At 38.1% G+C, this 144,179-nt stretch overlaps 2 protein-coding genes across 3 annotated transcripts; one reads left to right on the forward strand and one right to left on the reverse strand.

The window, feature by feature from the left end:
- Positions 1–59,831: 59,831 nt before the first annotated feature.
- GALNT5 (polypeptide N-acetylgalactosaminyltransferase 5) lies at positions 59,832–100,713 on the forward strand. The gene is made up of 10 exons (XM_007078489.3): positions 59,832–61,282; positions 74,418–74,584; positions 76,096–76,215; positions 84,182–84,317; positions 84,903–85,022; positions 87,106–87,223; positions 88,233–88,556; positions 93,465–93,545; positions 96,620–96,781; positions 99,974–100,713. Exons 1-10 carry the CDS (start codon positions 59,832–59,834, stop codon positions 100,112–100,114), a joined length of 2,820 nt encoding a protein of 939 aa, XP_007078551.1. The 3' UTR covers positions 100,115–100,713.
- Positions 100,714–106,548: 5,835 nt separating this feature from the next.
- ERMN (ermin) lies at positions 106,549–114,605 on the reverse strand. 2 transcript variants are annotated; one of them, XM_042997210.1, is made up of 4 exons: positions 114,181–114,605; positions 113,350–113,671; positions 112,585–112,677; positions 106,549–109,607 (listed from the first exon to the last, which is right to left on the reverse strand). In XM_042997210.1, the coding sequence occupies exons 1-4, from the start codon at positions 114,232–114,234 to the stop codon at positions 109,090–109,092; spliced, it is 987 nt and encodes a 328-aa protein (XP_042853144.1). In that variant the 5' UTR covers positions 114,235–114,605; the 3' UTR covers positions 106,549–109,089. The 2 variants fall into 2 exon arrangements, with proteins under 2 accessions (XP_042853144.1, XP_007078550.1); XM_007078488.3 differs by having other exon boundaries at positions 113,350–113,676.
- Positions 114,606–144,179: the final 29,574 nt, after the last annotated feature.

Below are 144,179 nucleotides of genomic sequence, written 5' to 3' on the forward strand. Positions count from 1 at the left end.
TAGAGGATTCTTTCTACCTTCTCACTCTTGGACTTGACTACCTTGACAGAAACACATACTGTGACTAGTATTTCACAAGCTCTAGTTTTGACATCTTAATAAACGGGTCTATGGTATGTTAGGGATTATACAGTAATATACTTGGAGGGACTTTCCTCGGTTATGAACAGAAATAACAAACACACTCTGAGAGTCACAACCCTGCTTAAAAAGAGAGCAAATGAATTGTCCCAAAGGATTAAAAAAATGTTTTTCCTTTTCACCTTCATATTAACATTTCTTACCCAAGGGTGTAGTGAGGACTACACCCTTGTTATTTGGAAATAACAAGCGCTTTGAACTCTAATGATTCTTATAAAATTAAAGTCTTTTGTCAACCATTTTAAAGATCTTTTTACTTTCTCAAAGGCAATACAGAGTGCAAAAGCACCATCTTGTGGCTAAAAAGAAAAAAAGATATTTCAACATAAGCCAATCTGAGTCACAAATAACTTTTTCACACATATTTTTTATGAAATATTTGTCAAGTTTAATTTTAAGCACTTGGTAACTTTCTCTGTAACAGATGGCTAACTGACTTAATACAATTTAGAAATGAGTATACCTTTAATACATTTGTATACAGATAGGGTTCACGATTACAAATCTCACTACATAATGACCATATGAGACTTAAATACCATGGGCAAATTTGAAACAAAAATAGAGTTTAATAATAATAAACAAAATTTTAGTCTTTGTACTTCATTAATAAACAGTTTACAATTGATCATTTTAAATTAGAAATATAATCAGTAATTTGTCCAGTAGGAAGCAGCAATTTTTCTCACAGAATTAATACAAATAAAATAAATTTTTAAAAATATTAGCATCACTATGTGGCAAATTTCATTCACAGGGAAAAGAGAAGGATTGAGAGAACAATGATTCAACAGCAAAAGATCTGCTGACAGAATTTGGTAGACTATGGGCACATAACCATAGGATATTTTTCTCTTTTACCAATACTGAATATCATCTGTCTTCTTATACATTGCAACTTTATTACTATTTTATATCCTTGCTTCCACTTTAGAGTTGGAAAAAACAAAGTATGGAGAGATCAAGTAACTTGCCCAAGTTCACAACACTGGGAGAAAGCAGAAGTAAAATTTGAATCCAGAACTCAGGGTCTCCTTCCTTATTATCTAGTGGTTTCCAGACCCTGTCCTCCGGTGTAGCTGGACTGGCTCTCTCAGGATTACCAGGGATGTGTTCCCAATCCCTGGAGATTCCGATTAGTAGGTTGGCTCTGAAGTCCAAGAATCTATGTTTAAAAAAACTCCCCTGTGGTTCTAGTAAAATGAACCAGCCTATTTAAGCTGAAAATTATAGGCAAGTTATTTAAACAAAGAATGATGAAATTGAACATCAGTGAATTCACTTCATTTTAGCTATCAGTCTTAGGCTATCTCAATTCATAATTCTTGTTCTTCAAACTCTACCACAAAGCATACTTACTCTAAGAACTTTCCGTGATGAAACCATTTTCTCTTCTCAATTTCTCCTTCACTACATTAAAAGTAATGACTTAAAGGTAACATCAATGACCATTATCTACGTAGCAGATACCATGAGACAGGTTGTAGGTATTTCATCATGCTTAAGTAATAACAACATATAAAATAATTTTTATCGTAAGTTCTTTATAACCGTCTGATTCTCACAGATGCTTTCATTGATTTTTATCCATCTCTTTATCTGTATCTATATGGTTGCGACCGAGAAACCAATGTAGTTTTGACACGCATGTAATTGATATTTTCTTTAGGTTAATGAGTAAGATAAAAATGAAAAAAGGCACATGTCGGATTTCATTCATTCACCAATCACAAACAACTATTTTGCTGAAGTGGATAATTGTTTTCAAAGACTAGAAGAATATTCCTCAGTTTTTTGGGGCTATTCACCATGTAGCAGGTACAAGTACAATACTCTTCTAGATATAATCCACAATATTAACATTCACCATCGCTTTCTTAATTCTAAAAATCAAAAGAAGTGATAAATTAAAACCTGATTTATATGATTGTCAATTTTTGTACAGTATATACTATTATGTATTATCTATCCTATAGGTATCATTGACATAAATAATTTCAAAAGCATATGTAATACTAAAATGTAGCAAAATTAGGAAGTCTTGAGCTTTGAACATCTGTTAGAGTTTAATATAATGTACTTAATTAAAATTTATCTAATTGAATTTTAATAATGACAATTTTAAAAACTATATTTCCAAATTCCTAAAAATTTAACAATTGGCTTTTGCAAGCCAATGTGAGTAGACTTCAGCACATCTGATTATTAATGTATACTGAGTGATCCTGGTTGATTTATCCTGTCTCAAAGAAAATAAAATGCTGTCATAATTCAAACCCAGATCTCCTGAATTTCAGTTGTTTTTCTTGCCCAACCTCTGTACTTCCTACCTACCCCTCTCATCTGTAGTAACGATATCTTAACTTTATATATTGCTTTAACTACTTTTCAACCATATTCATATATGAAGTTTTATTCTTGTAATTTGAATTTCATGTCCTTTTTCTTCTAAAATCTCCTTTAACATCTGGGTTCTTTGTTTTTAGGGTGTTTTTGACATAAGTAAATTGTCAAAAAAAATTACCTGACAAAAAGAAATTAAATTAACTTAAAACCAGGTTGTATCTAACTTTAAGCTAGCCTTCTGTAGTTAACTTAAAGTTAGCTTTTGGTCTACCACAGAAATAATGTTTTCTTTTGAGATGCATTCTAATTCTCTTTTGGAGTTACATATTAGCTATTTTACGAAAGGAGCAGAAAGCTTATGTAATCTAGAACAAAAGTCATTTAACAAAACAATGTGTCCTGTCATCACAAAATTCATCCAAGCAATAGAAGAGGAAATAAATACTGAGAAAGAGAAATGAAAACAAAAACAAAAACAAAGAAAAAAACAAGTGATGTGAAAGGGAATTCAATTTTTTTCTCAATTGAAGATAATTTAATTCATATTTTTCTAAAGTTCTTGTAAATCTAAAAAGTAACCAAAAAGCATTTAAGTCTTATTTATATAACTTTGCTTCTTCCTTTCTCATTTAAGTGAAATGAAAAATAAAAATTTTATGAATGGTAACGGTAAATGGAAAAATTTATTTTCACTTTCACTGGTTGTGGAAAGTTATTTTGGTAAATGTATTATACACTTGAATTAAAAAATTAATGGGAGATATTTTGGCAGCTACTTTGAAGGAAACTAACCAAGAGTTATTCTTACCAGTGTTTGATGGATAGCAAAAGGAACTAAATTACAGCATACCAATATAATCATGATGCATTTGAACCATAATTTGATTATTAATGCCCCTTAAAGTTAGAAAAATGATAGACAATATGGATGGACCTAGAAGGTATCATAAGCCAGACTGAAAAAGACAAATACCACATAATTCTATTCATAAATGGAATCTTAAAAAAAGTGAAAAAGCAAACAAATAGCAGACTCAGAATTATAAATACTAAGAACAAACTAATGGTCGCCAGAGGGAAGAGGGATGGGAGGGTTAGACAAAAATGGGTAAAAGAGAGAAGGAGATACAGGCTTCCAGTGATGGAATGAGTAAGACAAGAATAAAAAGCAGAGCATAAGAAACATTGTCAATGGTATCTTGATGATCTAATGAGACAAATGATAGCTATAATTGTGGTGAACATAGTATAATGCGTAAAGTTGTCAAATCATTAAGTTGTACACTTGAAACTAACATAACATTGTATGTCAGCTATAGTCAAATAAAATTAATAAATATATTTTAAAAAATACTGAACAATAGCTAAATATTGAAATGAATGGGATTAAGAATGACCCTAAATATTAGAAGGTTACATGCTATATGTAATATTATGTAAGAAACACTAAAAGTTTCCCATCCATCATTTAAAAATCTTCCTAGTTAGGGCACCTGAGTGGCTCAGTTGGTTAAGCGTCCAACTGTTGATTTTGGCTCAGGTCATGATCTCACGGTTTGTAATATCGAGCCCCACATCAGGCTTTGTGCTTCTAGCGCAGAGCCTGCTTGGGATTCTCTGTCTCCTTCTCTCCCTGGCCCACCCCCAACCCCCAATAAATAAACCTTTAGAAAAATAAAAACATTAAAATATCCCTGGTTATCACCAGTCTACCACAGTTGCCTAAATTCCTGTCTTACTCTTTCAGATATTTCAAAATGATGGCACACCCACATCCAATAAATTATCCATTAACATCTCAACAGAAATTACTTTATCATATTAGCTAGTCACTTTCAAGAAACTGTTTAGAAAACTCAAAATTATGAAGTAATTGGAATAAAGTTAGATGTGTGAAAAATTGCCAGCATTAATGAGAAACCACAGTGAGGGGATATGGGAACCTAGCAACATGATAAATGGCCCAAATATAATCAGAGCAACACTCGAATGGTACTAACATGTTAAGATACATACTTTTTGTAGAAATTTTGTTTCCCTGGAAAGAAAAAGCTAATAAAAGGAAAGAAAGTTTACCTCTTTTATAGTTTGCATTTCATTCAATTTAAGTAAAATGCCATTAGTTCATAACCCAATTGATTCAAAGTTTGTCATTATTCAGTTAGAGATTTTTATTTTTCCAAATTTTTGTTTTGTTAAGCAAATCAATGCAATTAAGATTATGAATATTTAAACTGTTTTATTTTTTAAGTACTGGAATAAAAATCAGCAATTAATTTTAGTTTCAGTTTGGCTATTACTTGTACTTGATATCAATGAATAAGAGCCTCTCTGAATTTGTCCCTTTACCAACAAAATGAAGATTTTCTTTACTAAATAAACTCTATGACACTTTCCTACCTTTATGGATTATGACCAGCAAATGAGGCATAATTTCACTGCAATAATAAACACTTCAACATATGCCTCTAAAAAACAAAGTTTTTTTTTTCACAGCTAATTGCAGTACAATATCACAATAAAGTCTCTCAACACTGTCTAATATTCAGTTAACATCCAAATTTCCCCTATTGTCTCATGATTTAGTGTTTACAGTTGATTTTTTTTTCAAATTGACATCCAATCAAAACCACAGATTGCAAAAGCTATTAGGTCTTTTCTGAATCTATATATCCCCTCCCCGCCACACACACATGCTTTATTTTCTTTCTTTTTTTCCCCCGATGCACTTGCTTAAGAAGCAGAGTTTATTCCATAGAATTTTTCATACTCTGGCTTTAGCTGAGGGTGTCCCCTTTGGTGTCACCTAGCAAGTCTTTCTATCTCCTCTCCTATAAGCTAATAATAAGACCTTGAAGCTTGATAACAAAATAATCAATATTTTGGCAAGATTACCTCACAAGTAATAATGTGTACTTTCTATTGTGCATACTGTTTTGGTTGTTATGATTGATCAGGGTGTTATCCTGAACTATCCATTTAAAAACTCCTATCAGCTTTTCACCTGTTTTTACAATTATTGATGATCATTCCCTAGATACATTATTTTATTAGGGATAGTAAAATGATCATATCCTGATTTTATCATTTGCCCACACTTAATAGTTGAAATCCTTCCTTAAAGAAAAACCTCCCAACTTCCAATTTCTGGTCCAACATGTCGGGAGCTTAGAAGTCAGCACTCTGACCTATCAACAAGTAAAAAACTAAACAGACCAAAAATCAACAACTTCTCTTGAATCTAGTGGAGAAGTGAGGTGGCAGGACAAACTTCTGTCATTAAAATTGGAGAGGTAGACAGATGGATTCAGAGAACCACTACTTATGAAAGCAGAAACCCACAAGCAGAAAACTGTGAGATCCTGTGTCAGGGTAGGCAAATACTGGATGCTAAGCAAGGACAACACTGAGAGTTGAAAACTCCAAAAGATTCCACTTTTGGGGAGGGAGGGGACTATAGTTTTGCGAGTTTTACTCCAGGAGCTGTAGCAGAGAAAAATCCCTTCATGTTCTGGCAAGAAGAGAACAACCATTTTGAAATACATCAGAGTATTCCCTTTTTGTTAAAACGTCTGCCCACAGGAGACACTATTTTATGAGAGCTGAACTGCTAGGATTTTACCACAACCTAACCAACCTGGGAGAATAGAAATCCCCAGCTCCAGCCCATTCTAGGCCATTCGTTCTCACTAAGGGGAGGTGGTGATGAGACGCACTGGTGATGTTCACAGTCCAAGGGCACAGGCTCACTAAAAGACTGAGACTTAATCATAGGACTATAAAACACTTCTCTGTCCTCATACCTTACCGTTACATTAGGCCTATTTACCAGTTTCTTTTACCCAGTACATTATGTCCACTTTTCTATCAGAACAACAAATCACAAGGCAAACTTAAAGGCAAAAACCCAACAAATAAGCCAAAACAAAAAGCAATTTAAAGAGATTGCATCAGAAGCATCAGAACAGAGTCAGATATAGCAGAAATGCTGGAATTATTAAACCAGGAATTTTTTTAATTTAATTTTTTATTTTTTAAAATTTATATACAAATTAGTTGGCATATAGTGCAACAATGATTTCAGGAGTAGATTCCTTAGTGCCCCTTACCCATTTAGCCCATCTCCCCCTCCCACAACCCCTTCAGTAACCCTCAGTTTGTTCTCCATATTTATGAGTCTCTTCTGTTTTGTCCCCCTCCCTGTTTTTATATTATTTTTGTTTCCCTTCCCTATGTTCATCTGTTTTGTCTCTTAAAGTCCTCATATGAGTGAAATCATATGATTTTTGTCTTTCCCTGACTGACTAATTTCACTTAGCATAATACCCTCCAGTTCCATCCATGTAGTTGCAAATGGCAAGATTTCATTCTTTTTGATCGCTGAGTAATATCGCATGGTATATATATATATATATATATATATATATATATATACCACATCTTCTTTATCCATTAATCCATCAATGGACATTTGGGCTCTTTCCATACATTGGCTATTGTTGATAGTGCTGCTAAAAAACATGGGGGTGCATGTGTCCCTTTGAAACAGCACACCTGTATCCCATGGATAAATGCCTGGTGGTGCAATTGCTGGGTCATACAGCAGTTCTATTTTTAGTTTTTTGAGGAACCTCCATACTGTTTTCCAGAGTGGCTGTACCAGCTTGCATTCCCAAGCCAGGAATTTTTTAAAACTGTAATTAGTATGCTATGGGCTTTAATAATAATAAAAAAAATAGACTACCTGCAAAAGCAAATGGATAATGTAAACAGAGAGATGGAGTTTCTAAGAAAGAATCAAAAAGAATTTCTGGGCAAAAAACCCACTGTTAGAGAAATGGAGAATGCCTTTGATGGGCTCATTAGTAGACTGGACACATAAGGAAAGAATCTGAGTTTCGGGATATGACAACAGAAAATTCAGAAAGTGAAAAAAAAGAACTAAAGGCTAAAAATAAATAGGACATAATATTGAGAACAGTTGGACAATTAATCAATCTAATAGATAAAAGTTTGTTCAAAATAATAACAACAACCTATTTGAATATGCATGCACACACACACACACATATATATACGCACATATAAGCATGTACTTTTACACATATACTCATAAATGCTTACATATTCCTGTGTATAAGTGAAATAAATGACAGCAATGATGCTGTCATGAGACAGTACAGGTATTATTTGAAAGTGGACTTGGATTAGTGGTAAATATATATTGTAAACTATAGTCCAGCCGCCAACAATGTGGAAGGAAAAAGACGTATAACTGATATGCTTAAGAAGGGAGAGAAAATGGAATTGTGTAAAATGTTCAATTAAAACCACAAAAGGCAGGAGAAAAAAAGTAGAAGGCAAAAATAGGACCAAAGACTCAGCAACAAATAGAATAGCAAATAGAAAACAGTAACAAATATGGTAGATATGGTAGTTAATCCAACTACATCAATAATCACTTTAACATTAATGGTTTAAATACACCAATTAAAAGAAATATTGTCAGAAGGGGCAAAAAATAAGAATCAACTGTATGTTGCCTACAAGAAACCCACTTTAAATATAAAAAGAAATATAATTAAAAATTAAGGGATAAAGAAATACCATAATAACCTAATAAAAAGAAAGTGGGAGTAGCTATATATATTCCAAACAGAGCAGATGTCAGAAAAAGGAAAGTTATAAGAAATAAAGAGGGACAATACATAATGATAGAGGGTTCAGTTCTGTAAGAAGACAATTGTTGACATTCATGCACCTAACATCACAGGATTAAAATATGTGAGACAAAACAGATAGAGAGGAGAGGAGAAATAGATGACTCTATTATCATATTTGGAAACTTTTACACCCCTGAATCAGAAATGAGCAGAGCTCACAGGCAGAAAATCAGTAAGACATGGTTTAATCCAACAATATCATCAACTGAATATAATTGATGTATATAGACTACTTCATCCAGCATCAACAAATTGTTCTTCTCAAGGTCACATAGAATATCCACCAAGATAGAACACATTCTGGGTCATAAAACACATCTTAACAAATTTTAAAAATAGAAATCATACCACGTCTGTTCTCAGAACTAAACTGGAAGTCAATAACAGAAATACAGCTGACAATTCCCCAAATATTTGCAGATTAAACAAAATACATCTAAATAATACATAAGTAAAAGAAGAAATTTCAAGATAAGTTTTAAAATACTTGGAACTAAATGAAAATGAAAATATAATATCAAAATTTGTAGGATGCAGAAAAAAGAGTACTTACAGGGGAATTTTTTTAGGTTGAATGCATTTATGAGAAAAGAATAAAGATCTAAAATCTGTAATCTATGATTCCACCTGAGGAAACTAGAAAAATAAGGACAGATTAAGTTCAAAATAAGCAGGGGAAAGAAAAGAAATAATATTAGAGCAGAATTCAATAAAATTGAAAGCAGAAATCAATAGAGAAAAATTAACAAAGCCAAAATCTGGTGCTTTCAAAAGATTGATAAAATTGATAAACCTTTAGCCAGGCTAAGAAAAAAGAGATGACACAAATTACTAATATCAGAAATAAAGAGGGAACATCAGTAAAAATAATATGGTCACTAAAAGGATAGTAAGAGAATACTATAAACAAATTTCCCAGAAATTTGTAACCTAATTTAAACGAACTAACTCCTTGAAAGACAAAATCTGCCAAAAGTCACACAGGAAGGAATAGACAGTCTGGCAATCTACATCTATTAAAGAAATTGAATCAATCATTAATAACCTTCTAAAACAGAAATCAACCAGGGAGGCCAGCATTACCCTAATTCCAAAATCAGACAAAGACATTACAAAAAAACTGTAGGCCAAATATCTCTTATAAACATTGATGCAAAGTCCTCAACAAAATATTAGCAAATAAATCCAACAATGTCTAAAAAGAATATACCACAACCAAATGGAATTTATTCCAGGTATGAAAGTCCGGCTCAACATTTTAAAAACAATTAATATAATCACATCTATAGGCTGAAGAAGAAAAACTACATGATCATATCAGTAAAGGTAGAAAATGCATTTGACAAAATCCAACATTCATGATTAAAAAACAAAACAAAACAAACAAAAAACAAAAAAAAACTCTCACCAAACCAGGAATAGAAGGGAAATTCCTCAACTTGATAAAGAACATCTATAAAAAAAAAATCTACAGTTAATAACATCATATCAGTGGTGAGAAACTTGAAACTTTTTAACTGTTTTTCAACATTGTACTGGAAGTCCTAGCTAATGCAATAAGACAAGAAAATCAAGTAAAAAGTTTAGAGATTGGGAAGGAAGAAATCAAACTCTTTGTTTACAGATTACAAAACTGTCTTTTTAGGAACTCTGAAAGAATTGATGAAAACGGAACTAATAAGCAATAATAGCAAGATTGCAAGATACAAGTTAACATACCAAAATCTATCACTTTCCTATATACCAGCAATAAACAATTGGAATTTGAAATTCAAAACACTTTACTACTTACATTAGCAGTCTTCCCCACCTCAAAAAAAAGAATATATATATGTATATATATACACATACACACACTTAAGTATATGTACATAAGTATATAAGTATATATGTAAATATATATATATATATATTTACATATATATGATCAATGTGAGGAAAATTTTAAAACTGTGATGCAAGTTTTCAAATAATCACTAAAAAAATGAAGCAATATTCCATGTTCATGAGTAGGCAGGCTGAATAACGTCATGTCAGTTTTTCCAAACTAAACTACAGATTCAACGCAATCCTAATCAAAATACCTGCAAGTTGTTTTGTGGATATTAACAACATATCTAAAGTTTATATGGAGAGGCAAAAGACCCAGAAGAGCCATCTCGATATTGAAGGAGAGGAATAAAATCAGAGGACTGACAGTACCTAATTTTAAGACTTACTATGAAGCTATAATACCTAAGAATGCATGATTCTGATTAAAGAACAGATCAATAGATCAACAGAATAGAAACAAGAACCCAGAAATAGACCCACATAAATATAGTCAACATCACTTTGACAAACCAACAAAGGCAATACAATGAAGCAAAGATAGTCCTTTCAACAAATGGTGCTGGAACAACTAGACAGCTATATGCTAAAAGAAAAAAAAAAATGAATCTAAACACAAACCTTACACCCTTAACAAAAATTCACTCAAAGTAGATCACAGATCTAAATATAAAATGCAAACCTATGAAAATCTTAGAAGATAGCATAGAAGAAAGCCTAACTGGCTGGGTATGGCAGTGAGGTTTCAGATATAACACCAAAGGCACAATCCATGAAAGAAATAGTTGATAAGCTGGACTCTATTAAAATTAAGAACTTCTGCTCCATAAGAGACAATGTCAAGACAATGAGGAAACAACCCGCAGATTGGGAGAAAATATTTGCAAAATACACAGCTGATAAAGAACTATTGTCCAAAATGTACAAAGAACTTTTAAAACTCAAGAATAAAAAAATGAAATGAATGACCCAGTTTAAAAATGGGCAAGAGACCTGAACAGATACCTCACCGAAGATGCCAAGAAAGTATGTGGAAAGATACTCAACATCAGGGGCGCCTGGGTGGCTCAGTCAGTTCAGTGTCCGACTTCGGCTCAAGTCACAATCTCGCAGTTCACGAGTTCAAGCCCCACATCAGGCTCTGTGCTGACCGCTCAGAGCCTGAAGCCTGCTTCAGATTCTGTGTCACCCTCTCTCTCTGCCCTTCCCACACGCTCACTCTGTCTCTCTCTCTCTCTCTCTCTCAAAAATAAAATAAAATAAAAAACATTTAAGATACTCAACATCATATATCATTACCGAAATGCAAATTAAAATGACAGTGAGATAACACAACACACCTACTAGACTGGCCAAAACCAGAACAGTGACAACACCAGAGGCTGAGGAGGGTGTGGAGCAACACGACCTCCCGTTTACCGCTGCTTGGAATGCAAAATGGTACAGTCACTTTGGAAGACCGGTTGGTAGTTTCTTACAAAACTCAACATACTCCTCCCATATGATCCCGCAATTGTGCTTCTTGATATTTATCCAAAATAACTAAAAACTTGTGTCCACACGAAAACCTGCACCTGCACACAGATGTTTATAGCAGCTTTAACATAATTGCCAAAACTTGGAAGCAGCCAGGATATCCTTCAGTAGGTAAATGGATAAATGCAGTACATCCAGACAATGGAATCTTATTCGGCACTAAAAGGAAATGACCTCTTAAGCCATGAAAAGATATGGAAGAACCTTAAATTCATATTATTAAATGAAAGAAGCCAGTCTGAAAAGACTATATACTGTATGACTCCAACTATATGGTATTCTGGAAAAGGCAAAACTATAGAAACAATAAAAAAAAAAAAGTAGTTGCCAGGGGTTACAGGAGAGAGAGGGATACTGAGGAAGAGAACAGAATTTTTAGGGCAGTGAAACTATTCTGTATGATACAGCAATGTTGGCTATATATCATTATCATACTTGTCAAAACCCATAGATAATAAGTACCATACGAAGAGGGAACCTTGATGTAAACTGAGAACTTCCCATGACAATGCATCAATGTAGGTTCATCGATCGAAGTAAATGTACCACTGTGGTGTGGAATGCTGAGAGTGGGGCAAGTTTAACAGGGTGGCAAGGGTGAGGGTGGTGAGGGAAACTACTTTCTGCTGAATTTTGCTGTGAACCTAAAACCTCCCTAAAAAATGAAGTTTAGTAATTAAAAAAAGTTACATACCAAAAAAAAAAAAAAAAAAGAAAAAAAGAAAACTTCTCCTCATGAACCATTCAGTTCCCCTGAAATAGGATTCACACAAATAGTCAAGGTAAACAAAAAATGTGTTCTTTTCCATTATTTTGCTAGTTAGAATAGTGAAATATTCTCCTGCGTTTTCCAGAGATTCACTAATCTTGAAATAGTAACTTGAGGGGCGCCTGGGTGGCTGAGTCAGTTAAGTATCTGACTTCTGCTCAGGTTCGTGGGTTCAAGCCCAACATCACGCGCTGTGATGACAGCTCAGATCCTGGAGCCTGCTTGGAATTCTGTGTGTGTGTCTCTCTCTTCCCAATCCCCTGCTCACTCTCTGTCTCTCTCTGTCTCTCAAAAATAAATAAACATTAAAAAAAATTAAAAGATACAATAAATAGTAACTTGAAAAATGGGAGCAAGAATATATAATAGATACAGCCCATGTCCTTACTTTGCAACCAGGCACATAAAACTTTTTACAACTCATAATTGTCTTTTACAATTATGGTTTTAGAAAAATTTGTCATATGTATGCAAAGCAGTTGATAGAAGTGTGCAGTGAGATAGAATATGTTAGGAGTCAAAACACTTGCATTCAAAATGCTAGTGGCACTACCTGGTCAGGTAACCTTGAAATTTTGTCTTAACCTCTCTTGCTTCACTTCCCTTCAGTTTCTCCACATGTAAATGCACACAATAATACCTATTTTATTATGATAAAGACCAGACACAATGTATCTAAAATGCTGGTGCTTGACAAAAAACTATGTATTATCAAATAAGACTTCCATCTATAATACAAAATCATGGGACATTCTACTTCATTTTCTCTGCCTCTGGAGAAACAACTTTGGAACAACCTAAAGGGAGGTTATCTAGCTTATGTTTATAGATGGTCCAGATGCCAGCAGCAAACCTCCCTACACAGTTGTGACAACCAAAAACATCCTCTGGACACTGCCAAATACCCTGAGGTGAGGGGAGGAGGGCAAAATCACTCCTGCCATAAAAGAGTAGTGAAGGTGACCTTCAAAAGGTAAAAAACTGAAATCGTCTTGACCTTTTTTCCAAAAAACTGCCCTCATATTTTTCACTTTTCCTAAGAGGCTTTTTTGAACAGAACTGTCTTTGGGGTCCAATGAAACTTCCCCCTAGTTTTCATTTACCTGAAAATGCAAGTGATAGAAGCCTAAGTATTAAGTTCTTTGAACCTTTATAATCACATTTACATATCCCATTGTTCTATTACCAATTTGTTACAGTTGTAAGGATACTTACCAACTATGCAGGCTAATTATATTCAAATTTTATTCTTTCTCTAAACATTGAATACAATCAGTAAAATAAGATAATGATGTAAAATCTTTCAAACAATCCCTTTAAATAGCAAATCATAAAATTTTCATGTTCTATTTTGACAGATTTTCAAGGGATAGACTGAAGATCACAAAAATCAGTCAGTTCCCCCTAAGACCTCTTCAATCAAGGACCTTCTAGGAGCAATAGAAATAATACTATTTTTACTTTTATAAAATTTATATTTGTAAACATGACACTATTCATTCCCATTAGCTTCCCTTGGCACGTTTATCAAAATCCAATTGATCATGTATGTATTGATCTATGTATAGACTCAGTTCTGTTCCATTACTTAATTTATCTATCTTTCCGTCAATACTACACTGTTTCATTTAGTATAACTTTATGGTAAGTTTTGAAATCAAGTAATCTGAAGCCTCCAAAGTTTTGGGTATTTTAGTCTAGACTCACCTCTAAGACCCCATGAAGTCCTCTACCTATTGTCCACTTTAGGTACCGGGAACGACAAGGTAGGTCTGAATAAAAACTTATTTTGACTAAACTTGCAGCAAGCTGTTCACCAGAATTTCTAACAAATAAGCCCTTCTGTTCGCTTATTGGAGTCGTAATCAACAAGGAACCAAAACAAAAATACTGTTAATCTATTAGGTTCTTTAATCATTGAAGAAAAAAACAAAAGATTGGGTCACTGATCTGGCAAAGTGTTCACTGATGGCTTAAAATGGGGAGTATAGGGGTGCCTGGGTGGCTCAGTTGGTTAAGCCTCCGACTTCAGCTCAGGTCATGATCTCATGGTTTGTGAGTTCCAGCCCCACATTGGGCTCTGCGCTGACAGCTCGGAACCTGGAACCTGCCTCAGATTCTGTGTCTCTTCCTCTGCCCCTCCCCGACGCGCGTGCTGTTTCTCTCTTTCAAAAATAAATAAAACATTGAAAAATAACAATAAAAAATAAGATGGGGTGTATAAAAAAAGCAAAAATTTGTTTTTGTCTGAAAGTCAATTTCTAATATCATTCTATGTAGTTATACATCTTACTTTTCATGTCAAAGATAAGCCTATATCCTGTTTTCCAACGGTTTGCCATAACAAGAAAATGACTTCTAATAGGAAAAATTTAAATTAGTATTTCACATAAATTTGTTTGTTAGATTTATTAACTATTAGTATTTATTCAATATAAATCTGTCCTCATAGATCAACTACAAGGAGGCATCAAAGTAATGTAAAACCATCCATTTGATAGATTTGAGAAAGTCAAGGAGAGGGAAGAAAAGAGATTGGAAGAAATGGATTTAAAATTCACTGTAATTCATTTTCTAGTGACTCTGCCCCACAAAATGATTATACATAAGAAGGAAGAAAAAATTTAATTTCTAGGATAAATTTTCTTTCTCATCTTTGCAAGAACTGTTTAGATACCTGTAAACATTTCCTATTGAAAAGATAAGCCTTTGCAAGCAGGAAAGTTCTTGAATTTTTTTTTTAACGTTTATCCAGTTTTGAGAGACAGAGAGAAAGCGTGACTGAGGGAGGGGCAGAGAGTGAGGGGAGACACAGAATCTGAATCAGGCTCTGCGGGGCTCCAACTCACAAACTGTGAGATCATGACCTGAGCCAAAGTCGGCCACTCAACCAACTGAGCCACCCAGACACCCTGAGAATCATCTGTTTTAGATGTCACTGTTAATATTACTGCTAACAAAAATAGTAATTACAAATAGATGCCACTAATTTGAGCAGCTACTATATGCTTTACATACTTAATCTTCACTATATATGAATGAAAGTAGGATTGTTATCTCTGTCTATGGATAAGAAAAATGAGAGCCATATTAAGCAAATAACATTTTCAAAGTCATATAGCCAGTATGCTAAATTTGTTTTGCATTCATGATTCATGTTTTGTCTGAGAAATCCCTTCCAAACATGAGGTAGATTTTTCTCTATGTTTTCTTATGGTAATTATTTTAGTTTTAGATCTTACATTTTAGATCTATAATCCATTTTCAGCCAATTTTTTATATATTCTGAGACAGGTGTTGAATTCCATTATTTTCATCTATATCCAAATTTTTTTTCAATCCCACATGTTAAAAAGACTATTCATTCCCGTTAGCTTACCTTGGTGCTTTTATCAAAATCCGATTGATCATGTATGTATTGATCTATTTATAGACTCAGTTCTATCCCATTAATTTATCTATCTTGGAGTCAATACTACACTGTTTCATTTAGTATAGGTTTATGGTAAATTCTGAAATCAAGTAGTGTGAATCCTCCAAATTTTTCGATGCTTTAAATTGTTTTGGGGAATCTAAGTCTCCTTTGATTTCCACATAAATTTTGGAATCAGTTTGTCAATTTCTACAGCAATAACAACAAAAAAGCCTTCTTGGATGTCAAGGAGAATTGACGTTTTATCAATATTGAGTCTTCTAATCTATAAATATAGTATTGCTCTCCAGTTATTTATGTCTTCATTAATTTCTCTCAATAATGTTTTGTAGTTTTTTACTGTAATGGCCTTGCATATATTTTTTAAGATTTTATTCCTAAGGATTTGATGTATTTTATGCTATATAAATGGTATTTTTTTACTTCAATTTCCAGTTGTTTGTTGCTTATATGTAGAAATACAATTAATTCTTATATGTTGACTTTGTATCTTTTTCCATATTCATTAACATAATGTCATGACTATTTTTAATCCTTTAACACAGTAAAGTACATTAACTGCTGTTTAAATTGTTCAAGCAACCTTGCAGTCCCAGGATAAATCCAGGTTTGTAATTATATTGTATTATTTTTCTATATTGCTAGATTTGATTTGCTAATATTTGTTGATCACTTTTCTGTCTATAATTATGAGAAATATTGGTCTGTATTTTCTTATCTTGTAGTCTCTTTCTATAATTTTGTATCAAGATATCAGGGTAATATTGGCTTGATAAAATGAGTTTAGAAGTCTATCTTCTTATTTTTCTGGAAGAATTTATAAAATTTTGCTGTGATTCCTTCATTAAATATTTAATAGAATTTACCAGTGAAGTAATCTTAGAACTTTCTTTGTTGAAATATTTTTAACTACAAATACTATAAATTCAATGTCTTTAATAAAGACAACGCTTTTCAGATTACATATTTCTTCTTGCATGCCATTTGGCAGTTTCTATTTTCTAAGAATTTTTTCCCTTTACCTAAGTTGTCAAATTTAAAACCATAAAATTATTCATAATATTTCCTTATTATATTTTTAAATGTCTTTTTAGGGTCTGTAGTAATGTAAATTTTCATTCCTGATATTTTTAATTTCTACATCCTCTTCTTTTCCTTTGTCTGACTAACTATTATTCATTTTATTAATCTTTTCAAAGAGCCAGCTTTTGGTTTCCCTTTCATTATTAGCTTTATTTTTTCTATTTTATCGATTTTTCTCTTAAATGTACTATTTCCTTTCTTTTTTACTTTATGTTTAATTTTATTTTGTTTTTAGGTAGTCTTAAGTGGATGCTTAGATTATTTGGTTCAGCCCATTGCTTCTCTTCCCTTTTTTTAAAATCCAGCTTTATTGAGATATAATTGAATATTTCATGATATAATTCTAAGGTATACAATGTGATGACTTGATACACATATATATTATGAAATATTTACCACAATAAAGCTCATTAACACATCTTTTACATTTCACATCTCATGTGAGAACATGAAATGAAAGCTCTACTTTTAACAACTTTCAAATATACGACACAGTATTGTTAACTATAGTCACCATACTGTATATCATATCTCCAGAAATTATTCATCTTTTAACTGAAAGTTTATATCTTTTGATCACCAGTTTTCTATTTCTCCCACCCCTCAGTCCCTGGCAACCACCATTCTATAAATTTGAAATTTCTAGGTTTCATATAAGTGAGATCATATAGTATTTGTCTTTGTCTGTCTTATTTCACTTAGCACAATGCTCATTCAAGGTCCACCCATGTTGTTGCAAATGGCAAGATTCCTTTCTTTTATATGGCTGAAAAATATTCCATTGTGTGTGTATATATACATATACATATACATACGTATATACGTATACTATACATATATATACATATACATATGCATATACATATACAGTTTCTTTATTAATTCATTCATCAATAGATACTTAGGTTATTTCCATGTCTTGGCTGTTATAAATAATGCCACAATTAACATAGTTATTGAGATATCTCTTGACAATAGTGATTTCATCTTCTTTAGATATCTACTCAGAAATGTGAGTGCTAGATCATATGACAGTTCCATTTTTAAGTTTTTGAGGAAACTCTATACTGTTTTCCACACTGGCTATCCCAATTTACATTTCTAAGTGTTCTTTTTTTTTTTCTGTTTTTTTTTTTTTTTTTTTTGAGAGAGAGAGAGAGAGACAGAGCACAAGCAGAGTAGGGGCACAGAGAGAGGGAGAGACAGAATCCAAAGCAGTCTCCAGCCTCTGAGCCAGTCAGCTCAGACCCTGATGTGGGGCTCAAACCCACAAACTGTGAGATCATGACCTGAACCAAAGTCGGACACTTAACCGGCTGAGCCACCCAGGCATCCCTACCAGTTTACGTTTCTACCTACAGTGCACAAGGGTTCTCTTTTTTCCACATCGTTGCCAGCATGTGTTAGTTCTTGTCTTTTTGATAATATCCATTGTAGCAGATGTGCAACGATATCTTATTGTGGTTTTGATTGGTGTTTTTTTGGATGGTTAGTGATATTGAGCACCCTTTCATGTACCAACTGGCCATTTTGATGTCTTCTTTGGAAAAAAATAATGTCCATTTAGTTCTGTCCATTTTTTGAAGGCCTATTTTTTTATTTATTTGAGAAAGAGAGAGAGAAAGAAAGAGAGAGAGAGAGAAAGAGAGAGAGTAGGGGTGAGGGGTAGAGGGAGAGAGAGAGAGACTCCTAAGCAGGCTCCACGTTCAGCACAGAGTCTGATGCAAAGCTCGATCCCGTAACACTGGGATCATGACCTGAGCTGAAATCAAGAGTGGGTCACCTAAGTGACTGAGCCATCCAGTTGTGTCCATTTTTTAGTTTGTTTGGGTTTTCTGCTATTGAGCTGTATGGATTCTTTATACATTTTGTTTTTTTTTTTTTAAATGTATTTTGGACATTAGCCTCTTGTCAAATACATGGTTTGTAAATATTTCCTGTAGTTTGACTTTTCATTTTGTTGATTTTTCCTTTTGCTGTGCAGAAGATTTTTAGTTTGACGTAGTCCCACTTGTTAATTTTTGCTTTTGTTGCTTGTGATTTTGTTGTTTCATTGCCTTTTTTTCTTTACTAATATAACCATTTGATGCTATACATTTGCAATTTAGCAGCTCTTTGGCTGCATCCCTTCAAATTTAATTTGTCATATTTTTATTATCATTCAGTTCAAGGTATTTTCTAATATACTTGTGATTTATTTTTTGGCCTATGGGATATTTGGAAGTTTAATTTCCAAATACTTAGAGATTTTTCCAAGTGTCTTTCTGATATTAAATTCTGATTTGATTTTATTTTGGTCTAAACATAAATTGTATGGTTTCATTTCTTTAGCATTTGTGGCATTTTGAATGGCCGATAGAATGTTATTCATTAATGTTCCATATCTATTTAAAAAGGATATGCATTTTGCTAGTATTTGTTGAAATAATCTATAAACGTCGGTGTCATAAAGATGGTTAATAGTATTGTGCGAATCTTCTTACTGACTTTGTTTTGTCTACATACATGAACCATTTAAAAAGAGAAAAATATTGAAGTCTCCGATTACAATTGTGGATGTCTCTTTATTCTTTCAATTCTATCAGTTTTTTTTCTCATACATTCTGATGCTCTAATTTTGAAGAATGCATATTTAAGAGTGTTAAAGTTCCTGGATTAAAGGACCTCTTCATCATTATGTAATGTCCCTTCATATCTCTTGTAATGTCTCTTGTTTTAATGTCTATTTTGTCTAATGCTAATATATATGCCTCAATTTCATTTGATTAGTGTTTATATACTTTTCCATCATTTGACTTTGAATCTATCTATATCTTTATATTTAAAGTGAGTTTTTTTGTAGACAGACTATAGATGGATCTTGCTGTTGTTAATCCAATTTAATAATATTTAGCTTCTAAATGACATGTTTACACCGTTTATATTTGATATAGTCATCAATAGGGTTGTATTTAAATCTATCTTTTTACTATTTGCCTTCTAAGTATGCCATATATTCTTTGTTCTTTTTCTTTTTTCCTGCCGTCTTTTGTTAAATGAGTGTTTTTCTGACTCAGTTTTATCTCCAACATTGGCCTATTAGTTACAGCTTTTTGTTTTGCTTTTTAGTGTTTTCTATAGGGTTTACAATATGCATGTTTAACTTCTCACCACATATTTTCCAAAAATATATTACTTCAATATAAGAGCCACACAGTATTATTTCCTTCCACTAATTCCTCACTATTATTTTTGTATGTTTTACTCCTATGTCATAAATCCCACAATACAGTGTTACTATTTTTGCTTAGACACTCAATTATCCTCTTAAAGTGATTTAAAAATAGAAAAAAAATGTTTTGTATTCTCACATTTTTATCATTCACAGCATTCAATCTCATAGATCCAAAGATTCATCTTGTATCATATTTCTTCTACCTAAAATACTTCCTTTAACATTTCTTACAGTGCAAATTTACCATTGATGAATTTTCTCATTATTGTGCTTACTTAACAAGTCCTCTCTTTTACTTTCATCTTTCGAAACTATTTTGCGTGGTATAAAATTACAGATTAACGCTTCCTTTTTTTTTTTCTTTTCAGCACCTTAAAGATACATGTCCATTACCATCTGCCTTGTTTAGTCTCTAATAAGAAGCCTATTGCCATTCTTATCTTTTGTCTTCTGTGTACGAGGTTTCTTTTTCCTCCTCTGGATGCTTTCCAGACTTTTCTTTCATATTTTGTTTGAAGAAATTTGGCTATGATGTGTCTAAGTGTGTTTTTTTCTTTTAATTGATTGTGCTTGAGAGTCTCTAGCTTCTTTGTTCTTTGTTGTTGTTGTTTATTTTATTTATTTTGAGAGAGAGAGGTGGGGGTGCATGTGCAAGTTGGGAAGGAACAGAGAGAGAGGGAGAGAATCCCAAGCAGGCTCCATGCTGTCAGCACAAAGCCCGACCCCTAGAACTGTGAGATCATGACCTGAGCCAAAGTCAAGAGTCCAATGCTTAACCGGCTGCGCCACCCAGGCACCCCATCTTTAGCTCCTTTGGTCTGCCGTTTGCGGTCTTTTATTTATGTGGGGAAAGAATTGGCCATAATCTCTTTGAATATTAATTCTGTGGTATAGTCTCTATCTTCTCATGAAACTATAATCACATACATGTTAAATATTTTATATTACCCTGTAGCTACTGGATACCCTATTCTGTTGTTTCTTATTTTTAGTTCGTTATTTTTTGTTTTAGTTTAGATAATTTCTACTGGTTTAATTTTAAGTTCACCAGTTTTTTCCACTGCTATATCCAGACTGCTAAGCCCAACAGTTGAAATTTTCTTCTCTGTTAGCATGTTTTTCAATGCCACCATTTTCATTATATTTTTTTAAATCCCCATATGCCTGTTGAAATTTCCCACCTGTTCATTCATGTATTGTTCCTTTCTTCTACATGATTTCAGATGTTTAATATAGTCATCTCAAAGGACTTCATCTAATATTTCATAATCAGGGTCATATCTTGCTTTGAGTCTGTTGACAGTTTATCTCCTGCTAATTGGTTATTGTTGTTGTTGCCGCTGCTTTTTTTGTGTATTGTATGAGAAACGGTCAAATGCAGATCAAATGCTGCTTTTTTTGTGTGTTTTGTATAATAAATGAGCAAATGCAGCTTATAAAAGAATGACAGCAAAGTAATTTTAAAACAGGAAATGGGTACATTTCTTCTTCCGTCAGTCCATTAATGTGAAGGTTCGGTAAATCTAAGCAGTAGTTGAACTCAGGTGCATTTGGTTATTGCTTTAATTACCTTTCCTTCACAGCAGACTTCAAGCTCCTCCAGTGGTTGACTGCTACCATCTTGTATGCAGTGTGAGACGCAGAGTGCTGGAGGAGTTTTATCAGTATTTTTGCTCGATCGTCACCTTTTAGCACACTCTGCGTGCCTGTGCCACAGAGAGGATCTCTCTCCAGAATCTCTCTCCTCCCTCTGAGACAGACTATCTGCTTTAGCTTCTTACTAAGTGCAAGGCTTATGTGGGTGCCTGCATGATGGTAGTGAAAGTTGCTTTGTAGTGGCTGAGCCTCTTGTGAAAAATTGAGTCATGTGGTCCTATCCTGTAACAGAACCCTGATATTATCAGTACAAGATCTTGTAAATTTCCTCTTGTAAATTACAAGATCTTGTAAATTTCCAAGCTCAAGTAAATTTCCTATTCCATTCCTTAGTGGCAAAGTTTTTTTCTGCTACTCCTACCCCAATAATAACCAAGTTTTGTCTGATATCAGGGGTGAGAGGCTATAGATTTACCTACCCCTTGCCCAGTGGCAGATACCTTTTTTTTTTTAATTCATGTAACAAAATTATTCAGAACAGGACCAGACATTTACACCTTTTGCTCAGTAGCAGCCTGTCACCAGCCACATGCCTGCACCATTAAAGAGTTTCTCAGGTCTCCTACCATGCCTCTCATTCAGAAGCATCCGGCTAGGGCCCATGAGCAAACATTGGTGAGTGCCTGCAGATTCTTCTTTGTCTGGGGCTTTCAAGTTTTCTAAACTGTCATACAGGTGCATATTTAATTTTTAAGAAATTATTAAATATTTACTTTCTATTGGTCAGAGTTCTCCAAAGAAATAGGGCCAATAGGATGTGTGTGTGTTTGTACGTGTGTATAAAGAAATTTATTATAAGGAATTAGCTCATGTAATTTTAAAGGCTGAGAAGTCCAGACCCAGGAGAGTTGATGGCATACTTTTAGTTTGAGTCTGAAGGTCTGAGAAGCAGGAGAGCCAATAGTATACATTTCAGTCCAAGTTCAAGTCTAAAGGCAGAAAGAAGACCGATGTCCCAGCTCAAAGACAAGCAGAGAGAAAGAATACTTTCTTACTCAACCTTTTATTCTATTCAGGCCATTAGGGATTAGATGAGACCCACCCACAATGGGAAGGTCAATTTGCTTTACTCAGTCTATTTATTCAAATATTAATCTCATTTAGAAACCATCCTCACAGACACATGGAATTATAATTTTAATAATAAGAAAACTCATTTAACCAACTATCTGGGCATCTCATGGCCCAGTTAAGTTGACACACAAAATAAAGACTGCACAATTGTTCTCTTATCTGCTTTTATGGCTGCCTCCTTATTTTGCTGTGCTCTACCAAAGGTAACTGTTTGGTGGCCCTCATCTCTTTAGAGGGACTTGTCATCCTTTGGAATTCAGTGATCCTAGTTGCTTTGCAACCTCGGTTCTTTGATGACAACAAATAAATCATGATTTTATAGATTATCCCATATTTTTGTTGTTAGATTAAGAATGATCTATATCCAAAGAATAGGCAGTTTTCCCAAGTACTCCCAACGTTCAGAGTAAAAAACTTGAATCAAGACATGTTTATTAAACGCCTGTCAGCTTTGTTTTTATTTTTTTCACAGTAACTAGAAAGACAAGTGATGATGCGATGTCTCTACTCTTAAGGCATTATAAATGTAGTGCATGAGAATGTTGGGTGTGCAACAATAATTCTAATAGTCCAGTGGAAATAATGAAAATAATGATATTGTTTAAGCTAGGACCCAGGATCAGACACTTTCTAAACTACAGAAATAGCTTTGTCACTCAAATTTTGCATAAGGCCAGTCCTGTGTTGCTCAATATTAAAATAATACTATCATTGGCCCGAAAAGATAATTTATGGTATGCTTCTATCTCTAGATATTTCACATGCAGAATATTTGTAATAGCTTTCTTTGTCTTATATTTGTCATCCTTTGTAAGGATAAAATTAAGGTTCTTTATTTTTTGATAATCATTCTAGGCTCCCTACATTAAAAAAATTTTTTTTAATCTTTATTTATTTTTGAGAGAGAGACAGAGTGCGAGTGGAGGAGGAACAGAGAGAGAGGGAGACACAGAATCCAAAACAGGCACCAGGCTCTGAGCTATCAGCACAGAGCCTGACACAGGGCTCGAACTCACGAACTGTGAGATCTTGACGTGAGCTGAAGTTGGCCGCTTAACCAACTGAGCCACCCAGGCGCCCCTAGTCTCCCTAAATTTTATTCCTAAATTCCAACAAGCATCATGCTTAGCATCTTCTTGTCTTTTATGAGGAGTATTAGATTTAGCAGCTAAAATGTGATGGCCTTCATCACGAGGCAAAGATGCACCTTGTTTTCTTTGCTGAATAAAAGCATGGAAAGAGGAAGGTAGCTTGATAGAGATTGGCTACATTTTATATTAAAGTTTTTCTCATAACCAACATAAAAAAATGCACCCCGCAATAAAGATTATTTACATGCTACTGCTGAAGAATTTAGTAAAATAGCAATTAATTAAGTTTTTGAATTACATGTTGTAAATAAGTAAAAAAAAAAAAAAAACTTGTCAGTTTCAACTTCGGTATCAAATTATAAGAATCAGTTTTTAAAAGTTTAGGAGGCAAACATTCTCTGGAACCTTAACAAATTCAAAGGTTCTTGGCACAATGCCTCTAAGTGTATCATAAATAAAATAATCTCACCCCTACCTTCTTTCCCGAGTCCAAGGGTGGTAATAAAGGCAGGGAAGATGTCAAAAGCCAAACCACCAGTAACAGCAGGTCTATAGCCCCCAAATCAAACGATTTATAAACTAACACTAGCAGAAAGAAACATACTTTACATCTTAAAAGGGGAAAGGGGAGATGTGTCCTTAATGAGTGATACACGCTTATGGTTATTCAGATTCATATGCGTGAACACATGAAAAAAGAGAATGTTTCTATTTTCTTTTCTTTTCTTTTTTTTTTTCTTTTAAGGTTAATTCATTTTTGAGACAGAGGCAGAGCACGAGTGAGGGAGGGGCAGAGAGAGAGGGCTAGACACAGAAACTGAAGCCTGCTCCAAGCTCCAAGCCGAGCTGTCAGCAGAGAGTCCGATGCGGGATTCAAACTCACAAAACCATGAGATCATGACCTGAGCCTAAGTCAGATGCTTAACTAAGACACCCCGGTGCCCCGCAAGTGTTTCTTTAGAAGAAAATACAGACCAACATTCCCTTGGGAAGAGATAATAAATTGTTTCAACATTACATAAATCTCAGCAGGTATAAACCATGTAATATTCCCCCTAAATTTGGAGAATTCCATTAAACTCGCATCATATTTTCTCCAATATATGAATCATGTTTCCAGCAAAATCTCCACCGTCTTCAACTAATTGCTGCTCACGCTACGCGTGCCGGTGCCAAATTCAAACCTACAAGAATTAACCAAAGATTTAAGTACCTGAAAAAATTATGCTTCCCTCTCATCCCCAGTAATATAGCCAAGAATGGGCTGAGCATGAAAATTCTTACAATTTTGACGCCTTAGGATTTTCTGGAGTCTGACAATGAAAACGTTCTCTAAAATTTTTATTTCAAAAATCTATTTCAGCCTCTCTAGGAATTGTTCAAGAATTGTTCATTAAGAAGTAACAGCATCAAGGACATTTTGTGGGCAGTGGCCAACTTCCACTTGCTCTTCTCCCTCTGTTTTCCCTGTTAACAGGCAGTGAAGAGATGGCAGTGCAATTGGTCTTCCCCGATGGGAAAATTTCTCACTCTTTCTAACCTGTTCAGTGGACTCACTACAGAGCAAAGTCATGGGTCAGCGCCCACCGCTCTTTGCTGTCTGTCTGGTTATCTTTACAGCTATGCTATATGATGATTGTCCTCTGAATTTCAATGTTCTGACGACAAGATCACAAATCTATTTCAACTATTCTGATGTAGAAAGCTAATTAAGTAAACTAGCTCAGCAACTGATCGCGTTTCACTAATTTCAACCATCTGCCTCGACATTTGTTCCTATGTGCACCAGCTTTCGTAGCTTCGTTCCTCTAATAGCAATTAATGAAACTGTTAATAAGCTACATATATCATACAGTGTTGTAACAATTTACCAAAGGATAACATTATGAGATAAATTATATTTAACAATTGTAGAAAAATGACTCTGATTATCAAATGTACAGCGTCTACTGGCTTTTGCTTTAACTCATGCTTCCCAATTAATTCTCTAATTAATTTAACACATATTTTATGTATAATTTGTAATTTTAAACTCTTGGTCAGCTATGCCATCTATTTTTACATGCTGGCTGCTTATATGAGACACATATTAATGAAACACAACCACTGCACAAATTACTAAGGCTTAATTTTATTTTCATTTACAATCTGAAGTTCACTGTGTGTTTTCATAAGAATTACTTTCAAAATTGTGGAATGCATAAAGAGGCAAACTATACTATTACCCACTTTTTGTGCTACATTCAAAAAAATAGTACGTGCACAAACACATTTATATCATGATTCTCATTTTTTAAACAAGATTAATTTGTAAATACCTTGAAGAAAACAGCACACTGAAAAACAAAACATAAATGGCCCTGAAAAAATAAGTCCTATCAAACTAAATTAATATTTTACAATAGTTTGATGGCTCTGGTAACACTTATACAAACAAAACACTTAAAATCTCATTTGACTTTGCCAAAGATTTGGAGTTTATTTTCATGGTGATTCAGGAAAAAAAAATCAAGCAAAACATATTAACATGTCTTTAATATGTTTTCACGAAATACACAGTAAATACTAAAGTTTACTTCATCAATACTAAGCAGCTCTCTGGTTTTTTTTTTTTGTTTTTTTTTTTAACATTTATTTATTTTTGAGACAGAGAGAGAGCATGAACAGGGGAGGGTCAGAAAAAGAGGGAGACACAGAATCTGAAACAGGCCCCAGGCTCCGAGCTGTCAGCACAGAGCCTGACTCTGGGCTCGAACCCACGGACCGTGAGATCATGACCTGAGCCGAAGTCGGACGCGCAACCGACTGAGCCACCCAGGCGCCCCAGCAGCTCTCTGTTTAACCACTACTCTTCATTCAAATATACACCCATACGCATGTATTCACCCACACTCACGACTGTACTCTTCTCTATGGTGATCACCACCTTCTGTTTCCATATGCACAATTAAAATGTTGTTATAGAGGAAAAAACCCTAGATGTATGTCATAACCCATCCAAGACATTTTCACAAAGCTGCAAAATATAGAAGGCCTTACACATTTCTCCTCCAATAAGTTGTTTGGATAACATAGACCAAAGCCAAGAATTTTCAAGCTTACTAATTTATAGTGAATGGTATGAAGAAGCAAATATATCTGAAATCATAATGGTAAAAATATATAGCAAGTTTCCAAATGAATTGAGTAAATAGACAATTTGGAATCTTAATGAATCATAAAATAATTACAGTTACAGAATTATTCCCATCCTACACTAAGCTGTGCTCACCCTGTGACTCAGGTACATCAAGACTGGACACGACCGAAGGACTAATTAAGTGCACTTACCAAAAGTCTGTTTACAAGATGGACATAAAAGCCTTTGATAAGTAACTCATTCTACCACCACTCAGATTATCTCTAGCTATATACCATTTAGGCAATCTTTAGCTCAGTTCCATGAATGTGTGTTTTATCTTATTTAACCCATGAGGAGATTGAAATTTAAAGAATGTTTGGTTCACGTGATAAAAGGCAAAGTATGACCATTAGCAACTTGACTAAACACGTAACTAGTATTGTCTGAACACAGCTCATCAGCCGTTCATTAGTCCTTCCCTGCTCTTCACTTAACTTGCAGATTATGTTTGTCCTTCCCTGGCCCACACTTAAAACAAATCTACTGAGAACACCTTTACGTACATCTCGTGAAAAGTTATTCTTAGATTTTGTTTGATATTATCATTTATAGAGATAAATGAGTACGTATTGATATAGTTGAGTTTGGAGTAAAGGACTATAGGTTGAAGGACTGTAATGTGATGCTAAGCAGTCTTGGTTCTCCTACAATTTGCATATTTTTATATAATTTAGCAATTCTTATGGTAACTATTGCTATTTTACTGTTGGTATAGAGAGAATTTAAATAACCCAGAGAAGAGTAATAAAGAGAACTCAAAAATGGGAACTAGATTCTTGAAAAGAATGATGAAACAGAATTGGGAACCATACTAGAAAGATTAAGCTCAAAATGATAGTATAAACTAGTCTGGCCTCCCTTAAACCTGAGCATTTTTATTATATAAATATCTTTCATTGTACAATGGATATTCAATGGCTTGCATAATTAAACGATTGGGCTAAAAATCTCCTAAAAGAGGCAGTGGAACTGAAAAGCACTACCCTTTCAATTCAAAGGAGAATAATTCCACCCTAGTCTAGCATTCACTTAAATCACTTCATCAATAAATTATTTCATTAGTTGTGTTCAAATTAATTTCAGTCTTTAAAATAAAAAGGCACATCATTCATATCTTGTATTTCATCCTAAGCAACACTCACTCTTAAATTTTACATCTACAACTCCAAAAGCAAGGCATACAAATCACAACCCTGCCATTTCTCAATAACTCAATAACAGAGTTATTGTATGGTCCATTCACAGAAAGAACCTGTGAATGGGCCATACATAGGGAAAGACAAATTCTCTCACTTATGTCAGAAGAAAGAAAAGAAGGAATGAGGGAGGAAAAGAGGGAGGAAAAAAATCATGATTATATATTATGTAAATCTCACACCTAAACTCATAAAATCCAATCAATCTGCACTTCACTAGGGACCGTGTCAATGATGGATGGATGAATGAATGAATGAGAGAAAAAAAGTGTGCCCAGTTCAAGGCAATATCACCACATACAAACCACAATGCCTCTAATAGATTGAATATTATGACCCAGGGCAACTTGTGCTTCAAAAGGCATAGCTCAAGTGCCTTTGATATTTATTAAACATGTATAAGAGCTTCTAAGCTTTATTTGCCATTTTCTAATGTTGTTCATAATCACAATCCCTCCATTGTTTGAAATATTCCAGCCTTTTTTCTTTCCTTTCTCTTTTGGAATTTTTCTCCCTTATTTCTTTCTATTCAAAGAAGCCTATGGAGTGCTTCAAGTTAATTTCCCATCAAAATTTACTATAAAAGACATACATTAGAAGACAAAGAACCAACCCATTAACACCACAATAAAGGGAAAAAACAAGCACTTTAGCATAACCTGAAATAGTTGTAATTTTTTTTTTTTTTTTTTTTTTTTTTTTTTTTTTTTTTTTATGTAGCAAAAGGTGGCTGCCATATTTAAACACTGATTTTAGCTGTGAGCTCTCTTTCAGCCAGGGCAAAAAGAAGATACTGGTTTCTATGGTTCTCACTATTTAGGGTCTTATGAGGGCGCCTCCCATGATGAGGAGAAGAATACAAGGAGCCCTGACAATCATAATAGAGGGTCCCTAAATTAGCTGGTTCTCTAGGTATAACTGAGTCCTAAGATGATTCTGGCTCCATTCCTCTTTCCTAAACTATCCCTTACTCTTGAACTCCATAACCTGGGAAGTGGATAAAAATGGAGACACATACCACAAAATCCAGCGAATACCACTCATTGACTGGCAATGAGAAATCTGGTTCTAAAGATTTCATAGATTGAGATCTAACTCTGGAGGTACTGCAGCAGTAAGTTAAAACCTTGGACACTGCCCCTTCCCTTTACTGCCATTTCAAACACAGCTACTCAGCAGTATTATTCCTTTATGTTGGTGAGACAGTAGAATTCCTAATTAATGGCTTTCCTTATTAGTAATATGCCAGTCAGTTTCAAACCAAGCCTTCAAAGACTCAAATGCATCATCTGGAATACAAGCAGCAAAATCTAATATGCCTAGCATTATCAGGAAGACAAATTATTAAAAAAAAATAATGTTTATTTTTTGAGAGAGAGAAAGAGAATGAGCAGGAGAGGGGCAGAGAGAGAGAGAGAGAGAGGGAGACACAGAATCCGAAGCAGGCTCCAGGCTCTGAGCTGTCAGCACAGAGCTGATGCAGGGCTCGAACTCTTGAACCACAAGATCTGACCTGAGCCGAAGTCGGATGCTTAACTAACAGGGCCACCCAGGAGCCCCCAAACCCACTTTTTAAAGAAAATTATTTAAACGTCTGTAATGATAACCTCAGGGTTATCCTTCTGATTATTAATTATTGAACGTAGGAACTCATGAGACAGGTTGGGTGCCTTATCTGTGTAAACTGTCCCTAATATGTTTCTCTTTTGCACAAGGAGCTCTCTATCCTTCTTTGAAATCAGCTCTTATTTCTCATGGCTATCATTGTGTTACTGCTTTTCATCTGCTCCCCGTCTATAACAATTGTGTAGGTAAGATTTTCAAAGTGTGCCATCCTCTTTTCTGGAATAAGCTCTGGACTGTCATCTATCACTTAGAGGGGATATTCATTTATTCCCTGCTTCATAATTTGATTTCACATTGTGGACTAAAATCTACCTTCTGGACCCACCAAGGTTCACTGTATTGTATATGTTATTGTTGCTTTCCCAGAGCGCATATGTTTAAAATAGATTGGCTTATGTTACCATAAATAAGAAATAAGAACTTGCCAGGAACTTAGCGTGGCAAGGCTATAGCCTATTAGCCTTAGAGATATTTAAGGAACTTTTAAGTGTCATTATCATAGGCATCTTGGGTGTTCACCCAAAAAATCCACTTAAATAAGAAAAACGTATTTATTTCCATCATGGTCAGCTCTAGCTTTTTAAACCAGGCCAACTCAAATACGTGCGTATTATGCAAACCCTTAAGGCAAACATTAAATATCTACAAAGGTTTACAGCTTTTCTCATTAGTGTCCTCTTAATTATTCCTAATCACTTCTCTCATTTTATCTTTATTAACCCCCAGTCTTCTGGATCTGTGACTCGACTTTATTACTACTTCTGATATTTGAGCTTCAGCTTTTCCAGTGAACTTGGATGTTCTGCCTTTTGACTCTATGGGTTACCTCTGATAGAAAGCCCTTGCTATCATTCCAGCAAAGAAAAGGAAGAAGAAACCAGTGCAAACCTAGTCATAGGAGCCCAGCCAGTCACCTTTACACTCTACATAGAGAGGTTTAGACTCCCAGTTTCAAGGCCATTGTGCATTAGACCCAATTCAACTCCAATTGATATTTTGTATCAATAGGAGGCAAGCCATGTTATATATCCTGGCAAAGTGAAAGACTTATGGAATGGATAAATGGAAAAAAAAATATTTCATGATTTCTTTTAATATGTATTCAATCACATCACAGGATTAAGTTTGCAGAAATTTAGTCAGAAACGTGTGAATAGAAAGTTAGTAATGGCTAAATAGGAATACTTAACTCTTCTCAAAACCAAGAAAATTGCCAACCTGCTGACTACTCCATAAGGTAATGCAGCAGGATGTTGAGGGAACTTTTCTTATTGTGGAAATTCTGCCTATGCCCCAATAATGAAAGTCCTAAGCAAGAAGCATATTCACCTTCTGAAGAAACAATGTTTAAATACACCTATGCTAGACTTAAGATGGCAGAAATGATGTAACAATTTTATCAATCACAACAACCCACCTCCTGCCTATAGAGAGCAGACAATAAATTGGAAAAGTGATTTGTGATGGATCATCAAATGGAGAATGCTGTGTCATTCATTTCCTTTCTCTAACAAGAAAGGAACTGCTCCCCACCCTTGAGCAAAGAAAGGTTGAGGTGCCTGAAATTCAGACAGGCATTTAACTTCCTAGCTAAATATTTGCTAAATTAAGGAGATTTTAGGGGACCAGAAGTTAGTGACATGATGTAATTGGAGAGTTTGTAAAGTGTCCCATGGAGACCGGGAACATGGATGAACAAAGAGATGGGCATCCGCTTCCTGCTTGGAAAATTTTGAAGGCAAGGATCTGGGGGATTGTAAGAGGAGACAGTTCGGCTGTGAGATCAATCTGTCCTTTCAGCATCTGGTACGCTTAGAAAGCCTAACTCTCCATAGGCCAAATGATCACTACTTAAAGTAGATGGGTTCAAATCAAGTCCATGAGATTTTGTCCAAGATGGTTACCTTCTGGACTGAGGAGCCCCAGTAGAAGTGGCTAAGTGAAGTGTTCCCCTGGGGTCAGGAAGTAAAGCAGGTCAGGCGGAGTCATTGCTGAGTCAGGGAAAGGGAGCAGGCTCTGAACAAAGTGAGAGCCTGCCGTGCTATGACCCTAATCTGGGGAAATCATCATGAGTTGTGGACAAGGGGGCAGATGACCATTTGCCAAAGGAGATTAAGAATTTAGTATATTTAAGTGTGGATTTCAGGTGGTAGATCATAATCAATTCTAAAATACAAGTCTTTTTTAAAAATTTTTTTTAATGTTTTTATTTATTTTTGAGACAGAGAGAGACAGAGCATGAACAGGGGAGGGGCAGAGAGAGAGGGAGACACAGAATCCGAAACAGGCTCCAGGCTCTGAGCAGTCAGCACAGAGCCCGATGCAGGGCTTGAACTCACAGACAGGGAGATCATGACCTGAGCCGAAGTCAGACGTTTAACCGACTGAGCCACCCAGGTGCCCCCTAAAATACAAGTCTTAAGGAATCCACGATGGACTGTGCTGCAGAAACAGATTTATGCTTAAAATAACACCAAAAATCATGTGTTGGAGCATTCTGGCACATTTTGCACTGTCGATATTCTATGCCTGATGCGGCTCTGAAGGCTGTGCAGTGAAAAGAAAGAGGGAAATGTGAGTAAGAAAGCCCTAAGCCATTGGAAACACAATGAAATAGGGCCTTGATTTAATGCCAACAAATAGAGATATTTCAAGTAATGACTTGGCCTTTTGGAAACAGATATTGAGGAGGACTCCAAGGAAACAGTATGGTAGTCTCGACGATACTCCCAAATTGGTAGACTGTCACAAGTCTACCAGTGGCAAGGACACAGCAGAAGTGGCCGTCCTCCCTTGTTCGGTGACAGACCGAAAGCTTGGGAGTGAAAAGCTTGGGATTTATTCCGCAATCAATCAAAGTACTAAACGTGACCCTTTCTCTTCTTTCTAAAAATACCCCTTTGCTTTAATACAGCAAACCCACTGACTACATGAGAAGATAATCCAACTCCGACAGTTGTCAGCAAAACTTGAAAACAGTACTTCGGTTGCTAAAGTGGTATTCAGTTCCAAATCTGAAACCGGGACAATAGGCATCAACACGCACCTTCTTTGGAAGAAAGGGAAAGAATTTAAATTTGAACAAGTGATCTGATCTGTGGTGAACTCTTGCATTACAAACCACATGCCTTCCAATACTTTCAAAACCTACTGTTTCTTTTCTAGACATTATTCTGCCAACCTTAGACCTTCGTCAAATGTCACCACTCTGATTTCTAAAATGATCTTGTTCAGATATAACAAGCCACACCTTCTTGTTTTCAGGCGTTCAAGATTATTTAAACTGTATGAATGGTTGTTTGCAGTAGTACCTGGAAAATCTGAAAAAAAGTGTTCACATCATTTAGAAATTCACCTTGGATTCAACGTTTTGGAAAAAAAGAAGAGGTAATGACATAGGTTCCATATTTGGAGGGTTTTTTTGGTTTACCTCGGGGTTTAATTGAACAGAGGGTCTTTCTAAATCCTAATATTGGGAGTTTCCTATTCTTCTTCTGGTACTAGAAGAGGGTTTGGTTTTTTTTAAAACAGAATTTTTTTTATTAAAATCATATTCTCATTTTCTTCTCACACATTTCTCATTTTTCTGCCAAACTGATTGGAGGTTGCTGGGTTTGAAAAACATGTTTATATTTTCTGACTCCTGGAAGCCACTTTAAAAATGTGTCGATGTTAGAGGCAAATAATATCAACCACCCTTTTTTTTTTAATGTTTATTTTTGAGAGAGAGAGAGAGACAGAGGGCAAACGGGGGGAGGAACAGAGAGAGAGGGAGACACAGAATCCGAAGCAGGCTCCAGGCTCTGAGCTGCCAGCAAAGAGCCCGACACGGGGCTTGAACTCCCGTTGGTGAGATCCTGACCTGAGCCGAAGTCAGACGCTTAACCGACTAAGCCACCCAGGTGCCCCAATATCAACCACATTTTTAAAATTAATGTGGGGCGCCTGGGTGGCTCAGTCGGTTAAGGGTCCAACCTCAGCTCAGGTCACGATCTCGTGGTCCATGAGTTCCAGCCCGGTGTCGGGCTCTGGGCTGATGGCTCAGAGCCTGGAGCCTGCTTCCGATTCTGTGTCTCCCTCTCTGTCTGCCCCTCCCCCGTTCATGCTCTGTCTCTCTCTGTCTCAAAATAAATAAACGTTAAAAAATCTTTTTTTAAATTAATGTAAGAGTGGAGGTAAATGCTGTGTTTATAGGCCCAGATTCTGTTCAGACACGTCTTGCCTTCCTGCCCTGTTTACCAGTTAGATGTGCGGTCGATTAGTGTAGTGCAGCTGTAGAAATACAATCACGCATGAGAGGGATGAAAATGAACTGCAGAATGTGAGGCTGATACGGTGTTTTACCTCTCCAAAGATCAAGCAGGGTACATCAGGCAGGTGAGAGTTGGGAGGTGACCCCAATAGCCAGCTCTCTCCCCGAATCCTTTATAACTAAGGAATGATTGTTTTCTCCAGCATTATGCGCAAATGATAAAAGAAAAATTCAAAAATATAAAAAAAAAGTTTCCATGTGTCAGGTGCCACCTACCTCTGCCTACGGATCTTCATGACGCACATTGAGAACAGCCCGCATATGTCACTAGACAGAGGGGGTTGGAGTTCATAGCACAAATCCCATTGGCAAGGATGTGCTTTAGTGGGTGGAATTCTACCCATCTGATAAACAACATTTGGGTTCACCACAGGGAAGGCTTGGAAAGAGAGAGCCTGTTCACGAAAAGATGCTGACACCTGAGAAGAAGCAGTGAGGAAGCGTGGCAGAACAAAACCCCATTTAACGCTCCGTGATGGCTTCTCCAGCATGAGACCTGGCTGTCCATTGCCATCTTGGAAGAAGTTGTGCGCAGATACTGATATGCCCGGATAAAAGAAAAATAGGCTCATTCTTCAAATAACTTACTTCACTTAAAGTTATCCTTCAAATAAGTTACCATACCTATAGGATTCTGCTGCAGAAAGCCTATAAAAAACAAACTTCAGAGAATGTTAACGTCATTTGGGGTAGACTCTTTCCACAGATGCAACTAGATTAAAATTAATTCCACTTCTGAGTCTGCCTAAAATTTTGCATTCGGCTCAGTGACGTAGCTAACACTTTGAAGTTCATTTCAGCTCCTACAAGTGTATCATATATATATGAAAGCAAGCAATACTTTTTTCAACTGACCTCTTATACAGCAAGCTTGCTAAATTAACTTATAAAGGCTAATAATTTAGCCATAGAAGCTTCTAAATATTTTAGTTTAGGCAGTCATATCACCTAAAATATGATGACAATTGCATTTTTTCCTTCCAATTGTCATACCTCCTTTTTCTTGACTTACTACGTTGGTTAGGCTCTGCAGGGCAGCACTGAAAAGAAGCAAATATTCAGCTAACTTTTCCATTCCTTCAAATCAAAAGGAGAGCCTCAGGGGCGACTGGGTGGCTCAGTCAGTTAAGTGCCTGACTTCAGCTCGGCTCATGATCTCACGGTTCGTGAGTTTGAGCCCCACATCAGGCTCTGTGCTGACAGCTCTGAGCCTGGAGACTGCTTCGGATTCTGAGTCTCTCTCTGTGTCTCTCTCTTTCTCTGCCCCTCCCCCACTTGCACTCTCTTTCCAAATAAATCAATCACTTAAAAAAAAAAAATAAAGGAAAGCCTCAGCATTTCCCATTAAAGGTGATATTTCTAGATTTATTTTGTAGATACCATTTATTAAATTAAGAGTCTTCTTCTATTACTAGCTTATGAAAACTTTTGATCATAATAAGAACTGAATTCTATCATAAGTTTCCTCCATTTATTGATGTAGGCACATGATTATTCTCCTTTATTTATGAAATGTACTCTTTGTTTTTTAATGATAAATCAACTTTGCATTCCTAGAATAAACTGAACTTAATCATGGTGAACCTTTTTTGGGGTATTACTATATTGGGTTTGCTAATATTTTGTTTAGGGTTTTTAATATCTATGCTCATGAGTAAGCTTGGCCTATAAATTTCCTTACTTATAATGCCCTTATGAGTTTTCAGTGTCAGGATTATACACTGGCCACATAAAACAAGTTGGGGGGGGGTGTTCCTTTATTCTCTGGTAGAATTTATCTAAATTGATGTATTTCTTTTTAATTTATGTGATAGGATTCATCAAAGATGACAAATGAATTGGGAGTAGTCTGTGGCAAATTGAATTTTGTTTGTTGATTTGTTTATTTTTTTAATTTCGAACTCAATACCTTTGGGGCACCTGGGTGGCTCAGTTGGTTAAGCGTCTGATTTCAGCTCAGGTCATGATCTCACACTCCGTGAGTTCGAGCCCCACGTTTTCCTCTGTGCTGACAGCTTAGAGCTTAGAGCCTGCTTCAGATTCTATGCCTCCCTCTCTCTCTTCCCTCCCCTGTTTGCTCTCTCTCTTAAAAATAAATAAACATTTAAAAAGTTAAAAAAAAAAAAAGCTCAATATCTTTAACAGTCAAAGAACCATTCCTATTTTTTTTTTCTTGTATCGGTTTTGGTAAGTTTTGTATTTTTAGGAATTTATCAATATTCAAATTTATTATTATAGAGTTGTTCATAATATCCTCTTTTGATTTTTTTAATTTCTGAAGGATCTATTACAATGTCATTTGTTTTTCCATTTTTTATGTTGGCTGTTTGTGCCTTCTTACTGTTTTTCTTGATCATTCTTACTAGATATTTATCTATGTTTTAATCTTTTCAAAAAACTAATTTTTGGCTTTGTTGATTTGTATCTTATGATTGCTTTTAGTTACATTGTTATCTGCTTTTTAAAAATTATTTACTGCCTTCTACTTTTATGGGGTTTAACTTACTGTTTTTAATTTTTTGAGATTGATGTCTGCCTCACTGATTTTCAACCATTCTTCGTTTCTAATACATGTATCATAAGATTTGATATATAGTGTTTTTACCGTCTTTATTTTTTTTAATTTTTTTTTTTTAACGATTATTTATTTTTGAGACAGAGACAGAGCATGAACGGGGGAGGGTCAGAGAGAGAGGTAGACACAGAATCTGAAACAGGCTCCAGGCTCTGAGCAGTCAGCACAGAGCCCGACGCGGGGCTCCAACTCACGGACAGTGAGATCGAGACATGAGCCGAAGTCGGGCGCTTAACCGACTGAGCCACCCAGGCGCCCCTTTACCGTCTTTATTTATACATTTTCCATTTTTTATTGTAATTTTTTTTTCTTGGGACCATAGTTTACCTGGAAATATGCATTTTAATTTCCAAATACATAAAGATTTTGTAGTTATCTTCCTGACTGATTTCTATCTAGCTCAACTGCATTGTAGTTCAATAACGTACTCTGTTTTCATTCCTTTGAAATATTTGAGAGTTGATTTGCAGTCTAATATAATGTGCCTCTTGAAATATCATATTGTTGAAACGTTTGTCATCTGAAAATATTTTTAATGAAAACATTAATCCCTTTACATTGAACACAGCTACTGATACTCATGGTTTAAATGTATTATTTTGCCTTTTTGTTTTCTATTTTTTTTACCTGTTCTTTCTTTTTTCTTTCACACTTTATCTTCATTTCTCACACTTTACCTTCATTTAGATTGATTTTAAATTCTTCCATTTTCCCCCCATATTAGTTTGCAAGTTTTACTTATTTCTACCATTCTTTGTGCACTTAGCCTAGAAATTACAGTGTGCCTTCTTAACATATCAAAGTCTAACATGGTGCTTTTACCACTTTCTGAACAATATAAGCACCTTGGATTATTTTAAGTCACTACCCCCATATTATATGCCATTGTTTTATATTTTAATTCTCTGCGTATTTTAAATTTTATATCATTATTATTACTATTGGATTATACAGTCAATTTCCACTTAGATTTATATATATTTTATAATTTTATTATTCTCATTACTCCTTGTTCTTTTCTGAATCTCCAAGAATTTCTCTGAATTCTATGTAGAATTATTCTTTTTTTCCCTTTCCTCTGAAAAATATCGCTTAGTATGTCCTTTAGTATGTGAGTCTGCTGGTCATAAATCTCTTGGGTTGTTTCTTTGGTTTTTTCCTAAAGATTTTTATCAGCTATGGATAAATCATCTGTCAGCAATTATTTTGCTAATAATACTTTAAAGAAATTATTGTATTGGTTTTGGTTTCTTTTCTTCTTTTTTTTTCTTCTTGGCTTTGGTTGTATTTATCTGTTTTGGTTTGTTTACTTTTTGAGAAATCACTTATCAGCTAATTGTTACTCTTTTGAAGGTAACCAGTGTCTTTTCTTCAGTGACATTTAAGTTTTTCTTCTCAGCTTTAGTTTTCTGATTTTTAACCATGATTTTCTTAGGTTTCCTCTTCATCATAGCTTGGGGTTTTTTGTATCTTAAATATTTGGCTTAATGTCTTTTAGCAGTTTTGGGTAATTATCATCAATTATCTCTGCAATTATTGCTTCTGCCTCATACTTTTTTTTCTTTCCTATTAGACTTTGGTTAAACATATGTTAACTCTTCTCACTGTATTCCCCCATCTCTTACCCTCTCTTCTATATATTCCATTCTTTCCTCTCTCTGAGCATCACTGTCTAAAGTGGCGCTCAGCCTCTAATCCTCTCTGTGTCCTCCCTCTGCAATTACCTAATCCCCCCCCCCCCGGGGAAAATCATCCCTAAACCCTGTCTCTCTGCCCTCCCCACCTCCAGCCCCACTTTTATTTGTCTCTCATACTGTCCATATTTCTCTCTATTTTGTTAAAGTTCTAAAGAGTTCAAGTGAATGTTTAATTTTTATATTTTGTTTAAATTTTCTAGTTTTTCTCAGCAGGAGGATAGGTCTCATATACCTCATCCACCGACACCTCTGCCTAAATATATATGTATATATTTTAAAAAACTGATGCACTGACATTCCCATTGGCTGAATCATCCTCAAAATTTGAGAAGACATCCATATTATGGAAATAGAAAGGTATCTAAACAGTATTTTGGGGGGTTGATATCCTTGGTTTCTTGGGTTATATCTGATACCTACAATGTGAAGAAGCAGAGACAAAGATATCCATATTTCCATAACACTGAAATAAGTGAAATTTGCCTTTAGTGAGTGTCTTTTTGGATTCTCTTTCCCAAGGCCTGTAACTTTTCTCAATGATGTCAGAATAGGGTGGAAAGGATGTCTTGGGGCCTCAAATCAATCATCTTTCTCTGTGCATATAAGGATGTTAATGGTTTAGAATACGAAATGTGGAAAAAGCTTTAGAGTTCAAAAGTACTCGGAGCACAGTTAACAGAGCTTCAAGATATTACAGACTTGTGGGATAATGTTTTGACACATTTTTTTAAATTGTCCCTCAAATTAAAACACACAAGTAACTCCCTAAGTCCATCCCTGAGCAGAAGGGTTGTCCGTCAGCCGCAGGAGCAGGTTTGTGACAATGCTAATCAGGAAATTACAGCAGCCCCCACTTACTGAACACTTACTATAGAAGTAGGAATGTGCTGTATTTTCTACCTACATTATCTTACTTTTTCTTCACTAACACCCAATGACAACTTGCCCAAAGCTATTTATTCAATTGCAAAGTGTCACAGCCAGGATTCAAACCAAAACCACATCATCTCACCTCAGGGTTCATGCTCTACAAATGGGAATGGGATGTAAAGAGTGAAAATGACTATTTCTCCCAAGATACATTTTTTTTTTCCAGAACTTTGACTCTTCATTAGTATTCTTTCTTTTTGTTTATAATTTAACTCATAAATTCAGTAGGCTCAATATTTGTTTAATTGGGGCTTGGTCAAGCAAATAATAACTAGGCCACCACATTCCATGGGCTAATAACTGGCTAATCTTTGGGCAATAAATGATAAGAATGATGTATTGGAAATCAGGATTTATAATGCTAAGGCAGAACTCTTGGGAAAAGAGTACAGATAAGTCTGTGGAGAATTCACAATCAAAGACAATAAAGAAGCCCTTGGTCAAAGAGTAAGCAGGAAAGTAAAGTCAAATATTCACAGTCCACGTCTCCTTTCTCAGTGGTTCCACTGACCCATTGATGCCCCACTTCCTTGGTATTTATTTAGGTATTTTTTGATGTCTGCATCCCCCCATTATTAGGGAACTTCTGGGTAGCTAGAATAAAAATGTATCCCACATTTCGTCTTCACACCATACCAGGCACATGGATACAGTGAATAAATGAGAAAAGAAAATAAGGAAGGTTCTCCAGATACTTGAGGATCATGAAATGGTTCCTATAATAAAATTCTTCTCCTCTTGAGTGGGAGGGGGACTAGAGATTTAAAGCTGGGTTCAATACAGTACCTGGTCGAATACCCTGACATTAAATAAAGTAGCTATTTCTATATTAAAATTAAATAAGAAGCTGTCTTTAATAAGAAAGGAAAGAATAAAATGCACATTTCTGCCAATTATAAAGTTCTCTAAATTAAATTTCCAGTAGCAATTTGTTACTATACCACTGTATTTTCATTTAAAAAATTATTGTGTTTGAAAAGGTGGAGGAAGTTTCTGGAGAAAATGAAGTCTATTATTTGACACAGCTCAGATGGATAGCTGATCATCCACCAAAGTATAGATAACCCTCTATACTTTTTAAAATTTATTTTTATTTTTTAGAGACAAGGGAGAAGAGGGGCAGAGGGAGAGAGAGAGAGAGAGAGAGAGAGAGAGAATCTTAAGCAGTCTCCATGTTCAGCACAAAGTCTGACTCAGGGCTCCATTCCTCTGGGATGGACCCTGGGATCATGACCTGAGCCAAAATCAAGAGTTGGATGCTCAACTAATTGAGCCACCCAGGTGCCCCAACCCTCTATACTTTTCAACTTTGTGCTCTTGACCTGAACTCTGAAAAACATTTCTATTAGCCTGGCCAAACATTCCCACTGCAAGTATTATAGACAGAGTTTCTCCACAAATACAACACATATTCCTGTCTATTTGAACAGCACTTCCTCCCTTGAGAAAACAGTCATCTTTGTATGGATAAATTGATTAGTTAAGCCCATACTGGTCCAATTTTAAAATAGCATGAAGAGCTATGTTTCAACACTCAAAGATGAGGAGTTTCTTACTTAAGTAATGAGATACTTTTCAAAGTAGTGACAATAGCAGAACAAGATAAATATTCTGTGTGAAGTAGAAAGCTACTTCAGCTAATGATTAAAAGGAAAGAAAAAATGAGGACCCAATATTATATAAGGTAAAGGAAAAAACAAAAAGGGAAACCAAGTGTGTGGATTTGAGGGGTTTATGATGTTTGGTGGTTATGCTGATAAATTATCCATATAAATGTCTATATATAAACTCTGTGACTGCAAGGTAGGCCACTGTGTTCAAAATATTTAAAAGGTATTGTGGGTAATTTTTAATCTACATGTAAAATTTACATTTGAATTTAATTTCAATTTAATTGAATTTAATCTACATGTGAATTCCCATTCACGTGGAAGCATGTAATAAGGACAAAATTATCAGAGAACAAATAATCATGGCACTTTCCACCCACTCCATTGGACCCCCTAGGACTCAGTGCTGAGACTAGTCGTAAGTCAAGAACAAGAAGATCCCATTTTATTTTAATTAATATGGGCAAGTTATTGTAGTTTGTCAGATAGAACACTGTGCTGAATCAGGTGTATGAAAAGGTAGTGAAAAGCACAGGTTAAGGAAGAATTGACTAACAGTCAAGCCGAAAGCAGATAAATATTGTGTAATTACAGACCATGCAAAGCTACAGTATCGCACAACTCCAAGGGCACCACTTTCGAAGAACAAAGTGGTGGTGCTTGCCAGAATCATGCAATGGCATTTCCTCTAAGAACTTGCCTGGTGAGGATATATGATATGATCAAGGCTGTAAGTGTTGCATCTGATAAGAGAAAGGATTTGATTAGTGAAAAAGTCAAGAGTTTAATAATTATACGTTCTGTTCAAGACAGACCGGAATATTGTCAGACTGCAATAGCGATTGCTGGTTTGTCCAGTGCAATTGTGGGTCTTGTAATTCTTTTAAGTAGACCACTAAAATTTGTAGCAAACTCTGAAATCGAAAAGAATGAGAACCACTGAACTTAGCAAAGAAATTCCTCAGTGCAGCAAAATCAGTGACCTCTTTGGGTTGAGTGATTTAAGGAAAAGCCAAAGACCCCTCTTCTCAGAATGTCCCCCAGGTCAGTCTACTATGATGCCAGTCCACTCATGGAGGCCTATTTTCAGTTTCAACATTAAAGGATTTGGGGGTAGTACAGGTATTTCTTTCTCTCCATTCTTTATTTATCTCAGTGGTCTTTTTTCAAAAAGAAAGAAGAAAGAAGGAAAGAAAGAAAGAAAGAAAGAAAGAGAAAGAAAGAAAGAAAAGAGTTTGAGAATGACTTACATTTACACAAGAACCTGCACATAGATGTTTATAGCAGCTTTATTCATAATTGCCAAAACTTGGAAACAGCCAAGATGTCATTCAGTAGGTGAGTAGATAATAAACTGTGACAGATCCGGACAGTGGAATATTATTCAGCACTAAAAACATGAGCTATCAAACCATAAGGTGACATGAAAGAGGTTTAACTGGCATTACTAAGTGAAAGAAGCCAATCTGAAAGGGCTACATTCTCTGTTATCCAAACCATTTGACATTCCGGAAAAGGCAAAACTGTGGAGACTGTAAAAAGATCAGTGATTGCCAGGAGGTAGATAGGAGGAAGGATGAATAGGTAGAGCACAGACGACTTTTAGGACAGTGAAAATATGGTACTGTGGTACCGTAAGTCTGTATTCTATAACGATGGATACATGTCATTATCCGTCTGTCCAAATCCTCAAAATAAATAACCCCAAGAATGAACTGTAATGTGAACTATGGACTTGGAGTGATGACAATGTGTCGATGTAGGTTCATCATATACACATTTCAGGCGCATAGGGTAGTGTTTATATACCTTGTCCCTAAGGTCTGTGGCGAATGTGGTCTGGGAACTGTGAGCTTCTGCTTTCTTACGATATAGCGAGTTCTTGGGTTTAGTTTCCAACCTTTTTGTTGTTGTTATTACTGCTGCAAGCACTACTCTATAGTGTCATAACTGAAAAAAAAGTGACAATATTTAACAAAACCATTTATCAAAAAAATGTACATGCAGAGAATCATGGCAACTGCCATTAATTGCCACCTTAGCATTTGATAAGCATCTACCACGTGCATCTATCAAAACCAGACACAGAGCTAGGTGTTTTGCAGTTCTCACAAATATGCATCAAAATATGCATCAACTATGCATCAAAATCCACAGCTTGTACCTGAGGACACCAGGGTACCTAAGCCCCAACACACACAAAAAGAAAAAAACAGCACAGCTAAGATATAACTTTGAGACTCAGTGACCTCAAACTCTGTCAGCTCTTCACTATACCCGGCTGTCTCCCTAAGAGAATTTTGTACATGTGGTTCTCTACTCAATGTTTTGGTTTTTTACAAAAAATAAATTATGGGTAAATACTCATTTGTCAATGCAACTAGACCTTTAATGCACAAAAACACCAACAAACAGAACAGTAAAGACAAAAGAAAACAATGCAAATTATAGCCAGCTCATAGCCATGTACACTAATGAACCCAGAGCACTTTAGACAGACCAGCTGTACCCTGAGCTGGCCAACCATACATCTATGAAGACCGGTGTTGTGTGCTTTCCTTCCTAGGCCGGGCTTCCTCACCGGCAGACAAACAGAAATCAGTAAATAAAAATTCTTTATAGAGTCAAATTCTGGTGACACCCCCAAGGGAGTTACCGGTGAAGGTATACATGAGAGAAAAGAAATAAGTTAAATAAAGATTGGTTTTATAAACCCTCAACTATTCATTATTATTATTTTACAATCTGAATCTTAGTCCCAGTAGTATGTTTGAGCATTTAGTAGACTTTTTTAAGTAAACTCTATGCCAAATCAACATGGCATGTTGGACTCACGACCCCAAGATCAACAGTTGCATGCTCTACGGACTGAGCCAGCCAGGTGCCCCAATAGAGTTTATTTTTTAGAGCGATTTTATTTTCCAGCAAAACTGAGCAGAAAGTACATAGAGTTCCCATACTCTTCCTGTCCGCCAACATTCATAGCCACCCCCACTATCAAGAACATGGACCAGAGTGGTACATAGAGTACTCATATTTTAATAAGTTATACAGTATTTCCATCCTTTCCATAGAATTTGTTGAGTGCTGGTTCATCATGTTCCAACTCCCTGAAAACCAGTTAAGGCATACAGAAATTCTCATATAATCAACATGTAAGATGAATCCAAATAGCTCATCTCCAGCCATTTCAGAAATATCAGAATTGTAGCTGACAGTTGCTGAATGTTTCATTTGTCTGTGCTTTTCTAGCCCTTGAGTTCTAAGAAGTCATTTAATTCTCCTAACAAATAGTGAAAAGTGGGTGAGTATACATATTTTAATCAACTATAAATGTCTCCATTCTCTCCATGGAATTTGTGGCATCCACATATGCAAGCTACATATGCCAGAGGTAGATCAGCTAATGCATCCAGGAAAGGCAGGAAATCAATCTAGACTTATAGAAAAATACAATAGTCATATCTTGGGGGAATAATACAGTTCATACCACATATTATCATGTGTACTTGTGTTTCCTTCCAAATGGCCACATAAAATGGAAAGAGAAATTATTTAAACAAATAGGACAAAATCCATTGGAGATATTGTTCATCGTACTAAAATATACATTATTATGAAGAATCTTGACTCTGCATAAAATAGATTAAAAATGAAAAGTAAACAAGCTAATGCCAGGGATTGTATAACAGATTTTCTTAATGAAATGTGTCTTCCAGAGCTGGCTTATGACAGAATTATCATTAAAGTCCATGATTATGACCTTGGGATATGGCAAATCTTGAAATACCTTCTGAGTCATTCTTTAGAAAGAAAATAATCTGCAATGCCTGGCAGTTAAGTATCCAGCTCTTGACTTGGGCTTGGTCATGATTTCAAGATTCATGAGTTTGAGCCCTGAGTCAGGCTCCATGCTAAGTGTGGAGCCTGCTTGGGATTCTCTGTCTCTCCCTCTCTCTCTGCCCTTCGCCGACTCATGCTATCTCTCAAATAAATAAATAAATTTAAAAACAAACAAAAAAAGAATCTTCATTATCGGGGTATGGTTAAAAATGGTCTGTGGTATGAATTGTAACCTGTCTAAGCATAAGGAATTAAAGAAAAATCTTTTTCAAAATTCTGTAGTCCCTACATGTTGTTTTTGTATCCACTTATTGAGCAAATGCATAGTGACAAAACTCCTAGGACTTTTAGTGCATTCACATTTTATTAATTACAGCTGTGCGCGTGTGTGTGTGTGTGTGTGTGCGTGCTAGGGAAATGGTTAGGGATGTTTTGCATATGTGAGAGAAGAAAAAGAAAGACTCATTTTATCTTGCCAATGCTCACTGCACAGAAGTGTCCGTGGTGGTATCATACCGCTTCACAACTTGAAATGGTCCGTGAGGCACACCTCTGCAAATACTGGTCCATCATGTCCTAGTGCCCTAAAAACTGGTTAAATCGTGTAAAAACTCACATAAACTCAATTTTACAATGAATCCAAGTAGCTTATTCCTGGCCATTTCAGAACCATGAAACTCAGAGCTGACACTTGTTGTGTGTGTTTTCTTTGTCTGTGCTCCTTTGATCACTTGGCTTGTTAGTTCATTTCTTCTTCGCAACAGCCTCATGAGGTGGATGCTCTTATCACTCCCCATGTTACAGATGAGAAAAACAAAAGCCCAGGAAAGTTAAAGTACTTGGCCAGCATCACAAAGGGAAAAAAGTCAGAACCGAGATTCAAACCCAAGTTGTCTATCACCAAAGCCTTCGCTTACAGGATGAATGGGGTTCTAGTTTCATTTGTGGAGGCATAATACTTGATTAGATGAGACTGCCCCACACATTTTAGGACATTAAACATTCCTTCCCTTCTCCCATTAAATGCAACAACTCATAGCCCTCATACGTTATGACGGTTAAAAGTGGTTCCCAATTCCCAGTTTTTCCAAACATGCACTTGGGAGAGGAATTGTCTAGGTTAAAAACACTACAAACCTTATTTTCCAAGCAATAGCACAGCTCTCTGAGCATTTACACATGCACACACACGCACACACACACACACACACACCACGTATACATATACATATTCACGTACTCATACACAGCCAGAATTTGAAGGGGAAATAAAAGTCAATTGAGTCAAACATTTTTCTTCCTCATTTTACTTTCTCAACAAACATTGCCTTTACTCCATCCCCCATGTCTAGATGGCCCAGGCAGGACGAAGGAGAGGAAAGGTACAAAAAAATTTTTAAAAGAACAGAAAATATAAAAAGTAAAGGTGAAGAAAAGAAGTGGGAAGAACAGAAATCAAATAGAAGACAAAAAAATGTTATCTCTACAACCTATTGAGATAGGAACTAACTGCTCACAAGTCACTGAACAAGATAAAAGCAGTCACAAAGCCAAATCCATCAGCTGATGTGACTTGTCTCAAAATATGTTTATATATTTTCGAGAACCATTGAATTTCAGAATGGTGAATTTCAGACCCAGCAAATGACTGTGGTCCAAACGCCCACCAAATGGAAGAAGGCCCCTGACAACTTTTGCGACAGATGGCCATGCAGCCTCTGCCGCATGTCATTTCCAAGAGCAAGGCAGATCATTATCTACTTTTAGAAGGAATCCATGTCTCTTTTGTGTGGTACTAATTGTTAGAAAGTCTTTCTCACTTAGAATAGAAAACGGCTACGCCTCAGCCCCATTTCGACTCTCTGCAACCATATGGAATAAGTTGCATCCTTCTTCCACATGCTACTGCTCCAAAAATTTGAAGCAGTTGTTATGTTGCCCCGAGTCTTCTTTTACCCAAAATCAACATATGCAAAACATACGACATGTCCTCCAAAAACAGGATACCTGGTAGTAGGAGCGTGTCTTCAAAAGGCCTGTCTCATTTCTTTCTCAATAGTACTCTTTCTCTTCCAGAGCTCCAAATCAGCACATCCGGTGTGTGTTTGTTTGGGTGTGCTTTGTGCACTCCATACATGCATATGCATGTAACGATGGATATGTGCACACAAACATAAACGGCACGTGGAGTTTGTGTGTTTGCATGTAAATATATAGACATAGATGTGTGCACACGTGTCAAATCTACATGTTGCTCATCCTTCCTTCGCTCTCAAATGTTTCTTCTTTGCGTGGGTCCAGTTCAGCCCCAATATGTGTGTGTGGGGGAGTTCCCCTAATTCCAGACTGATTGATCCCTCCAGAAATATCAGGGGCAGGGGGGCTTTAGAGCTGTCTTCCCCTCTCTCAAGTCAACTGTGAATGGATGTGTGCACGCTTCTGTCTCCTGTGTTTCCAGCCTTGCGTAATTAGTTAATCCTCAGCTTCCAAAGGGAAAGAAAACACTTAGACACTCCATGTCAGAAGAGCAGAGTAACTCTGAAGCTATGTGATAATGTAAACAAAATTCAGATTCTGTGATAAAATACAAGCCTGATATTAATCTAAATCTATTCTTCTTTTCTATTCTGAGCTTCATTTCCAGTTAGGTATTGCTTCCTCCATACCTCAGTTCGTATATCACTTGTCCATTTCTTAGGCTGTTTTCAGATTTAAAAAATCTACTTTGATATTGCGGGAAATGTCCAAAGGGCCCTGAGTTCAAATCTCTTTTATTTCTCACACTGTTTTTGAGTTTCACAGTTCAGTACTTTAACAAGCCTCAAATGAGAGGGTTGTTTCAAGGTTATGATAACGTAATTGGATCCAAAGTCATTGTCATCATTTCAGCCCACAGACAGTTATTTTGATCTTTCTCCTGGGGGCAGGAGTTGAGTTGGTGGGGGCGGGGGGGACAGCAACTTGCTGTATTTGAAAGGCTTTAATTTCATCCCACTTCTTCATAGCACATGAAAAGTGCCCTCAAATGCCCTCCATAGCTCTTGCTATCTGCCCCTCCCATGACACTTCTTTTTCTACTCTTCTTTGTTAAAATGGAGGTCATAAAGAGAACAGAAAGGTACCAGGGTAGGAAGGATGAGAAGAGAAGTGTCAGGACATGTTCTGAGAGTATTATTTGTATAGGCTCCTGGAGAACCCAGAGGTGGCCCAAACTGGGCATGTGGAGCTCCCTGGGGGTCAGGACAGAGGACTGGGGACCAAGCACTCTTTTCACTTCACCAGGCAATTTTGCTCTGGCCAAGCCCTAAAGAGACCTGGCCACGTCTTTGTTCTTTTAACCCAAACTCTGCATATAAGTCACTGAAACTTTTAAGGGAGTGATGTCAGAGAGCAGCTGAAGATTAATCCAGTTTCTTCCAAAAGAGACAGAGGCAGAATTTTTTCTATCATTGGTAATAGATTTTCAAAGGTAAAGCCCCTACACACCTGTGGTCATTAAGTATGCCTCCTTCCACCAAAAAAAGCAAACAGCAACAACAGCAAAAAACCCTAGTACCTACCTCCTATTCTAACCTGTGTGAGTTCTATGAATGCTTCAAGATCCAACCATTCCACTTCCTCCAACAGGTAAGAAGTGTTTCGTGACATCCTGCTTCCCACCAAGGTGGTCAGAAATCACACTCCATATCTGTTTCCCCCTCACCCTCTGTCACTCGGCCTCATGAATGTTATGCGACTCTCCAGATCCCCACTCTGTTCTGTTGTCACTCAGTGTGTTTTCCCCTGGATTAGAGACATTGGTTTAAATGTCATTGGCTCCCAACTTGTCATGTCTGCCCTGTACTTATTTAAAACAATCTGAAGGCTTCATGCACAAATTCTCTCAACTTCCCTTGCTTCCTATCCACTCATCCTTATCTGCCCTGGAACAGGTACAATTTCAAAATGAGACTTGCCCCTAGTCCTTTCTAATGAATTAAAGAATCCACCTGGGTTTGTAAGCCTATTATCTGTCTCCTCTGGGACTTCACTTTTATCTGATAAGACCTTATCTACTCTCCATCTTTAATCTTACCATCTTCCTGCCTTAGTCTGGAAAACATCCAGCTCTTCTCTAACCTCCAATAAAAGACAGTCTCATCAAGTTACTGACTTATCCCTATTGTTCCCCTATTTGTAAGAAAATTTAAATAAAAGCATTTATTAAAAGATCTTACTTATTTATAAGAAAAAGCATTCACTTACTTATAAGATTTATTTACAAGAAATTTTACCATAAATTATGCTTATGAGAGGCATTGCAATGTAGTGCATACATTTTTCTCAATGAAGAGATGTTGCTTTAAGGGGGCAATAATTGGACTTTGGGGCAAAAAATTCTAAAATATTACAATTGTTTCTGGCCCTCCAAAGCTCAACTCTACTCAACAAAATAGTAATTCTGAGTAATTAATTTATCTCTCTTTAGGGAGTTTTAATTTAATTTTTTCTCCCAAGGAGTGGGGTCCAATAATAAAAAGGAGATTGAGAAATACTGGTGTGGATCCAGACTACCTGAGTTCACATCCTGGACCCACCAATACTCAACTGGTTGTGTGAGCTTTGGCAGGTTACTTAACCTCACTATGCCTCAGTTTTCTTATCTGTAAAATAGGGATATTAGCACACACAGTTGATTTTTTTCCCTTTTTTTATTTTTTAAATTTTACTTAAATCCAAGTTGGTTAGTATATAGTGTAATAATGGGTTCAGGAGTAGAATTTAGTGATTCATCATTTACGTATAACACCCAGTGCTCATCCCAACAAATGCCCTCCTTAATGCCCATCATTCATTTAGTCCTTCCCCCCCACTGACCTCTCCTCCAGCAGCCCGTAGTCTGTTCTTTGTTCTTAAGAGTCTCTTGTGGTTTGCCTCCCTCTCTGTTTTTATCTTATTTTTCCTTCCCTTCCCTTATGTTCATCTGTTTTGCCTCTTAAATTCCACCTATACCGTTGATTTTTTAAAAAGACTACCTGAGGTAATGTACGTAATGCCAGGAATGCAAGCCCGCTCTTTGAGCCAATTCAATCATGTCTACAATAAATTAGCTATGATATCTGGCCCCTGCCTACCTCTCCAAATTCATCTCCTTCCACTCCAGGTCTCACCCCTTCTTTTCCAGCTACATGTGCATTTCCACCAATCCCCCGCACTCCACGCTTGGGCTCAATTTCTGTCTTGGCTCGTTCTGTTTTCTCCACCTGGAATCGCTTCCCCTGGATGTTCTCATGGGTCACTCCCTCACTTGGTTCAGGTTTATGCTTAGATACTATCTCTTTAAAGAGGCATCCCTGATTTATATTCTTATTCATCCCTTTCTCTTCCCTTTTCTCTTTCTAGCATGCATCAGTACCTGACATTGTATTTTTCCTCAGGTTATTTAGTTGTGTACCCCCCACGAGAGTGGAACTATAGAAGCATGGACCCTTCTCTGGTTTAGTGATTCTTGTAGTCTCAGTGCCCAGAACGTTGTGAAAAGGTTGCATATTGCATGATTCCATTTACATGAAATATCCAGAATAGGTAAATCCATAGGCACAGAAAGCAGATCAGACTGCCAGGGACTGGGGGAGGGGAAGTGTGGGGAGTGAAGGCTTAATGAGTCGGGGTGTCCTTTTGAGGTAATGAACATTTTTTGTTGCCTGTACAACATTGTGAATGTATTGGATGGCACTGACTTATTCACTTTAAAATAATTTTATGTTATATGAATTTCACCTCAGTAAAAACAGATTCACTTGAAAATGACCAAAGATCTCTTAACTGGCAAATCTAAAGGATTATTTTTAGAATACATTTGGCTTAATTTCTTAGAAGCCTCTGACCCTGTTGACTGTCTTCTGTTCCCTCCTCCCTGGGATTTCTTGACTACTTTTGTCCAGACTTCCTGTTCTCTATTCTTTCTCATTCTCTTTTTTACTATACACTTCTACCTTCCTTGTATGATTTTCCCAGCTATTTCAGGTCTTGTTCTCTCTGCCACGTTAGAGTAATCTTATAGTAATCTTATGCATACAATACTAAATATATGCTTATGACTCTACAAAGGCCTTGAGCCTTGGCTTCTTTACAAAAATCCAAACCATTTTTTTAATTTTTTTACAAAGCATCTCTAATCAAATATTCATTGGCATATGAAACTCAGCATGACCAACCAAAATTATCATCATCCTCCACAGACTTCTTTCTCCTCTACGCTCCTCATTCTTAGCAATTAGCCTCATTAGGGAATTTGTTATAAATTACTAGTAAGTTCCGGGATTCATTGCAGACTCACTCAATCGGAAACTTTGGCTTTAAGGCCACTAGACCCCTGGGTGATTCTGGTTCAGGCTAAAGTTTGGAAACCACTGGATAAAAATATAATAGCTACCCAGTCACCCAAGTAAAAATCTTGAGTTTCTTCTATACTCCCTGGGGTTATTCCATATTTCTTGTCTCACTCACTGAGAAATTATAATTGATTACTAAACCCTCCTAACCATTGAGTTCTGTTCTCCCACCTCTTGCACCCCCACCCACTTTCACCCTCTTTCTATACTTCTAAAGCCCTCACCATCAGTCTTGGAAATGGGCCCTGGCACAATTTCCATCTTCGGTCTGGGTCTGGAATCCCTTCCTATCCATAAGGTGAATTCATACACAATCATCACCAGCAGAAGCCTTCTCAGCCACCCCCCCCCAATAAATCAGTGGCTTGTTTCACTTTCTTTAATTTTAATATTAATATATTTGCTGCCTCTATTGAACCATGGAGCCTCAAAGTATGATTCTTGGTTCACCTGTATCAGAGTCATCCAATAATCTAATTAAAAATCTAGATTCCTAGATTCTGACCTCAAAATCTCTGAGGGTAAAACATGGCAATCTATAATTTAACAATCCCTCCCCATGAGCTTTTTCATATACAACAAAATTGGGAACAACTATACTAAACTATGAGCGTCAGTTTTTTTGTTTTCCCAAAGCCTAGTACATGATTGGTACTCAATAAATATTTGGTAACAATAATGTGATACACACACACACACACACACTTATATAATCAGCATATATATTTTGTATTTTCAATTCAAGTATAATTAACATATAATGTTATATTGGTTTCGTGTGTACAATGTAGAATATAATCATTAACAATTCTATACATTTCTCAGTGCTCATAAAGATAAGTGTGCTCTTAATCCCTTTATCTTTCACCCATCCCCCACCCTCTCTGTTTTGGCAACTATCAGTTTGTTCTGTTTTTAAAAGTCTTTTTTGTTTCTCTTTTTTTTTCTTTGTTCATTTTGTTTCTTGAATTCCACATATGAAGGAAATGATATAGTATTTGTCTTCCTCTGACAGACCTATTTCATGTAGCATTATACTTCCTAGGTCCATCAATGTTTTGCAAATGGCAAGATTTCATTTTTTTATGGATGAGTAATAGTCATGTGTGTGTGTGTGTGTGTGTGTGTGTGTGTGTATCACATTATTGTTACCCATTCATCTACCAATGGACAGTTGGGCTGCTTCTATATTTCGGCTATTATAAATAATGCTGCCATAAACATAGGGGTGCATATATTGTAGAATTATTGGATCATAAGGTAATTCTATTGTTGATTTTTTGAGGGATTCACATACTGTTTTCCACAGTGGCTGCAACAGTTTGAATGCTCACCAATAGTCCACAAAGGTTCTTTTTTCTTTATATCCTAGCCAACACGTATTATTTCTTGTGTGTTTTTATTTTAGCCATTCTCACAGGTGTAAAGTGATGTCTCATTGTGATTTTAATTTGCATTTCCCTGATGATTAGTGATGTTGAGCATTTTTTTCATGTCTGTTAGCCCTCTGTCTTCTTTAGAAAAATGTCTATTCAAGTCCTTTGTCCATTTTTTAACTTATTTGATTTCTTTTTGGTGTTAATCTCCATATATATTTCAAACCCAGCATGCTTAAGTCTAAACTTCTCTTTTCTCTCAAATTATCCTTGTTCTCCCTGCCTTACCTGTCTGAGTTAGTGAAGCCCTTGTAAGAGTCACCCTGTAGTATTTTCTTTTTTTATCCCCAAATTCATAATTAACAATACCAACAGCTCTATTAGCTTCATATTTGAGTTACAAGTCTTGGGCTCGTTGACAACTTGACTTTTAGGGCATTTTCATTTTCTTTTTTCTGATTATTAGTGCATTTTTTTTTATCCACAGGAGATACTCCATTAATGTCTTCCATTTAAATTTATTAAATTTTTCCTAATCAAAATAAAATAATCTAGAATTAAAATTGGCCAGGGGCCTACAATAGAAGCACAAATGTTGACTTGGTTCTACTCTTCAATGATCAGTGAAAACTGAGGTCCAAGCACGGTATAATCTCTTTTGAGGAAGGTCTTGCTTTCTTTAAACACAGGCTTAACTGGTTGTGATTTACCACCATTAACATAGGAAACGCTTTTCTTTTTTTTATTATTATTTTTTTACATTTATTTATTTATTTTTGAGAAACAGAGTGAGACAAAGTGTGAGCGGGGGAGGGGCAGAGAGAAAAGGAGACACAGAATCCGAAGCAGGCTCCAGGTTCTGAGCAAGCGGTCAGCACAGAGCCTGCTGTGGGGTTCGAACCCACCAACTGTGAGATCATGACCTGAGCCAAAGTCGGACGCTCAACTGTGCCACCCAGGCACCCCAGACCCTTTTCAAGAACAAATGTCTAATGGAATATTACAACAGCTCTCCTTCTCTGGGCCTTAGACACTGAGGCCATTTCTTAACCAGCTTTCAAACACTCTAAAGAAGGAGACATATACCAATGCTTAAATGGCTGCCAGAATTTATAGTCAATTGTCTTCTTTGGAGGAACTGGTCCAAATGGAATGAGATTCTGATTTGTATTTTCAGTCTACCCATGGATTTTGCAATAACTCCAGCCTTAAATTATAATTCAATCTACTCTCTTTTTTTGTGTGTGGATTTTGTTCACAGGTTGGTGATATCCTGTTAAACGCAATTTCTCTTTATCTCCAAAAAAAAGAAAAAAAAAAAGAATTTTGAAGGAAAAAACATAACCATATTAAAACAAGAAAGCAAAATTATTTGTAACATATACTTGGCATTCTTACTTGAATTTCCCAAATGAATAATAATTTCATCCCATATTGTCTTTAAGTAGAATCCATAAATTTATATCTAACTTCAAATTCAGTGATGCATCCATAGATTATCATTATTCTCTGTAAAATATATGTCTAAATATATTTTTTTAAAGCCGTTGTAATTAGAGGTAAGCAGTTGAGTAAAAATCATAAAAGAAAGTAGATGCTAAGTAATTGGAATTTACTTATATAGTCAAGAGCTATTCAAATACCCTGAGAAAGTAATTTTACTGCAAAGCCAGAGAACTAGAACTCGTGCTTCTCAGATTCTATATTTCCACTGGAGAAGTTTAAGGACAGAAATAAAAAGCATGTTTATTAATCTCTACCGATTAACAATGAAGATGATTCAAAGATATTTGCCATGGAAGTAGAATAAAGGTTCAGGTCCCACACTATACACAGCGCTGTTCTGCTGAGCAGTCCATGAACTCGTCTGGGAGAACCTAGTGGCAGGAACTCAGTAAATTTTCAAATTTGGTTGCTGTTAATATAATTATTTTGACAGCAACCAAGTAAAGGACAACCCTCTTCCTACCGATATACCCATTTCACAGAAGAAAAAAATTATTATTATTTTTTTTTACTACACAGGTGGAGTCAGAATGAAAATTAGAACAGTGCCTCCAAAAGCCTCCCAAGGACTACTTGATAACTCAAGGTTTATAGACCGATATCCACTCCAACAAAGTGTGTGCAGATTCTTGAGAAATTTGATCAGTTAAAGCTACCGTTTGGGATGACAGCTAGAAGTATCTTACATAGCCAACCCAGCCATGTATGTTTTCTGCTGGTAATATGGACATTAATACAGCTAAAACAAGAAACAAAAACAAACGAACAAACAAACAAATAGCACCTTTTACCTATTTGAAAGGTCATCTGTTGGATAGTGTGTGTATTCACTTCTATTAAGTGTAGAATTTCTTAATTTCTTTATTTTCTATTTCTTTGTCTTTACACTTTTGTCATTCATATGAACATCAGGTGTCCACACAAGAGAGGAAAAAGAGGAGAGATATATAGCTGTCGGGGGTCACAGAAATTATTGCTAGGTTCCTGAAGATCCATAGTGTTGGGTTTGTAATGTAGTTTAAAACCAACTTCTGTCATCCTAACAGATTCTTATAGACTCACTGGTGGGGGGGGGGGATGGGGAAGAGGCTGAAAGAGGCCTGTAGAGGAGCTTTTTCATGTGTGACGTACCCATAATTATGTCTATTAATAATCAAGTCTGGGGCGCCTGGGTGGCTCCATCGGTTAAGCGTCCGACTTCGGCTCAGGTCATGATCCCGCGGTCCGTGAGTTCGAGCCCCGCGTCGGGCTCTGTGCTGACAGCTCAGAGCCTGGAGCCTGTTTCAGATTCTGTGTCTCCCTCTCTCTGACCCTCCCCCATTCATGCTCGCTCTCTCTCTGTCTCAAAAATAAATAAACGTTAAAAAAAATTTAAAAAAAAATAATCAAGTCAGTACTTTAAACCAAGTCTATCAATCCACTCCTTCTATTACAGGGGACTGGGTCAATGCTTCCTTCCTTTCTTATGTACTCTTCACATTTTATTCTGTATTTTATATCAGCTGGAACTCAAGACTAAGGCAGAGTTAATACAGAACTTTAAGTAGATAAGCCAACACTCTCCTTTAATTTTCTTAACAATTTTCTCTCCTGTTGCAAGTGCTTTATGTTTTGATTTGTATGGACAAACCAGAGACAGAGAGACAGAGGGAGAAAGAAATCATTGTTCTTTGAGCAAATGAATATCGAAGACTCAGGATATTTTTCGAGCAGTGTTTTACAACTGTCAAGATGAAGTAAGGATGTAATAAGTGTTGACTTTTCTACCATGAGTGTGATTAATTCCAGATGCCGTTTGAGGTGGAGATGTTGTTGGACAAGACTTACATCTTGGATATTAAAATATTTCAAAGACTCCTATTTTCATATTTAAAGCAATATTGTAACATAAACCACATATCCACGATATGAGAAATAATTTCTCACTTTATTTTGGAACTTGGATCCCAATTAGTTGCACTATGTTTTATGTTGAAGGTATTCTATTTCAGTGGAGTTTTAAAGCCATTAGGGGCAGAAACAATGTTACCAACTTCAAAGTTTTGGGTCTGTAGTGAGTTCTCGGTGAGCAATGGTTCACTGAACCCAAAATACAGGAAATAAGAATAGCAAGGAAAAATAAAATACTCAACTATACTTCTTGTCCTATTGCCAAAATCATGTTAGTCATCAGACTTCTTATCTGATTTTCAAGGAGAGGGTGCGTTCAGTCTCCCACATGCACCCCCCCACTGCTATCACACAAAAGATCAGCAACCAGATTAGAGACAGTGACTATCATTCAATAGAAAAAGAATTTTAAATGTTTTCTCTAATCTTTACATTCACCTGCAAGGCAAAACTCGTTTTCTTCTTCTTCTTCTTCTTCTTCTTCTTCTTCTTCTTCTTCTTCTTCTTTTTTTAATGGAAGAGTAAACACACAAAATTAACTAACTTACAAGATTATACAGCGAGAGAAGCAGTGCTCTGTGGCATTTAGCCACGTGGACTGTCGTGCCACACAGTCATTTATTCGAGATCCCAATCCTCCTTTTCCACTTCAAGTTCTTTGACCTCTCTAAGCTGTGTTTCTGTGATAAAAAAAAAAAAAAGTGATAGTTCTTTCTTTATTAATGTTTTTAATGTTTGTTCATTTTTGAAAGAGAAGAGACAGTGCAATCAGGGGAGGAGCAGAGAGAGGGAGGCACAGAAACCAAAGCAGGCTCCAAGCTCTGAGCTATCAGCACAGAGCCCAATGCAAAGCTCGGACTCACAAACCATGAGATCATGACCTGAGCCAGAGTTGGATGCTTAACGGAATGACTCACCCAGGCACCCCAACAAAGTGATAGTTCTAACTGTATCTTCCCGACTGTGTTGTTTGGAAATTAAGTGAGATGCTCAATGGAAAGAGACTAGTAAAGTGTTTGGAACATATTGGGTACACACGCATGCACTCAGGCATGCTCAAGCCAAAGCCTGTGTTTCCAATCATGCTTGTTCTCAGAAATTTATTTCCCATCAGGTATTATACGTCTCTTCACTTCTGTGATTCTGTTAATTTTTTTAACGTTTTTTTTAATTATTATTTATTTTTGAGACAAAGAGAGACAAAGCATGAACGGGGGAGGGTCAGAGAGAGGGAGACACAGAATCCGAAACAGGCTCCAGGCTCTGAGCTGTCAGCACGGAGCCCGACGTGGGGCTCGAACCCACAGACCGCGAGATCACGACCTGAGCCGAAGTCGGCCGCTCAACCGACTGAGCCACCCAGGCGCCCCTGTGATTCTGTTAATTTATCTGCCTTTCACCATCCAACTAATATTTCTTTTCTCAGACCACAATATGAGCCAAAATAACTATATTGTCATTCATCTCTCAACGTTAAGGAAAATTTCTTCAAAAATTATCATGCAGCCCCAAACTAAGCGAGGTCCCCATAGAATCCAGTATATTATTCTCTCATATTATTTATTATGTACTATAGATGTGCCTACCTGTCCACGTCCACGTCCAGTGTGAGATCCCAGACAAGCACTATGCCCTTTACTTAATATCCCTCAACACCCAACACAGGCCCTGAGTCATAAAACATAATAAATATTGGAAAGGTGGATGAATCACAGCAGGGAGGAAATGGCTGAGGTACCAAGGCTGTCATCCATGTGGACATCCCAAATCTGAGTGAGCAGCTGCTGAATAAAAAGGAGAATTGGGGATTCAAGAAACATCTTACTGTAGCTGCACTTATCTAGTTCTCTGCTTCGGGGCAAGGTGCTAATTTAGAGACCAAATGCTACAGGAATGCGTAAGTATGGAGAATTCAGAATTTGTCCTTCTTGGGGTGCCTGGATGACTCAGTGGGTTAAGTGTCCAACTCGATTTCAGATCAGGTCATGATTTCACAGTTCATGAGATTGAGCCCTGTGTTGGGCTCTGTGTTGACAGCACAGAGTCTGCTTGGGATTCTCTCTCCCTCTCTCTCTGCCCCTCCCTCCCAGTCTCTCTCTCCCTCTCTCTCTCTCTCTCTCTCTCTGTCTCAATAAATAAATTTTTAAAACCTTAAAAAATAATAATTTGTCCTTCTTCCCTTTCCAAGTCTTTGGGAGCCTAAATTTATCTCAAAGCAAAGAGTCTATACCCCTCCTGACACTAGAGTAGTAAGTGGTAACACCAGCCACCGATCACTCAAAGCTCATGGGAGAACAGTGCTTCTGGGAAATTCTTCTCAAACTTTATGGACAATGTTTATAGCAGGTGATGTTAAAACGCAGTTTCACTCTGTTTGGGAGGGAATTTCCCAAAAACTATGAGCAGCGTTCCAGAACCACAAAAATAAGAGGTATTTTATTCTAGACCAGCGTGTCTCAGCTTTGGCTGTACATTATAAAGACCTGGGAAGCTTCTTAAAAACACAAGACCAGACCAGCTGCCATTGTTGTCGCCACCCCCATCAGTCCATCAAAATCTGGGGGGACATCTTTAGAATGATTCTTTAAAAAATTTTTTTTTAACATTTATTCATTTTTGAGAGAGAGAGAGACAGAACATGAGCGGGGAAGGGGAGGAGAGACAGGGAGACACAGAATCCGAAGCAGGCTCCGGGCTCTGAGATGTCAGCACAGAGCCCAATGTGGGGCTCAAACCCACCAACCGTGAGATCATGACCTGAGCCGAAGTCGGGCGCTCAACCGAATGAGCCACCCAAGCGCCCCTTTAGAATGATTCTTACGCAAAGCCTGGGTGGGGTCTACCAGGGCTATTCCAACTCCGATCCCACCGCTGGTCCAATCTGCAAAGCTCTCGATCCTGATCCGTGACAAGATGAGTACTGAAACCCAGAGTAAGTATGCGTTTAGCAGCTTTTACAGCAATGTGACAAGTCACCTTTATGTCTGGTGAACTTAATAATAAAAATCAATGGAGCCAATTTAAAGATCCATTGACTTATAAAGAAACATTCTGAGACCCACTTGAGAAAAACTTCTGAATAATTAAACATCCACCTCTGGCACGGAGATTATGGCACCTTCTTTAAGCTGTTAACGTCTCAAAGCTGAACCACTAAGGTCAGTGATTATTTGCTGGGGCAAATCATTCAGAGACCTGGGGACAACAGGGTTAATGAGCAGGCATGGGGTAGGTGGGGTTACAAACCAGGAACACATGCCCTCCAAGTTTTCTTTCCCTTTAATTGCCCTGAAAACACACACACACACACACACACACACACACACACACTCACCGAACACGGAAGGTGCGAGCTGAATGAAGTTTTCTGGGTAACGGCTTGAAATGTTTTCCTTATGAGAAGTGGTGTTGAGTTACAGCGTGCAGCCGGGCGAGCTGGGAGGAGAGGAGTGGCCGTCCCAGCCCGGCCCCCACCTTTTCTCGGGCTTATACGAAGGTGGATGTGGGCTCAGGGAGACAAGTGATATGTTGAATTGTCTGGTGGCTGCAGTCAACTGTTCCCAGGGTGACCTGAGGGCAGTGTTTAGCACAGTGTAGCCAGGGGCCAGCCAAGCAGGCAGCGATGCTCTGCTGTGAAATGCCACGCAGGCAGAGACTGACAAGCACTAGGAGCTGAGCTTTCCCCCCTTGGACTGCTGTTTCCTGCTGTTTTCAGGGGAGGGGGTGCTTTCTGGCCACGCTGCTGCTACTTGAGCTCTCTCTCCACTCAAGGTAAGCAGGCTCAAAGGGAGGGAAGGCTGCAAGGGGAGCCTTTGCACCATGAACAAGATTCGAAAGTTTTTCCGAGGAAGTGGGCGAGTCCTGGCATTTATATTTGTTGCTTCTGTCATCTGGCTGCTCTTTGACATGGCAGCTCTCCGCCTGTCATTCAGCGAGATCAACACTCGGGTCCTCAAGGAAGACATCGTCAGGAGGGAGAGGATGGGATTCAGAGTTCAGCCAGACCAGATGAAGATCCTTTACAGTAGCATGAAAGAAATGAAGCCCCCACTGAGGGGACATGGGAAGGGCGTGTGGGGCAAAGAGAACTTTAGAAAAACTGAGAAGAGTATGGTCAAGGTTGAGGATGAGTTGGACCAAAACCAGAGGGAAAGAAAAACGCCGAACGCCCTGGGAAGGGGCAAGGTTGGCCCTTTGTGGCATCCTGCGTATTTCCAGAGCCTTCCAGTGACTTTCACCAAGCAGAAGACAGAGAAGCAGGACCTCGAGCCTGAAGCCTACTCTCGCCACATGGCAAAGCAAGGGGGCACTCGGGGGGCTCAGAAAACCCCGTTCACAGCAGCAAGAGAAACTCAATTGGTAGAAATATCTGTACATGCACGACCTGTCAGTATAAACCAGGAGACCCTGAAGAGTCATAGTCTCAGCAGTGACACATCAAAACAAGCAGCCGAGAGAAACCCAAATGTGACCATCGGGCCTAATACTGACAGATCAAAGCAGCAATCACAGGCAGTAGCAAATGAGAGGGCACACCCTGCCGGCCCACTCGTGCCAAAACCCAGGGAAGCCGTAGCCTTAAATAAAACTGAGACTCAGAGCAAAGAACTAGACTCAAATAAACACAAAGCCAACAAGAACCTTCCCTTTTCCAAGTTGGTTGCCAATTCAAATCGCTCAAAGAAGCAATATATTAATGAAACACAGTTGGGGGGCTTGCCAAAGGACGATCGAGCCAAAGTGGCTGGTGGGAAGAAATTCAATTTCTCTGAAAGCCACGTTGTGATTATAACCAAGGAGGAGGAGCTAAGGACAGACTCCAAGGAGGCCCCCAATCCTAAAAACAAAACTGTACTCCCTCTTGTATTGGGTGAAAGCCAAGGGAAACACATTTCCAGGAATAGAAGTGAGGCATCTCTCTCTCCACTTGCTCTACAGAGAGCGACAGTATCTCAAACCCATCAAGCCTTAGCTGAGGGGCCAGAGCGAGCAAGAGTCAACTTGACTGCCAAGGCCCAACCTGCAGAAGTCGACCAAAACCATACAAAAGCCTTTTTACCTGAAGAACATGGAATGCACCATGTGTTAAGAATTGACCTGACACTTTCTCCAAGGGACCCGAAAGCTCCAGGCCAATTTGGACGTCCTGTAGTTGTCCCCCGGGGCAAAGAGAAGGAGGCGGAAAGACGATGGAAGGAAGGAAACTTCAACGTCTACCTCAGTGATTTGATTCCAGTGGACAGAGCCATCGAAGACACAAGACCTGCTGGGTAAGATCCGTTTCTCTTCTCTTTCCTCGACCCAAAGTATTTTGGCTCTTATGTAGAGAATATATATTTCTAGACAATTTTGCATGAGTCTCGGTCACCTAGAGAATTAAAGCAACATGAATCATTAGACACAGTCCAAATAGTCTACCATCCACAGAGAGAATAATTCTGATATACCACACCCGCGGTGTCCTCTCTCTACACTTAACTTCTCTGAGACTTTGGCTCCCACCTCTGTTAGCTCATGTTCCATTCCTTCCTGCTACTGAAAACCTATTAGACTTATTAGATGAACTTAATTCCTAATAAGGTATCTATGAATGATAGAGCTTAAAATGCAATTCCATTAAAATAGTGACAACGAAGTGAATTCCCAATTTCAGAACTTATACATGATTAGCGGGTTTGTCAGGAATGTATTTGGGAAATGAGCATAGAGAAGGTGCCTTCCAGGCCTCCCTGGAATTATATCTTAACCAGGAGAATTCTGCCTAACCGTGACTAATGATCACCAGAATAGCAAGTGAAGAAATGACTTTACTCCCTAAAACTTAATATCCTTTGTAGGTGGGATGATAGACATTTTGGGAGTTCATTTCTACAGGAAAAATAATGTCGGAAAAAGTCAATTGGTCAATAACTTACAACACGTGCAGGGTGTACAAGTGCCTATTCCCAACCACTTAAATGTTTAGAATTTCACCATTTACAAAGAGCCTGCATACCCATCACGTGAACTTCATAAGAGACCTAGAAAGGAGCCGGCAGTTGTTATGGGTTCAAGGTAATAGAGGACACTCAGAAATCATAGCACTTCCCCAGGATAGCACAACTCTGAAGCTTCCCGATGAGGCTTCGCCAACCAATTCTTCAATGAACTAAATTCCTCTAACTACATCAACGGGAGGTGGATCAAATCACAAAATATCTCCTCTGATTCAAACGCATTTTGGTTCCTGGTCCCTTTTGGCCCATTCATAAATGAAAGTACGTTGTAGGCGTATGTTCGCTCTCCATCAATACCGTTAATACAGTTAACTGACACTACAGATCCGTGAATGCCTGGATATGCAATCCCTGAGCCACACAATGTTTGCCTAAAGGTCGGAATTAGGGAACGTCAAGACTCAGACTTAGCACCAGTGGTATGTAAACAGTGGCCTTGTTTATCCTTGGTGGAAAACTCTTGTTTATGACCGAGATAGTCAGCATTCCTAGGAGGAAGGCAGACAGAGATGTGCCTGTCATGTTAGTAAGAGGAGCCTCTTCAGCTAAGGGAAGCCCTTGTCAGCTCTCTGAGCAACTGGCAAGTAGCTTTCAGCCAAGCACCAACGCCTGCTGAGACCAAGCACTGTGCCCCACCCCCCACGTCCCTCACCCTGGGGGGCTCACAACCTGGAGGAGAACACAAACATGCCCAAACTAAACATGGTAAAAGTGAAGCCCTGGGAAGTTATATTGTCCGTGGGCAGAGAGCAGTAAATTTAAAGAAGTTATTAAAATCCGTTCCCGAAATTATGCTGTGCTCTTTATCGCTTATCTCTTGCCGATTACCGCCCCCCCACTCCCCCCCCCCCCCGCCCAAAAGGATCCTAAAAATTATGTTGGACCAGCTCTGATCTGAAATCCTGGATATCACATATCACACATTTATTTTATGTATGCACACATAAATTTGCCAGCTTTGAACACGAAATGCCAGAGAGGGAAGCAGTAGGCAAAGCGGCTTCAGTTTTACCTCCCTACCGTGGTCTGGCAGACTGCTATGGAGCATGGGGAAGAGTCAGGCAGCGCCCAGGAGCACGGACCCCATTTCCCAACCAGAGAAAGGGCAATCGTGTGAGGGCCAACAGCAAGTAATAATGATGTTATCAGCCATGCGGTTTATTGAGGGCTCAGTGGTGCCCAGCACCTCGTAGCTTCTGCAAATTGGTCTGTGGCAGATGAAGTTCGTGGAAACATCATAGTCAGGCTCTGTCTTCTGAAGGAGGCTGTCCCAACTGGGGAGGAACTGACACGTAGGCTTGACAGGATGAGTCAGGCAGCATGTGGCCAGGCCCCCTCCCTCTTGTCACACAACCCACCTTGGCTAAACATAGGCGCTCTTGGCCAGCTGCCTCCCTCGTGCTCTATGCCAGCAGGGTGGAGGGGACGGTGTAGCCACAAGGGATCCTAGGTATAGGGCCCACCGGACTATTTACAGCCCTTGTGTGCCGCTCTTCCTTGAAAGAGGATACATTATTTTGCTTTTCTTTTACCCAAACATCCTGCCTACAAATATATGCAAATTATGTATTCATATGGATACAGTTGGAAGAAAATACAAATGAAAACCATTTGACTCATCAGGCTGCCGTGATCTGTGGCCTTCTGACTTCGAATTTATTTATTTTCAGCCTTGCTCAAAAAGTTTGTGAAATGGTTTACAAGAATGCACACAAGAAGAGTTTTGGAGCTAATGCATTTTAAAGTCAGTGTGAGGGGGAAATTGTTATAGAATATAGCAAGAAAATATGTGTGTGTGTATGAGAGAGACAGAGACAGACACAGAGAGAGATCTGTTAAGAATACAGGTGGACAGGAGGGCTTGCCTTAAAAGTAGCTACAGTAGCCCCCCACTAAAACCCTTCAATGTTAAGAATTCTGGGGGATATCTCCCCCACTGTTCTTGATATTTCCAAAAATCCACTGCTATGGAATGATTAACACAATAACTGGCATATCATAACTGCCTACTGAATGCACACTGAACCAAGAGAAAGGGGTAAAGACCATAGATTTGCTAGTATGTTCATTTGGATTCAATTCCCCTGAATAAAGATATTAACCAGTTACCAGCTAATAACTTCTTCAGGATGATTTAACTGATATGCTAGGAGGGACGACGTTGGCCCTGACAAAGACAGGAGACAGGCAGGATGCCCAGGACGCTTTCACCTGCTCTAGTTCCAAAATCAAACTCTCTTCTCCAAAACTGCCCTGCCCTCCTTTTCTCCTGAGTCCCAGAGAACCATTTCTAAGCTGTTGAGATGCAGTCGTGGCTTTTTCCAAAAGCCCAAGGGCTCCTGTCTGTCATCAGCATTGTTCTCACTCTCCTTTTCAGTGCCACCCAAGTCTCTATCCCTTGCAGTGTGGCTATAGCTTTCTGCATGTGACATTGTCTCTTCTGTGGGCCCTTAGCATTAAGAAAGTATCTCATTACCCTTGCCTGCCTATGATGCTCGTACCATCTACTGATGTTCCTTTTCACTGGCGCCTTCTCCCAGACCCCCACCTTGCGGACCTTAGTCTGACATCACTTTTCTCCTGCACACCTTAGTCTGACATCGCTCAAAATCCGACTGTAGTTTATTTCCTCCTAGACCATAAATCGACTCCGACCTCTAAATTCCAATGACCTTTTATGTGCTCACATTTACTGAACCACTCCTTGTTGTGTGCTCTTTCTTCACTGGAGCCTCAAGAATCCGTTTTGTCTTCTCACTGAAAGTGTAAGCTTCTGAAAGAGACTCTGTCTCTTCCTTCATTTTCTACCCCCTTAGCATCGAGCAACATGGTTTTAAAAGGTATGTTTCTCAGAAACGATTTTTGAAAATTGGTCCTATCTTAAAACCGTACATGAGAGGTAGCTATTCAACTACGGCATGCAAGACATCTTTTTATAAATTAACAATGACTACCTAATTTTTCATTTTGAATAGACTATGTTAGTATCTGGTTTAAGGTAAATACATCCTGTTCTAACACTATGATCTATCCGTTGATCTATTTTATCTATTCATTATTCTTTAGTTCATAGTTTCGTTGTTTGGTTTCTCATTTCAGTGTTTTGACTTTCAAGGGAGGAAAAAAAATCTCCTTATTTTATTGACAATGATGCTTTATGTCAGTAAGTAAAGTATAATTTCATTTTTTTGCCCAGAAGTTTTGCCTGTAAAATACTCTTCAAATAAAAAATTGTTGATAGTCATTTTAAAGTTCCACATGTAACTTTTTCTTCTTCATAAAAAGCTAATCCTTACGGTTCTTGCTCTTAGTTACTGAAGTTTGTTTCAGTCAGCAACAATCAATACACACAGATTTTGCTAAAACGTGGCTCTGTCCATGGAAAGTGTAGGGCCATGCTACAGAGAGAAGTCTGTCTTCTGGCCTGCAGCTATATAGTTAGGATGAAAGTCCAAAAATGAACTTATTTTCAGAGTGCACTTCCGGAATCTGTTTTAGAGGAAAATGACTCAAGAAGGTTTTTGCTGCCAGCATTTGGTTTTTAAAGTACAATAAGAATTACAGCATGCTGTTCTACGACTGCTGCGTCGTCATGAGGTTACTCGATTGCTTAATTTAATGCTTTGCTTTTCCTACAGAACTCTGGCAAGCCCCTCTATAAAGCAATTAAAACCAGTCTTTACTCTCTTAGCCCAGTCCTGGGATTGTCAACCAATAATTTGATTCCTTCCTACACAGCTATGGAGAGTTTTCTTTTGGCTCATACGAAAAGCAAACGATAGCACCAGGCGTTTGCCACAAACCAGTCTAAATTACTGAGGGGAAAGAAAAACCTTTCTAGAACCCTAATTTCCACCCCTTCCTCCCCTCTCAATCCTACTGAGGTCAAAAACCGTAACTAATAAATTACTGGAGGAAGAGGAACGATCGGGAGGGAAAAAAAAATAAAAACTGACCACACATCTTTCCAAGGATTGGGCTCCTACAAGTTCATCAGGCTGGGAAAAAAAGAGAAACTTTAAAGTTAAATAAAGTTCAAATGCTTTATTTTTACATAGGATAGATATTTTAATTGATGAAATGAGACCACTCTTGTGACGAACAGTGATCAGGGAATATTATCTAGAATTGACTGGTGATGCTGTAGGATCTCCCTGGAAAATGAAACAGGAGTGGGAAAGAAAAATCTGACAAGGTGATTTAAAAGGGTTATTTCTGGTGCTTTGGAGTGTGTGTGTGTGTGTGTGTGTGTGTGCGTGTATGCTCATTTGTGTGCCTTTGCGTGTTTGTATGTGCTATTTCATGCGGAGAGCAGGAAACAAAAAGCAAAAATTGCTTAAAAGGTACAGACTAGACCATAGCGTGACAAAGGTTAAATGGGGCCAAAAGATGACACAGAACATTTCCATACTCTCCTTTATCACACCCTCCCCATCACGTAAGAGTAATAAGGAGAAAGATGATCAGAGGACCTAAAACACATTTCTGCTACTAGCTCAGAGAGAAGGAAACAGCTAAACCATGCCTCATTAATGTAAAACTGAGAAAACTGTTGCAGCAGATCGGGGACTTTTTCTCCCAAACACTGCCAGAGACTTAGAAATATTTCTGGGAGAGAATAATTAGTAAATGCAGGAATCCGAAACTATTTACATGTCTCTTTTACACATCTAATCCATGTGCCTAATATAACCTAATTTTATCAAACTCTTGCTGCTCTTGTCTCAGAAAATAAGTGCCTGTTGGGCTGTTCTGGGAGATCCATTCAGAGCAGAGCCTCTCAAGAATGAAACGTTGTTCACTCGAGGGTCAGAAAGTTGGGGGAAAATGACAGTGTTTAGAAGCTCTATTTTGTTGTTTGCTCCAAAGTGAAAGAGGCTTTGCAGAGTCCCCTCTATGTTTAAAAAAAATCTCTGTTATTCCAAATGAAAGTATCTTCCAAATGGGCTCCACTTCTAAAATGTTATGTGTGGACACGTGTGAGAAGGAGCAGTATTTACGAGGGCCTTTCTGACTTGCCTCCTCTTATCTGATCCTTAAGACCATTCTCCAAGGCAGGTGCTATCATCGTCCCAGCTCTGCCGATGGAGAAACAGGACCTAGAAGAGGCACCTGAGATCTGAGACGGCAGCAGATAATTCCCCGGGGGCAGTCCCTTTCTTTTATGTTCTGGGCAGTGATGTGCGTGCGTGCGTGTGTGTGTGTGTGTAGATTTTCTAAATGTGTGTGTGTGCATGCTTTTATTCTAACCAATCCTCACAGCAGCGCTATGAAAGATATCCTCCCTCTCGTATGATTTACAGATGAGAAAAATGAGGCTGAGGCTCTAAAGGAACAAATGATATATCTCTTGTCCCTGCAAGCCAACAGCCGAGCTGAGATTCAAAAGAAAATTTCCTGACAGCTAATTCTAGTGGTCTTTCCATAAAGATACAGCTCCTCCTTCTTTTGCTTCCTTATAATCCTATAACTTTGACAGAAATAAAGACATCTCTATTTCTCTTCCTTACACGTGGGTCAGAGGTGTAGGAAAGGAATTAGTTTTGCATGTCAGGTACCTCTTCAGAGAGAAAATTTGTAGGAAATTATTTTCTGCACAGCACTAAGCAAAGGTGAGTCCAACACTGCCAACAGCCTCAGCAGTGAACATCCCTAGGCTCCTGCTATGTGATCTGACATCTGAACATGGCCCCTGCCTCCAAGGTGCATACAGCAAAACGTTATGTGGGAGCACTGGGTACTCCTGGAGTAAGGAAGAGAGAGGCCAAACCCGGCCTGAGAGAGGACAGAGGTGTTTGAAATGTGACCTAAAGGGGTAGGAAGTTGGAGAAGTGGGGGAAAGATATTTTTAAAAAATGATCCATTAAGAAACTGAGGGAAATCTGACATGGGGTGGGAGAGGGCCGTGGAAATGAGACCACAGAAGATCAGCCAAATCCAGATCACTCAGGATCTTGTTAAGGTTCTTCTAAGGGCCAGCAAGAAAAGGTGGGAGGGGTTAAAGCCATAGTAATAGGAATTTAATTTCCCTTTTCTGAAGGGTCTCATGACCCAGAAGGAATCACTTATGGGTGAATGAGGCTAACGCGGTATAGAGAATCACAGAACGTGAGTACTGGATGAAGTCCATCTAATCCAGTCCCTTATGTGACAGAGAAGTCTGAGAAGGGAAGTGACTTGCTCAAGGTCACACACCATAGGAGAGACAGAGATACCTACCCCCAAGGTGCCCTGACCTCCACCCAGAACTGTTTCTGCCACATTACCCCACCCCCGCTCTTCGCCCTTTCATCCCAGTCTCACTCTGACAGCTGCCTGCTCAAAATAGACTATTGTTAAAGTGGTGCATGTGGATCCTGAGTCCAGTGGCTTTGATGGATATACGGTTACTTCAGGAGCCACAGCCTCAGCTGGCAAAAGCCTTTGGAGTAGAGGTGGTGAGCGTGACTGAAATCTTATAAATTAGTTGGGCAATTCTGACCGAATGCCAAGGTAGTCTACCCTAGAAAGAACAAAACATATAAAAGTAAACTTTTTATGTAACTATGCCCTGTGGTCAGGGAGAGGAAAAGAAGCCCCAATACAGCTAAGTTCTCATAGAAAAGAATAGAATACTGGACAGAGCTCCTCAGCTGAATGCCCGATTCTCCTTCTGATCCTCCCGAAGATAGCAGAGCTTGGGGAGTGAAGGCCCCTGAAGGCTCACCTCCAGGCACTAGTTGAATTGCAAATCAAAGTTGAGAAACATTCTCCTCCACCTTCTGTTCAAACCTGAGAAGACTGAGACTTGACCCACATAGTGCATTTTGATGGTTTTGGAATAAAATGAAAAATTCATAAAAATAAGAGAATGTTATCGTTCCCCCCATCTTATGATTTGAAACCTTCTTTATTGGAGAGACTACATTCAAATCAGGTGAGTGGCTGAGCATTCAGCCTCACAAGCCAAGAAGGCAAAACGCATCACTGTTCTGAGTCTCTTGATAAACGATGAGCCCTTGATAGAGCTGAATTAAAGGTTGGCCTGAGAAAAGGTCAATATACCCAGTCAAAATGGGTGTGTTTGCATTGTAGGTAATCACAGGTCCTCACGCGGGTTTTGACTATGGAACTTACACGGTATTTTTATATCCATTATCACATCAAATCTTCTCAGACATTCTGCGATGCAGGCACTGTGATCTTCACCCTAAAAGTGAAGAAACTGAGGGTCCGCACAGTTACACGACTTACTGATGGTCACGCAGTCAATAAGTGTCAGAAAGGAATCAAAACTCAGTCCCTCGTCATCTTTCCCAAGTCTAGACAAAGTCCAGAAAGCTGTCCCACGACGGTACTCCCCATTTGTACTAAGTACTTAGATTGGCTGCCATAATGTGAGTCTAGGCTTCCCCCAAACAATACAGATTGGGTTCATTTTTAGGTGCAGCATGAAATCTGTGGACTCTAAACACCTAATTTGTGTAACGGATGAGCATATGGAAGAAAGATGTGACTCCCTAACCTCAAAAAACATTACCAACCCAGAAATATCTTGCATTTAAATAAGGCTTGACTTGGGCTTCAGCCCCTCCCTTCAGTACAGCAGAAAGGTTTCCAACAGCCACATTGGAAGAAAGGAAATTTGTTTTAGTTGGGTCAGCTTTGAAATAGTTTTTACAGACTGCAGAAACTAGATGACTGTACATAAGAAAGGGAGCGAGAGTTAACATGGAAAGTCTTAGTGGCCTGCTGGTTTTTCTGGACACCTGGAAACACGTTTAACCTGCTGAGTTGTGCAGGAAACCAGGTACCTATAAATGCTAGAGTGCCCTGATATCCCAGCCACCTGAAGCAAGGCACGCTCTGCAACTTTGTACTTCAAACCTCTTTCACCTCCTTCTGTGCCCCTTTTCCCCATCCTTTCATGCTCCCCCTTTTTCCGGCACCAGTATGGCCTGTGCAATATTACCTTCTTTGAATGGATTCCGTCCATGCATCTGGAATATGTATCTGTCAATAATTGGCACAGGTCCTACTTATTTCTTAGGAAACTGGCATCTAGTAGAATCCTTCAGGACCCACCCATGTGGATGCCTAATGGTGAAACTAAGGAACCATGATAGGATAGGGTAAATGGAAGCTCAGATATTTGGCCAGGGGAGGCGCTTTCCCCGAATCTCCCAAATCTCTGAGAGCTGATTCTACCTCCAGTTTCAAACTGTCTAGCATTATGACACATCTTAGAACTTCCTTCTAAAAGAGACATAAAAAAATCTACTGATTTATTATCCAAGAAGATTCATCCGTTAGCCTGCTTGTTTACCTCCCCAATGTATTCTCATTTGTAGCTAGAGTTTCTAATGTCACCCAAATTTTAACAATGAAGAAACTCTCAGGACTTCCCAGTGGAGGCTTTTTGGTTCAGATGGCCCAGGCAGAACTTGGGCAGCTGACCCTTCCTTTTTAGAATTTTTTTTTTTCTCAGCACCAAATGTTATAAGGAACGTTTAAGTGTGAAACGCATTTTACATCCACTTGCGTTATAAAATCAGAAATGAGGAAGTCACAGGAAGTCACCGACGTCTTCTGTAGGCTTCCTTTCGCTCAGACTATTACACTCCTCTTAGCTTTACTTCCTCTCTCCCAGCCTAGAGCCCACAATGGCACATTTATCTATTTTATAACAGTATCCTCAAAATCCGCTACCACTTTTCTACCTCATTTTCTCTGATGACCTCTGGATTTGGATTAATTCAGCAATTTGCTTTTATCTTCTCCTACCCCGGGGGCTGACCGACCCTGGTGGAGCAAATCGCACCGGGTATTTTCACTAGAGGTTTGAAATCTCCCAATTCAGGAGTATACTCAACGCTCCTCAAAAATCCTTTTAGGTGTAGTTAGGCAGGACTCCTTCCCTTTATTCATAGTGTCTCAATATTCTCTCTTCTTCTCAACACCCTACCCTATTACATTAACAAATAACCCTTTCTCCAACATGAGCTACAAATTCTTTCAACTTCTCATCCCATGTGCATAAACTCATCTATATACATTACCATGTTTTTTCTTCCTATCTCAGAGAAAAATACCTCTTCTTCCACCATTAATCTTTTGATTTAAGCTCCATGCCATCTCCGTTTTTTTCCATCCATCCATTTAATGTATATTTATCAAATATTAATTACGTGCAACTATGCTACAAGCTTGTGGCGTTGTAGTAAGCAGGAAATTCTAGATGCAGAAGACATGAAATAAAATCAATAAATTAATGCTGTGGCCTCCAAACCTGTGAAACCACATGTTTCTGTTGTTTTAAGCCAGAAGGTTCATCATGGGCAGTCACAGGAAACTAAGAGTTCGGAATCAAAACGTGGGTTGCTGCTATAATAAATACGTAAAACTGTGAAAGTGTCATCCATTTACTTTGAAGAAAATTGCTGGCAGAAACACAGACGTCAGCGATGCTGCAGGTGAGGGCTTAGAAGGAAGTGAGGAGCACAGAAAAGAATGTTTCTGTCCTCTTTAAGAATACATACATTTGGGGGGCCTGGGTGGCTCAGTTGGTTGCGAGTCCAACTTTGGCTCAGGTCATGATCTCGCGGTTCGTGGGTTCGAGCCCCACGTCAGGCTCTGTGCTGACAGCTCAGAGCCTGGAGCCTGCTTTGAATTCTGTGTCTCCCTCTCTCTCTGCTCCTCCCCTGCTCGCGCTCTGTCTCTCTGTCTCTCTCAAAAATAAATAAACATTTAAAAAATGCTTTAAGAATACATATATTGTCTTGAACAGAATGTTGGTAAAAAGATGACCTTTCTAAGTGCCTTTTGTGAGGGTTCAGAAGGAAATGCAGAACACATTAGTTTGAACTGGAGGGAAGATGATCTTTGCAAGATAGTGGCAGAAACCTTGGCTAAATTGTGTCCTACAGCTGTGTGGAAAGAAGAATGTGTAAGTCATGAACTTGGATATTTAGCTGAGGAAAATTCCAAGCCAAGCGTTGAAGGTGTGGCCTGGTGTTTCTGTTCATAGTAAAATGTGAGAAGAAAGATAAATTGAGGAAGAAACTGAGAAGCAGATTTTTTTTCTTGTAATTTGTTACAGCAGCCACAGGAAACTAATATAGCCCTTAGTGAAGTCAAGAATATCTCATATTATTCAGAAATGCCAATCTGTGGATCTTTAGTGTAGGATAAGATTAGTTTAGGCTGCCTGTTAATTAATGTTAACATTAAATACCTGATCACTAGATCGCGATACCTGATCAAAACGTGTTTGTTTGTTTTATTTTATGTCACTTCAACATTCAGGTCATGCTCCTATCAGCACTCAGTTGATTTTTTTTTAAAGATTATCCACCAAAAATAAGTAAAATAAATCCACTTTCTCTTAGAACTCAAGTTCCCAAACTGGCCTATTAATTAACAACTCGTGAGTTGTCCTTTTGTTTGTAGATTTTTATTTATACTGATTGTTTTTTAAGACATATATTCTCAGAGCCTACCGCCGAATTGATTTGGGGGATATGGAGATTGGATATTTATGTTTTCATGAGGCTCTTGTAGGTCACTATAATAACCATCCACTTTAGGGAACCATTGGAATTACAGACCAAAGCTGGATTTGCCTACCTTTTCTTAAGTATCTGCTGCGTGTCAGTTATATACTAGGTGAGTTTTATATAATATTTGCAATGAATCCTACAATAAGTGGATTCTTAATCTCTGCTTGGAGGTTCTTAATCTCTGGCAAACTGAGGTTTGAAGAAGTTGTACAATTTATCTAAGCCAGTAATTAGGGGAACTGATATTTGACCACTTATCTATCTGCTGCCAAAACCCATGCTCGTAGTACAGAAAAATCAGCATAACGCAGTGAAATGAAGACCATTCGTTCGCATTTCCTTATATATCTTTTCCAGGTGAATCATGCTGAGTAAGTAATCTAACTTCTCAAGCGTCAGTTTGCTGTATTTAGAGAAGAGGTTAATCATATGGATCACAACCAGTTGTTACAATTATCTGCATAATAGTACTTTATTAAGTATGATGGGTAAATGGTGGATGCATGCAAATATGGTTTTACTATGGTTTTTACTCTTATCTATTTCTTCTTTACAGACTAAGCAAAGTGTAGTTATATTATCTGGCAGAAGTGTCTACTCCCACAAAATGATACATAGACTGCCAGCTTCTTTTATTCTCGAGAACTGAAGGCTTCCTGAATGGCTATTTCTAGAGCCAGACTGCAGCAGAGTTTGAGTCCCAACTGTGTCATTCACTAACAGTCCAATCGTGAACTAGCCTCACCATGATTTCAATTATTCACCCGTAAAAGGGGGAAGAGATCCTGTTGGTTTAAATTGAAATGATACAGAGAGCCCATAATATTTATTTATGATCATCATAATTTAATTATGACATTACTAACAGTAGCCGTGTTAGAAGGATGGTGAATATTCTTTGTGAGGTTCTGCTGGGTACCCTCCTGAGAAGTGTAGCACAGGCAGGGGATGGAAGAAACCAGCAGTGAGGCAGTGGGCACTGCAGGGCAAGGTAAAAAACCAAGACTAATTACAACCTACCTGAATACCAAAGCCCACTGGAGCCTTATCCTCCTCTCTATGCCAGCAAAATTATTTCAACTGTGGTTACTCTGTAGCACAGAGAGTCTCAGCAAGCAACCCCTAACTAGATAGGGAAGATGAAGAGTTTAATTATATATATCCATATATCTCCATACATGCATTCACGTGCAGAGTGAGAAAAAGAATATTTCCTTTGGCACTTGGCAGGAGGCCAGTTGGAAGGGCAATCATAAGCTACTTGGTAACATTAATTATGTCGGAGTGTTCTCTTGTGGTATATGGTCTAATTAGCATAGCGGTGGCTACCATTTGGTGAATTCCTGTGCCAGGAACTGTGCTAGACAATTTATGTGCATTCTTTCTAGACCGTAAAACTCTATTGAATAAGAACTTTCACCTAATTTTAAAGATGAAGGAACTGAGATATAGAGATATTAAGTACGGTATCAAAGGATAAAGATCTGAGAAATATTGGTGCTGAGATTCAAAATAGTGTCTAACCAATACAGCCTATGTCCTGTCCACTACAACGAGATGCCTCCACAGGAACTTCTCATGGCTTGCGTTGCTTTTATAGCAACCACTGTTACTGGTTATTCTTCCTCTGCTTGTTTATTTTATTTATACCCTTCCTCAAGAAAGATACATGAGAAAATTATCACTGATATATGTAGTAGATGACGGATGGATGGATGAACAGATATATAGAAAAACAGATAGACATACCCACAGATAAACAGAGCATGTGAGTCTACGTGTACATACATACAATTGTACTCTGTGACTTTTAAAACCATCTCATGGCTCTTGTTAGCACATCACTGTGCCCTGCTTGTGTCCTGGCCCAGGTGTGCAGAGCAGCTAGTTCACAATAACCTCCCGACCACCAGTGTCATCATGTGCTTTGTGGATGAAGTGTGGTCCACTCTGCTGAGGTCTGTTCATAGTGTACTTAATCGCTCTCCTCCGCACCTCATCAAGGAGATTCTTCTGGTGGATGACTTCAGCACCAAAGGTAAGAAAAACACTCCTGAAAATTAAACTTTGGTATATATGTAACAAGTCAGAGTTAGACTCCGTGGAAAACAAAGATATGGACAGTCTGTGGTTTCTTCCTCAAGAGCAAAGCACATTACATGTTAAGTGTTGAGAAGACAAATTGTCTATAGGACCAAACAGATGAAGCTTCAACAGAGTGCAAAGGCAGAATCCACCATGGTGCAGAAGAAGTGAAGAATCTCTCTATTGGGGTTATCACATAATTTGTGTACCTAAGTGGCCCTTTTCCACCTGAGGTCCCCTTCCCACCACACCACAAATTTCCAAAATGTGACCCACTTCAGAAAACTTTAGCGAATAGCAAAGAGAGGACAACCCTAATAGAACAACGTAGCTTTGATCATGACCACAATGACATGGGCCAGTTTCATCAGCCTCAGAGTGCCTACCAGAATCACACTGAGGTCCAGGAGCAGGGAAAATCCATGAGAAAAACTGGTTGAAAACTTTGAGAAGGGGCCTTGAGAACATACAAAGAAATAGTATCTAGTCACCAAGCAAATGATAGTCTTCTGTATGAATGGCAGGTCCAGATTTGGAGGGACCTAAAGCTTAGATGGTTTCAGGGTCCTCTTTAAGAAAAAAATCCCACAGGGGTGCCTGGATGGCTCAGTCAGTTAAGCATCCGGCTCAGGTCATGATCTCGTGGTTCATGAATTCGAGCCCTGCGTAAGCTCTGTGCTAACAGCTTAGAGCCTGGAGCCTGCTTAGGATTCTGTGTCTCCCTCTCTCTCTGCCCCTCCCCTGCTTGCTCTCTCCCTCTCTCACATAAACAAACATTAAAAAAAGAAAGAAAGAAAAAGTCCCACAGAATTAGTAGGAAAGTGAGCAGCAGAAGTACTTTTGGAAGCCATTCCTACCTAGGATATCTGTCAATAGCTTAATTACACATAGAAGTGATTGCAAGTCATATAAATATACCCCATAGAACCCCAACAACATTCTTTTAGATGGATTCCTCTTTGGCCACCCAACAAGACAAAAGAGGTATGATGGAGAGGGCATCATAGTGGGGAAGTGACAGTGGACTTAACCAATTGCAGTTGCAATATCTTTCTTTCACAAGTTTTTCAATTTGCATACAATGTTTATTTAGCCTTCTGCCTGGGTCTTGGCTTGGCTTGGTTTGTAAGCTGGGATGTTCGTACAGAAACCTGAGCTTATTTTATTTCAAGGCAAATTTGCCCTGTCCTGACAAATACTCAGAGAAGGTGAGCCCTCCTCTGTAACTTGGCAACCCTGAAAAGGATTTGAGATTTAAGAAACAGATAGCTTAGAGAATTGAATACAGACAAAAACCTATCCAAGAAAATGACATCAGAAAATAAAATCATGGCCCAAGGAATAAAATTTATCGACGATAGTAAATATCAGAGTTTCTAGAATTTGATGTTAAGGAGGCACTGCTAGTATTATCCAGATCTAGTTACTCAAAGTGTTTCCTTATCTATTCTTGCTGTGATATAGACTACCTAAAAGATAATCTGGATAAATACATGTCTCAGTTTCCAAAAGTTCGAATTCTTCGCCTCAAAGAGAGACACGGCTTAATAAGAGCCAGGCTGGCAGGAGCACAGAATGCAACAGGTAAGAAGCTGTTAATTTTGTATTTTGGCTATATTTTTGTTTTAGTTTCTTTTTTTTTTTTTCAAATATACAGCAAATTTGAAATAATACTGCAGGGAACAACCATAATGCCATCATCATTCCACCAATATTTAGCTTTTTGCAATATGTGCTTTCTCTCTCTCTCTCTCTCTCTCTCTCACACACACACACACACACACATACACACGTTTGTTTACACACACTTTTTTTTTCTCAACTTTTGAATTTACAGACATCATGACCCTACAACTCTGTGTACCTTAATAGGCATCTCTGAAAAAATAGAGACATTCTATTAGATAAGCACACTTTCACATCTGAATATCATCTGGTTTATGCTCTTTTCAGACTCCCTTATTGCTCCTGAAATGTTTTTAATAGTTGCTTTTGTCTTTCGAAATTTGAGATCTAATTAAGTTTCATGCACTGCATTTGGTTATTTACTCTTCTTGGTTTCTCAATCTAGAGTAGAAAACACCCTACTTATCACTGACTTGTGTTTTTTTCAGTGTCCAGGCCATTTGTTCTGAACATCTGACCACATTCCGAAATTTTCTCACTGTTTCCTCATGTTACAATCAGGCTAAACATTTCTGGCGTGCATACTGGATAGAATTCTACTCTGTAGGTGGTAGGACTTACGTACTGCTTATGGCTTCAAATCAAGAGACACATGATGTCAAGTTGTCCAACTGTTGGTGATGGTAAATTTGAGCACTTAGTTAAAATGTTGACAGTCAGATTTTTCTTTGGGGAGTAAGAAGCAATTTGTGGGGTAATACTTTGATCCACATGAATACTCTGTTTTCCCTACATTTTACCCAATGGTTTTGCACCCATTGATGATCATTGCTTGGATCATTTATTGCACTGAGGTCTGTTCATCTCTTCTGCCTTCCCTCCCTCTTCTTTTTCTCCCACCCTTCCCCTCTCTCCCTCCCTCCTCTTTCCCTCTTATAGGGAAATCCCCACTATTAATTTATGCTTTCAAAAATTCAATTTGTATGTTATCAGCTTCCTTCCTTCCTTCCTTCCTTCTTTCCTTTATTTATTTGTGGTACTCAAATTGTCCCAAATTTGATCACTAGGAGCCCCCTCAAGCCTAAGCTGTCTTGGCCTGATCCTATCTGTATTTGAGGACTTAGAATTGTTTACTTCTCTCTTCCCTGACCTGTGTCTGCTCTTCTGATAGCAATTTCTACCTTCCCAAGAGCAATATGCTCTTTTCTTCACCTCTTTTTAGTGTGTGGGTGTTGGGGAGTGAAAGGGAGGAGGCAAATCTTTTCTCTCATGAGTACTTTAACATTAATGCCAAACATATAGGTTCATTTTCACATCCTGCTGTGGAAAGACCTGTACACCATGATAATAGCTGAACTTACATACCAGGTTCCATTCTAAACATTTTCTGGACTAATTGATTTGATCTTCACAATAACTCTAGGAGGTAGGTACAAGTACTTTCCTCATTTTACAGATGAAGATATAAAGGCACAGTGAGGTTATGACTTGCCCAAGTTCTCCCAGCTAGTAAGTGATACAGCAGGATTGGAACCCAGAAAACTCCAAATCCTCAGTCTTACCTACTACATTTTGCTGCCTCTAGACATTTAGATATCACTCTCCTCTGTAAGCCATGGCATTGCAGATTTCCACCAGCTTGTATTTAAGCATGTTCTAATGGTAAATTATCTACTCACCTGAGTTACACCACCTTGTAACTAGACCACAAATCTGGAACTTTTCATATCCCACTGGTTTGCTAACAAATTTCTTTGGCCTGTAATGGAAATTTTAAACTAACTACAAACACATCACACTAAAATTAACATTGCAGGGACAGATAAGATTCTTAATGATAGGCTGCATTTGAAAAATTAAGTAAAAATCCATGTTTGACTTCTTTTGGGAAGTAATTACCCACAAATGATTCAAAACTAGGAAGTGAGGAAATAGTCCAAACTGACAAGTTTGGGGCTAAGATCTGGATAAGGAACATCCCCAGGCAAGTGGGACAAGAAGTACAATGTCCTGATATAGAAATATGTTCTGTCTATTTAAGCTAAAGAAGGAAGTTTATTATGGTTGATGGGTGCCGACCATAAAGAGAGTGATATGAGATTCATTTGGGGGGCAAGGCAAAGGCAGGCTTTTGCAAAGTTTTATGAGTCATCTGAGGAGTGTAGGCATTATTCTTGGTATAATATGAAGCCAATGAAGTACATTAAACAGGTGAATAAAATTGTCTGACTTAATTTAAAGCTCACTTTGGCTGCCTTGTAGAGAACGGGTATTAGGGAAATGTGAGAAGAAGTAGGGAGACCATTTAGGAGGCTATTACAGTTGTCCAGGCACCAGAGAGGTACTAGGACAGAAGGGAGTGGTCAGAGTAAGAATATATTGTGGATAAGGAGCCCACAGGGCTTGTCATCAAGTAAGATATAAAGAGAGTAATAATGAAACGAGTCAAAAAATAAAACAAAACAAAAACAAAAAAACCCTAGGACTGGAATCAGAGCAACTTGGTGGATGTTCCTCATAACCAGAGGAACAGATTTGGGATTGCAGTTGAGTTCCAATTTTGTTCATGTAAATTTGAGATGAAAATGAGATATCCATGTAGAGAAAGCTGACAAGTGCAGAACCAGAAATGCAATGCTTATAAAAACTTCTCTCTGCCTTGCATGGAGCACGACACATGCTGGAGATGATCTCTGCAATAGTCCATACTGTTAGACAACACAGGAGGCCTCTTTAGATGGGGTGCAATGAACTTGGTCAAAGCAATTGCCTACTTGGCCTGTTCAAGTACTTATGGTTACAGCCATCAAATCATTCTCTGAATTTAGTAAATCCAAATGTAATAATGTAAATTTGGCTCTTTGTCCCTAATACTCTCAAGTACATTAGCTCAATTCTAGTCTGGTAACTCTTAAAACTATTTTGACCATAACCCATGTTAAGAAATAAATTTTGCATCAGAACCTACTGCATACCTATGTTACACATATAACTACAATAGACATTTCATGAAATAACATGTGCAACAAATTCTAGTATCTTCTCTTTTTGTTTTATTTGTTTTTTAGATTCTGGCCAATCCCACTATGTTGTGGTAGTGACTTGCTAAGGGGGCCCAAATTTACTTTGGAAAGGCCAGCTAGGTGCATCTTAATTGCTTGTCACTGTCTAATGAAGAGTTGCTTCTAAACTATCTTAGAAGAAGTAGAAAGGTATGTTTCAATGGGTTAGTAATGGCTTTGTCCAAGGATATATCCAAGGGCCCTGAAGTGTACTTGAGTCCTGTGAAAAATTCAAGGGGATTCAGAATCCTGTACCAGCTTTAGATGAGGAAATAATTCAAGGACTATTCAGGGTCTGGACTGAGCAAGGCTAGTCAACCTGGTGAGTTCTCCCAGACTCCCCTCTGGGCATTCACCAGCCATCACAAATAGAGCATTAGTAGGAGACACCCTGGACCTGAACAGTCTTTGTAATCAGAGATCAGCAAAGATATCAGGGCAGAAAATGTCTCTAGACTGCCTCAGCCAAACAAAGAGATGAAGGACCAGAATCTGAATCCAAAATCTGACAGACCTTAATAGCTATGATTTCCTAAAGATTTACCCTTTAGGATTCAGAGAAAAGGAAGGGGAAACCACAGGCAAGGAAGGATGAGATCAAAGATCCAAGGACCTGCAAAAATTGGTCAAGTGGCCCTGTTTTGGTCCCAGGGTATTATTAGACTCTCTGAAAGTACATAGTACAAAATATTAAGGGAAAAACAGTAACTCTCTGACAACTGGCAATGTTCACTACATATTCAGTTTTCAGGGCACAATACGTCCTTCATCTGGATCTGATTCAGGCAAAAAGATCAGGTCCAGGTCCAGTTATTTCCTGAGAATGAGGAGTTAGAGAGGCCAAACAGGATTTAAAAACTTGAAGGGTATGCCACGGTCAATGGATCTCTAGGGAAAATGTTCTATATGAAGCCACAGAAGTAAAAAGAGACACAGTGATTGAGGTGCAAGTGTATAAGCCAACCTCCAGGATCTCATGCTAGTATTGAAGGAAAGAGCAAGTTACTGCCCTGCCAAGAAGAGTCTGCAGTCAGGAAGGTTCAGTAGTACACTCCAGAGAGTCAGAATTGAGATCAGATTCTCATTTCCTTTATAACAATGGCATTTAGGAAATATTTGACATTGCTATGAGCATTCCAAAGAATCAGTTGGCTAACTTTAAGTATGTGGACTAAAGTGGCATCTAATTCCTGGACAACCCTGAGGTCTCCTGAAAAGCAACAGTCCTTCTGTAAATTTCTACAACTTGTTTTTTGCTGCAGGTAAAACAGATGGTTTCCTTAGCATCATTTATAAATTATTATGAAAATTTAAACAGCCAGACAGGTTCACATTCCTCAAGGAACCCTACACACAGCAAACCAACACTAACTGGTGCTGGCACCAATATCCCAAGCTGGTTAGCTAAACATATATGGGAGCCCATACTCAACAAGAAGCCAAAGCTTTAGGCACATTAAGCATCTCTGGGCTGGTCAAAAAGTAAATAAATAAGTAAGTTACAATCAAATCCATCTGCAAACAATCCAGCATTGCTGGGACCTACTCTTAGGAAACAGAAAAACCTGCCAGTTGGCCATCAAGATAAGATTATTTTGAGCTCTTGCTTAAATACTCGTTGACAAACAGTAACAATACTAGCCATTTATAAGGAATTTAGGTATTAAGTAGATCTTAGAAGTAGCTCTATTAGGTAAAGCTCAGAAAGGTTAAGTGACTTATCCAGTGTGGCTAAGGAAAGCAGAGCTCTGTGACCTCAGTCCTACGTCTATTTCACCGTGACTCTCCAGGATAGGAATAGTGTGTGAAATGTCCCCAGACCATATCCACCACAAGTGGAAATCCTAACCAGAGTCAGCAACATAGACAGATCCCTGGTCTAGTTCCTGAGATCTTATTTTAAGTTAAAAAGTGTCTGAAAATGGAGCAATGACATTCACGCATAGGAGGATTCTCTTCTTGCCCAAAATAAAACAGTATAAAATTCCAGTCTATGTTTTGGGCAGAGGCTGCTTCCTTTGGGTCCTGGCAACAAGTGAATGAAAATCTGTATGGGGATCTGGGCCAGGTGGGAAGTGAATGTAGGGTTGGGGACTCATCTAGCTACCACCAAGGACTGAGAAAGTCAATCCAGACTCTTTGACCCTATAAGCGTATCCTGAGGATAGGAACAGGCAGTCTAGTAGAGACTGCTCTTTGGTTTAAATGGACCAGCAGTAGCAGTGATAAGAGGTAAAAACAGAGAAGGAGGCAAACCATAAGAGACTCTTAAATACAGAGAACAAAGGGTTTGCTGGAGGAGAGATGGGAGGGGGGGATGGGCTAAATGGGTGATGGGCATTAAGGAGGGCAGCTGTTGGGATAAGCACTGGGGTGTTATATGTAAGTAATGAACCACTGGGTTCTATTCCCAAAACCAATACTGCATTGTTTGTTAACTACCTTGACTTTAAATTAAAAAAAAATAATAAGTAGTAAGAGAAAGGGACTGTCTTCTGCACCTGTTATATATACCAACCAAGTAGGACCTTAGCAGACCATGCTTACATACCTTACACACTAGATGGCCCCTGTGAACCTTCACACACAGGGAGCGGGCTGTGCAAGGGGAGACCCTTAGGAGATAATGATCTTTCATTATCCAACGAGCCATAATCTCTGAAAATAAGACTCACCCAGCATGATCAGGAGTTATAACCGTTGTGTCCCAACAATTGAAGATGAGCAGGGATGGAGACTTTGGTCTAGCACAACCCACTTCTGCCTAAAGAGACTTCTCAAGAACATTCCTCACCAACATTTTGGCTAAGTTCGGTTTCTTCACCCTCTTTCAAAAATTCCATTGTTGATCAGTTAATTGATAAAATATTGAACCATTAATTAAGAGGTTGGTTACAGTTTTTAGTGGATCATGATCTATCATCCAGGTATCTAATTTCACCTTGTTCTTTGCCTGCTATTGTCTTCTGCCTTTACTTCAAGCCTTCAAGGTCTAATAGCTTTTCCTCTCTCTGGCCATTTTTTCTTTCTTTTTTTAGGCACACAGGCAATGGAATAAACTCTTTTCTAATATCAGGCTGCCACTTGGCTGTGCAAACTTGGAAAAGTTTAAGTTCTTTGTTTCTCTTCAAAAGGAATAAAACTTAGACCTCCTTCTCATTTCCGAAGTGGGAATAAAAATTAGACTTATACTTCAGGGTTGTTGCATGAATTAAACAAGACAGCCATGTAGAATGCTTAGAACCATTGTCTGGGATAGAAAAAAACACTTAATTGAAAATAACTGATGTTATTACTGGTTAGTCAAGAGCTAAGCGGTGGGGGGGGGGGGCAGCCAGGTATTAGAGTGGTCAGTTCAAACAAGACAAAATGAAAGTAACGCTCAAGTCTTTAATCATTTCCTCCAATAATGTAAGTAAGAAGTGTAAGTAAGAATTGAAACAGAAGAAAAGTGCTGACTCCCTCAATGTTCCATTCTTCCCTGTAGAGAAATGGACTGATGGATTGAGCAGATGTGAGGATCGTCTTACTGCCTAAAGGAGCCCAGAACAAAAGACTCCTCCTGTTTTATAGCCCTGGGGGCTAGGGTGAGAGAAAAGAGAGGGGTAGGAGTGGGAAAGTACCGAATGCTGAATCAGAGTGGAGGCAAATGTGCTGGAGATCTACCCATCTCCCACATGGTGAAGCCGGGTTCCTGGCCTGAAGTGGTCCTCGGAGTGGAGGAAAATGGAAGAATGTGGACTGGAAACACAGCTTTGCTGAGGGCATGTCCACTGAGTGGGAGGGAGGGCCTGAGCTCTTGACTGCAATTCCCTTCAGAGGCTGGGGCGCACTGGCTGCAGACCATGTCTGGTGTGAGAGGGCGGCCTCCCGCCACAAGGCCTGCCAGAGAAGCTTCTGTGATTGCCTCTGGTCAGGCCTGAAAGGATACATAGGATTTCGGTCATAGTTCAGATTCCTCAGGTTATCATTAATCTTAGACGCACACACACATACACACACACACACATAATCCACCTGCATAAATCATTTGGAACAATGTAGATGCTACTTAGAATTTTATTGAGATGAAAGTATTGCTGCACACAACGAATAGGAGAACAAGGATTTTTAATGAGTATTTTTTAGCCTCCAAGTTTCTCTTTCTTTTCTCTTTCTCCTGCCACGCTCGTATTTTTTATTGTGGTAAAATACGGGTGACATAAAATTTACCGTCTCAGTTGTATTTCTTCAGTGCACAGTCCAGTGCTCTGAAGTATATTCACACGGTTGTACAACCCATCTCTAGAATGCTTTTCAGCTTATAAAACTAAAACTCTCTACCCATTAACCTATTCCTTATTCTTCCTCCCACCCCTGTAGCCCTTCCACACTGCCTTCTAGCCTTGCTGATTCCTCCCCTTTTGCCTGGTTGCACCCCTATTATGCAAAATGGTATTTCCCCTTTCTGATGCCAACCTTGGATTATCAAACTCTGCCTGGTCTTCTGAAAAACAAAGCTCAGTTTTCCACAGACCCCCCCCCCACCCCAGGGTAATGGGACCCACCCTCCTTAGAAGAGACAAAGCAGCCACCTTTTTAATACTAAGGATTCCCTTCAAAGTCTTGGCTACCCATTCAAAGTGGCTTATCAATTTTTTTTTTTTTTGCAAACAAAAATGATGCTTCCAGAAACAAAATTTCTTTTATTTCATGATAGAATGAAAATATAGGGACCAGGAATTCGGTGATAATTCCGGCCTTTACAATGTACTGCCTTTGCAATCACCTTTCTGGAGCAATCTCCAAGACCTTTGAACACAACAAACACACACTCAGTATATTGCTTTTTTCAAATGAACTTTCTTTTTCTGGCTCTCTAGGTGATGTGTTGACATTCTTAGATTCTCACGTGGAATGTAACGTCGGTTGGTTGGAACCTCTTCTGGAAAGAGTTTATTTAAGTAGAAAGAAGGTAGCCTGTCCAGTAATCGAAGTCATCAATGATAAAGATATGAGGTAATATTGTCATATTCCACAAGATACTTCTAAGTGACTCATTAACTAACAGCAGCAGAAAGTACTGGTCATATTCCTAGGCTGCACACTTTTACAAATCTGAGAAATACACAGTTAACCCAATTACATAAATGGAAACACATAATAGATATATCGAGATCAGAGAACGTCAATCCAATTGTTTACTTGATCATCAAAATGCTTAACCCTTAATACCAAGAATTCCTAATACCCATTGTCCAGTTCTTTCCTCTTTCTATTCAGCTGTGCCCCAAAATATTTATCTCCCTTAAGACTCATTCATCTTTTTTGTGGGAAATATACATATGCTCCTAATTTTTTCCCTCAACAATATCCAGAACATTATTAAAAGAAAAGTAGAAGTTAAAAACAAGCAATCCGGCCAATTAGTCACTAATGCAAGTTGTACTCATAAATTCTCTTGAAATGTTATAAAAAGTTTGTGATAATCTCGAGTCATTTGTGTAAGCACTTGCTTCATTCATTTTAACAAGACATGGTGTCAGGTTGATCAAGTATATGTGTATGATCTCAAGCAGCATTTGTGTTCTTTTCCTGGATTAGTTACATGACAGTGGACAACTTTCAAAGAGGCATCTTCGTGTGGCCCATGAACTTTGGTTGGAGAACAATTCCTCCAGATGTTGTTGCAAAAAACAGAATTAAAGAAACTGATATAATACGGTAAGCGTGTGAGATTTAAGATTAGGAGGCAATCGTGTATCTTTTTGCAAAGGCATGGGAAGCAATCCCACGAAACAAGTGTTTCCCGTCGTTCTATAGACAATCAAGAATTATGGTTTTAACCAATAGATGATCAAAAGCAAGCAAAGTTTCCTGAAGAAATTAGTTTCCCACTACCAAAACTCATTTTTTAAATGGTCAATTACACCCTATTCAGCCCTGAATCCAGAGAAATTTGCTAACACTATTCCTTCTCCCTGGGATTTACAACCTAGGAAGTATAAACTAGTTGAATATGCTGCATAAATGCTATATAAGCACACATAACATTAAAGGCAACATGAGTAAAAATTAGAAGAGTAAATAATAGTAATAAAAGTATTATTGTAATAATAACTATTGTTAGGATTTTCTTTTGGTGTCTAACCCTACCCCTTCCATGGGAGGGGTGCCATATTCTGTAAGTGAATTGAGAAATATACACAGAAGCAGATATGAACTGAAAGTGGGGTTATATTGCTAGAGAAGTGTAAAGAGAAAGCCCAGCGCAGACTGTGCATTGTGGCATTCTCTCTCAGAACTTACCTCCTATCCTTTGCTAGGTGCCATGCTTTCAGAAGTGATATTCCTAGCAAGTCAAGTAGGCTTATTATCATTTATTAAGCAGTCTGCATTTAGCCCTCTCTATAACCCTAGAAAAGGTGGTAGGTAGGATTGCCATTACAGCGATGAGGACACTGAGCCTTAAAATAATTAATTTTCCCAGGGATATATAGCTTGTAAAAGAACAAATTGGGATTCAAATCCATATCTGCCTGAATGTAACACTCTTGCTCTGATCCCACACCTAAAGAACATCTTTGCCTTTTTCAGACTCCCATTTGGAGGGTCAATGTACTGATTGAGCTCAGATTATACCCAATATAACGTTGGGAATAGAATGCATTCTGGATAGATGGGAAAGGACATTTGTCATTCAGACAGAATATGTGCCTAAGGGGAAGGGAAGTTGGTGTGGGGTAGGAATTATTTTACCCTTGAGATTGTTGTATACCCTAAACACAAGGCAAGCTCTCCACACAAACCCCTTTCAGCTGGCTCAATCTTAACACCATGGGAAGTGATTACTGCTGATTCAAGTGTAGTTTCTATCCCCCATGATCTATAACAGTAATGAAGGCTCAGGAGTCAGACTCTTTGGATTCAAATCTCAACTGTACTATTGACTGATGGCGTGAGCTTTAAAAGGTTACTTAACCTCTTTGAATCTCTGTTTCCTCAGTTCTGCGTTAAGACTAATAGAAGTAGCTACCTGCATTATCTGAAAATTAAATCTGATTATATAACATGCTTTAAAAAGTGTATGCCACATAACAAGCTGTCAGTAAAGTCTGTCTACAGTTGAGGCAGTGTGGTGGAGTGAGAGATCATAACATCAAACCAGACCACCTAAATTGAACCCCAGATGTACATCATACTAATCTGTGGCCTTGGGAACATTTCTAACCTTTTCTGTGTTGTCCTTTCTTAATGGTATATAGTTTCAGGGTTTTTGTAAAGTCTGAGGTTACATATATATATATAATATATATATATATACACACACACACACACATACATGTATATACACACATACATACACATATATATACACATATATATATATACACATATATATATACATTCACATATATATATATACATACATATATACACATACATACATACATACGTATATGTATGTGTGTATATATATAATACTTAGAGCAGTACCTGGTACTCCCTTAGCACTAAATAAGCATTTTTAAAAATAACATATTCGGAGAGTTTGGGTCAGAGAGTAAAGACAATAAGAATCGTACTTCCAAACCCCATCTTTGTTGACCCCAATCAATCTCTGCCACCATGAACCACGGAACTGATCTCTTCAGTGCTATTTGTGACTCCTTTCCAAGACCTCCCCACCCTCGATAGCTATTTTGAAATGTCTCTTAACTCCACTACAACTGCACAGGGGACCCACTCTAAAAAGTTGAATTCGCATGACATGCAAGTTTAAAAAACCAAACATTTCTTTTTGTAGGTGTCCCGTCATGGCGGGTGGACTATTTTCCATTGATAAAAATTACTTTTTCGAACTTGGAACATACGACCCTGGGCTTGATGTCTGGGGTGGAGAAAATATGGAGCTCTCATTCAAGGTATTACCAAGCGGTCCTCAAATTCTTTCTACAATTAAGAGTTTATCATTTGGTTTCATTTTACTAACATAATCAGCTATGGGACTGTCTCCGGGAAGAAATTTCACAGAAACTTTAGGGTCTGTAGATGAATGTTTTTCTATCCCAGATTGAATTTGGAAGAATCAATAGCTCCCATGAAATTTATCAGAGTTCCCTAGTATTTTATAACACTGTCTCTACATCTGAATATAGGGGGAATATTGTCTGCTATTTGACCTAAATGATGTGAGATTCATACTTCATACAAAATATCTCCAGGAACATTTTTCTGATATATCAGAAGTAATGAAAGCATTCAGTAATGGGTCATCTTAGTGCAAGTGACAGAGGTACAAAAAGTGCCTTTAGAGCAGGCCATCAACAGGTGATGTTGCAGCAACTTTGGACATCTCAGACAGCTCTGGGTATTTATGGTCATTGATCAACACCTAAGAAATCCTTGGCAGTAGCCAGAGTGAAGAGAATCCAAAAGGCAACTGTTTTCTTAGGGAGTGGGTTGGTATATAGTAAAAGGGGTATTACTTTGAGCTCATTTTCAAGTTGTGTCCCATTAAGTTATATGGATCACCCCAAGATGTAAGGAGGGAAAATTGGAAAAAAAAAAAAAAAAAAAGGAAATATATACTCCTTACCCTGATCCAACCAAAGCAGGACTTCATATGATATATTTTATACACTGGGATTCTGTGAGAATTTCTTTATTAAAAAAAGATGTACACTGCAGGGTAGGGAAGAAAACCATATATAGTTTACAAATCCTAAAACGCTCCACAGCAATGTACAAAGCTAAATAAACCTGTTGAGCTTAATTTGAAACCATTGAAAAAGATTTTAGACGTTGACAGTAGTCCTTCAAGCTGGGAGTGGGGGGAGGGGGGTGGTCACCAGGTGGTTCCTGTCATTGTTAATTGCCCATGAATTGTGGGCAGTCATGTGATAATTGATGCTTCCTATCAAACTGTTACAGGTATGGATGTGTGGTGGTGAAATTGAGATCATTCCCTGTTCCCGAGTAGGCCACATATTCAGAAATGACAATCCATATACCTTCCCCAAGGACCGGATGAAGACAGTAGAGCGGAACTTGGTTCGGGTTGCTGAGGTCTGGCTTGATGAGTACAAGGAGCTATTCTATGGCCACGGGGACCACCTCATAGACCAAGGGTTAGATGTTGGAAACCTCACCGAACAACGGAAACTTCGAAAGAAACTAAAATGCAAAAGTTTCAAATGGTATTTGGAGAATGTTTTTCCTGATTTGAAGGCTCCCATTGTGAGGGCTAATGGTGTGGTAAGTTCAAGGAGCAAGTTAAATTGTGAGTCCATAAATATTAAATTTAAAAACTCTTGAAAAAGTGTGGAAAAGAATGAAGGATTACACTATAAATAAATATCCAATATGAGGGCAGATGAGACAGAGCATGGTTAAGGATTAAATATAGGTGAACTTAAGGGAGGCTTTTAGGCAGCTACATTCATTGATTAATTCGGCAAGTACCTACTGGATATCAATAAACCACACAGTATTTCAGAACTGGATTATAGGGTAAATATGTATAAAGTAGACGTGATGCCTATTTGTGGAGCTTAAAGGTGTGTAAGGGAAACCATGTACAAATATGTAACGCTTAAATAAAAAGTAAAATGGCTCTAATTTAGGGAACTGGTCCCTAGTGACCAGTCCTTCTAAGCTAGAATATTCAACTCTGAGGAGATATTGAATGCTAGCCCTCAAAGACAAGGGTCAGCCAAACTTCAAAAAAGAGAGCCCTAGGCAGAGGATGCCCCTTGTACAAAAACTCTAAGTTAGATGACTGTCTAGGCACTCAAGAACCAGAAAGAAGATGAATGTTGTCAGGGTGTGAAGGAGAAAAGAATGGCAACAGATGAAGAGGGAGAGGAAGGAAGAGTGGTCCCATGGGTCCTTATAGGCAGACTAAGGATTCTCCTTTCCCTTTCCCTTTCTTTTTCTTGTTTCTTACTTCCTTTCTTTTTCCTTCCTCCCTCCCTCCCTCTCTCTCTCCTGCTCTTTCTTCCTTTCCTTCTCTTCCTTCCCCTTCCTTCTCTTTCTTTCCTTCTTCCTTCCTTCCTTCCTCTCTCCTTCCCACCCTCCCTCCTGTCTATCTTTTCTTTCTTTTCCTTTCCTTTCCTTTCCTTTCCTTTCCTTTTCTTTCTTTCTTTCTTTCGTTCTCTCTCTCTCTCTCTCTCTCTCTCTCTCTTTCTTTTCTCTCCTGAATGTAATAGGGAGCTATTGAGTAGGGTTAAGACTGGGATGACATGATTTAATTAGATTTTCACAGATTTCAAATGGGAACTGAAAATAAAAGACAATGACAGAGAAAATTCCAGGGCACAACATAATGTACCAAAAAGGAAGAAACTGAGCTAGACAGGTTGGACACAGTACAAAATCTATGAACTAAAGCAAGAAAGTAGAGAAACTGGATGAAAGCCATTCCAAACCCATTCTAGGAGTGGGGCTTAATTCGAAGAGGATGGCAAGATGTGAGGATACTTATCATAAAATGAGTTTAGAGGTGATTAGTCAAGACTTGACCTAGAGCTTTTCCCAGTCATGCATATTTTTAATCCATATTACTGCTTTCTCATTTAATTTTTATTTATAAATATTCCCAGCATTATTTTATTTTCTTTCAGAGTTTTCTTTTTCTTCATGCAAGAGGTTCTCAGACTTGACCATCAGTAAGCCTGCTATTTTAGGCCACATTTTTTTCAATTCTCCCTAGAAAGTGAATTACACAAACCAATCACTCTCTGTCTAGGAAAATTCCTGATGGCAAGGACGTAGTAGAGCCATTCTCCCAGTGTAGGGAAGATCCTGGAAGAGTATAAAAAAGAGGAAACTTGAAAATTCAATTGACAAATAGTAAAAGTGATCTGTTTGTAACATAATGTAGTATAAAATGATCATTTTTATAGGTCAAAATAGAATAGCAGCTATTTCAGGTGGTTTATCCTGATATTTTATTTCTAGGTAACTCATTAGGGAGAACACCGTGGATTTATACACTGTTCAAATTATTTGTCTATAAAATAAACTGACACTTTTTTTTTTTTTAATTCCAACTCCTGAGTAAGGAAAAAAGAAATTCTCACCATATTCTGTCCTAACACAGAATCTCAGCAAGAGCATTACTGAACTTTAACCACCAGAGGGAACTAAAAAACTACCTTTTGCCTCCTCTGTGAGGCTAATGTGTGTAAGAGTTCCCATGAAATTTTTGAAGAGCTCTTCTATAAACAGCCTGCTGATGCCTGAGCTATAATATATTAAAATGCACAAAGTATTTTTAAATTATTTTTTTGAATTCTATTTGTTGCCTTCCTCAGACAAATTACAATCAAGATGCCATTGGCTTCTCTTTGAAGCAACTAGTAGGGAGCATTATTACCACTTAAAAAAAAAAAAGAAGAAGAAGAAGAAGAAGAAGATCTTTCACTAGGCATTTCAGACTTAAGATTAACTGAACCATTATTTTAGGTGGAGAGTCTTGAAAAATCCCAAGAAAATATTTTACAATTTAAATCCAGTGAAAGGGTTTTTGTTTGTCTTCTTTTCTTTTTTATAAGAACCGATCATTTATTGTGGAACCAAAAATGTTTGATGAATAAAAGAACCTCACTAACAATGTGTCTTTATACACATTGGATTAAATGGTTAGTAAGCAGCCTATAGCCTAATGTTTAGCAAATGCCGTGATAAACTGTGGGGAACTCCACCTGCTAAATTGGAAAACGGAAGAATTCAAAATGGATAAATTTTGAAAAACAATTGAAAAATTTACATACTGCCTGGTGAAAAAAAAAAGATTGAAATGGTTTACATTAAAAACACAAATATAATTTTTTAAGTTTATTTATTTATTTTGAGAGAGACAAAGAGAGAGCATGAGCAGGAGAGAGACACAGGGGGAGAGGGTGAGAATCTCAAGCAGGGATCCATGCTCAGCATGGAGCCTGAGGCAGAGCTCAATCCCAGGACCCTGGGATCATGACCCGAGCCAAAATCAAGAGTCAGAGGCTCAACCTACTGAGCCACCCAGGCGCCCCTGAATACAAGTCAATGTTTAAAACCATTCGCAAGTCAATAAAGAATAACAACCCCTTAGCACTTCATAAATCGTTTATACGTGAAGAAAAACAGTTTCTCCAGAAACCTCTGATCAGGAGGAAGGGAAACAAATCTTCAGAGAACTGGGGGGAGTGGTAAGTAAGGGAAAGAAAAATCTTCTCCTTCCATCCAATGCCTTTCCATGTTTGGCAGAAGGGACTGTACAAAATAAATACAAAGTAATCAGTTAAACCAGGGGTTCCCATATACTGCTCTGGGCAAGGTTAGTTGTGCTGCCAGAAATAGGATCCCAGGGCCAAATATATTTGGCAAACACACTGCACTCCCTCGTGTAGCAGACAACTAAACATTACCATCCTAGGGGTTCTGCCAGGTTCTGGAGCAGTCCAACCTGTTCAGCTGTAGTGAAGCCAGAGTTTTCCAAACACGTGGGAAGATATTTTCTGAGTAATCCACAAATACAGAAGTTTATATTTATCTCAGTGAAAATCCAGACAACAACTGGATCGCATTTCCCTTCTTTAATCTCTAGGATTATCCTCCTTCAGTGCATTTCTATTAAATCTCTTCTCTGAAGTTGATTCCTTCTGTGTGTCCTGACCGCTCCATTAACTAGTGGTGGATTGTCTCTTCCCATATTTGTCACGTTAAATTGTGAATAGAGCTTTCTTTGAAGATTTCTGATGGAAATTCTGTCCTTCTAGAGTTCTTTTCCATGCCAGCCACCCTAGAAGTAACCACCCTGGCACTATTTTTATGCCTGTCAAAGTTCCTATCCAATGCAAGTAGTTCACCTTGCATCTCAAACCCAAATGAAGGTCAATGCAAGGTTCAGATTCCCAAGGGAGAATCTAGCTTCCCTGTTGTCTCCCTGTGCCACTGGGTAAATTGTTTTCCCCAGGACACCATTCTAGTGAGGGTCTACAGTTGTCCACCTTTATGTGAAAGACTGCAATCCCAACTCTCTGGCTTGTCCATGCCCAAGTTTTTTCTCCTGTCCTTACAATATCAGTCCATTGCTTACCAGCATTTGCGATTTTTCCACTTGCTAAAAGGTTTTGTTTTGTTTTCTGCATTTGGTGGTCCCTGAATATTTGCCTTACTTTCTTGCAACCTAAGCTATGCATGTAAAAGTGAGGACCAACCAGTGAGCATGCTGTTATGAAGGCTCACAACTCTGTGAGCTAGACAGTTGCATCATAAAGCACCCCGGATTTAGAGTTCTGTGTTAGGCACGATAGAACAGGAAAGGGCACAAATAGTGTCCCTGCCAACAAAGACTTTCCCCCCACTCCCAGCTCAGAAGGCTTTCCTGAGTGTAGATTTGACTCTACACAGCTCTTCTAGAAATCTAAGAAGTCTAAATCGCCCTATTAACTCACCATCTCATTAGCCTTCCCCAAGATGTCAAAGAGGGCAAGAGAATCAACATTTTTCTGCATTAAATGGTGACTTATAGAAAGCTGCCTCCATATTTGACCCTGTAAATCCACTAAAAACCTGGGGGGCCTGCCAGATAGTGTCTTTAAGCTTGGCTCTGTACTAGCTTTCATGACTTTCCTATAATGAATTGTAGCTTGCCTGAGTCATTAGGAAGATTCTGACAGGGAATCAGCTGGACTCTGCTGTTCTTTGAAGGACTCCATTTATCTATGATTCAGTGCCTAAGCAGTGAAATAGCTTGGAGGGGTCAGCCAGGGAACAGAGCCCATAACTGTTGGTTTGATTAAATTGCAAGTATGTGCGTTGACTTTTAATGTATGCATCAGAAAAACTTGAGACAAGAAAATAACTACTTCTCATGCTACCTTTTGCTCATTCCCTATTCAGCATTCCAGGCAAGGGTTAATTAAAAGCTTCTGTTTGTTGGCTCTGTGGCTGAATCATAGGCCTAAATTGACAGATTGAAGCTGTACTTTAGCAAGATTACATTATGTCTCTGTTAGAGATAGCAACCAATAAAATCGTATAGTGCTAAGTAATGCTAAGCTATCAACTTAACTATCTTTTAACCTTATTATAGTTTTATGGCCTGTGTTTTCTGAATGTCTTGTTCTACTTCAAAATATTTTTTTCTTAATGCATATTTTATATTTTGCTTCCTAGCTTATTAATGTGGCCTTGGGCAAATGCATTTCCATTGAAAACACCACAGCCACTTTGGAAGACTGTGATGGAAGCAGCAAGGTACCTGGGCTGGGTTTTCTCTCTCATAGGTGCAGTGGATAGATGGCCCAGGTGTAGGTGATAAGTGCAGGGTATGGCACATTTACTGCTCGCTTGAGAAATTTATTTTCGCTTTTACAAACAATAATTAATTTATAAATTTCTACATAATCATACGCTTGGCGATAAGAGAGCCCACAACTAAACGTACAGACAGCGAGCAAGGGAGTAAAAGTGTGGGTACTGAAGTCAACCCACCAGGGACCCAATGCTGGCTCCACTGCTTTCGAAAGTGTGTTAACTTTGCAAACCCTTTAACCTTTAGGTAAATAGTCGTGATAACAGTCCCTCCCCCTAAAACAGGTTTGAAGATGAAATTATGTGATACCGATGAAGCATGTAGAACGATATTTAACACTTAGTGCTCCACAAATGTTCACTGTTATAATGATAAAGACACAAAATGTGAAAAATTTAAAAAAAGTTATGTATAAAGATAAAATAATAAAGGAAATGAAGGAAGAACATATTTTTAAATAATCTAAGGGAGAAATTTTGTTTTGATTCAGTCCCCTCCTCCCCATTCTCATACATATAAAGGAGCATAATGCAAATTACATAATCCATGATCCATGATCGAAAACCCTTCAACAAATCTCTGACAAACTCAGAACACAATGGATAGGGGAGGAAGGAGGGCTCAGGAGCACAGGGCAAGGACTCTGCAGTGCTGGAGGTGAGCTCTGAGTGATGGGACCTCCCTCTTCAACATGCGTTCCCTACCCATTCTCATTCTGTGGGGATATTATTGGTTTGGGTGCCAAATAAAACTCATAGGAACATCAGTACATGAGTACAATGCAGCTTCCTAAAATTGTAGATCACACTTTGGTGGAGAAATCATTTTGTGATGACAATCTAGGCTTGCCCAGACTTTGACTTAGAGACATTGCCTATATATATATATATATATATATATATATATGTTTATTTAGTTTTGACAGAGAGAGAGACAGAACATGAGCAGGGGAGAGGCAGAGAGAGAGGGAAACACAGAATCCAAAGCAGGCTCCAGGCTCTGAGCTGTCAGCACAGAGCCCGATGCAGGGCTCAAACTCACAGACTGCAAGATCACGACCTGAGCCGAAGTCAGACGCTCAACCGACTGAGCCACCCAGGCACCCCAAGACATTGCTTATATTTTTGAGCACATTTCCTCTCCACTCTTAATTCAAAGCTGCTACTAGAAGAAAGGCATCTTTGTCATCTGTGTTGCTATAATTCAGCTAAGGATTATAAACTTGAAGCTAAGGGAACTCTCTTTTAATTAGGAAAGAAGGGAGGTAGAGGGAAGAGAAATGTGTCAAAAATCATTTGAAATACACAACTTGCATATTAACCATTCAGAGAGGAAATAAAGTCATAAATTATAAAACCACAAGTAGTCCGAATCATATGAAAGCAAAATATTATTTAAGTCAGTCCTTCAAGACTCATTATTTTAGTGATTTTCCATGCCTGATTAAACCAGTATTTTATCTGAAGACCCAAATTGTAGTCTGGATAACCACTGAGCCTCTCAAGGACATACTAGGAGGTGAAAATATGAATATGCAGCCCCCTGCTTTCAAAAAAAAAAAAACACCCATCTCCCTTTTTGTCTTGTTACTCATTTTTAGCTTCTGCTTCTTATAGTTTGTTTGAGTAATAAGAAGTAAGGGAAAGTTGGAGGAAGTTAACTTATCTGGGGCCGAATTAACTAAACTTTATACCAAGCCAGTTAATAACATTCATCCAAAAAAAGCACAAAAGGAATAAATTTCTAGGATTAACCACCAAGCTCTATCCTTCACCTTACCTAAAAAGTCCCCTATTAGCTTTTCATTAACTATTACCTTTTCAACCAGTTGAGATGTCCCTTCTAAAGGTAATATCTAGCTTCTCTTTGTAGCCACCTCACTTCCTTGTACTATGGCATAAGACCATGCATCTCAAATTTTAATGTGCACACAAATCACCTGGAAAGTTTGTTACAATACAGATTCCGATTCAATAGTTCATGATGGGGCTGAGAGTCAGGCGTTTCAACTACCTCCCCGGTGATACTGATGTTGGTCCAGGGAGTACCCTTTGAGTGGTGAGGTCTAACCCAATGACAAGTGTGATAATCTAACTTACATCTCAGTTACATTACAAATGATTCACTAGATAAAAACATTTAGATAGATTTTACCAGAAGTCTATTTTTTATGTTTATATTGGTGCAAAACAACAGACGTCCCCCAGACCAAGAGCCATAAGGTAATTGACCAGACAGATAGTACTAGGTTGTAAATAACTGGAGAAAGGACTTATAAAAAAATCTAAAACCTGGTTTAAATACCTGAAACAGTATTTACTTTAGACTTCAGCAACTCTCCCAAACTGGACTTCTCCAAGAGTAATTCTTGGGAACTAGGGGATGCTAACAGAGCAGAGCCCGATGAGTCTTTCTGCTATCAGCAAAGAAAGATTTTTGACGTTGCTTACATTAGAAACATTTTTTACCCTTAAGAAAGATTGTGGACCTTTCCTACAAAGCCTCTAGGAGTCCAGTAATCTGGATACTCTTAAAGAAGCATAATCATTTCCACCAAAGTAATTTCGGGCTGTGACTTAGACCTCCTTGTAGCCCTAATGGCTCCAGGTGGTTTGAATGTTTCACTGCCTCAAAACACCAGGCTTATCTGGGGTTCCGAGTTACCTGAAATGACCTCCGTTTGCGCCTATGTACTAACTGCACTAAATAATTTTTATTATTGCAACTCACATTTATTGAGAGCTTACTGTGTGGTAAATAAACACCTAGCAGTCATTACCTCAACTCTCTGAGATACACGCTGTTGCTATCCAACTTAAAAATGACAAGAATGAAATGCGATATGGTAATAGTATGCCCGTACTGTCCGAACTGAAAGTGGCAATACCAGGATTTGGGTACAAAACATTTGATCAGAGTGCCCATCTCCTTAACCATTGCTAACAAAACTGTGAAGCAAAGACCCTACCTGTGTTTGTTGCTGAAAGTGACCTTTTCTTTATTCATTTCCCGACAGCTTCAGCAATTTAATTATACCTGGCTAAGACTTATTAAACATGGAGAATGGTGCTTAGCTCCAGTCCCTGATACCGGGGCCCTGAGGCTGCACCCTTGTGATAACAGAAACAAAGGGCTAAAATGGCTGCATAAATCAACATCAGTCTTTCATCCGGAACTGGTAAGCAAAATATCTGTACCTCTTCTTTATCACAAATCCAACTTCCAATTAAAGGGGACATAAAACTCTCATTGTCGGCTTCCTCACTCAGAACCTTTAAATGTGTTTGTGATGATCGAGGCAATATAGAAGTTCATACAGAGAGATAAACAGATATATTTTTTTTTTATAAATTGGCAAGTCTTTTTTCTTTTACAAAATTTATTTCAGGTAGGTTGTTTTAAATATAAGTCACCAGGTTCCTTGGTTACATTACTATCAGCATCTTTGTTTCTGTAAGTCATTTGCCTCAGTCAACTAACAGCAGCAAAAATAATGCTTATGGGCTAGAACTGGTTCTCAATGGTCACCAGAAAAGCCTATAAGGAGAGTATATGGGGAAAACAAGAACCAGCGTGCTTTCTACAAGGCCTGCAATTTAGGATGAATCTGGTTTTTTTGACATTCTGCCTCCTTTCCACAAGGGGTGACTTTTCCTCATCCCCCACCCTGGTTACCAGAGACCTGGCTCTCAACAGGTGTTGGAACCAGCTCCCACCAGCTTGTAGGAGCTAATTGTGCACTAACTTCACATTCAATGACATCACACTGGTAGCTTGAAACAAGCCATGATGGGAGTATTACATAAACCCATGCTACAGATCTGGGGGTGTTTGTCCAGAGGTCCAGCTGTTAATATTTCCTAGACCACCCCTGCTATAACTTCTTCATTCTCAAAGTCCTGACAGTTTTCCTCAATGGTATTTTTTAAAGTTTATTTATTTCTTTTGAGAGAGAGAGAGAGAGTGTCTGTGTGTGTGTGTGTGTGTGTGTGTGTGAGTGATGGAGGGACAGAGAGAGAGGAAGAGAGAGAACCCCAAGCAGCCTCCCTGCTGTCCGCACAGAGCCTGACACGGTGCTCGATCTCATGAACTATGAGATGATGACCTGAGCCCAAACCAAGAGTCAGATGCCTAACTGCCTGAGCCACCCAGGCACCCCTTCCCCAATTCTATTTTAACAAGATATCAAATCGTAAGCTTTGGTGTAAGATCTTGGGGTGGCAAGAATAGTTTCAGGAGGGCCTTCCTGAAGTCTCTACTATCTCACTAGCAAGTAGCCATCAAATCCACAAAATGTACTGGGTGCATGAAGACCATCATTTTGCTCAGGCCTGTCCCCAAAGTCAGCACGCTTCTTTTTCTCCTTAGAGTGCCTCCATTCCTTTTGATGTCACAGCCAGTGACCACTCCCTTCATGACAGTTTTCTTCCCGCTCAGGATCAAAACCAGGGTCTGAGCAACATGCTTCCCAATCTTCCTCCCTTTTAATTTTCTCTGTTATATTTCAGTTCCTTCTGGACATTTTTTTTCCTTGTTAGTGATAATGGCTCTTGTTGACTTATTCAGAAAAATGAAATATTACTAGTGTACAAGTTACTAATTTTATATTTCATGGTGTTGGGAAAACGCATAAACATCTATTGAATATTCTCTTTGGCTTCCTTAACCTTATGCCAAACAAAGCAGGAGGTGTTGGGGGAGGTGGTGGGTGCAGGGGAGAGAAAGGATGAGAATGAGAACACATTTTTCATCTCCAGAAGTGAATCTGTTACCAGGGAGAAAAATTCAGGCTGGTGAGAAAATATTTAGGAGTAAGCAGCCCTTAAATCACATAGGTCTTATTTACAAACTGGCTTGACCCCATTGAGAACTTAAGCCTTCATTAGCTGATTTTTATACAGGCTTAATTTTGGTCCCTCTAAATGGTAAACCAGTTTGTAAAGAGAGTAATTTAATTAAGATAGCAAAAATTGGATAGCTGTTTCCCGACATTGGTTGTGCCTGTGACTTTGTATCATGCCACATAGCTGCCTTCTGCCTTCGGTTCCCCATTTCCATGCTGCTAGATGTTATGGAGATGAATATCTTAATAATAGTCTTCCTTATTTTTTCAGTATTTTGGTAGTTTTTATACTAAACCTCCTGAATCCTCCAAAGCATGTTAAGAGAAATGGAGAATACGACTATGAGTATCAAGAACATATCTTTTCTTTTAGCATTAGGAGTTGAGAGCTTCATGGAAGGAAGTAGGGTAATAGTGAGTTTGACCCTGAATACCAATGCATTGTTAAAATGATACATTTCCAACCTCATTTCAAAGATGTTCTCTAAGCCCACCCACCCAAATGCTCTGGATTATGGACACCTAAAAGGAAATCATTTCATAGGTAGCTTCTAAATACTGGGGCATGGAATGACCCTCCACTACTGGTTCCCTCATCAAGTGTCTTTAGGTTGGGGACAAGTTGTTCAGTTACCACTTTTTAATCCACTGGCAGAACATTGTAGATAATCCAGGATGATTTTGCTCAAGGCCAACTCCTTTACAAAACCTTGAGCATACTCAAACATCATCTTACCAGAGTCCTACAGGATGACAATGTTTTTGTAGGAACACCTTTAAAACAAACTATTATGAAGCCACCCCTGTTTGATATATTCTTTTGAATAATTCAAAACAATGTACGTATGATTAAGACTACCTTTGTCATAGTCATGGAAAATTGAGAGAATTAAAAGGTGAAAAAATATACAAAGCCATAAGCATGTTCTAAATTGGTTATCCATTATTTCTAGGATATTCAATAAATATTAACCAATAATAGAACTTCTCTGAAATACCTTTGACTTTTTTCTAACTACCTCTGGATTTTCTGAACATCAGGAATCATGTACTATCAGAGATTATGGTGGAAAGCTTATAAATATATACATCATTTCTAGCACTTTGTATTCCAAGTTTGCATTATAAGGTATGAACTCAATTAAGACATTAACTAACTCACTTTTTGCAATGGGTATTTTTTCATGATCACCATCAATTAGAGAACCATCATCTATCAAATATAGTAAATGCCGTATGGAATTATTTTCTTTAAATAATAGAGTTATCAAACCTGTTGTCAGAAAATAAATCTTTTGCCTCCTCCCTGAGGAAGTCGTAAAAGTCTTAACAGCCTTGTAGCTTGGCAAAGTGAGATAGAGACAAATTTAATACAGTCTAAAGACTGTGTGCATGTTGTTAATTTAGGCAAGAAGAATTCCTGAGGAATCAAAAATATAATTATCTTTTTTTTATTAGGTTGTATTTCTTTATATGGCAGTTGTCAAATTCATTCTGTGGCTCATTCAAGATTCTCTTTCTTTCTAGGTGAATCACATTGTTTTTGGAAACTATCATCAGTTGTTATGCTTAGAAGGAAATGTTTCTCAGAAGACCCTGAAAGTTGGTGCTTGTGACCCAGTGAAGCAGTATCAGAAGTGGAAATTTGAAAAATATTATGAAGACTAAAGAGCAACTAATATTTTTTTATCCAGTAAACCCATTAGACACTGTGAAAATTACAGTGGAGGTGGGGACTGTGTTTCTCCGTGGTAGTTTACATTCTCAAAATTAATAGCCTTTGAATAGGAGATTAAAACACCCACAATAGTTAAGAAACCAAGAGTGAGCTCAGGGAAACAGTCTAACATTGGATTGGAGTCCTTCTTCAACTCTAGGTGGCCTTTTGAATTGCTGCTTCCTGTCCTGTGCTGGACCTCAGCCTGCAAGCTTCCCTATGTGATCAAACAGGTAACTGGAAATGAAGCCAAAAGTACTGGAGGAAGCACAGTGATATTCACGATGACTGAGTCTGATAATAACCAGCTCCTTGGGCGTCACAAGTTGGTATAATCAATGAGAACCTAGACCTTTATTTACTGTTTTTAATAAAACAATGACTTGAGTTCCTATGGTGAAAAGACCTTAGAAACACACACAGATGCCATCTTGATGAAGTCCCTTCCAATTACACTCATGTTCGCCTACCAGTGTGAAGAGTATCAATATCATACTCCCCAATGGTAGAGCTTTAATCTAGATGACTACATAATGTTATTTTGTTTTGTTTTTTCCCCATATGAGTCAATGGAAAAAAATTTTCAGTGAGGAAGTCAAATGCTGATTCAATTCTAGATATACACATTGTTTTAATTCATTTTGTGCTTTTAAAGCTACACTTTAAAAAAAAAAAAAACAGTCTTATTAGCAACCTCCTAGACCTATGTGGATGTTAAAAAGGAAAGAAAAAAGGCAAAGAAAAAGACTGGGTGGGTCACAATACACAGTAGTCATGAAAAATACACTTAATCGTTGAACACGCTCTAATGCAAGATCAGATAAGAGGAGCTGAAATAAATAAAGCAGAAATAGAGCAATGAGGGGCACCTGGGTGGCTCTGTCAGTTAAGCCTCTGACTCTTGATTTAGGCTCAGGTCATGATCCCATGATGGAATAGAGCCCTGCATCCTGCTTGGGATTCTCTCTCCCTCTCTCTCTGCATTTCCCCTGCTTGTGCTGTCTCTCTCTCTCTCAAAATAAATAAATAAATAAACAAACATATTTTTTTTTTAAAAAAAGAAATAAAGCACTGAAAAATATTAAAGATTTATATAAAATAGTATTTTAGATTTAACAGCATTCACAGGGTTGAAATATGTTTAAAAAGCTCTAAAAGATTCCAAAGTAGAAATAAAATGAAGTAAACATAATGAAAGGGGAAGAGAATAAGAATATACAACCCTCAGGAAGAGAGTTAAGAAAAAAATTGATCTAGACTTGGCCAAAAAAGAAAGGGAATATAGCACCTCTATGGGGTGGGGTGGGAGTGGGGAATAAGGCCATAGATGTGGACCTAGTGATAACACCGATAAATTGGGGACAAAGTCCAATTTTTCTTTGGTCCAAACTGAGCTCCTAATCTTAGGGATGCCAATACTTAGGCATACTAGAGAAGGTTTTAGAAATCCTAGTATCTTTTATACTGGTTTTTTAGTAAGAAAATTGATACCCAAAAGAAGAATTATGTGTCTAAAAATCCCACACCAGTTAGTGAGAGATGATGATTAGAATTTGGATCTCTAAAGAGAGGGCTCATTCCACTGCCCCAAGCCACTGGCCCAAACAAATCTGACCTAGAGCATTCTTAAGATAGAGATACATAAAGCTTTTCGCTGGAGTTGGGTCTCTGGAGGATAACCATGCTATACACTTGTTAATATAAAAACAAATGAAACTTTGTTCAGTCGAGCTGATGGTAAAACTGGGCATCTTCATTCTGACTTCCTATTTAAAATTTAATTTTATCTCCCAATTAATTACACAAAAGCGGAACTATAACTATGACTCAGAAGGGAAAATAGGTTTGCCTATTTGCATCGTATTTAAGATGTTTTGTTCTGATAACTGACATTGCAGATGAGATAAGAGAATGACTAGAAAATGAGATAATTCTTTTCAAAACGGATAAAACACAAGCCAGTTGCCAAAGGACTAACTGAATTGCTGACCCAAACTGAATCTGCTGAGTGCCTCATGCAATTATTTGTGTGACTGCAAAAATGTTGAAAGGTTTTATTTTATTTTTTTCCCCCAGTGTAAAAACTCTCTTTTTATTCAAAAAACGTTTCCATGAAAAACATCAACTCTGTTCAGAAAAAGACTAATTATGGCTTGGATTCACTTATCTTTGGGCATACCAATGAAAGAAATTGGAATGTTTTTCACAAAAAAACCAAAACAAAACAAAACTTCTATAGTCTGTTTAGTGCACACTCTCCCTGACTTCACCATGACATGCTCATAATATGAAGCTATATTTGAATCCATACTGTCAATATCACAGAGGATTATTTTCATATGTGACACGTTTATTCTTAGAAAGAATTTTAAAAACAGCTTTTACCATGTATTTTTCTATTACTCTGAGATTCAAGCAATGAATCACTCGTTAGAAATCTTATAGACCTAAATTTAAGAGTATTGACTAATTGTGAAATCTCCTACCAACATTTTTTAAGCATTATCCTCTAAATTCTATTTTTAGAAGACTATAGTAAAGGAGTAAATGCTACTAGGTCTCTAGTACTTCTAGTGAGAAACCTTGAATGGGACACATTAGGGTCCTCTTCAGCCCTAAATCCATCAGTAGGAGGCAGTGTTACAGGGACTTCAGAGTTTTCCCTGAATTGGTTTGAGTCATTGCCTTTTCTTAGAAAAGCGTCTATACATTTTGTTACTTTAAACACAAGCATAGTTTTGGTAATATTTCACAGGACTTGTTTGATCAAAAGCTAACTTACCAGACCATCGAAGTACTTCTGAACCTTTCAGTGTGCCCAGTTTCTTTCTCTTTTTCAACAGTTACCCAGAACTTCTCCCTAAAAGATGACAGAGCTGTTGTTGGTACAGCCATGTTTCATTACTAGCATCGAATTTGCTCATTTCTGTCTGCTGACGTTCAATCAGCTGTCATTCACAGGGCCCCCAAACCACCATATGCCATAATCACAATGTATTGTTAGCTTCTCCACAACTAATCTGGAAATATTCTCAATATGAAAAACCCTTGCTTATAGTATCGCCTTAGGGATTGTAGAGGAGTAAAAAGATACCAGCTATTGTACGTAGGAATTCAATCTCTCCAGTCCACCTTGATTTTATGAATGGCTTAGAATGGTTTTCAAGGGGCTCTCATGTAAGAGAGTAGGGTTGAGGCCAGCCAGCCAGTACCATTTTATTTGTTTTAACAACTTTAACTTCCCATTCAAACACAGAAAAGAAATATGCCGCAGGTGAGGGTCCCAATATCTTCCATAAAAAACAAGGAATTTACAGGGAATAAAGGGAAAAGAGATGAGAACTAATTATCTTTGAATATCTTTGATGTGCTAGGCACTGTTTATGCCCCATCTCACTGTTGTGCACAACTCCATGAGTTAGGTCTTTTTCTCCCCAATATGCAGACAAGGAGGATGGCTGAGAGGGATTGTCTAAGATCATCCCACGAGTAAGAGATTAAAATTTAGTTTCCATTCTGTCTGAAGAAGAAGAAGAAGAAGAAGAAGAAGAAGAAGAAGAAGGAAAAGGAGAAGGAGAAGGAGAAGGAGAAGGAGAAGGAGAAGGAGAAGGAGAAGGAGAAGAAGATGGAAGAAAAAGAAGATAGAAGAAGAAGGAGGAGGAGGAGGATGAGGAGGGGAAGGAGGAGGAGGAGGAGGAGGAGAAGCAAAGAATCTCTTTGACTACAGCATGCTGCTATGATTTGTTTTTTAAGTAGAGAGGTCAACTCAGGTGGACTCAGTTAAAATCCCTTCATTGTGATGTCAAGCTTCTTAGGTCTTTCTTGGCTGTTGTATAGATAGGATAAAAGGCTACATCCTTTCTGTTAATCAACAGAAATGTAGGCTTAAGGTTAGCTACTCCCACATGCTTTGCAATAGTCCATCTCCTTGACTTCGTGAAGGACACACTCTTTTCCATTTCCTATAACATATATGAGAAGGAGAAGCAGACAAAGAGAAATTGTTTCTCTGTAAATAATACTGCCAACCCTTTCTTCTACCAACCATTAATCAAAGCTGAAAGATTGTCCAGTTTGAACAGAGGTGGGAAGTAAAAAATTGAAGGGTCCTTTAATTTAAAATACAAACCAAGTCTTGTAACTTTTACTACATTGTGCAGATTGTCACCATAGTGCTTCTACAACTTTTGTGTAGGTTATTCAAACATTGCTACAAGCTGCATGCCTTGAAATGAGAAAAGGAACAGTAACCAAAGCTGATGTACACAAAATATTTATTTCTGGCAAACAGCCATTCCATGGACAGGTTTGAGTAAGCCAATGTAAAGCATTATCTATGCCTGCTGAGGTTTAATGGCTATTTCAGGTGTTGGTGGTCCTAAAAGAAAGGACCTAAAAGAAAGGGGGGGGGAACCCCGTCACAACAAGCAGATTTAATGCCTCTGTTTTCAACCTAATGGGGCAGCTTATAGTTACCATCCCAATTAGGGTCTGTTTGCAAGCTTATGTGAATCATCACTTTGCAAAAACATACAGGAAAGTTCTCATTTTTCAGTAGATAGAGCAAGTTTCTAATATGTTGCATTTCTAATGATGATAGTTGCCATCAAATAAGTAACAATTTTTTTGATAACTAAGGCTTTCTATTTTATTATTGATTGGTATTTGCCAGTTCAAGGATATTAGTCATAAATATCTATATAAAATATAACCTATATATAAGATATTAACACTAATTTTTGAGAGCACAGATTACTTGACCAAAAAAAAAATCAATCTTTGTAAATATATATGTAAATAAACGTATATTTATATAGATAAATATGTGTATATATTTATATATATGTGTATATATAAATATACGAGGCTCTATCTCTTATGTTTTGAAGTGAGAGAAAATAAAACCAAGAGTTTCTACTCACAAATAAAGAAAATTATGAAATGTGTTTAGATATTTTGAATTATTTTAAGTGCACAGCCTTGTCTGAATCTGGCCTTCTGGACAAAAACGTCTCCAGTAGACTTTCACTCTGGGTATTGTTTTCCATACTTGAAGGGAGTAACCAAACTTTAAATTATCAAGATGCTTGTTATTCACTCAGGAATATGCACATGCCTTAATTCTCTTCCTTCAGACAACTGCCTAAATGTTGCAAGTTTTATACATATTATCTAGAAGAAGTGGGCAGAGAAACAAGAGAAGGCAAAGGTAGAGTTAATGAAAACATCTGTTCATTCTGTTAACAGAACGAGATTAAAACTATGGAGCATAAAGGAATTTAGAGTAATTTGAACATTTTGAAGTATCCGTTTTTTCCTGCCTCTGCCCAACTGAAGTCATTATAAAGAAGGAATCAAATATGTAATATTACGTTTCGAACTAAAACCGCAAATTACTTTCCAAATTCCTGTCCAAAACTCTCCCACACTGGCAGTTAATTACTAGATATCATCCTTTGATTTTGTAACTTGCCACGTATCTATCTGTTCGGTGACCGCTGCTGTTGATTACTGCCCACGTCATTGTGTTTACATTGATTGTATGGCTTAGTCGCCTAGTGTTCTTCATGAGCTATATACGCATTTTAGTATTCATATTTATTATGTTACTGTCTGATATTTTAATATTGGCAAATGTTTGCTGTAACTTTTGACATTACTTTTTATAACCCTCTTGTTTTTATAGAGCAATGAAAGTTAAGGCTTTAAAAGTAGTTGCCTTTCTCATATGGTCAAACATATTTCTTCTTTATGATACCCCAGTGCTTCATCTTTTTCCATAATTCTCTATTATTATGTATTTTAAATATTTTTTCCTATCACTTTGAAAAACTTCAATGTCCGTTCTTCATTAGAAAATGTGCCAAAAGTACTACCCTATGTGAATATGCAGAAACAATTACTATAAAAGTGTCATCATGGTTTAAATGTATTACCTTGATGACTATAAAGATATATATATATATATATATATATATATATATATATATACATACATACACACATATGTTTTTCAAGTTATTGGAATTAAGATGTATCTAAAACAAGGGCTCAGTTCCTGTAAAAATAATAAAGCTTTTTTTTATGAACATTACATACGTATCCACCAGAAATTTTTTTTTTGCAATTTTCTACACAACCATTTTAAGACCTTTTTGAAATAAATAATGCTGTTTTGATTTTAAATAAGGTGTTCTGTTGATTTCTAAACAGCATTTATGAATAATCTTTAGTAGCTGTTGATATGCAAGGGCTCTTTCTACATTTTAAAAAGCAGCTAAAGAAAATAAATTCTAGACACCAAAAACAAGGACACAAACTTTTATTGAGAGCAAGTCAGACACAGCAATTTTTTTATTTAAGTTGTAGACAGATGATAGACAGATTCGGACATATTCCATGTCTTTAAATCTAGCATTATATGAAAGGTGAATTTTATATTGACTATGAAACAGAGCTTTTTATTAATTCCTGTTCACCCAAAAACTAAGAAAAATTAAAACTCGTGTAAGGAGTATCAACATTCTCACAATAAACCAATTTCCCTCCTACCAGGTACCAGAGTCCTTCTTCCACCCTCAAAGCTTGAACCACAAAAGCAGTAAATCTTCCAGTATAATTACCAATTTGTGTTCTAATTTATCCCGTAGGAGTGTCTAATATGTCAAATATCCCTCGTGCAATCTGAATCATACCCTTGCCTTTCCTAGGTTATAAAGAATCAAACAGTCATCTAACCCCATCATGTTACTTATAATCACTCAAGTCTGTGGCCTTCGTGTAAGATGGCAGCACAGGGCAGTGGGCATTAATGTCAAAGAATAGTTTCGGTGCTCTTTTGCAACTACACTGCCTCATCCATGAGCACTAAGCATTTACTCATTGAGCTTACCCTGAAAAAGTCTTTATTGACAAAATATTTTGTGGTTGGTTAATTTTTGGTAAGAGCACAAAGCTAAAAAAGCCACGGTTACTAGGCGTTGGATCCCCATAAGAGCTAGGTGCTTGGCCGTGTCACACTATAGATGGTGGCCGTAGACCACCCACCTCACTCAGATTCCACAGGGATTCAACACTTCTGCTGGAACAGTTCATAATATAGGCTCTGCTGATGGTAGGTTAACAAAATGCTCCTATTCCATGATGGATAACACATTACTGTGTTTTGAAGTTAAGTGGAAAATTGTAGGGGTCATCAGTAATCCAGAAAAGAAAATAGGTTGTCCAGGTAGAATGATTTAGAGGATCTAAATAAATAGGAAATTGTCCTACTGCACTAATCTTCTACCTAAATTTATCAAGAAAGACCTGATTTCCCTGGCTTTATTCTGAGAACTTGCATTGTCAAGAATGAAATCTTTAAGTTCCACAGATGAAGAGTGACAGAACTTTTACGTGATCAGGTTGCAAAATATCTGTTTGAAAGAATAAAAGGAGCACTTCAATCTTGAATTCAAAATTGAGTCTTGTAAACAGTAAATAATAGTACATGATACCCTGGAAATATATGACCAGGAAGAATTAAAGAAATTTCCATTAGAATGTGCAGGATTTGTTACACATAAATAAGCAATAATCTAAGAAGGGCTAACCCAGGGTTTTTCACAAAATGAAAAAGAAATAAACAAAGGGTTGAATAGTACAATGAAGACTGTATTACATTCAGACAATAAGGAATTGTCTTTTTATTTGCAGGGCCAAAAATATCTTTAACGGTGGTGACAGAAAGTTCAGAGTGATATATATGGAAGCATGAAATGAAAAATTATGAAACTATCTAAGAATATAAATATAGACTCTCCCTTTTCATAAATATTCAATACATTATTTGACACACCGGTTTGAGTGAAGCTCCATAAGTACAATTTTAAGCATCTTGATTTGGGCTGAGGTCCAGTAAATTATATATTCCCAACTATCAGAGCTTTCTCACTAAAAATACAGGCTCACGCTCTACTTTGAAAATACCCTAAGATAATTATTTCCATTTTCATAGTAACTAGTACAGTTATGACGAGACTTCTCTTGGGTTTCTAAGGAAAGAAAATTCTTCTGAGATACTGTTAATAAGAGCAAGTATAGTAATAGAGAAGGATATCCTCTTAAAATTTCACCGAAGCTGTCATTTTCATTTTTAATGAATTTAACTATGCCAGATGAGATTTTATTTTCCATCACAGAAATAAACTATCTGACTCTTTAATCTATTGCCCACCCATCTTCTAGCCCCTCCTTGTACCAACCTTACAATGAATTTCATTCATCCTGAGAACATAAAGCCAACATTTAGTCAACACAATTGTCCTGACTGACAATTGCTCAGCCCCTCTAGTGAGAAAATTTAGTGAATGATAACACCTACGAAGGAGGCCTATACAGAGTTTTCACTCTGTAGATGCCAAGGAAAACCACTTAAAACCTTTTCTGAAGATAATAGGAAAGCAAAGTATTTTGGAAAGCTTATTGCCAGAGTCTATAAAAGCATATTTAAAAGAAAGAGAATGGAACCAGTCTTTCCAGCACCCTCAATGTACAGGAAGAAAGATACCAAAAGAAATACAGGTCATTTCTAAGAGTCCTCTTTCATTTGAAGACTGTGTTTTCCAGTGTTGCTACTTTTAAAGCCGAATCATGCCACAGTCTCCAAGAGTACTTGCTATTTGCTATCTAGTGCTTACCACACGAGGCTATATTAGTAAAGTTTTAAAAAGCAAATGCCCAAGAATGAATCTAAAGCATTTTGATTTGAGGTTACCAGACTGAATTTTGTCTAGGGTTATTTCCATATTATTCTACAGTGAAGCAGGGGTTAACCTCTCACATCTTTAAAGGGGATGACTCAAATAAGGCAGGCAAAGACGCATCTCAGGAAAATAGAATTAGCTTTTGCTTTAGTGGGCACAAGAACTTCTCAGTTCCATTTAGTTTATAAATGCATCATTGACTCGAATTCATCAATTCTTTGTTTGGTGTTCCCCTTCCTGATTTTCCGATAGGATATTGTATTGTATCTTGAATAAGCATTTCTGGAGATATCACTCTTCTTCTCAAAGTTTGGCTGCTCATCAGGTGTCACAGGTTGGGAACTAGGGCTGCTCAGTGGGGAGTCCTCATTTGCATTTCCTTCCTCTTTTAATTGGGAATCTTCAACATTTTTTTTCTGAAATTCTATCACTCGAACTTCATCTTCGTCATCATTGCAACCATCATCATCATCGTTATTAATTTCTTCATCCCAAACCTCTTGCTCCTCCTCATGTTTAGAATGCAACACATCGACTTGGCTAGGTTTCCGATATCCCAACCATTCAATTTCAGTTGCTTGATGAGCTTTGTTCTTCCCGTCCTCCTCTCCTTTCTCTTCTAGAGATTGTTCAGCAATCCTTTCCTGTCTACTTATTTCCTGGTTACCGACGCTCGGAGGAATCTTCTTCCATTGATACCCTGTAGCAAAATCAATTCGTAATTGAAATACCCAGCTGTTATTCTTTAAATTACCTTTCTGGGCAATCATTTCCCCACAATATTCTTTATAGGATATTATTCTGTGGGTTATGGGTATGTTTTACACAATAAAATGGGTTGCACCATCTAATTAGTTTGGGCCATGGGTGGTCAGGAGTCAAATGCTAGGCTAACCATAACATCAAGCCCCCCAAAGCACACACAATGTAGTCTAAGATCTGCCTCTGATTTCTGGAGAGCCTAGATTTAAAAATTAGGCTGAGATCATCTCTATATAGCTAGATTGGCCTATTATTTTAGACATGTCCCTAAAGACAACTGAATCAAGTGGTTTGGTATCATGGAGTGACTTTTACATGGCTTAATTCATCACAAATTTCACTTTTCAAGCAGATCACATCAGCATATCTGCACAATTACTACAGCATATCAGCACAATATTTATTTTACATGCTAAAGAGAACTAATTATAAGAGAATGGAGAGTGGAAGTTGTTCTCTAGGCTTTCACCACTAAAGGAACTTCTTTTATATATATATTTTCTAAATTTGTTCTTAATGTTTATTTATCATCGACAGAGAGACAGAGCGTGAGTGGGGGAGGAGCAGAGATAGAGGGAGACAGAATCTGAAGCAGATTCCAGGCTCTGAGCTATCAGCCCAGAGCCCAATAGAGGGCTTGAACTCAGGAACCATGAGATCATGGTCAAAGTCAGATGCTTAACCCACTGAGCCACCCAGGTACCCCTCTAAAGGGACTTCTGTGGGAAGTTTCAGTCTATCGTATGCATGACTCCAAGATATTGTCTGGATTCTGTCCCTTGTTGGGCCTTGGTTCACTATTCCCTTTCAACACCATAAGAGTCTTTAAAATAAAATGAGAGACAATGTTCCTCTTTGCCTTTCCCCTCCACGATTTTCTACTTTTACTGAAAGATGTTCACAAATCCATGTCCAGTTAAGAATTTTCATTTTTTTTTTCATTGTTTTGTTTTCCCAACTACAGGAACCAGATTGTAAACTCGTAAAAAGAGACAGAAGTAAAGATGGATTATCATTCCTAACTAGTTATACACGGTTCCTATCAGCATGTTGGTGCCTAGTCAATGTTCTTTACATTATAAATAAATATATGTTAGAATGTTTGCTATAATATTAAGCTTTCTTTTATTCACTTTTTTTCCCCCACAGAAACAAAGAAGCTGATCTTTAAAGAAGAAGAAGAAGAAGAAGAAGAAGAAGAAGAAGAAGCTGATCTTTTTGCTCATATCATGACTCAGGCCTGGAGTTGTCACGCACGAAATTACTTCTTGAATTTAAATTACAGTTTTTCCTCAGTTTTTTTAGCATCTTGCTATTTTCAACCCAGGAGTATTCTCTTTGGAGACTTTATAGCTGTTTGTCATTGTGAAAACAGGAGACACCAACATGTGTCTTACAGGAAAAACATATGTTCCACCAAACACAAAAGGATTTATTCTGGGAAAAATTCACCCTGAGACCATCTACTTGAAAATCCAGATTGCATTCATTCTCTGTTTGATAAAAATGAAAGATTCCAGCAAACTGTTGTCTCCAGCAGACTTCCTGATCAGAAATTTGAAAGGGTCTCCTCATGGACCTTGACATCCCTGCCTCTGAGAACTTGCTACATTGGGAACAGAAAGATTAGGGCAAAGAAGTTATTTAATTCACTTCACGGGGCATAAGTTTTATAAATGACGTGTGATAATGTAAAAGCTTAAAAATGGTTGTTCCTTACTACATTACTACAATAATGGAGGTTCCACCACTACATATGGACAGCAGATAGTCTGAGAGGCATCCAGGCAAAGTGGACAAACCCAAGAAACTGCCAGTCACATCCCTGTCTTTTTTGGTATCTATTATTTTATGTGATGTTCTAATATATATATATTTTTTAAATGTATCTCTTCCACATTTTTTCCTGTTAAGGTCTTAACTAAGCTAAATCGCTCAGGTCTAATGAACTGACTTCAATTTTGAGACAAGATGTTTATGGCGGCAAAAGAGGAAATGAATGCTTCATTAATAGGTGTTTATCCTGTATTTGATTTGGAAATTGTTTCAACATAGATATCTTCTCAGAAGTAAAGTCTGAAAGATTTTGTGTCTCTTAGTCTCTTGAGTTTATTTGAAATATAAGTCTCTTAAAAATCAATATTCTCTTGGGGCGCCTGGGTGGCTCAGTCAGTTAAGCGTCCGACTTTGGCTCAGGTCATGATCTCGCGGTCTGTGAGTTCAAGCCCTGCGTCGGGCTCTGTGCTGACTGCTTAGAGCCTGGAGCCTGTTTCAGATTCTGTGTCTCCCTCCCTCTCTGACCCTCCCCCGTTCATGCTCTGTCTCTCTCTGTCTCAAAAATAAATAAACGTTAAAAAAAAAAATTTAAAAATCAATATTCTCTCATTTTGTGAAAGAACACAATTAAAATTAACTTCATCACCTGGGAGATTTCATTAACAAGAATTAGATAACCATCTTCTGCTTGCATCAGAGGCCTGGAATTTTTCTACAGATCAAATAAATTTATAGTGTTATTTTAGGTAAAACTTTAGGACAAACCCCTTTATGAAACATTCATATTTTGCTAGGTACCTGACGCAGATTTGGAGACACTAAATAAACCTGTTGTTGTTGATGTTGTTGATTTAGTGGACTAACTTACTGAGAAACTGATATCATGTGGTTAGGTCAAGGCATGTCAATCGGTTATGCCAATCCAGTCAGTATTAGTCTTGATCTTCCTAGAATACTCCTTAAGGTGAAACCTGCAGATAATCAGGACTACTCCCTTATCTGTCTCTAGCAGCTCTGAGTTTTTGAAGGCATTGCCTGGATTGCTTTTTCAACACCACACTCACGCAATATCCCATGCAAAACCTGCCATCCATATTCAGTCAAACAATTTCGGTGTACAAAATGGAAGTTCGTCTTACCTCCTCTGAATGTCATTTCATCGCTACTCGTTTCCTGGAGAGAAAGATCTGCCACAGCCTTATGAACAATAAAAAGATTCTCTTCTGGTTTTTCTGAGGGGAAAAACAAAAAACAACCGACACCCACAAAATTAATCCCATAATACTTAAAAGCCATTCAGGATTAAATAAATTATCAATTTAGACTCGAGCTAGGTAGATCTATTTGATTTGCAATTGTGATCCCTAAAAGTAACCATTTCACTTCTTCCAATTCATTTCTTCATTGGTTCCTACTTATAAACATAAGGATAACCTCTCACTTTACATCTATATAAAGGTATAGAACCATGAACTGGGATACGTTCAGGTATATTTCAGAAGAAAAACTTGAAATACTGAATTTCCTTTGCTTAAGTAATATGTGGGCTGTAGACAATAATGATAAATAACGGCAGCAAACGTTTAAGCAACACTGAGTAATCCTTGCAACAACCGTACAAATGTCAGTACTGTCATTTCTGCCTTCTGCTAACAGAGAAAGCTAAGGCTTCAGGAGGCTAGGGGAGTTGTCTAGGGTCCCAGAGCTATCAAAGAAAGAAGCCTGAATTTGACCTGAGGCAGAAGTTTTGTCCTTCTGCTATCCAGCTCCAGTAGAACAATTGCTCAGGTCTGGGACACGGGTGGGAGGAAGGACAGCACATTCCTGTCATAATGGTTTATCAAAAGAGAATCCTGAGTTTATAAGCCAAATCAAGCAAATCGAAGACAAGGAAAATGCTTTACCTTTGAGAAGCTCCCCATCGGTGGACCAGCTGACAAGCCTATTCCCTTGTAATTTTTCATTTTTCTCCTGATTTCCTTCTGTGGGTAAGTCTTCAAGACGGCGTTCGACCCGGTAGTATGGTGGGGTGCCATCCACATCACTGGCTCCCTCATTTGTTTTAGGGATTGGTTGTTGACCATTTTCAGGTGGTGTATCCCCGTTGCACTCAGCCTGACCGAATGTCCCGGGAACGTCTGTCATGATGTGCAGTTGAGCTAGACGATGTGGAGACAGCTTTGGGGAAACTGAGTGAACAGGTCCTTGATAGAAGCGTTCCAACCCCTACTCTAAGAATACAGAGTATTTACTTTAGTACATAATAAATGCTGCTTTTCTTAAAGGTATCCAGATAGAGCTTAGAACCAAAGCAATAGGATTTGTTAGATTTGCCACCAGCCCACGAGCAAGCATCCGGCCAATCACCACCTTCTTTGTCACTGAGCAGCCCCACTTGCTGAATTAATGGCAGCCTTTTGATTTACATAAACAAACAATCTGAGGCAATCAGGCTTTTGTGTTGGCATGTAGATGGGGACTTTCAGCTTGTCAGTCCCCCCTCTGGGAACAGAGATTTTTGTCCCTTTTCATAATGGCCCTTTGTCATTTTCCTTGTAACAGGAGCCACAATTGTTCCACAGCTTTAATCCAGAGAGAATGACCACCTTGAGGCATATTAGTTCTGTGTCACCAGCTTAACATTTCCAAACGGATTTTGTTCAAGTAAAACCTCAGCTATGTTGTAGGGGATAATGGCATCATTTCTCATTTATTAAAGAATAAAAACAGCTTACCGAACCTGTAAACAGGACGACCTTATTGTAAGTGGTTCTGGCAGCAGATTCCATGGTGTACTTTCAGGAGCTCAGAAAAAAGACCGAAGTAGAAGCAAAACAACACAAAACAAAAACAAAAACAAATCTTGCTGTATCTTGCTAATACCAAAAATTTTACATTTCAGAATAATCCACTTGGTCTGTAGCTTCTTTTCCTTTAGTTTATTTATGTCTACTGAAGCCCAAACCCATCCTTTATAGCCCTAGTAGAATTTCCTCCGTGAAATTTTCCCTTTCCCCAGTCAGATTTATTCTCGATATTCCCTATTGATATTACCTGATGCTGGTAAAATTATAGAGCACCAACACAGTCTGCCCTTGAAGGAAACTGGTACTTATGGAAAACACCTGCAACTTACCAACCTTTCCTTTTTAAAGGAAGATGTTAATTCTTTTTCTTTTTTCTTTCTTTCTTTCTTTTCTCTTCTTTCTTTTTTTTTTTTTTTTTTTTTTTTTTTTGGATCTCATATAGTGCAAATGATTCCAGAAACTTTTGCCCATGCTGCTCCCTCTGCTTAGAATGCCCTTCTCTTCCTCAAGGCCAAATCCCTGGCCTAACCAGTTCCTTTAAATCTCAATTCTTCAGCTGAAATATTGTCTCTTCTGTGACACTTTCCCTGACCCACAGGGGTAAGATGGGACTCCTGTTTCACATTATTTTGTCCTTCAGAGTGTTCTTCACAATTATGATTAAACACGTAAGTGCACAATTATCTGCGTGACATCTCTTTCACCAACCAGAATCTAAGATTTTTCTAAGCAGGGACCATGGTTCGCTTGTATACATAGGTCTCCAGCATGTAGTATCTGCTTCGAACTAGGTAAGTAAGAGATATAGATAGACAGATAGATAGATAGACAGATAATAGATAGATAAAATTGAATAACTAAGTAAATTTGACTCCCTATTAGGTCATTTCTAAAGGGAATAATAATAGAGGTTGGCAAATAATTAAAAATTGTCACCTTTAAAATTGTGTTTAGGGCTGAGCCCATTAGGATCTATAGCAGAGATGACAAATATCTGACACTCTGGCCTCATCATCTTGTCACATGTCCTTGGAAGACATGTCTAACAGACTCTAGAATGCTTTCCCTTATCATCACTGGCTCTTCCCTACCCAACACACTGATTGTTTGTGTAGGAGAGGAAAAATAATGGTCCCTCTACCTTTTTAAGTCCTTGGCTGAGACCCCTGCAATAAAAGATTAACGAAAAAAGGAACAAAAGTTTATTAACATGTGTACCTGATATATACAAGGGAGATAGCCAGGATAACTGAGTAACTCCCTGAAGGCCCAAGCTACCAACTTAAATAGCATCTTCAGTTAAAGACAAGAGGAAAAAAAAAGTTGTATATTGGGGGTTGGTGTGGGGGCAGTTATGACGAGTTACCAGGAAAAGCATAGTAAACAAGGGTGAGGTTTGTTATCCACATTTGAGTGGGTGCCTTTTCCATTAGTAAGATTCTCTCGTGATTTAGAGTCATTTTTCTTTTCCTGATACAGAGAGAAAGACAGATAACAGGAAATTTTCTTTATAAATGTCAGTTTCCCCTATGAAAGAGTAACTTCTCGTTTGTTTTCAGAGCTTCTTCAGTGTCTGCTGCTTCTCAAAAATAATCGGCTCAACATAATCCTGATGCCAAAGAGACATATTTTGAGGTGGCATAATCTGGTACCCTTCACTTAGTTTTCAAAGATTTTTTTAATATTTATATAGCACTTATTATATGCCAGGCACTGTTCAAATTGCTTCACAAATAGCAACACGTTTGATTTTCATAACAGTGATATAAGGTAGGTGCTATTATCATGCCCATTTTGCACACTAATGAAATGAAGCACAGAGAAATAAAGGAACTTGCTCAAGGTCACAGAGCTAGTAAACTCACTGATGAGGTTGCAGCATAAATGAAACCTAGTGCCATCCTTGGCCTAGCTACTAATGTTTCCTTGGGCCAGAGGTCTCCGTGGGCTCCATCCAGCCTGATGCATGAATCTCCTTGGCAGAGAAGTAGTTGTAGCCAGGAGAGGGCAGCAGAGGGCCTGAGGCCATATCAAGGCCTTCCCAAGACAGACAGCCCAGCTGCTGTGGACAGGGTTGGGAGGCCAGGAAATTTCCTCCCACCAGGAATAACAGGGTTATCCACTTAATTCCAAGATCAGAATCTGAAGCTTCAAAGGCAGGTCAGACGGCCTCACAACTTAGAGCTGGAATAGCCCTTGATCTGGAGAAAGAAGAAAATATTGAATGGAATCAGGGGAAATGAAGACACTAAGACGAAAGCTAGAAATATGTGGGGATATACTAAATTGTGAGGCCCTTAAGGGCAGGAAGGGGCACAAGTTCAACTGAATGCCCAGCAGTAAACATAGACATAGAGAAATGCTCGCATTGGCTTTAAAGACCTGACTCCAATTCCCGTACTCCATTCCCTCAAGACTGCCATACACTTCAATTCAAGGATATGGCAGAGCTCAGAGAGTTTAATTTGTCTCTCTCCTACTCCTATATTTCCGTGACCCTGTAACAACATGCAACTTATACTTTAGTTTTTATGGAAGTTTTATTTTTCTTCTTTGGATTATCTTCTTTCTGAATGCCCTGCTTTGACAGTTGTTTTCTGGCATTAGAATTAGTTCAGCTTTGAAACATAAAAGAATAATCCAGAGTTCTGTCTATGCAGCATGTTCACCTCTATAAAAAGCAGTCTTTATGCTGTCCTACAGAATAGGAGGTCAGGTAGACGTTTGTAACATACATTATTTTTCCTACAAGCACATGGCGACACAAGATACATTTAGCACCAAGATGAGTCTATCCAACTACCAAATAAAACATAGGGTGTTTTATCCATAAAGATATAATAGTAATAAACTGTCACCGGTTGTCTGTAATGTTGGGGAGAAAATCATTTTCTATACCTTTCACAATTCTTTTGGTTGGTCTAAGAATTAAATTGACATGAAAAAAATTAACAGGAGAAAAACAAAAGTTTAATAACACATATACCTCCCGTATACACAAGACAGACCCAGGAAAACTGAGTCATTCCCCAAAATAGCTGAAGTCACACCTTAAATGCAATCTTTAGCTCAAGACAAAAGATATTGGGGATGGGGAGTTACTAATGGGAATTTACCAGGAAAAGCACAGTAAATAAGGGCAAGTTTGTTATGCAGATTTAAGTCATAGGCTTCTCCACTGATAAGAGTTTCTAGAGATTGAGTCATTCCCTTCTTTCAGGTAGAGCAGACAGACACCCTTAAAAATGGAAATTTCCTCTATAAAGGTGAATATCTCTTAAAAGAGGGTAATTTCTACTTGTTTTTCAAAACGTCTTTATTTTTTCTGCAGTTTCTTAAAAGTAACCAGCTTAAAATAATCAATATTCCAGAAGCATATATTGGGATAACAATATTTTCTCCTCTTCAGTAAAAACTTATGACTTGTACAGTTTTAGAATTTGCACTAATAGTCCTTAATTCAAATACTATTGCATAATCTCCACTGCATGAAATATGACCTTTTTAGGTGACTTAGTGGAGTGTTTGTCTTTTTTTCCTGGTGATTATGCTGAATGGTATAAGACATTGTATAAATGTAACCATCATCACATCTATAGTAAAATATGATAATAATGAAAGGATAATCGTTTGGGAATATAAAGTATCAAAATAAAATTATGTAAATACCCATATTCCATTTGTCAAATACCAAATGATAAATGTTAAGGCTATATTAGGTCCAGAAATAAGATTTGGGGGAAAGTCATAAAATCCTAACTTTTAATAATATGTAAAAAGCCAAGCCACAAGTCAGTGTTATATCTAAAAGATGGCCAATGATCACTGGAGAAAAACAAGAAATAAATTTGAAACATCAGCTTTTGATCCTGACAGCTTGGAGTCAATTCTTATACAAATTGATTTGTATGGCTGGAAAAGGGGTATTCCAACAATCAGGGGTGAAACAGAAAAGTAGAAGCACTAAGGGATCTATAGCTTGATCTATTGTGATCTCTCTATCTATCTGAAGGGTTTTGACCTTACACAATGGTGAGTGCTGCTTAAGGGGTCTCTGTAGGTTTGTGGTTGAGTCTGGTACTGGGGCTTAAAGTCTACAAAGGCAGGAAGTTGGGAAAGAAAGATGGATGTGAAAAACAAGAACAAGCTGGAACACACAAGGACAAATTGAAACCTCAGTTCTCGCTGCCTCTGACCTCAGTGGTAGGAGTGTCCTGTAGGAGAAGGTGGTCCTCTTGTCAAGGCCGAGAAATCAGAGAAGCTGAAGGAAGATCCAGGGGAAGGTGGGACACTTGCAGGCTGAGTACCACCATGCAACAGGTAAGCCAACAGGTCAATAAGAGTGTATGCGTTACAGAATAGCAAAACAATCAGGAAAGAGAATTTGGGGAAATGTAGTTTAGACTGGCCAGGTTGATACATAACATCAGCAGGATGGACTTTCATCACCTCTCTGAGCCGGGGTGGTACTACAGGCAAACTTTCGGCTCAAAATCCTACCAAAAACCCATAGAACCTTCTATAGGGAATAGGTAATGCCTCAAGGGAATGTGCAGTCCTGAAGGAGACAGGATAATCCGAATCGCTTCATTTAAGGGATTAACATTCCAAATTGGAGGGACAACCCAGCTAAAGGAAACAGCAGTATAAAACATAACATAATAAAATCTATCAGTATCCATATATCCATAAAAAGTAATTGCCTGCCACTTAGTACAAATTAGATTAAGTTGATTATCTGATGTCATCTTAATACTTTGTGTTTATATTTATGCCTGGTATAAAACCACACTTTCATTTGGCAATATAAGATTTCAAAGTATAAAGGATGGGGTTTTTCCCTCAAAAAGCTAAGACTGAAGTTTATGAGTAGCATGTAAGATTTTAAAATTTATTAGAATAGGGACACCTGGGTGGCTCAGTCAGTTGAGCATCTGACTTTGGCTCAGGTCATGATCTCACAGTTCATGAGTTCGAGCCCCACATTGAGCTCACCACTATCAGTGCAGAGCCCATTTCAGATCCTGTATCACCCTCTCTCTCTCTCTCTGCCCCTCCCCCACTCATGCTCACTCACTCTCTCTCTCTCTCTCAAAAATAAAAAAACATTTAAAAAACTTAATGTAATAGAATTTGACAATTCAACCACATCTTACAAAAACATGCTTTCCAATCTTGGAGGCAAGTCGGGGTTGGGAGCAGGTGTTGTCCATCATCTCTATAAAGATACAGACTTTCTTATACCCCAGTAAAGGTAGATCTCTTTGTGGTCCTAGAGTCTGAGGCCTGGCATCCCAGTGAGTCCCCAGTACACCTTTTTTTTTTTTTTTAAATGGTACCTTGGTGAGTTTTTCTTTTTTTTTTTTTTTCAACTTTTTATTTATTTATTTATTTATTTATTTATTTTTTTGGGACAGAGAGAGACAGAGCATGAACGGGGGAGGGGCAGAGAGAGGGAGACACAGAATCGGAAATAGGCTCCAGGCTCCGAGCCATCAGCCCAGAGCCTGACGCGGGGCTCGAACTCACGGACCGCGAGATCGTGACCTGGCTGAAGTCGGACGCTTAACCGACTGTGCCACCCAGGCGCCCCGGTGAGTTTTTCTTTAAGTTTGTTTATTTATTTTGAGAGAGAGAAAGAGAGAGGTCATGAGCAGGGAAGGGACAGAGAGAGCAGAGAGACAGGGCGAGAGAGAATCCCAAGCAGGCTCTGCACTCTCAGTGCTAAGCCTGATGCGGAGCTTGAACTCACAAACCATGAGATCCTGACCTGAACCAAAACCCAGAACTGGACACTTAACCAACTGAGCCACCCGGTGACCCTTCCCCAGTACAGCTTTTAAAGAAAAGTACTGGTAGAAACAAGCTAGGTATTTCTTGAGGACGAAAAAAGAAGAAGCCACAGCATAAACTCCTGTGGCCAAGGCAGGGAGGTGTGTGGGATTAGAATTTGTCCCCTCAGAGGACAAATGAACATTATCATCACTGATCCCTATAGTGGTCAAGAGGAGGGACTCAGGCATCAGATGACCTGACATGAAATCCTAGCTTTGCTGCTTTGTAATCCTTGGCAAGTGTACAAATCAGGCCTCTTTGGGTTGCAGATTAAAGAAACACAATTTAAAGGATCTTAAACTCTGTGAACATAACAGATCATTTAACTAGAAAGTCCAGAGTTGGTTTCCTACTTATTTGGATCCAAGCATTTAAGCAATGTCACAGGTAACCTTTCTCTCTCGGCCACAAGCTGGTGAGTATTAGGAGATTAGGAGGTATTTAGGTGAACCTGAGGGTTCAATCTTTTTCCATGTCTCATAATATCTCTAGCTGACTGTAGTGGATATCCAAAGGTGTCCAAGTTCTAATTCCTATAACTTCTGAATTGTTACCTTACATGATAAAAGGGACTTTGCAGATGTATTAAATTAAGGATTTTGAAATGGGGAGATTGTCTTGGAATATCAGATCAAACCCAATGTAATAATCATAAGGGCCCTGATAGAGGAGAAGCTACAAGGTGAAAGGGAGTACTAGATGTGACAAGATAGCCCATAAAAGCTGGAAAGGCAAGGTAACAGATTCTCCCCTGAAGCCTCTAAATGAAACACAGGCCTGTCAACATCTTGATTTTAGACGTCTAACCTCCAGGACTGAAAGAGAGTAAATCTGTACCGTTTTAAGCCACTAAATTTGTGATAATTTGTTACAGCAATAATAGGAAACTAATACACTGAATTTCTTGCTTCTCTGCCTTGGTTTTCATTGACTGGCTAGGGGAAGAAAATTTAGCTTTCCAAACCATTTGCAGGATATGTATTTTTGAATCTCAACTATCATGGACTGCTTGCTACAGGTCAAAAAGACTTCCCATAATAAGGTTGTATTTTCTTCTCTTTTCATCTTTTTGACAGTACAGGCTTGATTGAAACTTGTAGTTTGGGTGGAGTAAGATCACCAAAAGGCTGTTTTTTACTCAGTAGATGGCAAACTGGAGGCTGTGATATGCTGGCTCCTGAGACTTCTGCACATACATGAAGTTTGAATCTAATATGGCTTCAGTCCTGTCCCTTCCTGCCGTCTCCAGGAAAATTTCAGTCACTGGAACCGTTTAAAATGGCTTGTTGTAGAAGATCGTTGCAGACAATGGTGGCATCTGTTCCATCTAATAACACCCACTGGAATGAGTACCATGACTTCATCCTTCTCATCTTGGATTGGAATGAGTGTGTGAGTCCCAGCCTATGGCCGCTACAAACACCCCCCAGTGCACTGCCTTGCTAGAAACTGATCCTAAAAGTGTATGAAATAATAGGGTGACTCTCTAAACCCTGACCCATAGATCTATCTCTCGTACAAATCCATGCAGTAGAGAATGAATCGTGTTTGAGATTATTGGAGAGCAATCACACAAGGAAGGAAAAGGGAAGCCCCATGAAATAAGCTTCAGAGTATACTATCTTACATACATAAGGAAATGTTCTCCAGAGCTTTGGGCCAGAAAATTATAATCTTGTCCTACAGTGGGATTTCCCTTGATGCATTTTAATGGAAAACATGGCTTCACCATTCATGAAGAGTCCCTAAGTTTTCAGTGGATAGAAATGGAATGTGTACAGATGTTTATAAAACCACAAAAAGGGAATTTTAACTGTATATGCATATACACTGTTTGGCAGTTTAAAAGCATTTTATAATCCTCCTGGGGAAGCAGAGCTATATGAAAGTAGTATCACCATTGGCAGAATCTTTCCTGAACTATGTTGAATGTTACTATGAGTTTAGGGCAACATGTTTTTCAGAGGACAAAGGCAACAAAATAATTAAACACATTTTCCTTAAAGAAAAAAAAAAGAAGTAAGTCATCTATACATTTGAAAGAAGGTGATAGTGACATGACCATGAACAAATAAAATTTCTCTCCTAAGATGCCTGTGACATTTTAGTTTCATAAACTTTGTCTCAAGGTGAGCAGGAAAAATTTGCATACTCCCAATGAGTGAAATAAATCTGTAGGTGTATTAGCATCTCTTGTAACGCCTTTGTGTTGAGTCCAAGAAAAGAACATTGGACAGCTGTGTAGATTCTCCTGACCTTTAGATGAGGGGGGCAATGATTTTAAAGCTCTATTGATTCGCTTACTCATCCCCAAGCATTTGAAGACAGAAAATGCACTATAGGAACTGAACAACTCAAGAGAAATGTGGGGAGAACAACACACTCAATCAGTGGGGTCGACACAGTAAAGTAAATTTGGGCTCTCAGATTTGTCCACATGGACCTTTGTAAGAGTCTTCTGCCTTGTTCCGCACCTCCAGTCTCCAGTCCTTTGTCCCCCACCTCCCAATTGAAATATTTTGAATAACCCCTTAGTACATTATAATAGACGTCCAATAGAAAAGGAAAATTTTAAAAGATTCTCTATTTGCCATAATCTCCTACATGTGGGTGCACACACACACACACACACACACACACACACTTAGCTTTTGCCCATTGCCCCACTGATTATCATTTTGAGTACAAACTCATAACATGATACAGCTACTTTTCAGGCTTATCACTAAAAAATTCCCAGCACCCTTTTTCTAGGCTAGTAATAGACAACTATTTTACACTATTAAACATGATGCCCCATTTCCATGTCTTGGTTTATTCTTTCCCACACATGGAACACCTTCCTCCTCACATCCCCTAGCATCGTCTTCACTCAATACCAAAGTCAGAGTCATGTTTCAAGGTACATCACACACATTATATCTTCTTTTTTTTTTTAATGTTTATTTCTTTATTTTGAGAGAGAGAAAAAGAGCACAAGCTGGGAGGGGCAGAAAGAAAGAATCCCAAGCAGGCTCCATGCTGTTAGCACAGAACCCAATGTGGGGTTTGATCTCACGAACTGTGAGATCATAACCTGAGCCAAAATCAAGAGTTGGAAGCTTAACCAACTAAGCTACCCAGGAGCTCCAACATTACATCTTGTACCAAATGTTTTATGACATTTTTAGCCACAGTTTCTACTTGGACTTTTCTTTGAGCCTCCTTCACAATTTATCTTTATATTGTTTTATGGATACCTCATTATTTTGCCTCGCATTATTATTTGTGCAATTGTTTTATCTCACTACCAAAAAACCTTGTTCTAATTGAAAGACCTCCATTTAAATCTCAGTTCTCCTACTGAAATGCTATGTGAACTTAGGAAAATTATGTAATTTTCAGGACCTCAAAGCATCCAAAGAATGCCTTATGGAATTTTTGGAAAGATTAAATTTTGTGACAAAATAAATGTAGATAACCTGTTACAGTACCTGACACATGATGAGAGCTGAATTGTGATAGCTATGCTATTTATTAATATATTATCAGGTCCTTGCAAGTTTTGTGTGATTCACTTTTGTATTTCTGCAGGGGCAAGCATTGCATCCAGTCATGGTCTACATTATATACGTATGCTTTGAATAGGCCATAGAAGATTCTGGCATTGGAATGTGACAGGAAAATTCATTTGAACATATCCCTGACCCAGTTTTCCATCCTTAATTAATTAATTATTTTAATTATTTTTTTTAATTTGCATCCAAGTTAGTTAGCATATAGTGCAATAATGATTTCAGGAATATAATCCAGCAATTCATCCCCTACGTATAAAACTCAGTGCTCATCCCAACAAGTGCCTCCTTCATGCTCCTTGCCCATTTAGCCATCCCCAACCCGCAACTTTTCCAGCAACCCTATTTGTTCTCTATATTTCAGAGTCTCTTATGTTTTGTCCCCCTCCTTGTTTTTATATTATTTTTGCTTACCTTCCCCTATGTTCATCTGTTATATATCTTATATTTCACATGTGAGTGAAGTCATATGATATTTGTCTTTCTCTGACTAATTTCACTTAGCATAATACCCTCTAGTTCCATCCATGTTGTTGCAAATGGCAAGATTTCATTCTTTTTGATTGCTGAGTGATACTCCATGGTATTTACATACCACGTATTCTTTATCCATTCATCTGTCCATGGACATTTGGGCTCTTTCCGTAATTTGAATATTGTTGATAGTGCTGCTATAAACATTGGGGGCTCATGTCTCCTTTCGAAAAAGCACACCTGTATCTTTGGATAAATACCTAGTAATGCAATTATTGGGTCATAGGGTAGTTCCCTTTTTAATTTTTTGAGTAATCTCCATACTGTTTTCCAGAGTGGCTGTACCAGTTTGCATTCCCACCAACAGTGCAAAATAATTTCCCTTTCTCTACATCCTTGCCAACATCTGTTGTTGACAGAGTTGTTAATGTTAGCCATTCTGACAGGTGTAAGGTGGTATCTCATTGTGGTTTTGATTTGTATTTTGATTTGTATTTCCCTGATGTTGAGCATTTTTTCATGTGTCAGTTGGCCAGCCGGATGTCTTCTTAGAAGTGTCTATTCATGTCTTTTGTCCATTTCTTCACTGGATTATTTGTTTTTTCGGTGTTGAGTTTGGTAAGTTCTTTATAGATTTTGAATACTACCCCTTTATCCAATATGTCATTTGCAAATATCCTCTCCCATTCCATAAATAGCCTTTTAGTTTGTTGATTGTTCCCTTCAGAATCTAAGGAGAGACAAACGGTTTCTAAGACAAGCAAAAACTAAAGGACTTCATGAACATTAAACCATCTCTGAAGGAAATATTAAAAGGGGACACTCTGAGCGGGAAAAAGACCAAAAGCAACAAAGACTAGAAAGGAACAAAGGCAATCTCCAGGAACAGCAACTTTATAGGTAACACAGTGGATGTTCTTTAATCTCCAAGTATTCTTTGTCTTTCTAAATTTTTTCTTGTGGTTGATTCCGAGTTTCATAGTGTTGTGGTCTGAAAATATGCACGATATGATCTCGATCTTTTTGTGCTTGTCAAGGGCTGATTTGTCTCCCAGTATGTGATCTATTCTGGAGAATGTTTCATGTGCTGCACTCGAGAAGAATGTGTATTCCATTGCTTTAGGATGAAATGTTCTGAATATATCTGTTAAGTCCATCTGGTCCAGTGTGTCATTCAAAGCCATTGTTTCTTTGTTGATTTTCTGCTTAGATTATCTGTCCATTGTTGTAAGTGGGGTGTTGAAGTCCTCTACTATTTTATCATTGTCAATGTGTTTCTTTACATTTTTGATTAATTGATTTATATATTTGGGTGTTCTAAGTTGGGGAAATAAATGTTTACAATTGTTAGATCTTCTTGGTGGACAGACTCCTTAATTATGATATAATTACCTTCTTCATCTCTTGATACAGTCTTTATTTTAAAGTTTAGATTCTCTGATATAAGTATGGCTACTCTGGCTTCCTTTTGGCAACCATTAGCTTGCTAGATGGTTCTCTATCCCCTTATTTTCAATCTTAAGATGTCTGTAGGTCCAAAATGAGTCTTGTAAATAACATATAGATGGATCTTGTTTTCTTATCCATTCTGTTACCTTATGTCTTTTGATTGGAGTGTTTAGTCCATTGACATTTGGAGTGAGTATTGAATGATATGAACTTTTTGCCATTGTGTTACTTGTAGAGTTGGAGTTTGTGGTGGTGTTCTCTGGTCCTTTCTAGTCTTTGTTGCTTTTGGTCTTTTTGGTTCTGTTTTGTCTTTTCTCCCCTCAGAGAGAGCTTGGTTTCTTAAAAATTTTGCAGGGTTAGTTTAGTGGTGACAAACTCCTTTATTTATTTATTTATTTTTTTGTCTGGGAAACTATCTCTCCTTCTATGTGGAATTGCAGCCTTGCTGAATAAAGAATCCTTGGCTGCATATTTTTCCAATTCAGCATTTTGAATATATCCTGCCACTCCTTTCTGGCCTGCCAAGTTTCTGTGGCTAGGTCTGCTGCAAACCTGATCCGTCTTCCCTTTTAGGTTAAGGATTTTTTTCCCTTGCTGCTCTCATAATTCTTTCCTTGTCCGTGTATTTTGTGAATTTGACTATTATATGCCTTGTCGATGGTCGTTTTTTGTTGAATCTCATGGGAGTTCTCTGTGCTTCCTGGATTTTGATGTCTGTGTCTTTCCCCAGGTTAGGAAAGTTTTCAGCTATGATTTGCTCACATAAACCTTCTACCCCTTTTTTTCTCTTTTCATCTTCTGGGACCCCTATGATTCAGATATTATTCCTTTTTAATGCATCACTGAGTTCTCTAATTGTTATATCATGTTCTTTTGCCTCAGTTTCCCTCTTTTATTTTTGCTTCATTATTCTCCCTAAGTTTGTCTTCTATATCACTGATTTGCTGCTCCGCTTCATCCATTTTTGCTGCCATGGCATCCTGTAGACATTGCATTTTAGTTCTAGCATTTTCAGTTTCATCCTGACTAGATTTTACTTCTTTTCTCTCCAAGAACGGGATTCTATGCTTTTTTCAACCCCAGATCGTATTCTTATAGTGATTCTAAATTCTGGTTCAGACATCTTGCTTATATCTGTTTTGATTAAGTCCCCAGCTGTCATTTCTTCCTGTTCTCTCTTTTGGAATAAATTCCTTTGTTTTGTCATTTTGGAGGAAGAAAGATAATTAAGAAAATATAAATTTTTTTTTTAAATTAAAAACAACACAAAAAATCAAAGAAAGTAAGCTAGATCCTAGGGGTGTTTTGGTCTGGTTGTCAAAAGAAGCTTGATAGAATAGAGAAAAAAGGGAAAGAAGAGAAAAAAAGGGAAAAAAAGGAAGAAAACATTTAAAATAAAAAAGTATATAATAAAGTAGAATAAAATAAAATAAAGTAAGATTGAAATAATTTACAAAAAAGAATAAAAAATATAGCAGAAAAAAATAAAGAAAAATCTTTTTTATAAAAATGGAAAATAAAAATATGTGTTTCCTCTTTCTGTGTCCAAGAATATGAAAGGAAAAAAAAATTGAATAGATGGACCAGCGAACAGAATGAAATCCAAATGAAATTACATCGAGTTTCCCCTAGAAGTCAAATTGTGAAGCCCTTTATAGTCCATAAACTAAGCAGACAGAGAAACTTATGGTGGTCCTCTAGAGCTTAGTTGGCACGTTTGGACAAGGCTTGTAACAGCTCTGTTTTCCACTAGGTGGCAATGCTTAGCTTACTGGGTTGGACTGGTGTGGCGCATATGTGTGTATGCATATGCACAGGACAGGTGAAAATGGCATCACCCAGTTTCCTAGTTTCTAGCATCAGAACTCTGTGTTCTCGCCAACCAGCAATCAAGCACCCCCTCCTTTGTCTCTGGCTTCTATCCATTCCCTGCCTTTACACTGTCCACAACCAAGTCATCAGTCTGCCAAGCTGCACCTCCCTCCCTAATTTCATCTCAGGTGGGGCTATGTTTCCAAATCCCTCATTTCTAAGGGCCCTGTGGCTTGAACCTACTCTGATCCTCTGGGAGAGGGTCTTGCTGAACAATTGCTGGGTGCCGGCCCACTCCTGGGAATGCTCACGCTACCATGTCACTGCAGAAGCCCAGAGACTGCGACTAGGTGCCCACCCTGCCCCCCCAAAATTTGCATGATTGTGTAGCAGCAGCGGTTAAGGGACTATGGTAAATCACTAAAGACATCTTGTGCCAGGCTTCACTGCACCCTAGGGTTCTTGTTCCTACACCAGCGAACATGGCTGTAATTTGGGGTCTGCTGGGACCTTTGTCTGTGGGGAGGCTGCACGGCCTCTAGCAAATGTCCTCCCGGCAGGGGAACCGTCTCTCCCTGTGTGGCCCAAGGACCCCTCAGACCTTGCTGTCTGCTCCTGGGGACTCGCCCTTTCCACCAGAGCACCACCAGGTATCAAGCTGCGGGGTTTCCGACTCTGTGCTCCCTTGTTTATAGAGTCCTAATGGTATTGAAACCATCTCCTTTCTCCTTTCTCCTTTCTCCTTTCTCCCTTTCTCCCTTTCTCCCTTTCTTGTTCAGTTCCTTTTGGGTGTTTCCACTCTTTCTCTTTCTCTCCAGCTGCTTTCGGAGGAAGTGCTTTTCCTATACTCTCCTCCCTGTCTCTGCCCTCTCTCTACAAACAAAAACAGTTCCCTACCTTCCAGGACTTATCTCTCCCCCAGTTCAGCTCGCTGTGCCATGTACTTACTGAGTTCTCTGATTCAAATTATGCATATTGTCGTGTTAGTCCTCAGATCAGTTTTCTAGGTGTGCAAAATGGTTTGGTGCTGATCTAGCCACCCTATCCTTTTATAAATATGCTTTTATCAAATATTAGTGATTCAGGATCTAAGTGTTCCTTGGGTTCTCTACAATGTAGGATTTAGAAGACACCACCTACGGGCAGACAGGCAGAATTTAAGTTAGAAAATGAAATAAAAATACAGCCCTAAGGCCACACAGAATGCTGTTCTCTCTCACCTCCTGGCTGCTCACCGGACAGACCCTCGTGGTAAAATACACATTGGCTAATACATTCTTCATGTTAAAAGAGTGTATTGTGTATCATGTATTAGAGGGATTTCTAAGTCAGCCCTGACTAATTTGAAGATGGATATTCTGGGTCAAATTTCTCAGAGTAGAAAGCCCCAGCAGAGGAAGAGCCTGTGCTGAGACAGGATGTGACTTATTTGACGTGTTTAAGACCAGATTGTGGCCAGATAGACCCAATCCCATCTTTCAAACTCCTATTATCTAGTATACCTTGGGCAAATCATTTAACTCTTGAAAGCCACAATTCCTAATCTGAAAAATTGAGATTATGATAGGACCTGTTCATAGAAGCCTCCTGTGAAGATAAGGGGTGCCTGGGTGGCTCAGTTGGTTAAACGTCTGACTTCAGCTCAGGTCATGATCTCACAGTCTGTGAGTTCGAGCCCCACATCGGGCTCTGTGCTGATAGCTCAGAGCCTAGAGCCTGCTTCAGATTCTATGTCTCCCTCTCTCTCTGCCCCTTCCCTGCTCAGGCTCTGTCTCTCTCTGTCTCAAAAATAAATAAAAACATTTAAAAAAAATTTTAAAAAGCCTCTTGTGAAGATTAAAATCATGTCAGAGAGCTCAGTGGTTGGCATCTAACATATTCTCTAGAAAGAGCCTGCTTCTGTGATTAAGCTAATGCAGGATATTTTTGTTGCCATCAAATTTCGGTTTGTCTCAAATCTCCTGGGTTCCTCATTTAAAACACAATTTCTACAATGCTTTTAGATATTTTGATTGGGTTAAGTCCCTGAGCATATATATGATAACAAATATCTGGGTGATTTGGGTATACATTCTAATAAACACCTATGATAACTGACCTCCAACACACTCCTAAACAAAGAAAAATAAAAAACAGCAACTCTCTTGAAGGGTAAAACTTCTTTCATTATTTGTATTACTTAAGAACTTAAAGCCTTAAGACAAACTTCTGGGAACAGTAATAACAAAAAACAACAATAATAATAAGCATACCCAACACACTCTAGAACTTATTATGCACCAAGATTGGTCAAAACACTTTGAATACAGTAGCCCTTTATTCTTCAAAATAACCCTTTGAGATAAGTACTCTTGTCGCCCCCATTTTACAGATGAAGAAACTGAGGCACAGAAAGTTTAAGTCACTTGCCAAGGTCTCTCTATAAGGAACAGAGCAAAGAGAGCCAGGTTCTAAACCAAAAAAGTCAGGCTCCAGAGCTGATGCTCTTAAACACAGATCAACCCTTCATCACAAATATGGCAATGTTCTCTACCAAACCAAATCACATGGACTAAACAGCTACTCTTCAAAAAGAGGGACTAAGTTTTCTGTAGAGTTTTTCTATTTAATGAAACAGTCCCCAGGAGAACAGGTCACTAATACTGTAGTCAATGACAGCCTTTTACTGCGTTCAACTTTTTTTTTTTTTATTATTTCTTTTCATTTGTTGCTCTCCACTTTTTTTACCTTACAATATCCCCATGCTGAATTACTGTTGTTACCATGTTTTAGTCTGATGTTCATGGATAGACGTGCAACAGTCTGTACACGTGTGTGCACCGCTAATTAAATTTTTTTTTCTTAACGTTTATTCATTTTTGAGAGAGAGAGACAGAGACAGAGACAGAGACAAAGCATGAGTGGGGGAGGGGCAGAGAGAGCGGGAGGCACAGAATCCAAAGCAGGCTCCAAAGCTCCGAGCTGTCAGCACAAAGCCCAACACGGGGCTCGAACCCACGAACTGTGAGATCATGACCTGAGCTACAGTGAGACACTCAACTGACTTAGCCACTCAGGCACTGCCCTCTAATTTTAAAAATGAGCTGTCTGACAAAACCAACCCATCCTTACTGAAAGTCAGGGTTCACAGAAGCTGGAGGGATGGAGTCCTAACAACCTCCATAGAAGGCTGGTTTTTGGGGAAAGAGCTAATGTGTACTTAAAAGCTTAAAGTTTATACCTCATTTTTACCAACTATAGCAAGAGACATAGTTTAATGGGTAGCATCTCCTGGGCTGTATTTTAGGAGTCAATAGCTAAGAATAAAATTCATTCATAGGGCTGGATTTTGCAACCAATATTAAGGAACAACTTGCCACTTCTTCCATCCAAAATCCCAAGGGAGAAGAGGAAAATAAGTAAGGAAATGACAGTAGTCAGAACTCATAGTCATCCTTAAGGGGAATTGGTGGCAATTCAACAGTGATTTCTTTCATTTCTCCTTTCTAACCCCGCATGGTCTGTGTACAGGCTTTGGGATAATAATTATGTGTGTATAGATAGAGCATTCCAGGGTTCATAACCAGGCATTCATTTGATACAACTGAAGCAAATCATTTCATACTGAGTCCAGTTAAGAACTTTCCAAAAGCTCGGGCTCCTGGGTGGCTCCAGTCGGTTGAGCGTCCAACTTCAGCTCAGGTCATGATCTCACAGTTTGTGGGTTCGAACCCTGCATCAGGCTCTGTGCTCACTGCTTGCTCAGAGCCTGGAACCTGCCTCAGATTCTATGTCTCCTTCTCTCTCTGCGCCTCCCCCACTCACGCTTTGTCTCACTCTGTTTCTCAAAAATAAATAAATGTAAAAGAAAAAAAAAGAACTTTCCAAAAGCAATTCCTGGCAAACCAGGATCACAGACATCTTGTCAATGAACTGATGTGGGCCTGGAGAAACAGAGGGTGAGTAAGGACCTGCACTTTTGCATCATACACAGAGAACTAACAAGGTGCCTGGCACTAAATATGCACTTGATAAGTGTTTGTTGAATGAATAAATGATGCATCTTACCCAAATTCCTTCCCTTACAAATGAAAAACTCGACCTTCATAGAAGTAGAAAGTTTCATGAAGCAGAAATTAACGCAGGAGAGAGGAAAAGGAGCCAGGCATATAAAGGAGAACATGCTTCTGGCAATTACCTTCCTTTTTTCCAGTTCTCTCTCACCCTTTGTCTGTATGTCTGTGAGTCCTTCTTATTCTCCCTTGTGTCTTTGTTCATTAAGCTAACTGGCATTAATCAGTAACTAAAATATGTTGTTTACGTAGTGAATTAAGGAAAATTAAAGCATTTAAACACACATCTTTAAAAAATAAGCTGACTTCAGTTAGTTTTGAGTTTTTTCTGTACATCTTTACAATAGCAAATTGCTTTTATTTGTCTGTCTTTGGGTTAATACACCTCAGGGGTGAAGAGGTTCTCAATTTGTAGTCTAACTTACCAGCACCTTACCTTGCTGGTTAATTTATGTAGTTCTCTGGCTCTCATTTTATTTTAGTGGCTAAAGAAGAGAATGCACTTGTTATTTTATACATATTTTCATTTTATATAAATTATTTTATATTATATATAGTAATTTATGTTTTCATATTTATTTATATTTTACATATTTATATTTTATATATAAATGTGCAATTCATGAAAATGGAAGAATGTGTAAACTCATGGAAATGGAAGAATTACCACTGAGAACTCCTGCCTCTTGTGTCCCCTGCCCAGATGCTCAGGGATGAAGGCAACTTGAGTTGAATCTATGAAACGTACCGTCCAAAAGTTTAATGCCCTCTACAACATCTGTTCAACATTTGACTATTTTCTTTTTAAACATCTCTAAATCATGGAAAATTCAGCACTTCATGGGGCAGCCATGATTTGAACTGCTCTCAGTTCTGAAAACCTCTTCTTGTGTGGAGCTGAACTTTCATGCCCTGAAACTTTCATACGGTTATTGTTCTTGATTAAACCCTGTGAGCCTCACAGAACAAATCTGATCTGTCTTCCACCTAACAATCTTTCGGATATTTGAAGACAGCTTTTATGCCCATCCCTGTCCCCCAAATCTTCCCTTTTCTGAAATAATCATCTCTGGTTCCTTTAGCTATCCCTCATATTACATTATATTGAGTATATTTGCACTGTTCAACATTGTTCTTTGAACATATTCTTGTTTGCCCATGTACAGAGCTGATCGTGGACAGAGAGACACTGCTATAGACACACTGCATCAAAATATTGAAATAGTTTCACTATAATTAATAAAAAGCCATGATTCTAAGACTCTCCCTCAGTGCTCACCACCACCCTCCCCTATCAGCTGGGACCCTCCTGACATCTTTATGACCAATAGCTAAGAATTGTTCTTAGACCACTGTCTTTTTGATTGGTAAATGACCAAGTCATATCAATTGCTAACTGTTTTAAACATGACCCATTCCTAAGTATCTTTTTTAAAAGTAATGCCTGGGGAAAAAAAAACTTTATAAAAAACCCTGCATTTACTCAGCACTTCTGTGCCTAGCACAATGGCAAGTGTTTTCAAATATTATTCTCATTTTGTTGTTATAGCATGACTGTAAAGCAGTCATCATTATATTTATTCTATAAATGAGAAAACTAAGATCCTCAGAGGATACATATTGTATCCATTGTTTCACAACTATTAAATGCCAGAGTTAAAGTTAAAAAACAGATCAATGGTCAAATAAATTTGGGGAGTACGGCCAGTTCTTTATCTTCTTGCAAAATCATGTTGAACTTGAGCACATTAAAGATTCTAAGACGGTCTTCAATAAAGGAAGTGGTTTATCTAATGTATTTGAATTTTTCCCCTTGTGATGTTTAATACCCCAAAACACGTTAGTGAACCAATGCTTTAATTATTTTTTAAACTGATCCTCACTTTTGAGTCATGGTCATCTAAATGGTGACTCAGAGCCCCATATTATTTTCATGTCATTGTTAAGGACCCATTCTCCTTTCCCACCATTGGAAAATGTATTCTGAACCCAAGGCCAAAAACTTAATTTTATCCCTCCTGTATTATATTTAGTTAAATTTATGTATGGGTTCAGATTGTCAGTATCACAACTCTGTCATGCTGTAGAGTCACTGTTCCTCCTGGTATAATTCATCCTCAGACTAGCTGACCATAGTCTCTAAATCTTCAGACAAAGAATAACAGATGTTAAACAGAAGAATTGGGACCTTCACTTTCAGCCTCAACGTAATGAAGTTGAAAGCCATCATTTCCATCCTTCTGATTAAAATATCTGGTTAAACTAAAACTCAGTGACTTTTCTTGTACCCATCAGAGAACTCAGGTTTCAAAACAAAACATTACTCTGTAATCTGGAGAGACAAAGTCTATAAGTGTTTACTTAGAACAGAAGGCATTGGGACCATAAGCCATTAGGAACATTTATAGAGTAGGTCTGATAAATTGCTAGAGGCTAAGTCAGGATTAGTGTGAGAGGAAAAATTCCTGGGGCCGTAGTCTTAGAAACGCCCCCACATATTTTTGAGTGCTACCTCCAGAAACCCAGCCAGGTTTTCATGGTGAAGATCTGAGAGAGATTCTCCATTGGCTCTGGAGGAAAAAGGGGAAAAATCGTCATTGTGAAATATCTTGTAGTCTTCTCCATAACAAAGGCCTACCCACGGAAAGGGGGGGAGTCTTCCCCTGAGCCTTATTCCAGCTGAATGAGGCCATTCCCCCTGCCCATTCCCCTCTCACCTCACTGTACCAGTTAATTTTAAGGGATAAATTAAAAAGTGATGCCACTGAAGAAACAGTTGTGACAGCCCAGAGAAACAGTACCCCCTCAAAGAAAAGACTGAGATTTAATCATAAAATTATCGAATGTTTTCCCTCCCCTATACCTTCCCACCACAGCAATGGGGCTCTGGTATGATAACAGAGGATTACAGATGAAGGAGTTGCGAGACACAGAGTATCTCTGAAGAAAAGTGCATGGGGAAGCCCAAATCAAAAGAGGAGACCTTTAAGAAAGAATTTGAAGCCTCTGGCACCTGAAGCTTTAGTGAACATTAAAGCATAGCCCAGTTTGTAGCCAGATTCACATAAATCTTTACAGAAAAAGCCTGTTACCTATTTACCTGTCTGACTGCCTCCCCCCAAAAAAAATTACAAAAAGAAAACAAAAAACATAGTCAGGAGAGACAAAGCAATCATTAGAACCAGACTTAATATGTCATTGATATTGAAATGATATTGAAAATCAGAAAGGGATTTTATAATATAATTTCTATGGTTAATATGTTAGGGGCCTTAATGGAAAAAGTATGCAACATGCAAGAACAGATGAACAATGCAAGAAGAAAAATGAATCAAACAAAAATCAAAAGGAAATACTTAAAGAAAAGAACCCTGTAACAGAAATGAAGAATGTCTTTGATTGGTTCATTAGTAGACCCACTAAAGCTGGGGAAAAAATCAACAAACTTAAAGATAGGTTAACAGTGACTTCCTAAACTGAAATGTAAAGAGAAAAATGATGAGGAAAAAAAATAACACAACATCTAAGAACTATGGAACAATTTCAAAAGTCATAATATATGTATAGTTCAACTATTAGGAGAACGGGAATGGAGCAGAAGAAATATCTGAAGTAAAAATGGCCACAAATTTTCCAAATTAATGATAGATGCTAAACCACAGATCCAGGGAGATCAGAGAATACCAAGCAGGATAAATGACATAAACAAAAGAAACACCTGGTCATATCATATTCAAACTGCAGAAAACCAAACAAAAAAGGAAAATCATGAAAAAAAGCTGGGGGAGGGGGAGTGCATCTGTAGAGGAACAAGAATAAGAATGACAGCAGACTTCTCATCACAACCGATGCAAGCAAGAAGAGAGTAGAATGAAATAGATTGCTGAAAGAAAAAAAAATAAATCCACCAACCTAGATCTCCTGTGAAATTATCCTTTAAAAGTGAAGGAGAAATATGGGGCTCCTGGGTGGCTCAGACAGCTAAGCATCTGACTTTGGCTCAGGTCACGATCTCGCGGTCCAAGAATTTGAGCTCCTAGTTGGGCTCTGCTCTGACAGCTCAGAGCTTGAAGCCTGCTTCAGATTCTGTGTCTTCCTCTCTCTCTGCCCCTTGACCATTCACTCTCTTGCTCTCTCTCTCTCTCAAAAATAAATAAACATTAAATTTTTTTTTAAAGCGAAGGAGAAATAAAGACTCTCTCAGACAAACAAAAACTGAGTGAATTCATCACCAGCAGACCTGTCCTGCACAAAATGTTAAACAGGCACAGATCCTGGGAGGCAACATTAAAAATCCTCTTTGAATGACATCATTCTGTTAAGCATCCCTTGTTTGGACATATGTGAACCATCTTGCAATAGGTTGCTTTAAATACATACTTTTTCATCCTTTCCCCAGAAACTTTATGAAAAAATTCCAATATGCCTGTGGAATATCAGATATAAAACAGGCAATGTTTTTTGCTAAAAAACAAAATGATGAATTCTGTCATAAGTTGATCATAGTGAACTTTTGTTGGATCCTCTTCTAGGATTTTATGAATCATCTCTTTAATAATTCATTCTGGAACCTTGCCCAACATTAATTTAAAGTTCACTAATTTGGAATGGCAGAATACATTTTTTTGTTCCTCTTTTTAAAATTTGAATCTACATTTGCATTTTCTTATCTTCCATTTCCCGCTTTATCCTTAAAATTTCTTCATATATTACTGTCCTCATTTGCACCCTAGGATATTGTACTCTGGGGTTTGGTTTTCCCACAGCAGAAAACCTGAGCTCATTTTTAGCAGCAGGATCATCTTATACCATTTATCTCATCTTTATCTTTATTCTTCCATACCAATGCTTACTCTGCATAGTCCAGTGTAGAAGTCAGTCTCTTTCACAGAAAAAGACAAAGCAAAATAGGAATTAAAGGTTCTACTCCATTATGTCAGCCATTGGCTTCATACCCTAATGGTGAAATACTGCCCTATTCCTGAGTCTGTTTTTATGATGATCTTATTCCTGTCCTAAGTGAAACTAAGATTTTTTTTTTAATTTTTTTTTAATGTTTATTCATTTTTGACAGAGAGAGAGAGACAGAGCTTGAGCGGGGGAGGGGCAGAGAGAGAGGGAGACACAGAATCCGAAGTACGTGCTAGGCTCTGAGCTGTCAGCACAGAGCCAGACGCGGGGCTCAAACACACAGACCGTGAGATCATGACCTGAGCCAAAGTCGGGAGCTCAACTGACTGAGCCACCCAGGCGCCCTGCAGCTAAGATCTTTTGATCGTTTTTGGTTTTATCATAAGTTGCAACCCATTTTGGACCTGAGCCTTTCTAAATCTGATCTTCAGAACTTTGCTTTCCCCTCTGTTGTCACCTTATATATATATTTTTAATATTAAGAGCCCTTGTTTCCATTGCTGTAAATCTAAGGTCAATTGGAGAAGTCTAATATGATTTCTCTATTGCTACCCATGTCAATTCTCTTCTTTCTCCATACATTTATTACACTATATACAAATGCAGATGAATAAAGCTCACTTCCAGTCTATACCCCTCTTGAAACAAATCACTAGCAGAGGTTGAATCTCTTCTCTAGTTAATAAAATGCTTATCATTAAGGTATCAATATAAGGAAGCTCAGTTTCCTGTTTCTTAATTAAAAAAATTTTGCTAATTTCTATGTTACTTATATGAGATATTTATTAATAAAAGAGCTCAATGAAATGTCAGAGAAAGGCAAATACTGTATTCTATCACTTATATGTGGAATCTTTAAAGAGCTGAACTCATGGAAACAGAGGAAAATGGTGGTTCCCCAGGGCTGTGGGGTGGGAAAAATGGGGAGATGTCGGTTAAAAAGTTCAAACTTCCGGGGCGCCTGGGTGTCTCAGTTGGTTGAGGCTTCTGGTTTCGGCTCAGGTCATGATCTTGTGGTTTGTGGGTTCAAACCCCGCATCAGGTTCTGTGCTGACAGCTCAGAGCCTGGGGCCTGCTTTGGATTCTGTCTCTGTCTCTCTGTCCCTCCCCTGTTTGCACTCTGTCTGTCTTTCAAAAATGAATAAACATAAAAAAAAAAAGTTCAAACTTCTAGTTACAAGATGAATAAGTTCTGGGGATCTATTGTACTGCATGGTGATTATAGTAAATAATACTGTATTATATACTTGAAAGTTGCTAAGAGAGTAAATCTTAAATTTTCCCGTCACAAAAAAAGGTAATTATGTGACACGATGCAGGTGTTAGCTAATGCTATTATGGTAATCATTTCGCAATATATATGTGTATCAAATCAACAGATTGTACACTATAAACTTGCACTGTGTTGTAAGTCAATTATATCTCAATAAAGCAGGGGGGGTGTAGAATAAAAAAGAGCTGGAAATATTTGTTGCATAGTGCATACCATAATACAATACATGATCTTATAATGGAAACGGCTTTGTTTTTCAAAAATCTGGGTTTGTCTGCTGTCCACCACTGACTAAACATAGAAGGGACCTTGTAACTCCTTGTGCCTTTGCTTCTACATCTCTAAAATTGGGTTAATGAATGAATATGCTGGGAAGCCTGGGTAGCTCAGTCGGTTAAACGTCTGACTCTTGGTTTTGGCTTAGGTCATGATCTAATGGTTCAGTTCCTTAAGTTTGAGCTCCTCCTCAAACTGACAGCACAGAGCCTACTTGGGGTTCTCTCTCTCCTTCTCTCTCTGCCCCTCTCCCGCTTGCATGCATGTTCTCTCTCTTTCTCTCAAAAGAATTAACAAAACTTAAAATAAAGAAATAAGTGAATATGCTGTTAGTACCAACCTCAGAAGGTTAAGGGTAAATAAAACAAACTACATGAACTTGACCTTAGTGCCTCAAGACAGTGAATTCCAAAGTTTGGAACATGATGCTTCACACAGCTGTTGGACGTGTACTAAATAGCATTAAGTCACATAGTAAGAAAATTATTTCAGTTCTCTTTAGTCCTTCTAATTATGTAAAGAAGAAAGTCTGCGTTCAGTGTTAGTACGGTTTCACACCTTTCTAGCACTTGTTAATCTCCCTTTTAAACAGAGAGAAACTAGGTCAAAGGCCTTTCTTCAGCAGGCAACGGCATTTATCTACGATTTGATTACATTATTTTGTTTTAATTGTATTTCTTTTTACCATTGCCTTCTATTTATGCCAACAATATTTGTTTTCAATTTCCCATTTCTTTTTCAAATAAAGTAATTTAAAAATTTTTTAATTGATTTATTTTAAATAACAAGTGAAAACTGGTACAGGTGAGTTGAGCTTTGGCAAAAATCATGAACTTAGTTATAAAAGACTGTGGAAATAGTCTATAATTCAATGTACACATTTTTAAATGTATTATACTAGCATTGCCAATGAAGTTATATTCTTTTTTTTTAATGTTTATTTATTTTTGACAGAGAGAGAGAGACAGAGCATGAGCGGGGGAGGGGCAGAGAGGGAGGGAGACACAGAATCCGAAGCAGGCTCCAGGCTCTGAGCAGTCAGCACAGAGCCTGACGCGGGGCTCGAACCCACAGACTGCGAGATCATGACCTGAGCCAAAGCCAGACGCTCAACCAACTGAGCCACCCAGGCGCCCCCAGCCAATGAAGTTATATTCTTACTATCAAGTTGTTTCTTATTAATAAAAGAAACTAGTTCTTTGGTGTTTGGCACAAATTCCTAAGACCGACTCTCAAAGCTTCCTCCGCAGAATTTTAAAAGGATTCATCAATAAATAATGAAAATACAATTTGCATGTGATACCTGATTTTATCTCCTTTAAGTTGAAGGTAATATCCTGCCTCCTTTGCATGACCTGCAGTAACCATCTGAGTGTTGAATGCACAATTGTTGCTAACTAAATATTCAAATGTTTGAGTTGACATTTAGACGTATCAAGAAAATTTGTTTAAGATAAGAAAACCTCCTGCTCTTCTCAGATGTTAACTACCAGAACAATTCCCACACCTAACTTCCACTCTCTCAAATTTGAAGTTATAGCTCAGATAAAGTAGAGAAGAAAGAAACCATTTCTTTAGCTATTTGTTGATTTCATATTGTGAGCCAGTAGCCTGTAAGCAGTGTGTGTGATGTCTAAGACTAGCTCAAGGAAGTGTACTTTCTCCATAATTTAGATATGCTAAGCCTTTGGTTACCATGCTATACTGTCTTCTCTAATTCCTTCCCACTCGGTCTCTACCCTGATCACCATGACAACACATATCTTATAAAGAGAAGCTTTATCGACAGGTAAGGTAAGACCTTTGATGTTACTCTTCAGGGATCTCATCCATATCCATACTCTCTGTGGGATCCTGACATTTTAATGTCTGAAATACCTGAATTCCAAATAACCAATAGGAAAAGGGAAATAACTCTTCTACATTCTAATCACAAAGAAGGTTGCTCAAAGTCCTAAGCCAAAAAGAAATGCAAAATGTTTCCAGAACCTCATCATGGAAGATATTTAAATATTCATGAGAAGCATTATTATCATTAGAATATCTAAAAGGAAATCCAAAAGCTGCAGAGGAAGGCCAGGGCGAGGTGGATTTAAAATTCGCTGCCCTTGAAGCCAGGACAGTAGGGTTCACACCAACTCCATTTGACTGGCTTCTTCTTTAAGCCTATATAATCTTCTCAACTAGTACTTTGCTTTTCCTTTTATTTCTGACTCTTGGTCTTAAGGCCCTTAATAAAAAAGTGACATGGATGACTGCCAAAATAACATAATTGGCTAGAATCCAAAATTCTGACATTTGTCTGGCATGCTAGGTTGTTCATTGGAGCCTAGATTTCTGAATCCTTTGAATATTGGGCTGGCTGACTGCTCGCCGATAACAAGCTTTCCACCAGACTCCCATCTGCCCTCCGGTAGGAATCTGGTTTAACTACTTTGTGAAAGACCAAGCTCCATTTTGCCCTTAATTTCTCCCATCATCCTCCGAACAGCCCAGTGAAGTAATCTTGCTGGCTGTTTTCTATGGAGTAAGAAACCTGAACTTGGAAAGTTAAATAAGTTACTCAAGGTTATGGAACTGTGAAGGGCAGAGCAAGGTTAAAATCCAGGTCTGTCTGAATACAAAATCCATTCTCTTCCTATTACGACAGCCAGCTCCATAACAGTGTTATTCATAATGTCAATCTTAAGAATGTCTTAGAATATTAAAAGAAGTATTTCAATTGACTTGCATCCAATATTAGCTTATCACTTGCCTTAAGAAACAACTATTCTTCCTCATCTGTCCAATCAGAAATTCAACTCTCCGAGGATATTTAGTATACTCTCTGGCAACTTTTGATGGTGAAACAGCTCTTCTGTTCAAATGCTATTGCTGTCAGTTCATATACATGTGGTTAGAAACAAAGATGGCTACCATGCCCGTCTCCCTTCTGCAGAAAACAGACAATAAATGGACTCCCTCATCTTACTAATGCTTATAATTGGTCCATCTTTCAGAATCCCAAGCTTCTGTTCAAGTTCTATTTTTCTACTTACCTTCTGTGTGTGCGTGTGTATGTGTGTGTGTGTGTGTGTGTGTGTGTGTTTACCATGCATAACTTTTCACTGTTTCTTTATTTGTCAAGTTTAAGAAAGTCATGTGTCTGGAGCTCATTAACAGCATCTCTAACAGACCAACAGCACTTGGAATAAGCATGAGCAGCCTGTAAATAATACTCCTCCCATGTATGTATACTGAACTTTGAGAAATATTCTATGATTCTTTCAGCTTTCTCAAAGAAGACACAGTTTCATCTAGAGAAAAACAAAGCTTGGGACAACTGGCTTCCTTCTGAAAGCTTCCATATGTAAGTCTGTGACTCCCAAATTTTCTGACCAGGAATGCATGTTGGCACCTGTTTATGGCATGTAGAGGTAGCCTGAAGTACATGGATTGTGTGTGTGTGTGTGTGTGTGTGTGTGTATTTGTGCACCCTTCCCTGAGTTCTTCTCATAAACCAATTGTTAGAAGAAGCCCCAACAGGATCTCTTACACCAAGAATGTTTTAATGAAGTTCTGGCAGTCCTTGGACCACAGTTTTTAAGAGCCCACTATTATTATCATTTATTGGAACAGCTTATTACCACCCCTCTTCAGTTCTCAATAAGAACAGACTTCCACATCTCTCTGAAGTGCAAACAGTGTGTTCTAAGTCATAAGGAGCCCACTATGTCCCCCACAGTGATTTCTATTGTTCCGGTTGCATCCTGACTGATATAGTGATGTAACTATGGGTCTAACACAGCTTCCTTCTTTAGGATTGAGGAAGCAAGTCTGCTCTGAAACAGTAAAGGAAAGAGTGAGGCATGAAAAAGTGGGTAAGCCGATTTCCCTTGTGTGCTTCAGAGCACGCAGATCACCTGCATCCACTACCTGGCAGGTGAAGGGCTGAGGGTAATGTGCACATATAAAATTCTCCAACATAGTAACCCAGCCTGGGGACTACAGGTTCCCAAAGGAGAGAAAAGGGCGGACTCAGAGTAATTTCAAGGGTTCTGCCAATACACATAAGTTCCTACCATAAATTTTGCTGTGGACTAATTAGTACCAGAAGGGGGCAATGAGAAAATAAAGTAAAATGGATTCTAACATTCCAAATGAGTAAGAGTTGTATTTTAGAGCAAATGTGTTAGCCCGGCCACATCTTCTCCATGCCCTGGCTTGCTTCCCTTCACCACCTTGGTCTTTTCTGGGTCACTGCACACCACAGCCGAAGGAGCCGCTGTGGCCTTCTCTGAGACTGCCCCAGACACCTGGGTGGGGTGAGACAGGGGAGGCAGCGGTACTTTTAGATGAAAAGGGGATCCACCAAAACAGAGAAGTTGCAAAAGTGGTCTTGATCCCTGTCTCATTTTCACGCATTTCTTTAATTCTTCTTTCAATTTCGACCACAGGAAAAACAGGGACAAAACCAAACGAAACCGAACCTTGAAAAGGCTTTGCAAATATCAGCCAAGATCACACTGCGTTCTTAATTGAAATAATTATTGCAACCAGCTCTTCATGTCAATAGGAATGAGCTGCATGTCTGATGTAGAGGTTGGGGCGAGACCGTCAAAGCAACTCTGAGAGCCCCTGGACTCAATGTGATTGCACTCTACGATGTAAAAAGAGGATAGAGAGGGATATGATGAAACATGATACATGGCAAAGAAGGCCATGTCAACATGCTTGGCAAGCATTCTCCAGAAACAACGGTTGAATTGAACTTAATTAAAACTAGCTAACAAAGTGGAATTTCAACCTGATTTTTTCATATTTGATTGTAAGGCTAAAAATAACTCCAGGCAAAAGTGAATACTGTGAAGAAAAGAGAAAGAGTCTTAGAGGAATCTGATAATGCCATCGGACAACTGGAGACAAATTAAACATTTTTGTGGGCTGAGATGACTAAATGTGACAATACATCAAGAAAAAAATCATAAATCATGAAGTAAAAATCTTAACAGAAGGGAATAAAACATGAGGAAACTTCAAGCTTTCTCTATGGGTCAAACCACCGCCTCCTTCAATATTCATTAAGAACATGGGAGGTGAATATTATTATTCCTACTTTAGAGATTAGGAGGTCATGATTCTGGAAGATTCATAACATGTCTGAAGTCACAAAGATATTTGTGTTCCCGCAAACGTTGGCAGGTATTCTACAAAGAGTTCCATGGTACATAATTTTTTTGAAAAGCAGATCATACTGTTTCTCTCTTCTAGAGATTAGACTCTGAGAGGTCATGCAGAGATCAATCTTTTTAACTTTTTAAATATCTCTTTAATTCAAAACTTCTCAAACTTATAACATGATGGGAAATGTGTGTGTGTGTGTGTGTGTGTGTGTACTTACCACCTTTGTGAGCACATAAATGTTCTACTAGAAGCATTTTGAAAAGGCAGCAAAATGCTATAATGGAACTAAACCAATAAGACTAAATTTAATACAGATAAATTTAAATCGCATATTAGATATTTTAAAAGTGTAATTATATAAGAACAAAATTCAGGCCAACAGTGTATTTTAAAATGCCCAGGAGAAGGACTACTACAAGCCAAAGATGATGACAAAGCTAAAAGTTAATGAAATCTTAGACACCTTAATAAGAGGATGCTGTCTATATCAAGGGAGAGTAAGGTATATGTCTGGCCATAAATGAAACCTTGAAATAGAATGTTGACAAATTAAAGGAGGATCAGACATTGACAGTGAAGTTGAAAGTTCTGGAAACTATGTCACATGACTTTACTGGGGAATCTGGGACTATTTCATTGATGTAACTATTTGGAGGTTTGAGGTTGCTAAGATGCGGTAGTTAACATTCTTCCCATAGTTAACAGACTGTGATAAGGATAATGACTTACTTACTTAAGGATAATAGACTTACTTGGTATTTTCCTAGAGTCCTGAATGAGGAGTAACACTTTATAGTTACAAGGGATTAAGTTTAGTTGTCACATAACAAAATGACTCAGAAGAAAATGGACGGATGAAAGATCGGGCCTGTTAGTCTCTTAAAAGTCACCGAGGAGCAGAGGTGTTTTTCTAGTTACTTCACTTAATGGGAATATACTCTAAAAATTCAGCTGTAGTGAAAAAGGAATTTTCAAAAATGCCAAGGGAGCCTGGATGGCTCAGTCAGTTGAGCATTCAACTTCAGCTCAGGTCATGATCTCAGAGTTTGTGGGTTTGAGCCCCAGGTTGGGCTCTGTGCTGACAGCTCAGAGCCTGGAGCCTGCTTCAGATTCTGTGTCTTCCTCTCT

This window comes from Panthera tigris, chromosome C1, assembly GCF_018350195.1.
Source record: "Panthera tigris isolate Pti1 chromosome C1, P.tigris_Pti1_mat1.1, whole genome shotgun sequence".
Lineage (NCBI taxonomy): Eukaryota > Metazoa > Chordata > Mammalia > Carnivora > Felidae > Panthera > Panthera tigris.

Excerpts from the sequence above, each read along its gene's own strand:
- GALNT5 (XM_007078489.3), top strand. The coding sequence starts at position 59,832 with ATGAACAAGATTCGAAAGTTTTTCCGAGGAAGTGGGCGAGTCCTGGCA. Across the intron at positions 88,557-93,464 it reads TTGTGAGGGCTAATGGTGTG|CTTATTAATGTGGCCTTGGG; the intron begins GTAAGTTCAAGG and ends TTTGCTTCCTAG. Across the intron at positions 93,546-96,619 it reads ACTGTGATGGAAGCAGCAAG|CTTCAGCAATTTAATTATAC; the intron begins GTACCTGGGCTG and ends ATTTCCCGACAG.
- ERMN (XM_042997210.1), bottom strand. The coding sequence starts at position 114,234 with ATGGAATCTGCTGCCAGAACCACTTACAATAAGGTCGTCCTGTTTACA. Across the intron at positions 113,672-114,180 it reads TCGTCCTGTTTACAGGTTCG|GGGTTGGAACGCTTCTATCA; the intron begins GTAAGCTGTTTT and ends TTCTTAGAGTAG. Across the intron at positions 109,608-112,584 it reads TGAAATGACATTCAGAGGAG|GGTATCAATGGAAGAAGATT; the intron begins GTAAGACGAACT and ends ATTTTGCTACAG.